The sequence below is a fragment of the Pteropus medius genome, unplaced genomic scaffold (genome assembly GCF_902729225.1).
Source record: "Pteropus medius unplaced genomic scaffold, Ma_sr-lr_union100, whole genome shotgun sequence".
In the NCBI taxonomy this organism is placed as follows: domain Eukaryota; kingdom Metazoa; phylum Chordata; class Mammalia; order Chiroptera; family Pteropodidae; genus Pteropus; species Pteropus medius.
The window spans coordinates 6,099,016-6,220,652 of record NW_024350927.1 but is presented as its reverse complement, the minus strand read 5'-3'; the positions used below and the strand labels follow the sequence as shown (position 1 = coordinate 6,220,652).

The 121,637-nt window shown below is 50.9% G+C and overlaps 2 protein-coding genes, 2 long non-coding RNA genes and 1 pseudogene across 9 annotated transcripts; 3 read left to right on the top strand and 2 right to left on the bottom strand.

Annotated features, from left to right (window-relative positions):
• Window positions 1-24,016: 24,016 nt before the first annotated feature.
• Window positions 24,017-51,461, top strand: PIK3CD (phosphatidylinositol-4,5-bisphosphate 3-kinase catalytic subunit delta). The gene is given in 25 exon segments (XM_039842283.1): window positions 24,017-24,196; window positions 25,874-25,990; window positions 39,409-39,581; window positions 41,462-41,690; window positions 41,789-42,018; window positions 42,382-42,561; window positions 42,878-43,003; window positions 43,005-43,028; window positions 43,436-43,525; window positions 44,584-44,805; window positions 45,413-45,509; window positions 45,601-45,731; window positions 46,232-46,282; window positions 46,370-46,537; window positions 46,633-46,754; window positions 46,933-47,076; window positions 47,247-47,346; window positions 47,498-47,676; window positions 47,754-47,866; window positions 48,067-48,145; window positions 48,670-48,837; window positions 49,277-49,400; window positions 49,561-49,706; window positions 49,983-50,115; window positions 50,538-51,461. Coding segments are annotated over 23 exon segments (3,135 nt in total). The 5' UTR covers window positions 24,017-24,196; window positions 25,874-25,990; window positions 39,409-39,440; the 3' UTR covers window positions 50,676-51,461.
• LOC120585969 (uncharacterized) lies at window positions 27,933-28,051 on the top strand (annotated as a pseudogene).
• An 852-nt stretch (window positions 51,462-52,313) lies between the features above and the next one.
• CLSTN1 (calsyntenin 1) lies at window positions 52,314-108,828 on the bottom strand. 4 transcript variants are annotated; one of them, XM_039842284.1, is made up of 19 exons: window positions 108,691-108,828; window positions 83,242-83,364; window positions 74,691-74,720; window positions 73,343-73,538; window positions 71,526-71,734; window positions 70,043-70,192; window positions 69,759-69,944; window positions 67,640-67,888; window positions 67,146-67,267; window positions 62,971-63,133; window positions 60,115-60,171; window positions 58,758-58,915; window positions 57,501-57,649; window positions 57,011-57,237; window positions 56,387-56,557; window positions 55,848-55,993; window positions 54,742-54,877; window positions 54,220-54,404; window positions 52,314-53,887 (listed from the first exon to the last, which is right to left on the bottom strand). In XM_039842284.1, exons 1-19 carry the CDS (start codon window positions 108,779-108,781, stop codon window positions 53,693-53,695), a joined length of 2,943 nt encoding a protein of 980 aa, XP_039698218.1. In that variant the 5' UTR covers window positions 108,782-108,828; the 3' UTR covers window positions 52,314-53,692. The 4 variants fall into 4 exon arrangements, with proteins under 4 accessions (XP_039698218.1, XP_039698221.1, XP_039698220.1 ...); XM_039842287.1 differs by lacking the exon at window positions 60,115-60,171 and having other exon boundaries at window positions 53,513-53,887; window positions 108,691-108,784; XM_039842286.1 differs by lacking the exon at window positions 74,691-74,720 and having other exon boundaries at window positions 53,693-53,887.
• On the top strand, window positions 108,234-113,154 carry LOC120585847 (uncharacterized). The gene is made up of 2 exons (XR_005648535.1): window positions 108,234-108,374; window positions 109,458-113,154. It is a non-coding gene; the product is annotated as an uncharacterized LOC120585847 (long non-coding RNA).
• LOC120585848 (uncharacterized) lies at window positions 111,308-117,147 on the bottom strand. 3 transcript variants are annotated; one of them, XR_005648537.1, is made up of 5 exons: window positions 116,768-117,147; window positions 115,755-116,603; window positions 115,532-115,656; window positions 114,843-114,932; window positions 113,266-114,107 (listed from the first exon to the last, which is right to left on the bottom strand). It is a non-coding gene; the product is annotated as an uncharacterized LOC120585848 (long non-coding RNA). The 3 variants fall into 3 exon arrangements; XR_005648536.1 differs by lacking the exon at window positions 115,755-116,603 and having other exon boundaries at window positions 111,308-114,107; XR_005648538.1 differs by lacking the exon at window positions 115,755-116,603 and having other exon boundaries at window positions 111,309-114,107; window positions 114,847-114,932.
• Window positions 117,148-121,637: the final 4,490 nt, after the last annotated feature.

Here is a 121,637-nt window from a genome sequence, read left to right as displayed (position 1 = left end):
TTTTTTTCTTTAAATAAACTGCTAATTTTAGAATAGTTTTAGATTTACAGATAAATTGTAAAGATAGCATAGTGTGTTCTCATCCCCCCACACCTGGTTTCTCAAACTGCTAACGTCTTTCATTGCTGTGGTACCTTTGTCACCACTGATGAACCAATATCGATACATTATTACTAAGTCAAGTCTACGTTTCATTCATAGTTTACCATGGTTTTTACCTAACGTCTTTTTTTTCTGTCCCACGAGTCCACGCAGGACAGCATGTAACATTTAGTTGTCATGTCTCCTTAGGCTCCTCTGGGCTGTGACAGTTTCTCAGACTTTCCTTGTCTTTGATCATCTTGACAGTTTTTGAGGAGTAACTGGGCAGGGAACTTTGTAGAACATCCCTGATTTGGGGGTTGTGGGGTGTGCGTGGGTGTCTGTGTTCTCTCATGGCTAGACAGACCTATGTTTATGGGTTCTTGGGAGGAAGACCAGAGGCAAAATGTCGTTCTCATGGCATCGTATCAAAGGTGGTATTTGCCTAGTGGGTGTCTCTACTAGAAAGTTCCTCGTGATTCCCTGTTTCATACTGTCTTCTTCATTAGGAAGTCGCTAGGCAACTTCCACACTTAAAAACGGCAGACAAGGTACCTACCTAACTTAGTTGGAATTCTTCTGTGCAGAAGATTTACTCAGTCTCCCTCATTTATTTATTCAATCTTTTATTTATATCCGCCTGGACTCAAGAATATTTATTTTATACCTTGGGTTCTAACCTAATACTACTTTATTTCGTTGCTCAAATTGTCTCAGATTTAGCGCGTCCCTTGGACAAGCCTCCGTCTTTGTGGTGTTTGTCTTTGTTGTCGATTTGGGGCACTTCTTGACATCCTGGCACTCTAAGATGTTCCAGGCTCATCTCATCTATTTCCTGCCCCCCGTCCTAGAATCAGACATCTTTCCAAGGAGACCTGGTTCCTTTGAGGAGAATGAGATTGGGAACTCAGATGTAGCTGCTGGGCGTGAGCACTTTGCTACTTGGGTGTTACTGTTTCCAGGACTTTAGAGGTGGCAGAGCAAGGAAACATATGTGTCTGTGGTACACTTTAGCATATATAAATCACAGCGCAACACTCCCCAGCTCAGGCTGGAACGAACCCTCCTCCTGCTTCTCATCACTCAACCAAATCCCAAATCCCCAGCTGCCCCCTCTCCAAATTTTCCTCCTTGCTGCTTCCACCCCACTCGCCCTCAGCCTACCTGGTCTCCTTGCTGGTCTTCCAACAGGATGCTGCTCAGAGCCTTTGCAGTGGCTGTTCTCTGCCTGGGATGCTCTTCCCTCAGACGCCGGTATCCGCTCGTTAAGATCATCACTCTGCTCAAACGTCCTGACCTCAGAGAGGCCGTCCCTCCCCCACCTCTCTCCCTGTCTCTCCTGCCTTCTGTTTCTTTGCCATAGTTACCACTTCACGACACTGTATCTTGTTTTAATTCTTCAGGGAGGGCAGGCCTTGGGCTAGTACAATGCTGTACCCCAGCGCCCAGAACTGTAGCAGTCACAGCTTGCCGAATGAGTCAGTGTTGCGAAGCCTGGGTCACCCCCGGTGTACTGAGGTGTGAGGCTGGATCCACCTCATGACCCCAAACCCCTCTGCTCCCCCACCACCCCCTTCCCACAATTCCCCCACGCCCTGGACTAGGAAGAGCATTAGAAGATTTGTTTAAAAGCCAACCGCTTTTTCTTAAATGGTGACTTTGTGTCCTCACAAGTCACACTTCTCCGGGAATCTCTAACCGTCCACCCCACCCTTTCATCGTTACCGCCATTATGTTGTCGGGGGCAGCGGCTTTCTAGTTGTGCTGACTGAAACCTGCAGTAAGAAATGCATTTTACATCTTACTTAACGCCCACTCGCACGAACCTGTAAACCGAGCGAAAGCCTCAGGGCGTGATATACCCTCTTACTACAGAGAATATAATCGAATATTTTCTACTGTGCTCCGCTTTTTATAAACTCGCCCCGCCGAATGCATTTCCAGTTCACTAATCTGTTAGTATGTCACAACCCGCTGTTGCTGCTATTGAAGAACCCCGTTCTAGAGCAAAGACTGTTCTAGAAGAAAAACTCAATAGCTACACTTTCTGGATGTTCACTCTGTGTCAGGTACTGTTATAAGCATTTTACATGTATTAATTCGTTTAATCCTAGAAACAATTCCAAACGTTGAACTCCATTATCGGCGTCCCTGTTTTTTAGATGACGAAATGAAGGCACAGAGAGATTACGTCGCACACCTGAGGTCACAGCCCACAGTGGCGGTGCCGGGAAGTTTGGCTCCAGGAAAGGTGCCCTGAACCACTAGGCTTCACCACACATTTCTTGGCCAATGCAAAAGAACAAGGGTTTGAGCTGGACCATTTTTACTGTGCTTGGAAGGAAAAAAAAAAATTAAAGTGGGCTTCCCGCCAGGACAGAGCCTGGAGGCAGGTGTCTGGAGCCCTCCGTGGAGCTGGAGCGGCTGAGGAAGTGGGCTCCTCACACTTGCAGCCCTGTGCCTAGCAATCAGCTTGCCTCTGGCCGCCCTGAGCTACCCCTGCTGGTGGGCATGTGTGGGTGTCAATGATGGCGGAGCCGCTAGGTGTCTGTGATGGTGAAGCCGCTGGAGGTCGAACAAAGCAGAGCTGCTTACTGCATCTGCGAGAAGCTGCGGAGGCTTTTGGAGGGGGAAGTTCTGCAGGTGAGCGTAGCAGGGACAGAAGGAAATGGCTGTGTGTGCTCCTCTGTGTGGCCTGCAGCCTGCCTTCTGTCCATGTGAGCCTGTCCACCAATCAGCCCCACCTTAATAAGTAAGACCTCCTTCCTTCTATAAAATGGGGCCAAAGGATCCCCAGCCCGGAGTTCACGTAATACAAAGTGACTTCTTTACAGCTAAGGCTGCAAATTCTCTACTGTAACTGGTCCATTTCATTTACAATTCAAAGGGAACTTGAAGTAGCTTCCTCCAAAACACACATGACAAGAGTTAAAAATAAAGTACGAAAGATCAGAAACCAGAGAGGGAGGCAGAAGGCAAGTTGATCAGAACTTGGGGGAGAATGATGACTGTACTTGACATTGCAGTTAGCCTCAGTTTCCTGGTCCCCCGGGCCAAAGAGGGGGCGGTCCTGTGGTGTGGTTTCAAAAAGGAAGTACATCAACTTTTTGGGAAAGTGAAACTTTCAAAAGAGTGAGGATCTGGAAGCAGTTAGACATTTACTGACTGTGTGGCCCTCCCAGGACAATGTGAACTTTCTGAGCCTCAGTTTTCATATCTGTGAAGTGGGGATGATAAGATTTACCTTGTAGAGCTGTTGCCTGTCGCAGCATGATCTGATTGGCTGCCAGCAAATACATATTCAACGAAGAGTTCTTTTGGATGATGCAAAAGCATTCCTCATCTGACTGTTTCTTACAATGAATCCTGGAGACCAGGGACCAGTGTTTACACTGCAACCTAGCAGAAGCAGGACTGGACAGGCGTCAGAAACCCCAGGGGAGGCTACTTACCCTGCCATCAGATTTGCTCTCTGAAATGCCCATTTCTCTTCAGGCTTTTGGCAGGATCTCCCCGGAGGGGGCTGGAGACCTCTGTGGAGGAATGATCCGGGCCTGAGGTCAGGCGAGGCTGCTACCTTCAGATGTCCCGCAGGAAGGACGTGAGGGTACTCTTCTGGGGACAGACCCAACATTCTGCCCCCAAAGAGACCTGTGGTCCCTTCTGGCTCCTCCACAGGTATCCGGTTGGGAGTCCAGAGTCAGTAGCTTAGATCTTAGGAAACTGGGACCAGTCAGTGACCCACTGTTCTTGCCCAAGTTCTCTCCTCTTTCCTGGCTGAAAACAGAACCGTCTCTGCCTCTCCCCTTGCGGCTGGTCCAGGGAGGCCAGTCTTGGGTAGAAAGAGGTCTTCTCCAAGCCTCAGATTCCTCATCTGTCCAAAGGAACAAAACAGCAGCCTATTGGAGGTTCTTTGCCACAGTTTGGTGTGACCAAAAAAAAAAAAAAAAAAAAAAGAAGAGAAGGAGTTCTACTAGGAGCAATCCCTCCGGGGGTTATCCGACCATACATTCCTGGGTCCTGTCAAGGGGACTGGTGAGTAGTCCCACCCTCCTGCACCGCATATAAATTTTAGCAAAAGTGCCAATTTGCCTTCCGTTCTGCCCATTGTTTCAAACACAAATCCACTGTTGGAACGTCTCAGCCTCTTCAGTTCAGGAGCCAATCTCAACTATCCTGAATCCAGACCGTCTGCTTTCCGTCATCTTCCTTACGTTTCTATTTTAACGTGTCAAGAAACTGCAAACCGTTCTCTGGAGATGAGATTCTAAGCTCTGTCAAGCAGCATGTCTTCTGTTTGACTCAAAACCGGAAAAATTGTTGGAGTTAGACTTAATCAATTGATCTGGCTTCCTCACCATACCCAGAGAGATTTAGAGTTACCAGTGATTTTGGGGAGCGTGGCCAAAGCCTGGGAGGCCAGCGCTGTCAGCAGGGCCGGGCTGGGTGGGGGAATTGGCGGCTTTGCTCTCAGGCTTGCCTCGCTCATCTGCCTCAGGCACCCATGTTACCCCGCTGGCCTGGCCATTGAGGTTCTTTGGCGTGAATGTAAGTTTATTTAGTTGTTTTCCTTGTATAAAAGAAAACTTGTTTTGAAGAGGGGCAAGGTGCATTTCCAGAGGCACCTGGGGTGATGCCGCTCCAGCCGCAGACGGGGCGGGGGTTCGGGGGGAGGGCGGGGGAGCAGAAGAGGCGGCGGGAGGACCTGTTGTTTTTCCTGTAGCGAGTGAAAAGGAAACAAAGTGGGAAGTGGAGTGTGCGGGCTGTCAGCAGGCGAGGCGCCCCTGCCGCGCCCCGCCTCCCTCCCCCAGGCTCGCTCTCGCATAGCGCCCTCGCCGCGGGCGACCGCCGGGCCGAGGCACCCCGGCCTCTCCTGGACGGGTAAGTGCTCGCCTCTGGCTGCGTCTGGGGAGATGGGGACGAGGCCCGCGGCCCAGGGCTTTGGGAGAGGGGGGCAGCTCGCAGAGCCGTGGGGCTAGCTCGCAGGGGGTCTCCCCGCGCGCGCGGCTGGTGCGCCCTGGCCCGCTGCGCCTCCGCTCGTCGCCTGCGAGGCGCAGAGATGGGAAGGGCTCAGCCGACTGCGCCCGGCCCAGAGCGCGGGGCGCGGGTCCAGAGGCGCCCCGGCCGCCCGGCCGGCCGCGGGCTGCGTTCCCGCGGGCGATGCGCGGGCTGCCTTCCTCCTAGCTGTGCTGCCCCCCAGGCTCCTGCCGAGGCGCGAGGAGAGTGGCGCGCACACCTTCCCGGCCACCTGTCCCTGCACGCCCTCTCCAGCCCCGGCGAGCGGGGACCCGGCTGGACAGGGGCCGCCGGGTCGAGCAGTGCCGGGCGCCCGCTCCGGGCGCGTGGACGTTCGGCCGGGTCCCTCTCCGCCCGCAGGGACCCGTGGCGCCGGTGCCGCGGGGCGCGATCAGCCACCGGATCTGCGGCCGAGCCCGGGTTACGGCGGCAAAGCCGCCTCCGGCTTTGCATTTCCGGACTCTATTTTTTTTTTCTTCTTCTTCTTCTTTATAATACTCTCTTGCCCGTAATTCGGCCTGAATGAGGCTTTTTTTTAAAAAACCGAGTTTCCTGTTTTTATTTAGGCTGCCTCCTCTGCAACTCCTTTGAGATCGAGGACTGGGGTACAGGGGGGCCCTAAGTGGGGACCAGTGCGAGGAGCATTGCGTCCCGGCTGCGCTCTGCCCTGGTGGGCAACGGAGGTCCCGAGGGCCGGAAAAGAACCGAGGGAGGCCCGGAGAGGCGCGCTCCCGCAGGGGAAGAGGGTGCGGATGAGATTTCCGCGGCCGGGGGTGGGGGGGCGCCCTGGGGCGACCCATATCCTAGGTCCCGGCGCGGCACCACCCTTGGGGATCTGCCCAGTGTGCAGATGGATCGCTCGGGGGCCCTCGGATGAGTGAGCCGCCTTCGCTTGTTCGGGTGCCCCCTGCGACCTGGGGGTGTATCAAGAAGGGCTCCCTCGCCCCGGCTCCTGCAGGAGCCCGGTCGGGCGCCACCCTCGGGGATATCCTGCCCAGTAGAGCCTGTATGTGCGGCGGGTGTGTCTTTCTGGGCCCGCGCGGGGCGGGGGTGGGGGGTGAGGGGAGGGGGTGGGGTCCTCCCCAGAGGCTCCACGGGGAAGATTCACTGCCCCAGGGACCTTGAAACCGAAGCCTGATCTAGCTCGCTTCCGGAAGGGCTGGACTCCGCTGTAGTGCCTGACAGTGCCTTGTGCTCTTGTCAAGGGAATGGCGCCATAGGGACGCCCCCTCTCCCTCCAGAATTGATGGTTTTTACACGTGTTCTCAGTTAAACGACCTCAGGAAAATGAATGGTGTGGTCTCCAGTTTCCAGTGCAGAGAACTAGGGCTCCGAAAAGCGAACTAACTTGTCCACACGCAGCTTACAAGCAGCTCTCCCAAATCCCAGCTTGTTCAGACTCGGTAGCCTGAAATATCTGGAAGGTGCTGTTGCCTCCAAATTGAAGAGCATGTTTCCTAATAGTTCTGGGGGGGGTCCTTTCAGAGGTGCAGCCTCTAACGCACCGGCTTTGATACTCCTGGGTAAACTCTCCACTACCATTAGCCACCAGCTTTGTTGGATATGATAAGTGGGGATGAAGATTCTTCTGATTCAGGAAGCTGGTACCAAACACAAGGAGACAGAAACAGATCTTTCTCTTCTGCACTCTCCAGAGCAGACATTTCCAACTCCACAGCATTTCCTAGTCCTGCTGTGGTTTGATCTCTCGACTTTGGGATTCTGTCCATCCTGGCTCTGGAAAGCACTGCCTAGAACATGTCGAGGTTGAGTCCCTTTAATGGAAGACGCTCCGGGGAGCAGGCATGGAGTGCTCTTAAAATCTGGTTAGCAGGGGCCTACTCTATAGACAACCGAGCTTACCTCTTTCTGAGTCTCCCTCTCCTTACCTGTTCCTCCCATGCTTAGAAACAGCACTGGCCCCTCTGGGAATATAGATGTTTGAGGAATTAGAGCGAGTGCCCCTGAGGTGGTCCTGGGCACGTGGATGTCCCCTTCCAGCAGCCCGGGTCCATGCCCAGGACAGGCGCATAAAGCGTGTCCGTGCATGATGCTGTGGGCTCCATCTTTGCTTTTGCTTTGCTGTGTTTAGAAAGTGTTTACTGAGATCCAACTGCCAGCCAGGGGCTGTGCTGAGAACCAGGCAGGTAGACTGCTAGGGTACCAGCCTCTGGGGGTCTGACAGGACACAGACAGTCCACACATCATTAGAGACCAGCCTCAGGTCCCGTCAGCTTCTGCACCCAGCACAATTGTGTTGAGTGAGTTTGTGGGGGTGTGAGTGGGGGGTGAGGGGTCAGTTCCTGCTTTACCTTGTTTTTCTTCAATTGCACTGTTAAAGGGAGAAGTGAATGTGCAACTTATGAAGCAATTCCCCTCTGGCTGGTTTATTTTTCAAAACCATTTTTGTTTAGAGAGCAGTTCCCTCCTCCCGGAGGCCAGCTGCTCGTGTGGGTCTGATGGCGGGACCCCAGCAAGCACGTCCTTACCTTACTGTGGTTCCTTAGAAAAGCTCTCAGACGCTCCCCAGGGACAAACAGGTTTCCCAGCAACGCTGCTGGAGGGGCAGGGCCAGAAGGACATTTGTCATTCAGAAATGACAAAGATTGCAAAACTCCTCCTCTCTCCTTGCAGTTAGTGTTAAAACGGAATTTTCTTTAATTGGGCTGGTGGAAATCCCCCGCAATCATATCAGAAATGCTGCCAGTTTCAAGATGGAAAAAATAACTTAAAACACGGGAACGTCCCCCCTCACTCTTTCCTTACAAACACTGTGACTTTCTGTGGGTCGTCCCAAACTATGGCCACTCTCCCCTCCCTGAGGGAGTTCCCCCTCCAGCTGCACTGGCTGGATGAGTATGAGAACCCCCACTCCACTGCCTCCTCAGAAGTGATATCTTCACCTCTCCCGTAAGGTCAGGGCTTCTTCTAGAAATGGGTGCTTTCCAAGGCCACCTCCTATCTGAGCCCAGAGGGCAAGTGGCTGGGAGTAGTGGGTGTGGCGTGTCTACAGTGGTAGATGGGTCAGATCCTGTTTCACTCACTTTGGGAGAAATTGCCTCCTACTCAGACACAATGCCTGGAGAGTGACAGTGGGCGGGGCGAGGGGGCGAGGGGGTGGAGACTCAGGCGCAGGTAGAAAGCAAACTGCCAGGTTGGGTTGGGATTTTCCGGCCGGGAGGGATGCCATAGTCCTGTCTTGTGGCTGCTGTAACAAATTACCACAAATTTTGTGGCTTTATTAAAATAACAAAACTGTATTCTCGCATACTTCTGGAGGCCAGAAGTCCGAACTCAAGGTGTGAGCGGGACCCTGGTCCCTCCAGAGGCTGAGGGAAGGGTCCTCCCTGTTCTCCTCCAGCTTCTGGTGGCTCCAGCACCCGCCGACCTGTGGCAGCAACACCCCAGTCACGTGGCCTTCTCTGTGTCTGCGTCTCTCCTCTTCTATCTCTTGTAAGGACACTTGCTGGATTTAGGCCCCACCTGGAAAATCCGGAATGATCTCATCTCAAAACCCTTAACTCCATCATTTCTGCAAAGACCTTTTTCTCATATTAGTATTTTTGCAAATAATTCATAGTTTCCTGGGATGAAGACTCGGACATTCGTTTTCGGGAGCCCGTTCAGCCAGCCGCAAGTGGCTGGGAGTGTGTCTTCTGGTATGTTCCGGAGAAGTGCTGCCAGGAGCCGCCGCCCCCTGCCTCTAGCCCTTTGCGCCGCTTCCTTTGGGGACCTCAGGCAAGGATTTCGGAGTCCCTGGAGGTCTGTGCGGCCCCATCGTCTCCAGCCTCCTCCTCCTTTCCGCCTCCCCTTCCCCAGCTCGGTGAACTGACCGCCACCTCTTCTTTGCTACAGCAGCCTCCCTGCTCCCCAGGGTCCAAGTAGCAGAAAAGGAATTTTCTGGCCCTGAAGACTTAAGTCTGTCACCTGCAGAGAGCTGCTGCAGTGCCTCTTCCTTGTCGCCTTTCCTGGCCCCCTCCCTGCCTTTCTCTTCAAGGACCATTCCTCTGCTCAGGTCCCCTCCCACCCCGGGCTTCCCTCCTCTGTCTGGGGCCACCCAGCCCCTCACATTTGGGGGTTTCTTCTGTTGAGCAGCCCCTGGGGGAGGTGGGAGCAGAGCTCAGTTTGGCTGCTGTGTCCCCATGTCCTCCTCCAGGGACCATCATTGGGGGATGGGGCTGGTGGGGCTGGAAGGGTTTTGGGGAGCTCCCCAGTCGTGGCGTTTGTTGGAGGTAGGGGAAGGGTTGCAATGGGTGGTGTGCTCCATGGCTCTTGCCTACTTTCCTCCCCAGGGAGGGGGCAGAGCTTTTTTTTTGCTTGGATGTGAAATCTGGAAGAAGTACTTCCCTATCAATAAGGAAACAAGATCAGAGCCCTGTTATTGAAACTTTGAAAAGTCATTTCTGTAGCGTTGGGCGGGGTGGGGCGGAGCTGGGAGAATCGCCACAAGCAAGAAAGGGTGCTATCTTTTGAGTCAGCCAGACTGGGTTTTTAATCTCAACCACTTTTTATCTGCTAGGTGAACTTTGGCAAATAGCTTAACCCTTCTGAGCCTCAGAATTCCCAGCAATAACGCCGGAATTGCAATGCCTACGGTCGGTCTGTAAGATTTCACATACTGTCACATGGAAAATGCCAGGCACACAGGACACACAATGTGAAGGAGCTGGCATGTCGTGGGTGGTCCTTAGGTAATATATTATTAACCCACTATCTCAACGTAGACACTTCCCTTTTTTTTTTTTAAATGCGTTTTTAATCGACTCGTAACTGGAAGGCATGCACGTTTTTATCTTCAGTTTTGTTTCATTGTGATGAAACACACATAACAAAATCTATCATTTTAAGGTAGACGGTTCTGTGGTATTTGCACATTCACATTGTTGTGCAACCGTCACCACCATCCATCTCCAGAACTTTTTCATTGTGCAAAATCGAAACTCTTTACCCATGAAGCAACCAGATTCTGCTTTCTGTGTCCATGAGTGTGACTGCTCCGCGTGCCTGAGATAAGTGGGATCGCACACTATTTGTCCTTACGTGACTGGTGTATTTCACTTAGCATAATGTCCTCAAGGTCATCCACGATGCGGCAAGTGTCAGAATGTTCTTCCTGAATTTTAAGGCTCAGTGATACTCCATTGTGTGCATGCACCACATTTTCATTCCTTCCTCATCAGGGGACGCTTGAGTCGCTTCCACTTTTTGACTCTTGTGACTAATGCTGCTATGAACACGGATGTGCAATTATCCGTTCATGCCCTTGCCTTGAATTCTTTTGCACATATACCCAGAAGCGGAATTGCCGGGGTATATGTAATTCTGCATTTAATTGTTTGAGTAGCGAGGCATATGCTTTTGTGATTTGCTTTTTTCCATTTATTTTTGAGTCGACATACAATATTCGTTTCAGGTGTACGACATAGCGATTAGACATGTATATACCTTACGAAGTGGTCTCCACAGTAAACCTAGTACTCATCAGGTACCACAGCTAGTTATTACAATCTTATTGATCCTATTGCCTATGCTGTACTTCACATCTGTGTAACTTTTAATAACCGGCAGTTTGTACTTCTTAGCTTCTTTCATGTAATTTGCCCTTTTCATTTAACGTGGGCTCATAACATTTTTCCACCTCGCTTCATAGCCTAGCCATCCTTTTTAGTGGCAGTATAAGTGTCCTAAAGCAGGACGTCATCATTTTCTTAAGCATCCTCCATCGCGGGACATTTATTTGCTTCCAGACACACACACACCCCACTCTCAAAATACTATAATTGACATTTTCAGGCATATGACTTTTTTCATATTCAAGAATGATTGCATCAAAGGCATTGAACATATTTATAACTTTTAGAGCTGAATGGTTTTCCAAGAAAGATTGGACCAGTTCACCCCAGTGATATGGGGTGAACTCAACTCTGCCAGTGTTGAATGAAAAAAAAGATGTTTTACTAATAGGTCTAAAACGTAATCATCTTAAATGTGTTTCTTTCATTGCTTACGACGTGAAATAGCTTTCTTTTCGGTTGCTAGCCGTGTGGATAGGCAGTTAGACCCTTGAACTCTGGAATTGGATGGATTCAGTTTCGAACCCTAGCTTCCCCACTTCCCAGCTGTGTGACCTTGAGTAGAACCCTTACCTTTTCTGATCCTCCATTTCCTCGTCTGCAAAATGAAGCTAATGAGATCTATTTTTAGGGTCATCTTATGAATTGATGTAAACTAGATAATGAACATCACCTAGCACATAGTTGATACTCAGTAACCGTTATTGTTAACATCGGAATTTACTTTAACAAATCTCCATTCGCCCTCAAGATTCATCATGTTTCAACAAGGAAAGACGGTTTATACTTAAGCCAAAGGGATTTAGATTAAGCACAGGGATCGACTTTTCTGTACTAAAGGTAGGTGATCCTAGAAGGCGCTGACAGCCCCTCTCTGATGAAATAGACCGCGTCCTTGTCTGTCTGGCCGGATTTGAGTCGGAACCTCCCTGGGACAAGCAAATGAACCTGTGCTGGGTGATGCTTCCTCACTGAGGGATGAGGAGGGGCTGTGATGGGCTGTGGGGAATCTCGAGGTACCGACAGGACTGTTTCTCCGGGATCCTGTCCCCCTTTGTTCTTGCAGCCTCCTTAGCGTGGCAGTGAAGCTTACTTATGGTTGAGTCTGAAATTCACCTTGGTGACTGTCCCACTGTGGACATCCGGATGCTCCTTCATGCAGTTTGGGAACCTGAGGCAGGCGCTTCGGGGGGCAGGACCCTGCGGGCTCTGGCACCAGCTTGGGTTTCTGCCTGCAGAGCCTGCTTTTGCAACCCTTCAAGTAGGCTTCAGGAGCCTCAAGTGATAGGAGGCCCGAGTCAAGCACCCAGTGTGTTTACTCGTGCTTAAAGTGCACGCTTTCCTCTTTGCTGCTGGCCTTGTCTAAGCAGGAAGTTCACAAAACCAGGATCTTGGGCTCAGATACACTACTTCAGGAGAAATTTCTTCTAGTGGAGGAAAAACACTCAGAAGCCCCAACTCTTCCCCTCACCTGTCCCTCTCAAAAAACGCCATTAAAAGTGTTTCTCGCGTTCAGTGCCAATCAACAGTTGAGCGAGACCACACCTCCTGTTTCTCATGGTTCCCGGACAGGAAGGAGCTGGATGGCTGGTTCGTGGACCTTTTTTCCCTATTGTGTGGCATCACGAATATTTGGAAAATACAGGCCATCCACTGTCATTTGGAAATCAGTGATGAAGTGTGGTCTATTTTTAAATTAGGCGCAGCAGCACATCTAATGCGTGGTGGTTTCTTAAGGTGTGTGTGGCTTCATATTTCCAGCAGGAAGCACGGTGCAAGAAGTCACAGTGTTTCGAGAACGAATAAAAAGAACAAACACATCAGTGTCGAAAGCAAGAGCTTTAGAATTCATTAGGTGGAAGCTCAGATCTTGGCTTTGACACTTAACAGGTCTGTGACCTAAGCAAGCTCTCTTACGTCTCTGAGCCTCCAGGTTTTCATCTGAAAGTTAGGGTAACGGTACTTCTTTTACTGGATTGTCGTGAAGATTAGAAACAGGGAAAAACCTGTAATAAGTAATGGGCGCGGTCAGGGAAAATTTAGTCATTCGTTATCTTATTGGACCTTCTATGAACGATCCATGTGAAATTCATAGAGCATATGTCAATAAATACCTCCTTTTACAGGTAGAGATCGAAATTGCTTTGTCTTTTGTTATCTGCCTGTTCCTCTCTGATATGTCACAGCTGGAGGTTTAGTTTTTCAGCTTTTTCTAATCCTTTGAGGTCCGAAGGAGTTTGGGCGACAATTGCTGAGGACCGTGGAGGTGAAATCTTTTCCAGGCTGTTCCCTTCCTTTCCCTGGCAGGTGGCGGGAGCAGCCTTGGACTAGCTTACCCGGCCTGTACTAGTGACCTTGGCCGTGGTAGTGGGTCCTGGCTCGGTCTTGTTACCTGTCAGCTGAAGCAGCGAGACGGGATTCCAGGTGGGTGGGCTGCTCTGAGGCAGCCACCTCAGGACCCTTTGCGCTGTGGGTTTGTGGGAAAGTGGTTGAAAGATGGCCGGGTGGCTGGCAGTGATCTTCACCCTCATGGACTGTGCTTCTCCAACTTTCCCACCCACTCCTCCAGCCAGAGGATGGGATGTGCAACCCTAGCTTGCAGCAACCCACCCCAACCATGACCTTGCTTTGAAGCTTTGAGTTTTATTTTTAACACTAACGTTAATTTTACATGCTATGCTCTGATAAATCCATGTTTATTTTACTGTGGGGAATAGTTCCCCCTCACTTTTCAGTTAGATGGATGCTCTGGGAAGATGTTTATGTTTTTTTTTCCTGTGGCTTCCGCTACTCCCAGCACCGTATCTCCAACCATCGTTTGAAAAACATTGGGATCAGGGCAAAATAGTATGGAGAATGATTCAATGAAATTAATGTAAATTTTGCTTTCGATAGAGATTATTAAAGTGCCACACCTCAAACAGTTTCTTTTAATTTAAAAAACTTAAAAATGCACATTGGTTCACTGGTCTACTGACAGAAGGCCAACGGCTTTTGTTAGGGTTAGCTCATCATTCCTACGTGAGGTGCAGTGCAATGCACGGTCCTACGGTTTTATAATTCTCCCCAGTCTGATTCAACAGAAAGTTTGTTTTAATGACTTGTCCTTATTGAGTTTCTAAAGCATCCTTCTCCGTTTTCATGGAAACAGCTTTTCACACCTGTATTTCATTCACTTATCCACTTACTATGCTGTGTAATTGCAGAGGCGAACACCTGGGCACATTTGGGCCTAGGGGCAGGGGCCGGGGCCTGGCATCCGGGCGCTCTGCTGGCCTGAGCGGTCAGTGCGCTGAGGACAGTGATCAGGGAGTGTTGAAGAGGGAATGGAGAGGCTGATTCACTCCCGATCCTGCTAGTTAGAGGTCGGCTAAGACGTGGGAATCGCAGAGTCTGGGCCGGAAGCAGGGTTTGGTGTAGAGCTCCCAGCTAAGCTCCAGCAGCCCCTCACTGAGAACGCGCACGGCAAGATCTGGAAGGGGGGCGCCGCACGCCAGTTTCTCTGTGGCTCCCATCGGCATTTGTCCTTACGGGCTCTGCTCTGTGCCACCTCTGAACTGCCGCCTTCGTTAATCTAGCTTGCTGTTTCTTTGTCTAATAATGACCACAGCAAATACCTCTGTAGTGTGCACTCTGTGCTAGGCATCGGTCGGGTAGTTAGGAAATACAAATTGACTCAACGTTATGTGATAAGTACTATTGTGATCCTCGTTTTACGGAAGGGGAAACCGAGGCACAGAAAGGTTTAGTAACTTTCCTGGGTGGGACCCAGCTGGGAAGGGGCAGAGCCTGCTCCTGATCTGAGGCGGGAGGCGGGGTGAGTCCGTCAGCTGTGCAGAGTGGCCTCCCAGCTCCGGTCTCCCTCGGCCCCTCTGTCCCCAGGATGTCTTCCCTGTTCTCTCTGGTCCCTTGTCTCTGGTGGAGCTGGCTTCCTGGGCTCTGCTTTTCTGCAGTGGGAGAAGCCAGGAAGAAGCAGCTTCTGTATCCAGCCTGGCCCACACCCCGCTCTGTCTGGAGGAAGCAGGGCCTGGCCTCTGAAATGTCAATTGCCTCTTGGCCTCACTCTTGACCCTTTTACAGGAAGTCGACCTAAGTGTTCTCGAGCTGGTGGGGGACACAATCGGGGCAGCGGGACTCAAGCGTCTTCTTGGCCAACGGTCCAGACCCAGTGCCAGGGCAGGTAGTGTGGTGCAGCTGCAGGCACAGGGCGCAGGCGCAGGGCGTCAACCTTGGTCCACATCTGCCTCTCCCGCTCGCTGGCCGTGTGGACCCTCCTCGAGCCCCGCTCCCCCGCTTTGTAAACAGAAGGCCTGTCTTAGGGGCTCGTTGTGACGATTCAGTGAGAAAACGGACATGAGGCACCTAGATCGAGGGGCTTGTGGCACGTGCTCAGCGATGGGGGTGCTGCCCGCTGTAGCCCCCAAGTCAGGCCTAATGAACAATGCAGAGACCCTTGTGCCGGGACAGAGTCGGACCTTGTCCCAAAGGCTCACGGGGGTAGAAGGGGCCTGGAGAGCTGCTCCGGGGCTGAGAGGAGGTGGCGCAGGGGCACCTGACAAGGACGGACTGACCGGATGATGGATGATGGGATGAGGAGTCCAGAGTCGTCTGTGTGGTCCCCAGTGCTTACAGACCTGGGGTTTCATGAGAACAGGAGAGGAGGAGGACGCGTAAGCCCCTGGCCCAGTGGGGAAGAGGGTCGGGGCCTGAGTCCCTGGGTGGGCGGCCAGCTGCAGACCCGACCCCATGAGAACAGAGTAAACTGCCAAGACGCTGAGACCTCCGTGAGGGGAACCCGTCTCCACTACCAGCGTGTGTGTGTGTGTGTGTGTGTGCCGCGGTGTGTGTGTGTGTGTGTGTGTGTGTGTGTGCAGGCGGGGGGGCGCTCAGTCTTGTCGGACTGAATGATTAACCGGTGGAATATGGTGCCATCTCCAGGTAGATAGTGTCAAAATTGAATTAAATTCTTGGACACCTTGCTGGTGTCTAAGAATTGTTTGTTGGTGTGAGGGGACCTTTCCCCGATTTCGGAACTGGCCCTGGCAACCCCGTTCATCAGTGACCCTAGAACCCCAGCACCCAGTGGTTCCTAAGCTTTTTCAGATTTTAAGTCTTTCCGAAAGCTGCTGAAAAACCACAGCCCCCCCGCCCAAAAAAGACTCCTGTATATAAGAACGTTCTTGCATATAATTACATAGGGTTCCTGGGTGTCCCCCAGGTTCCTCCAGGTCTCTATTAGGGTTCGCTGAAGGGCTGTTGGGGTCCGACTGCTGGCTTCTTTTCATTGAAATTCTGAATCCAAAATCCAGATGCCATAGATGGATATAGGATTCCGACGCCCGAGGCCTCCGGACGAAGGCCTCTGACCACTTGTTCAAAGTCTGCTTGAAGCCACCTGAACACCTCTTAAGTGCCGATGTGCCAGTTTACTCTGTGCCATTTAAATCCCTTTCTTTGTCCTAAATTCACTACTCCTTTTGGGAGGCATTCAGCAAGGACCAGCTTCCCTGTGTCGTTTGGTGACTCCGCACTATAGGATGGCTCATTTGCAAGGCCAGCTGTCCTTTGGGAGAGTTGCAGCCTGTGGTTTTGTGGCTCCCACTTCTGTGTGAAGAGCCTGGGCTTGGACAAGTGGAGAGCCCACCTGTGAGGGCTGGTGTAAGTCACGGGTGGGAGTCAGGGCTGTGTCCAGGCTCTGCGTGTTGGGCTCCAGGGGGCTTGAGACCAGGCAGGGTCATCTGAGAGATTAGCATGCAAACCCCCTTTTGCTGAGTGAGCGGGGCTGGCGTTGAGCTCTTAGCATTACGCTCTCTGCCCCAGGCCTGGGGAGGCGCCCCCCACTTCAAGCACCACAAAGCTCTCCCCAGCCCTGCGGGTGGCCAGGCTCCCTGGTGTCACCCCCGCTCGGGACCTGTGTCCTTGCCCAAGCACCTCTTCCTCTTTAATTAATATAATGAGCTTCACTGAGATAGAATTCACACATCATAACATTCATGAAATGTGCGTAATTCAGTGGGTTTTAGTATATTCAGAGTCATGTGGCCATCGCCATCATTGATTTTAGAATATTTCATCACCCCAAAAAGAAAAGCCATACCCATTGGCAGTCAAACCCCAACTCTCCCCAATCCCCCTGGCCCTCGGCACCCACTCCTCTGCTGTCCGTCTCTGGGGATCTGCCTCTTCTGGACAGTTCACGTACGTGAAATCACACAGGATGTGCTCTTGGGGGCTGACTGTTTTCACTCAGCCCCTTGCTTCTTGAAGAACATGTCTGGCTCGCAATTACAGTAGAGGGGTGTTTGTACTGACCATTTATTCAGTCACAACTGTCGATGGGGCCTCTGCTATACTCAGCCTGGAGCAGGTACTGGGCCACCCAGCTGCCGTGGTGGTGTATTAGTTATCGACTGCTGCGTAAGAAATTACCCCAAACTTAACAGCTTGAACAACAAACACTATCATCCTACCGTTTTTGTGGGTCGGGAATCTGGTAGCAGCTGGGGAAGAGGGGTTTTGTTGGCCGGCCTCCGAGACGCGCCTGCTGATGGCCAGATAGCTCAGCTCCTCTCCACGTGGGCTTCACAGGGCAGCTTGAGTGTCCTCACAACACGGCCACTGGCTTGCCTCAGACTGAGAGATGAGAGGGACAAAGAGTGCCCAAGACCGAAGCCCCGGTCTTTGATAACCTAATCTTGAAGGTGACTTGTCACTTTTCTGCCATATTTTGGTCACACAGACCAACCCTGCTATGAGTGTGGCTGGGGGCTGCACGAAGGTGTGAAAACCAGGCAAGTGACTGGATCTAGTTTCATACAGAGAATGGCCTGGCGATGCCCAGCAGGCTAGTTCATGAAGGGACCACAGTGCTGCCTCTAGATGAACCTCGGGTCAGCTATGACTTCTGTGGGTTCCATGCTCTAGTTAGGCCTGTATTTAGAGAATTTAGCCCGTAATTACATATAGTTCCACCAGATCTATCCAATTCTGGTAGAATAATTTTATTTTATTTTTTTTTATGGTGATATTGGCTAGCGAAATCGGAACTGGCATGCTAGTAAAATAATTTTCACAAATGATTGCTCGTCGTGTGGATAGCGCTGGTAGGTTCAAGGTCAGCTGGGAAGACTGAAGACTGCTGCCAAAAACTTGAACAGCTGAGGGCTGGAATCATCTGGAGGTTTCTTCATTCATGTCTAAGTGCCTGGGTGGGGATGACTCAAAAGCTGAGCTCAGTTGGGACTGTCAACCGAGTGCCTACACGTGGCTTCTCTTTCTGGCTGGGGCTCCGTGACAGTGTGGCAGCTTTGGGTAGTCACACTTCCTTCTTGGTTCTGAACCAAGGCAGAAGCCACATAGTCTTTTAAGACCTAACCTCTCAAGTCACTTAACATCATCCCTGCTACGCTCTCGAGGTCAAAGAAGTCACAACCCACCCAGATTTAAGGGGAAGGACAAAGATGGCACCTCTCAATGGGGGATGTTAAAGAATTTGCTGCCTTGTAAAACCTCCACAATAAATGTAAAGCATTTAGCACCATGACTGCCATGTAGTACGGGCCAGCAGATGTCAGCTGCTGCTCCCTCTGCTGCTGCTGGCCATCCTGTTACTGGTTTTAGAATCTCTCAGGTACTGAAACTTAGCACACGGAAACCAGGTGCTGTGAATCTGCCCGTGTGACCCCGGCAAGGCCCTGCTCCCTGTCTTCCCTAAATGATCTTTCAGGAGCAGCTCTGTGATTATGTTTCGTCTAATGCTGCCAGATTCATTCTTCGCATTTGGACCCAACTTAAAAAAAAGTTTCTTAGTTTAATTTCCTTTCCCTTGACGGCTTCTCACGCACAACAAAAGGTTTCACGAGGAGATTCTAGATCAGTTTTGTGAGTCCACAGGAGATTTTCGACCGGCCTCCATGTGCGATTCACACAACGTCCTGTTGTTCAAGGGACCCTATTTCTCCCCTTAAAGTCCTCCCAATAAATAGTCACAATTGATCTTTTCCACAGAGGAATACCTTCTTGTCTCTAAGATATAAAGAAGGCTAAGACATGGTGTCCTCCCACGAGGGTCACATACTAGAATTGGACACCTAAGGCGCACAGGAAGCAGCGGCAGGATTGGAGGCCTGGGTGTGAAGCACCGCCCCCCGTCCCCCCACGCCACCGCCCCCCGGCGCCCCTATGCTGTAGGATCGCTCCTTCCCGCCACTGCCTGCAGTGGGCGCTGTGCGCTTTTACAGGAACCAGCTCTGGAGTGAGTGACGGCAACTTTTCCGAGTCCACCCTTTTGCTGGGAGAGTCCCTGCAACCATAAATGCTTTGGGGTTGACACTTGAAAGAATGAGCGTTGCGAACATGAGCGTTTTTTTCTCTGCTCCCTCCCAGGTCACAAACTCTAGACGTCTCAATTAAGGCAGGCTTTGGGTCTAAGCTAGGGGAATTGGCGAAAGAGAGAAGCTCCAGCTTCTAATTAACTTTGCTTTTTAACTACAGATGAGCCAATTTTTGAGTTACCTGGGGGTGAGAGTCTCAAAGATTAATGAAAATATGTAAAGATGGCAGGAGAACAGGGCCAGACACTCCTGTAATTAGGCTCCCTTATCCGTGTGCCTTGAGAATGAAAAAAATCGGGGGGGGGGGGCGGGGGGGAGGCGGATTATGTGAATAACTATGGAAACTCTCTCCTTTGAGGAGGATTATTTCCCAGAATCCCCCTTTTTTCCCCAGTAGAATTAAAAACAAACATTAACTTTTTTTCTGTCGTTGTTAGTTTCTTTTCTTTTCTTTTTTTCTTTTGTGGCTATAGCCTTTCTAGCCTTGTCTCCACTGAGAGCATCTTATCTGACTCCGCCTAAAAATACTGTAGAGGAGGGACGCTAGTTCTCCTTCTACCTTACTAGGTTCTTGGCTGAGACCCCCCTGTAATAAAAAGCCAGACTAACAGGAGGAAAACATTTAATTGCCTACAAAAAGCACAGAAGCCCCACAAAGATGTGAGACTCCAAGAAGTGACCAGAGCAGGAGCTTTTACACCTTTTAGTCAAAGAAACAATAAATGGGTGAGGACAAAGGGGTTTGGGCTTGGAGCAATAAAATGGTGAAGAAGTAATAAGGTTTGTGCTGCCTTTTGGCTCTGGAGTTCCTGTCTCTGGTGATAAGGGTGCCCCTAGTACAGAGAGAGCGGCTTCACACGCGAGGTTTATCTCCTGCTTTCAGAAAGACAGAGGCTTAGAGTTGTCTTTGCACTGGCTGTTGCTCAACTACCTTTTAATTCAAAATAATATGCCAAAGTGGCATATTTTGGGGTGATGTATTCTGACCCCCTAGCATGCTACGTGCCAGATTGGAGTAGGAAGAGCCAACCAGAATTCCAGAAAGGTGGTGTGTGGATGGGGTGTTGGTGGGCAGCTGGGAGAAGCTGACATTTCATCACAGTGAGGTTACCTGGGAGTGTTAGGAGAGGGAGAAAAATGGAAGGACTAGGAAGGAAAATCAATTTTCCTCTTCCAGAGCTTGTTGAATGCAGCAAGGGCCGTCTGGCTGGGAGCAGAGGCTCAGCTGGCTTCCTGCCTCATGCTTGGAAACTTAGTAGCAAGTAGAGGGGCGGTGATCTAATTTTTCTATTTACTCTGATTTTCTAACAGTAGTTCAGCGAATTAATTTATTCAATAAACTACAGTAGTTCCCCGCCCCCTTATCCGCGGTTTTCACTTTCTGCGGTTTCCATTACCCGCAGTCAACCTTGGTCTGAGAATGTTAAGTGGAAAATTTCAGAAATAAACAACTTGCAAGTTTGACCTTGCATGCCCTTCTGAGTAGCAGGATGCCATCTCGTGCTGCCTGGGATGTGACCGTCCCTTTGCCCACGGTACCCACAGCGTTCTTAGTTTCGCGAACCGTCTTTGCAACGAGCATTTGCACCGCATCTTTGCCACGTAACTCATCGGCCATAAGGCAATTTTGCCATTAGAAAAAAGTAAAATGAAGATAATCTGGTTGACGGGTTTTTTTCTTTTCGTATTTGGTTTCATTTCTCAACCACTGTAAAAAAGCTAAAATAACTGGTTGATTTTTGTTTGTTTTTTTGTTTGTTTGGTTGGTTTCATTTCTCCATTGATGAAATTCTTGCGGTTACTTTCATTTCTATAGTATATATCTTAGCTAGCCCTCGTAGTGGTCTGTATGGTGAAAAGCATTTGTTCCAGATGATGATGATTTGCCCCATGAGTTGTCTTCTGATTTTGAAATATTTGCCATCGGGAGGAGAGAGGCTGAGGGCCCTCTTCAAGGCTATGGTTAGTTGAACCACATTTCCCACAGAATTGAGACAAGTGCTTAGGTACGATCCACAAAATAAAATCAGCTATTTGTGCAGTATTGCCATGAATTGACAGACATTTGAAATAAAGTGTTAGTAGCCACTTAGTAGCTGCTTGGGTTATCAGTGTTACAGCTGACGCGGTATTGCAGAGTTGTGTCCAAATCACCCTTATTTTACTTAATAATGTCTCTTTCACCTCATTTCATCTCATTAGGTAGGCACTATATCTCACATCACAAGACAGGTGAGTCCAGTAACATATTTTGAGGGAGAGAGACCATATTTCACATGTTTTATTATAGTATCTTGTATAATTGTTGTATTTTATTGTTAGTTATTAATTTCTTACTGTGCCTAATTTAGAAATTCAACTTTACCATAGATATGTATGTACAGGGAAAAATAATATATATAGGCCTTGGAACTATCCATGGTTTCAGGCAGCCGCTGGGGGTTTTGGAACCGACCCTCCGCAGATAAGGGAGAACTAATATAATTTATTCATACCCTTACCTGTATTTCAGAGAAGACACCTGAGCCTCAAATGAGGAATCAGGAGACTGGTTTTTTCTCTGCAAAGACTTACTGAGAATATACTACATGTACTAGGTACAAGACACTTTCCGTGTATCTGTATTAATTCACTTAATTCTCTCCCACACACTTTATATGATGTGCGTTTCTGGAATTTGTCCATAGTTCCAGTATCTCTTTGTAATACCAGAAGGACGACTTTTGGTGGCTTTTGCCATTTCAAAAAGAATCTTGGATTTGTCTCTGGGCTCCAGAGGAACCAGTACCTGAGACTCTCCATTCAAACCCCAAGCTAGGTCATTGGGTTCCATTTCTGATGAGGACCTTGTCTTTGAGCTTGGCTTTCATTCAGACCTTTGCTGTACAGAAAAGGAAGTCTACAGAACTGGGCCCTGGGGAGGAGAGCACCCACGGCTGGGACGGGGCAGTGAAGCCACTGAAGCCTGCCTGCCTCTTGGAAAACCTTGGTGGCCTGGTCCTGTCCATCATTATCCTTTCCTGGTTGGGGCTTAGGGATACCACCCCTCCCCAGCCAGGGTGCCTGTCAGAGAACTCTCAGTTTCTGTCTACCCACAGACAGTTCAGCTGTGGCTTCCAGTGGCTTATTTCTTATCCTAGGATGCACCCCCTTGCCCCCTCCCCCCTTCCCCCACTCCAGTCAAGGGCCACCCAGCAGGGGGCCCAGGCTGGCCCCCACCAGGAAGCCTCTGGCAGAGCCCTGGGTTTGTGGAGCTGGGCCTGTCCCCATTCTGGGGCCCAGGCTCTGCCTTCTCCAAAGATTGTCTGCCAAGTGCACAGCTCTGCCTCGCTGTGTGGCTGAGCATTCAGACTGTGATTGGGCAAGACTGTATGTGTGTGTTTGTGTGTGTGTCTCTGCAGTCTCAGTGTCTGTGGCATTGTGTGTCAGTTTAAATAATTGCATGTGTATGTGGGGTGTGTCTTTGTGAAAGTGCATCTTCGTGTGTATATGTCATTGGTCTCTAAGTGCGTGTGAGAGTATGTGACTTAGTGTGTCACTGTGTGTGCCGGTTAACAAAACTGTGCGCGAATGCGTGTGAATGTGTATGCGAGTGTCTGTGTGTGACATCTGGGGACAGGGTACCGAGGGGGGATTGCCTTCTTCCACCCTGACACCCCGCTTTCTCTTCTCGAGATACTCGTCGCGCCAGGACCCTGGGGCGCTGGGACCCCAGCCCTGACAGTGTTGCTGGGTACTGGGGGCAGCGACACAGATCAGTGAGGGTTACGGGACCCCCTGCGACCCCGCGGCCTGGTCCTCTCCTCCCACGCTTCTGGCTGGGTTTTGCGACTTGCATGCTCTCAGCGACACTGGGGCCGCGGGAGGCTCTTGGGGGTTCAGATGGGTGGGCCCTGCCTTGAGTGCCTCACCTGGAAAACCCGATGGCGGTGGGGACGCGCGGAGCACCTGGACCACCGCGTCTGCCCCGCCCGGTGGGACACCGCTGGGGTTATTCCGAACGTCACGCTCCCCTCCTCCTCTTGCGTTCCACGGTGGCAAAGGTTTAAGTCCAGGGCCGTGAACCCGAAAGCACATTCTGAGGGGACATGGGACTCTGCGGGGCAAGAGCGTTTGGGTCCGGTACCAAACCAAGGCGTCTCCGACGCTCTGCCGCTGAGAGGCGGTGGGATTGTGTGCGGGAGGGCGTGTATGAGTGTGCGCGCGCGCGTGCATGCGCGAGATGTGTGTGTCTTAAGTTCCTTGCCCTCCAAGCCTCGGTTTTCTCATGTGCAGCCCGAAGGAGAACAATCCCCACCTTACAGCGTGATGCCGGGAGAAACACCGCAGCGCCGGTGAAGGGCAGGGGGTGACCGCGTTATTGCGCCCGCGCTCTGCTCGCACGCGCGCAGTGCATTGTGATGGAGAGGCGTTATTGAAAGTCCCGGGCGAACCCATTTATTTTCTAAATCGGACTTGTAATGAGAACCCGGATGGAAAGGAAGGACCGGCGGCTGAGGAACAGCTCACACCCTGGATTTGAGCCGAGAGCCCGGGATGGCCAGTTGCTCGGGTGACCCTCGCTTCCGATCCGCGACAGGGTCCAGTGCCCCACCCTTTCTAGTGATTCCCTGGGAACCCGGGAGCAGAAAGCGGTTTGGCCGACGACCAGCCCTCGCTCACTTTGCAAATGGCACTTTCTGCCCTCTCGTTACGAGGCGGGAGGGGAGGCCTGGGCCAATGCGCACACGCCGCGGTCTGGCGTGGGTCGGCCGCGCGGGGCTCCGGGATCCCTCGGTGCAGGCCGGGCGGGTGCCGCCGGGGCCGGGAGGGATTTGCCGCCGCGGCAGCTCCGCGCCTGGCTGCCGCAGACGCTCCAGCGCTTCGCCTGGCGGGGGCTGTGAGAATTTGGCCACGGTGCCCGCGCAGCTGCTGGCCCTGGCCCCGCCCCGGCCCCAGGGAGCACCGCCCCCGGCCGGCGCCCCGCCCCGGCCCCGCCCGCGCCCGCCCACTGCCCGGCCCCGCCCCGGGCCGCGCCCCTCCGCGGATGCCCCGCTCGCCGGCTCCGCGCCGCGGGCCTGCCCCTCAGGCCCCCGCGGGCTCCGCGCTGCCGCCTGGAGCCTGGTGCCCTACCGCCGCTCAGGGACCCGCCTGCCTCGTCCCCTGGGCAACCGTCTCCAGGGAGACCGGGCCCCGCCCCCGGCACCGACACCGGTATGGAGCCCACCTGTGCGCGCGTCTGCGGGGTCCCAGTGCCCCCTGCCGCACGTCCTGCCCCGCCCAGGGCCGGGCTTTGTCCGCCTGGGGCGATAGGGGGTCCAGGGGCGTGGGGGCTGGGGGAGGCAGGCGTGTTCTCGGGGCGGACCTGACTCCGCTGGGGAGGCCGGGGCAGGGGGCCGCGCTCTGGTGTGGGCTGCTTCGTGCTCCCCTTTCCTGATCTCATCGCATCCCTTTTGTGCCTCCCAGGGGCCGGGAATCGGGGTGTCCCGCTGTCGCCCTTGATGGGATGAGCAGGGCCCTCAGCCTTTCAGGACAAGCTGTTTACTTGTCAGGGACCCAGCAGTTGCTGCGCGCTTCCTCCCCTCCCCCTGCCCCCGATTGGGGACGGAGCATCCTGCGCTCTGTCCGTTCCTAGCATTGCCTCCCAAGCTTTGCCCTTGAACCCAGGGGGCTAGAGGGCGGCAGACCCAGGTCCTGAGCTCCTGGCCAGCCTGAGGGCCAGAGCAAAAGACCCACCTTTCTTCCGGAGAAGAGCCTGCTCCCTGGCCGCCCTCTTGTGAATTCTGTCCCGGCTTCGTATTTCCTGACCTGAATTCCTGAGGACGAATTCCTTCCTTGCCTTCTCTAATTCTTCCCTCTTTCGGCTCCATCATGCTTTCTGCTTTGTCTTTCCCCGTTTAGAACGTGCTTTCTCTACGATCATGTCTCATTTCCCTGTGACTGAGCTGCTGTTTTTCGTCCTCTTGTTTACTCCATTGGTCATCAATGGAAGTTATTTCTTTCTCGATGCTGACCTCTTGTTTCTCTGGTGGCAGTGCCTTGGGAAGTCCTTGCCATCCTCCCCTGGATGCTGAGTGAAAGAACCATCTATAAGCCCAGGTTCCTGGGCTCCTGCAGTAGAGTGTGTGTGTGTGTGGGGGGATACGCGCGGCAGGAGTGAGGGGTGGGGTGGGATACCCCCCTCAAGCAATTGGGCCGGCAGCAGGGAGAATCCCAGCTTGGGCTTGGGAAATGTGTTCTTGGAATGGATACCTTTTTCCAGTGGTTTCTTAGTACTGGACTTTTTGTCTCATGGAGAAGCCAGTGGTTTTAGGCTTCCTGCTCCTCAGGAGACCCCCCCTCCCCCGGAGGTCTGGGGTTAGGTGAGGGGGCAGGTCCTCCTCTCTGGGGACACAGATGCAGTGAGTGGGAGTCCACCTCCCCATACTCCCTCCGTATTCATCTCCAGGACCTGGGAGGGATCTTCCTTTATGATGCAGTTTGGGTCTTGAATGAGAACCTCAAGTTCACAAACCTGCTTTTTGCAGCCATTGAATGGAACTGGAACCCAGGCTTGGCTCAGATCACTTACTTTGCTTTCAAAAACCAAACAAAACCAACAAACAACTCTAAAAATGATCTGAGTCATCTGTATGTATATATACTCCTGCTTCAGACACTGGGAATGCTCCTGTGGTTCGCTTCAGTACCGCCAAAGGGAGCTGGGGGTGGCATTGCCACAGACGGTGAAAAAGGCCCATCAAGCAGAATGTGATTGGTTTGCAAAAAGGGAGCCTGGGTGAAACAGTCGCTTTTGAGCTAAAGTTCTGTAAGAGAATGCACAGAAGGTTTCTGGGGCTCTTTTAATTTTTTTTCTTTCTTTTTTTCTTTTCTTTTTTTTTTTCCTGACAGATAAGGGGAGCTCAGAGTCAGGCAAGGGCGGAATGACGCTTGCTGATTCCAAAGCATCTTTAATCTGCCAGGCAGAGGGGCCTTTGCTACTGGTCTTTCTTGGACCATTCCAGAGAGGTAGGTTGGACGAAGGAGACAAATGGGGTGGTGGGAAAAGGAGGGGTGTTATTTTGCAGATAGCGTAGAATTTGAATATAATTCTCCATCCTCCCTGGCCATCCAGCCAAAGGAGAACCTGTTTGTAGGACTAGAGCCAGAAGGAAAAGAAAAATCTGTATTTGATGGGAGGGAAGTGAACTAGACCTCAGCCGGCTTCCTCAGAGAGGGGTGCTGCCTGGGAAGAGAGGACCGACCAGCTTTGCTCTGATGAGTCCTCGGAGCACAGTGTATCAAGCCGAAACGTTCAGTATGTGACTTGCTTCTGTCATGGTAGAGTTGGGCTGGCCGGTTTAGGGAGAGAAAAAGTAAAACACTCTTCCCAAGGAAGTGGATTGAATTTTTATAAACTCAGTACTGCTTCTCGAGGAGTCCTTCCTGGGGACATGGTTACTCCAGAGAGTTGGCAGTAACCGTATCCGTAATAGGATGCTCCTTGGAGCTTCTAGAACATTAGCTCGGAAGAGGAATGTGATCCTCCTTGTGCAAATGAAGAAACTGAGGCCAGAGGCTCACATCGGCTGGGCACTGACTCAGCAGTCCTCTCTGGCGTCCGGGGCAGCTGGGTATGGTTAGCGAGCTCCTAGGTCAGTTGGCCAGTAGTCCCCTCTCAAAGCTTAGTGGGCACATGCGTATTCTGTGGGCACACGGCACCTTCCGCCTTGTCCAGGCACTTCAACAGCTCTGTCGTCTGAGGATGGAATGGGGTGTTGGGTTCCAGCGCGATGTCATCCTTGGAGGTCTCTAGATCTTCATCCGTACTTTCCAAACTTCTTTCTTGGTGTGGATCTCTTTTAAAAGATCAGATTAAGCAGGATGTTAACCCATAAAGGTAAAAACAAAGAGGCACAAGCAGAGAGAGACTGGCCTGACGCCTTCCATCCAGCACCTGCCCCAGACCCACCACCCTCCCGAGGCCTCGGGTGTCTCCGTGGGACCCCAGGCCTCCCTGGAACATGGGCGAAAACCACAGATCATGTAGACCTGGTCGTGGCGATTAGAGTTTCTTCTACACCCTCATTTCCATTATCTTGATTCCTGTTTCAGAAGATGTCTTTTAAGAATAATTTTTAACCCTCATACTTTTTTATTTATAAAAATACCTAGTTCCTGTCAAAGATTTGCAAAATACAAAAGAAAAACAAGAAGCATAACCCCCTGTAATCCAACCCCTCCACCACCATTGTTTGTGGGAATACCCTCCCCCACTCCCCAGATAGTCTTTTGTGTGTATCTTTGGGAAACTTGATTTTTTAATTTATTGTTAAATATCATTATGGGCTTCCACATAAACATAACTGATTGAATGTACGTTTATTTCTGCTGTTTCAAAAAAGCCCACGAAAATGAGAATAAAGGTATAAATCCTTAAGAAAACAGAAAAGTAGATGGTAGAGGAGGAAGGATGTGAGCGGAACATTTGAAAGAGAGGATCCAGGTGAGTGAAAGGGAAGCCAAGCACCAAGTGCTGAAAGTCCCATGCTGTGGGGGAAGCAAGCTGAAGTGCCCGCAGGACCCACCCGAGGCTCGTGACCGGGGCTACAGAGCATCCTGTCGGCGGGGCAGAGGGTGGCTGGAAGCGGGGAGGTTGGTGGAAAGCGTGCGTTACAGCGGCAGACCCCTTGCTCGGCCCACATGGCCAGGCGGCTCCCGGCTCTGCCAGCATGAGATGCCCGGCTGAAGCCGAATAGCTCAGGGCCAGCCTGGGGCGGGGGCGGCCGTGAGGAGGCCCCCCCCCATATTGAGAACAGGAGGGTTAGGGGAAGTTCTCCATACTGAATAGGAGACTTTCTCTTTCTTTGGCTCCCAGAATATGGCAGCCTGGCTCATGTCCACCCTCCAGGCAGGGGCTCAAAGAACTTCTTTCTGAGAAAACCGACCTCACGATAAAAATGACCCTCAGGTCTCCGGCCATGCCACCCTGAACAAACCCGATCCCGTCTGATCTTGGAAGCTAAGCAGAGTCAGGCCTGGTTAGTACTTGGATGAGAGACCACTTAGGAAGACCAGGTGCTGTAGGCATAAAAAATAAATAAAAAATCAGGGATTGTAAGCTGACAGGGTCCTTGCAATCTGTGAGCTCAACCAAGGGTTTCCTCAGCTAAAAACAAAACAAAACAAAACAAAAATGACCCTCAGATACTGACATTGCTGGGGACCCTGTTGAAAAGCTAGCTTGCTACTTTGTTACTTCCCAGTGATACCTAACAGGCTGCTAGCCCTACCTGTGCACAAAGAGCTCTTAGCACCTCTCTCTTAGATTTAAATGGGCAGCCACGGATCATCCCACATAGAAGGAGGCCTCCAGCATGAAAGACAGAGACCCAAACAAACAGAAAAAAGAGATTTGGAAATCATAAACATGATTGTTTAAAAAACAAAGGAATATGGCTCTTCCTGTAAGCGGCTGGAGGTGACCTCTGAAAATGGTTCGCTATTTACTTGACCCAGAAAACCTCACAAAACCATGCAAATCAAGAGGTTCAAATCTTCGTGTTCATTTTAAGAACACTGGTGAAACTGCCCGGACCATCAAGGGTTTGCATATCCAAAAAGTCACCAAGTGTCTGAAGGATGTCACTTCACGGAAGCAACGTGTGCCATTCCGTCGTTATGGTGCTAGAGTTGGTAGGTGTGCCCAGGCTGGACGGTGGGGCTGGACGCAGGGTCGATGGCCTAAGAAGAGCACTGAATTTTTGCTGCACATGCTTAAAAATTCAGAGAGTTTAGATGTAGACTCTGGTCATCGAGCACATCCAGGTGAACAAAGTGCCCAAGGTGTGGCACAGAACTCACCGAGCTCGTGGGCCGATGAAGCCTTACACGAGCTGTCCCTGCCACAGCGAGATGACCTTTCCTGGAAAAGAGCAGATTGTCCCTAAACCAGAAGAGGAGGTTGCACAGAAGGCAGAGAAGTCCTGGAAGAAACAAAAACTTAAGGCCCAGGAGTAAATTTAGCATCAAATAAATGCTAATAAAAGGTTTTTGTTTTTTTTTTAAAGAATATTCATAAAATAGTAAGCTCTCGGAGATTAAAACTCTGATAGTAATAGCAAAAACTTCAATAGAATAATGCCAGAAGATTGAATAATAAATTTCTAGAAAGTAGAACAGAAAGACTTGCCAGGTAGAAGAACGGAAAAGAAATATAAAGAGAATCCTTTTGGGAAGCCCAATATCCTCCTCATAGGAGCTCAAGAGAAAGAGGGGAGAGATATGGAGAAGAGGAAGTTATCAAAGAAACGACGGGAAAACAAGTCCAGACCTGAAGGAGTTCCTGCACCAAGTCTGTGAGTCGTCCTGAGCACAACGAATAATGAAAGCAACACTTTGTAAAAGCAAGAGCTGTCACTACAGGACATCGTCATGGACTTTCAGAACTCCAGAGATAGAGAAAAGTTACAAAAGGCCAACGAAGAGAAAAGAGGCCACGGACAGAAGACCAGAGAACAGAATGGCGCTGAACTTCCCAAAAGAGAGCCAGAGAGCAGGGAAGCTTCCTGCCCCACACCGGAAGCCAGAGGGCAGTGGGGCTACTCTTTCCAATGTCAAAGGAAGTTCATTTCCAACCTAGAATTCTGCAATTGTCATGAAAGCAAACTATTAAGTTTTTTTTTGGCGGGGGCGGAACATGAATTTTCAAAAACTTGACCCACCCCGCTTTGTATCCCTTTTCAGGGAAGATCCTGGAGGGTGTGCTCCTCCAAAACGAGAGGGTAAACCAAGAAAGAGGAACCAGAGGTCCGATGTGCGGTTGTCTCTTGTTCTCATTGGGCTCAGCTGCCAAACGGCCTTCTGTTTTTCAGCTATTATTTTACTTTGTGTTTTGGGAGTAGGGAGAAAAAAGAAATGCTCACCTATCCCCGCCCCCCCCCATGGGGACTGGAAAGTATTCATTTCCAAGCCAGATGACCTGGACTCCATTGAGAAGATGCTCCATTGACACAGAAGAGAGGGATGATGCCTGCACCAAATCCATGCCTGTGGCGGTGGCGGCGGTGACGGACTGTGAGGTCGAGCTCTTGGCACAGAAGTGGCAGGGGTACACACCGACACCCGCTCCTCAGTGGCAAGAGCAGCGGCTCTGCCGCCAGACGTGCATCGTGGACTCCGTGTAGTATATACTACGATTATATTTTCTCATGCAACTTTTTGCTTTTCCCGGAGTTGAGAGTTGCCTCATCTTTTTATTTGCTTTGTTTCGAGTGTACTAACTACTAATCCTTCTTCAAACTCTCCAACAGAAATATGAAACGCCTCACAAGGCAGCAGATATGTCATAACCTGTCAGCTCCTACCCTGCTTGATCAGTGAGAGTTGGCTTCTTTACCTGAAACCAGGTGTACCCTGACTGGTGGGGAGGATGGTGAAGGGAATTCCCGTAATGACGGTGAAGAGAAGTCTCACATACAGCTGTGCTGCTGGTCTAGCGAGCAACCAACAGGCCCAGATCGGAGCAAGATGGCTGAGGGTCCCAGGAGGAAAATCTCCCAGAAAAAAAATGGAGCCGATGGATTCGTCGACATGTTTGCTGCGTTATGAGTAGTTCTGTCGGAGAGTTTGGGGAGAAATTACATGTTCGTACATAGAAAACAAAGAGAATTAGAAATGAAGTAACTATCAAAAAGATGAGGCAGCTGTCAACAGGAATAACAGAAAGTTGAACAAGACAGGAAATGAAATCATAATATACCATGTGGCTTTAGTGTGCGGCTTAGGTTTGAATAATATAAGCACCGATGTTTAACAAAAAATTATCACATAGCGATACTCAGAAGAGGGAAGAGAACATATTTGCAAGCATCCATGTGTGGGAAGGCACAAACTTCTAAGGTAAGAAGTGCAAAGTTGAAAATCAAGAAATATCAGTATAAACCTGTTATTTAGAAATGTAGAGATAAACACGCAAAGAAACACTGAAATTGAGGTGATATATTTGGATGTGGAGGTCAAGGGGCTGTTTTTTTTTCTTTTTTTCTTTTTTATTGCTGCAAACATTTTAGTTTCGAGTAATTTTAAAAATCATCTGCTTGCATAACTTTCCTAGACGTTAAAATTTAAAAGTCATTATTATGACAGCCATAGCCACCCATAACATAGCTGTTTTCATTTTCTCTCTTCTTTCTGAAATGTTTTGTTCACAAACATGTTGTCTTGTCTAAGATAAATGTGTGTGCATTTTAGTGCTGTTTAATGTGGGGAGAGCTTGCAGTTGTGCGTAATGTGCGCAGGTGTCCAATGACTATTCATTCAACTGTTAAGTTAACGTGGGACACTACTGGGCCATTTCCTTATGATTTTTGATTTATCATTTTCACAAATATTTTTCTGCATATAGCATTTCTTTAACTTTTGAATTGCTTTCTTAGAACAATGCCCGAATTCCCCAAATTACCAGATCTGAGATCGAGCATTTTTCTATTAATTTTGATCGAGCATTTTTCTATTAATTTTGATGTGTAGCGTCTGGGGACTCCACTTGGTGCAGGCCCAAGCCTCCCCTCCCCCCAAGGTGGGCCATGAACTGAACCTCATCAGAGATAGTTGGGATAGAATTTTTTGCAGGGTAGTTGGCACTTTTTTTTTCTGAGGGCAGCAGGAGTCAATATAGAACAGAAACCCACACCTCTCACCTTTGATGTCTGTCTTGGTTTTCCCCCGCTGAGGATTTTTTTTTCTTTTTAAATAGTCAAATTAAAACTTACTGTCTTACTAAAAACTATGGCCTCGTGGGAGATACATTTTAAGTGGGAGAGAGTAAAAATAAAAGAAAAAAAGAAGAAGTTTAAAACAGAGAGGCAGAAGTGAGTAGGTAAGACGCCAGGCGTGAGGCCGTCTGCAGCCCCGGTTTACTGTGCGAGCAGACACTGTCCTTCCGTCCATTCTCCTCCTAAGCTCCTCCGACCCCGTCTTCTCCTGTGGCGGGAGCTGGGGGTGTCAGACACCCCTCCAGACAAGCCCTTTCTTTCCAGTCCTGGGCATGGACTTTGGGATGTCCGTCTTGCCTGGCCTCTGGCTTCTGGAGGTTTCTTTCCTGCTCCCTTTTTGAGTACATGTTCCCCACCCCCACTGACCACCACTGGACAGTGGCTTTGCATTCGATGACATTAGCTATGCTGCGTGCGTTGGATTTGCAAGGCGTCTGTCTTGCTGTGGCTAACGGCTGTGGTCCCCAGGCAGCCGTAGACCAGGGCCACTCCGCGCGAGACACACTCAAGTGCTTCCCATGAAAGGTGTACTTTGGAAGAACAGCACATCTATCCTGAAACTACGCCTGTTGGGACCCCTGGACTGTTTGCTTTTCCCTCTGGTCTGTGGATTCGGTTCTCTGTCGAGGTTTTTAGGGACAAGAAGCTTCAAAGCGGGGGTGCTGGGGTGCCTGCTCCTCAGCAAAAGCAGAGGCTTCGGGCGCCGTGTGGCTTCCCAGCGCGTTTCCTCGTTCCTTCCGGCCCTCCAGCTGCTACCCGGGCCCGGCCTGATTGCGTTCCCGCTCCCATGTTGCCTCCCTCCCTCCCTCCCATTTTCCTCACGGCAGCCAACGCGATCTTCCTCCTGAAGTACAAAATCCGGCCATCGGTCCCGCGCTTCAAACGCTCCAGCGGCTTCCCTGGACACTGACCGTGAACCTGACCTCCCTGCATGGCCCACGGCCCTGCACGACCCGCCTGCCTGTCAGTTCCCCTCGCCCTCGGGCTCCCGACTCCCGACTCCGCTACCTGGTCTCCTGCCTCAGGGCCTTTGCACTTCCCATTCCTGGGACCTGGTTCATAGAGCTTTTCTGGATCCTTCTCGTCACCGGGGCCTCAACTCCACTGTGACCTTCTGGGACAAAGGGGGGCCCTTCGCATCCTTTTCCCCAAGGATCTCCAGGAGGAAGGGTGGCTGAAGGATCGTTGGGCTTTTCCTGGCTTCCAGAGCAGGGGGTGGTTTCTAGAAGGCTCCTTTAAGGCAGACATGCAGGGGCCCTGCCGGGAAGTGGGCGCTCTGGGTAAAGCACTGTCCACTCTGCTTCTGAAGTGCCCACTTGCATCACTTGGCACAGACGTTGGGCAACAGGGAAAGTGTCCATTTCACTCCCCGTGAGAGCGCGGCTAGGATGCAGCACTCGGGGAGAAGGTGACATAAATAAACCCAGGTCACAAGGCCCAGCGCGGATGCCGCCCCATTCAGCATGGTGCGAAAGGCCAGCCGTGTGGCTCCTGCTCCTTGTCACAGCTGGTCTTGTATCCTCCCAGCCTGTGTTGGTGGTAGACACCTGGAGTATGTGTATAACCACCTTCTAGAAGTTTCTGAGGCTCCTTCTCTTGGGCCACAGGCGTTGGACAGATGTTTTGTGCCAGAGTTAGTCATCATCTCTCTCTACAGACAGATCCACAGGAATGACCTGGCAAGACCTTCACACTCCTGCTCTAGAGAGACTTCCGGAGGCTCATGGCGTGTTTTGCCTCGGGCATCCTCAGGGAGAAGATGTTTATTGCATAAATAAACAGGACACACTTCTCTTTTCCCTGCTGCCTGTCCCCTGCATGGAGCTTGCTGAGGGTGACTCATGTGCTGCCTTGGGAAGCTACTCCCCAGGACATGTGACTGTAGCACCAGAAAGCCTGTCTTTATGTTGACAAAGGCTGGGCAGCAGCTCCTGGTCCAAGCATCAGCCACATTTGTGATGGCCACTGGGAAGATGAAGTCTGACAGACATGGGAGTCGCCAGCTCAGGGCCCCAGGGCAGTGGCGTTTCAGAGGGAATGAAAGGGATTCTTCGGCAGTGTCCAGCTTGGGACAGGCCACCAGCCAGCAGCTCTGCTAGCCCAGGGGACTCTAGATGGGCTGCGACCTCATTCTCAGTCTGGAGGGAGCGTTTGTGGCTCTGGGATACTACATCTTTGGCTTGCCTTTCTTCTTAGAAATACATTAACCCCCACCCCCCAATCCCTCATCCCCGAAGCTGCTGGCTGGGAGGGATGATGGTGGCGTAAGCACTTTTATTGAGATCTTTGGTTAACTCCTCTGCCGACTGCTCAGGATTCAGGAAGTCAGAGCCCCTCAGACATTCTCAGCTGGAGAAACTATCCTTGACCTTGGGCCAGAGAAAGTGCGTCTGAGAATATCTAAGAGCAACTTGCTAAGGGATGGCGTGGTCCTATGATGGAGACCCACAGCCGGGGCTGCTTCTGTGGATTGTCTGGCCACAGCGGGAAGGTGAAAAGAATTGAGCGCCTTCCCTCCCAGGTCTCCCTGATATTTTATTAATGATTCAGATACGGACAGACAGAAGTCTGCCTCAGGAATCTGGGTGACTCAGAGCTAGGAAGGGTTACTCATGGTTCATCTTTGCTTGATTCCACTCTAGTGCCTTGAGGGGGGGCCTGGCCCTTTCCTACCCTCTGTCTCTAGGCCATCTGACCTGTCCCCACACCTCCACCTCTGTGTGTCACCTCCAGACCCCAAATTATATCTTTGTGACCCCAGAGACCTCTCCCCTGAGCTCCAAACTGGAGACTTTACCCTTCAGTTGTCTTCATTGGGATGTGCAATAAGCAGCTTAGATTCATCATGTCTGGAGTGTGGCTCTTGCTGTTTTACGGCTCAACCCCCCTCCCAAATCCGTTTCTCCCTTACACTTTCCCATCTTGGTAAATTTCCACCACCCGCCCAATCTCCCAAGCCTAAACCTGGCTGACATCCTTCCCTCTTCCCTCACCGTCCCCACCCTATCCACCCAAGCTCCGAAATATATCCGATTCTCTCCCCAGCTCCAGCTCCTTCTCCTGGGCCCAGCCACTCTGTCGGTGGCACGAGCTCCCCACTGTCCCCCGCTCGCCTGCTTGCTTCCTCCAGCATTTCCACACCATAGCCAGCAGCTTCGCTTCAGACACGGCTCCCTCGCCTAAAACTTACCTCCAGGGCTGCCCATCACTCTGAGGTGCCTCCCCTGTTCTAAAGGCCCCACAGGACTTGGTCCTTGCTCACCTCTCCAACCATCTCATTCCACAGCGTCCCCTCCCCGCCCCCAGCCAAGGCTTCAGGATGGCCCACCTTCTCTTAGCTCTGGACGGAACCGGCACACTCTGCTCCTCGACTCTGGTATCCTCTCCTCAGAGGCACATTTCTCAGCCTCCCGACCTGGAGGAGTCCCTGTGCCTGTTCTCAGTCAGGTCACCATCTGACATGCTGTCCGCTGCACTGATACAACACGTGATCACCTTTCTTTCCTACCGTGTATGTGGGCGTGTCTCAACGCTTAGGGTGCGGGTGGGGGAGCCTGATCCACATTGAGGCTGAGCAAATGAGAGCTTGGTGCCTAGAACATTCTTCTACAGTTGGCCTGCCAGGCCCCATCTGGAGCACCAGACTTTGGCAAAAGAGTGTAAAAAATGCATTGTAAGGAAGAACGGTCAAAGGCACTGGGGCCACATCTGGAAGCGTCGACAGATAACAACTCCGTGTGCCTCAAAGGCAGCGCAGAGGGCAGGCTGACTCTTAGAGGCCAGCCAGTTTCTAAGCAAAGAACTCTCTAAACTCTAGAAGCTTCCCAAAATGGAATGTGTTACTGCATTAATGGATACTTTCAGCTTTAAGTGACAAAAAACTCAACTCAAACTACATTGAAAAAAAGTAAGTAAAGCAATAGAGATTCATTGGCTGACAGAACTGAAAAGTCCAGGGAGAGAGGCTGGCTTCAGGCGTGGCTGGATCCAGGACATCAAAGGATATCCTCGGGACCCCACTTGTACTATGCTTTCCCCCATGCTGGTCTCCTCAGGTTCTACCCCTAAGGGCAGCAGGTGGTCACCAGCAGCCATGTTATCTGCTACCCAAGGAGGAAGTCCCCATGGAAGTCCATATGTCAAAACCCATTGTACTGATTTGCTATTCGCATGCCCATCCTGGAATCCCTGTAGCCAAGAGATGCTGTACGATGATTGGCTGGGCCTAAGTCTCACTCCCGCTTCCAATCCAATCCCCATGGCCAGGGGATGTTCGGGGCTCTGATTGGCTGGGCTTGGGTCTCAGGCAACTCCACTGGCCAGGAGTGAAGTCAGTGCATCTGAACCACGTGGGCCGAGGGCATGTTGAGTTTGTGAAAATTAAAGTCTCTAGCTTCCAGATCGAGAAACCAAAAATTGCCAGCACCCAGAAGCCCCACGTGCCCCTTTCCCCCAGAGTAACAGCCCTCCCCTCGGGGGAAGCCCCATCCGTTCTGCCAACATAGCGTCGTCTTGCCCCAGCTCCTTCTCGACGTAACTGAAATCACGAGCACCGACTCTTCTGTGCCTGGCTTCTTTCGCTCACCTTCGCGTTTGTGAGACTCATCTGTATTGTCGTACGTGTTTGTAGGTCACTCGTTCTCATTGCTGTAGCACATCCTGTTGGGAGAGGGTACCACAGTTTATTTTGCCATTCTACTGCTGACGCGCATTTAGGAAGGTTCCAGTTTGAGGCTGTTAGGAATCGCAATGCCGCAGGCGCTCTTGGTGCTCTTCGGTGCACGTGTACTTGCACTTCTGTTGGATGTACACCTAGGAGGGGCATGGCTGGGTCAAGGGGCACGCGTGTGTTCAGCTCTAGTTGGTACTGCCAGTTTTCTTGTGGTTGTATCGACCTGCATCCTTGGAGCAGTTTTAAAGTCCCTGGATTAGCCGACATCTGTGTCCCGCAATACTGCAGAGCGATGACGAGTCTGGGCTTTACAGAGACTTGGGGCTTGTTAGCAGCTGCACCATGGGTCCTGGGCTCACAAAGAGGGGAGAAGTTTCTGCTTTCTCCCATCCCATCTCTGGCATTTGATTGCGTCCTGCCCGCACTATCCTGAGTCTTCCTCTCAGTTTTTCACATCGCAGTATTTCCCTGCATCCTAGATGGATGTGTGGTGAAGGCTCCGTTTCCACAGCGCTAAGGGGCAGGGGAGGGAGGGCGCATCTGTCTTGGAGCCCCGTCTGTCCCTTTGGCTGGAGTCTCGGGGAACTCATGCCTCACATGCTCATCTCAGCCTCAGATCAAATGGCCCAAGGTGCCCCTGAGTTCCCGAGCTTGGCCAGAGCACTTGCAGCAGCGGTCCCCGGCCTTTGTGGCACCAGGGACTGGTGCTCCTATGAGAATCTCATGCCTGAGGATCCGAGGTGGAGCTGAGGCCGTGATGCTAGTGCTGGGGAGCGGCTGCAGATACAGAATGACTCTTCTTCGCTCGCTGGCCCGCCTCTCATCTCCTGCTGTGTGGCCCGGTTCCTAACAGGCCACAGACCGGTACCAGTCCACAGCCTAGGGATTGGGGACCCCTGACATTCAGCATTGTAAGTGGATTCTCCAGGAGTCCTGACTAGCCCCAGCATTTTAAATCAAAAAGAAAGGCTTTGGCCCAGCCATTCTCAGAAAGAGGAACCCAAAGTAGGATGTGGTTTTACAATCAGAGGAAGTGGATCTCAGCCCTGGCGGCATGGCAGCTGGTGGCGTGGCAACGTAGGGCAATGTGCAGTCCTGCGGCTCCAAGCGGCCTCTGCATCCCACCGAGGGTGAGGCCCGGGCTGGCTCGTGAGCCCCTGACTTCCCCGTCTAGAAGTGTCCTGTCGCTTTACTTTCTCTTCTAAGCAAGCTGTCCTTTTCTGCTGTAAAACAAAATTTTAAAAAGTGGTGAAAAGATGGCTTGGTCTAGGAGAAGATAGTTCCAGCTCTTATAATCGGCAAAGGAATTCAATGTAGAGTATGGAAAGGAAGCCCTACAAACTAATACGAAAACAAAAGCCCCATAGGAAAATGGGCAAAGTGTATCAGCAGGCGATTCGGAGAAGATAAATGTTTCGTGGAAATGCAAATTAAAATAGCAAGGGCGGTTCGTGCCCATCGGATCGAGTGCTGGCGAAACTCAGATGAAGCACGTATGTCCCGGACCCGTGCTGTCTGATCCGGCTGCCACCAGCCACGTGTGGTTCTTGAGTACCTGGACTGTGGAGCTGTGTGACTGAGGAACAAAATTTCTACACTTTTAATTTAATTTTAATTCACTTAAATGTAAGAATGAATACTTGATTCATTTCGCTGAAAACTTAAAAGTATATCTGGAACAACTTGTGTCTGCGAACCTACTTTTTCACCTGTCAGCTGTATGAAATCTACCTACAGAAGATTTCCAACGAAAAATCTAGTGTCCGAATTGCAGTGTGCTCTACGTGTAATGTGTACGCCAGATTTTAGACTTAATGCCAATATATATATATATATATATATCTCCTTAGTAATCTTTCTATATTGAAAACATTGAAATGACCATATTTTTAATATATTGGGTTAAATATATCACTAAGCTTAATTTTATCTGTGTCTTTTAACTTTTTTTTTTCACTGTGGCTACTGGTAACTTTGACATTACATATACGGTTTATTTACATTGTGACATTGGACATTCATCCAGACTCTGACACGTACACAAGGAAATGTGAGCAAGAATATATGTCGTAGCATCGTTCGTAACAACCAAAAAGAGTAGAAACAAACCTTGAGGCTCATCAACAAGAGAAGTAGGGTAAATAAATAGTGGTTTATTTATAGCGAAATACCACACAAGAGTTAAAATGAATGAATTAGAGCTACATGTTATCAGCATAGCCAGATCTAAGGAACGTAAGCAAGTTGCAAAAGACTGTTTATACAAAGTTCTCAAGCATGCAAAAATATTGGAAATTGTTTGTGGATACAGTATAATAAGAGTATAAAAGCATGCATGGGAATTATAAACAATCAGGATCTAGGTGGTAGCAACCTGAAGCTGGTATACATGGGGGTGGATACCGAGGTAGGGACCTGGAGTGGGGAAGATGCTGGAAGACCTTTCTTCGTGTCTGTAACATTTTGTTACTTAACTAGGGGGTAAGTGTGACTGAGGGGTTTGGTACCACTGAGGTATTTCAACAAATTGTTTGATGGCCAAACCCATTGTTAAGCCACTTGGTTTCTGGTTAGAAAATTTCAAAGAACTGTAGCCTTCGTTCCTTCTCGAGTCCTGAGTTGTCTGACCAGTGTCCTGCCAGTTTGTGTCTTCGCCAATTGGTGGCCACGGCGAGATCTCTCACATGTGTGTGTTCCTGAGAGAGAGTGATTTGGAATGGGTCTGTTGGTGTCTTGAGTTGGAGCCACTGCTGTGTGGGATGCAGACAGAGGGCCTGCCCGTAAGAGAGACAGCTTAGCCCAGCGGTGGCCTGGGGCTGTAGGAGCCACAAGCCACCCCAGGCAGGAAAAGGCCCAGAGAGATGGGCTTCGGATGCCCACGGGCCGAGACTCCATCCTGGGCTGTCAAAGGTCCTGACAGTCTGTTTTTCAGAGGGTCCTTTTGAAGGACTTACCTAGTCCACCTGCAGGGGGTCATTTTGCCTTTGCTTCCTTTACAGGACAACTGGTGTCTGAGAAGTAAAAAAGCAGGATGCCCCCAGGGGTTGACTGCCCCATGGAATTCTGGACCAAGGAGGAGAATCAGAACGTGGCAGTCGACTTCTTGCTGCCCACGGGGGTATACCTGAACTTCCCTGTGTCCCGAAATGCCAACCTCAGCACCATCAAGAAGGTAAGATCTCGACCTTAAAACTCATCCTCAGAGCTTGGAACTCAGAGAGAAAGACAACAAACTTGCACTCACATGCATAGTTTATCAGATTTGAGATCCTCAAATATGCATTTTAAAAGATCAATGATATGTGAGAATTGTTTAAAAACTTGCAGGTAGAGTCCACCTAACATTCCAAATTCAGCTTCCCCCAGGATCCGTGCACATCCACCCTCACTAGATTTCAGGGGAGCTTCAGGGTGTGGTTCCCATGTGGCCTTTCATTCTCTCCACGGCTGTGCCCTCATTTTTGGAAGCACCCCCCATCCATGGCCACTTAAGCGTTTTATCGGTCTTTTGTCTTTATGGAGCTGTCATTCTAGTAAACATCATCTTTGGAAATGGCTTTGTCTTGTTAAATAATTTTCAGGGTAAATTACTGAGTCAAAGGATTAGACTATCTGGATAGTATTCAGTAGCTACTGTCTCGTGACCTTTCAAAGGGCTTGTTCTGCTTAAAAAGTGTGGCATTTAATGGGTCATGCCAGAGGGCAAGACCTTAGCTCAGAATTTTAAAAGCAGGGAAAAAAAAAAAGAGAATGGACCATTCTTGAGGTTTTTTTTTGTTTTTTGTTTTTTAAATCCTTCCTGGGAAAATTTTTTTTATTTCTTTTTTTTTTTTTTTCTTCCATTTCAAAAGTAATGTGGACACATTGAAATTTAGGAACATAAGAAAAAGTAGGAGAAAAGTATCTACGATCCAGCCACATGTTACTGTTACCTGTTTTCTTTTATATACAATGTAGTGTTGTTTTTTGTGGTAATTCTCATCATGAACTGTTATATTCGTTTATTTCCGAGTTGACATTATAACATCTTTTCCATGTTATTAACTTTATCTAAATACCATCTTAAGGTTAATCTTATTTATCTGCTTACAGAGCTATAAATGCATGTTATTCAAATGAGAACACTGCAGAGATGTAAAACACCACAGTCACACCCTGATTCCACTTCAATTTCTTCATATATTTATTTATTCTGAGGGCCGGATAGTAAACATTCTAGGCTTTGCTGGCCTTGTGGTATATTTCCCAACTACCAACTCTGCCTCTGGCTTTGGACAATATGTAAATGATGGGCGTGGCTGTCTTCCAGTAGCCCGTGGTCTACCGCATCTCGCTCTATATAATTAAGATGTTTATTATTGTTTTTATGAAATGGGCTTGAATTACATTTGTTGTTGTACAGCTTGGTTCCCTCCCCCCCCCACACACACACTTAATGATGCATCTTGGAGCACTCTGTCACATAGGTACCTCTAGGTTCCGGGTCCCATCCCATGCTCTCCCTTGGTGTTGATGGGCCTTAATTACCCATCCCCCCATGGAAGAAACACAGGGCCATTCTCCTTCCTTCCGTCTTCACTGTGACATAGTTTGGAACACCTTTGCACTAAGGCTTGACCGTTGGATGGCTCTCCAGCGATCCTTGGGGGCACCTCGCCCAGAGGGCACACATGCCACAGGGTTTTATGGCCCCCTTCAGTTCAGCTTTTCTAAATTAGGGTGTCAAGGCCCAGAATGATGAGCTGGGGGTGTCTGGAGGTCATGTCCAGTGGGCCATCTCTCAAAGTAACCTAGAGGGGAGACCGTAGGACTCAGTTCCAGATTTTCGTGCATACCTGGCACCCTTCACAGGAATAGGGGCTCCTGGCGCCCCATGTGGGCATGGCTCCAGGGGTCTGGAGAGGGTGGCAGTCTTGGGGTCTTGCCCTTGCCCACTTGTCAGGGTCGTGCACGGTGGGACACCCGGACTGAGGCCAACCTCTACCCACCTCCCAGCTCCCTGGGGCCCCGCCTGCCTTGGTCGGAGGGGCTGATGGCGACTGTTCTTCTCAGGTGTTGTGGCACCGAGCCCAGTTTGAGCCGCTGTTCCACATGCTCAGTGACCCCGAGGCCTATGTGTTCACCTGTGTCAACCAGACCGCGGAGCAGCAGGAGCTGGAGGACGAGCAGCGGCGGCTGTGTGACATCCAGCCCTTCCTGCCAGTCTTACGCCTGGTGGCCCGTGAGGGTGACAGGGTGAAGAAGCTCATCAACTCGCAGATCAGCCTTCTCATCGGCAAAGGTACCCGGCCGGGTGGGCCACGGGGTCCAGGCTGCCCCGCCTGCCAGGGGCATGCCCCTCGGCCCCCCACACTGACCGGGCCCCGCCCTGCCTCTCAGGCCTCCATGAGTTTGACTCTTTGCGCGACCCAGAAGTGAACGACTTTCGAGCCAAGATGCGCCAGTTCTGCGAGGAGGCGGCCGCCCGCCGCCAGCAGCTGGGCTGGGAGGCCTGGCTGCAGTACAGTTTCCCCCTGCAGCTGGAGCCCTCGGCACGCACCTGGGGGCCTGGCACTCTGCGCGTCCCCAACCGGGCCCTCCTGGTCAACGTCAAGTTCGAGGGCAGTGAGGTGAGCCGTGGCTCCTGCTGGGGCCGCACCCAGGTCACTGTGTCCATGGGGGACGCTGCCCCCATGAGACTCCCCAGTCCCCACCAGCCCCCTAAATTTACTCTCCCCCCCAGTAGCGTCAGATGTTATTTGTGGGGTATCCATGCATGCGAGGGACTCAGCCAGACATTCCACCAGGCAGGCTTGATGAGGCAGAATGACCAGACGGCCTTGGCCATTGGTCTGTTCGTTCGTCCAACATCTACTTCCTGGGTGTCGGCCGTGTGCCTCCGTCAGACCGCACCCTCAGGGGGCAGCGGGCCCACCCCTGTACCCCAGGACTCCATGGGCCCTCCACAGGCGGACTCTCCCTCCCCCCCACAGGAGAGCTTCACCTTCCAGGTGTCCAGCAAAGACGTGCCCCTGTCGCTGATGGCCTGTGCCCTCCGGAAGAAGGCCACCGTCTTCCGGCAGTCCCTGGTGGAGCAGCCCGAGGACTATGCCCTGCAGGTGAACGGCAGGCACGAGTACCTGTACGGCAGCTACCCCCTCTGCCAGTTCCAGGTGAGGGCTGGGGGCTGGGGACCTGGGTTCCCCACGGCCTGGGCCGGGGTCTAGTGGTGGTTGGGGGAGCTGGTTCTTTGCCCCGTCTTGAGCCCGATAAGCCAGGCCTTTGGGAGTCACAATGAGAGTGCCCCCGTGCTGAGCTGGCCCTCCTGCGAACATGAGGGCTCCATCTTTAGGAGGTGGGTGGGGCCAGGAAGGCCCAGCAGGAGAGGCCAGAAGGGCCTGAGACAGGCAGTGGTCAGCGTAGGGGTGCCCTGGGCAGCCAGGGAGGGCTGGGGACCCCCGCCAGCCACTCACTGCATCCCCACCTCAGTACATCTGCAGCTGCCTGCACAGCGGGCTGACCCCCCACCTGACGATGGTGCATTGCTCCTCTATCCTCGCCATGCGGGACGAGCAGAGCGACCCCGCCCCCCAAGTCCAAAAGCCGCAGACCAACCACTTCCCCCATCCCCATGAAGAAGGTGAGCCGATGCCTTCCTCCGCCCCTCCGCTTCTCCCTTCCTCCCATCTGTTGTCCAGCCAGAGCCCACTGGGCAACGCCCCAGACCGGGGGCAGGTCCGGGGCCCCTCGTCTCATGCCCCTCGGCTGGTTGGACTGTGAGCTTGGCAGCCAACACGGCAGACCGCTGACATGCTGGGGCAGAGGCCCGTCCGACTGCCCGAGGCGGCCTGCAGCCTGAGCTCAGGAGTGCGGCCCTGGGCCACCTGCACAGCAGGTTTTCTGGCGAAGGATGGGGTTGGGAGCAGGGAGCTGAGCCTCGTCACAAACCTGCAACACTCTCACCCCGCCCCCAAGAGCCACCAAGCCTCTGCGTCCGCGTGCCCTAACGGTGCCCTGATGGCCCTGCTTCTCCCCTCCGCCCCCCAGCCCTCCTCTGTGTCCCTGTGGTCCTTGGAGCAACCTTTCTGCATCCAGCTGATCCAGGGCAGCAAAGTGAACGCCGACGAGCGGATGAAGGTAGGAGCTCCTGAGCCGGAGGGGGGAGTGGGTGTTTTTTTGCACAAACAAGGAAACAAGGTGATCGTGGCCTGTAGGGGCAAGAGGAAGAAGAGGGGGGGTCACATGAAAGCCACCTGACCACATTACCCAGCATCCCTGACTGGGGTGGTTGTGAGCTGCTTCAAAACAGGAAGGGGGGAGGGGAGCAGGCCGCCGGCCAGAGAGGTGGATTCGTAGAAACCCGGCCCAGTGAGTTCTGGGTACTCGACTCTGGAGGTTGTGGGGCCAGGCCCAGCCCAGGGACGTGGAAAACCGCAGTCAGGGCGGTGAAAGGAGTGGGAAAAGGGGCCGCTCCAGCTGGGCTGGGCGCCTTGGGGCGGCCGGGGGTCACGGGTGTGGGGGAGGAGGTGTGTGCAGCATACGCTGCACCCCCAGGGCCCAAGCCCACTTCTGGGCTCGCCCCATCTCTTCAGTTCTTGGGACAGGTTTCATTGTCCTATTTGCAAGATGTGAAACCTGGGTCTCTTTGGGGAGCCCTTTTGTCAGGGTCGTTTCACAGGCAGGCAGGTCTGGGCCCCCCTCGTGGAATCCTGGGGTACCGGGCGAAGGCAGCTTTCTGGCTGGGCTGTCATGGCAGAGCTGGAGGAGGCAGGGCCGGTGTTCATGCAGCGGTCAATCCTTCCCAACCACATAGGCTCCTAGCTGTGGAGGGGGCCGTTGGGCGTCAGAGTCGAAGGGTCCCTGGATTTCCCGAGGCCTCGATGAGGCCAGAGGCCAGAGTAGGACATGACATGGCCCTGGGGTCCCACGGCACCAGTGGGGAGCTGAGACCTGGTGCCCACGCACAGCCCCCTGCGCCCCTCCCTTCACCCCTCGACCCCCGCCTCGTGGCCGCTCAGCCCACGCAGGCAGGCGGCGTCCCCTCCTCGTACCTCCTTCCACATGGGAAGTGGGATGCGGACCCATTGGAATGAGGACATTTCAAGAGATTCTGGCCTCAGGCGGGTGGGAGAACTGGGGAGGGGAGAGGGACCCGGGCCTCTGCCGCCTGTCACCTGTGCCCGCACCTTCGCCAGCTGGTGGTGCAGGCGGGGCTGTTCCACGGCAACGAGACGCTGTGCAAGACGGTGTCCAGCTCCGAGGTGAACGTGTGCTCGGAGCCCGTGTGGAAGCAGCGCCTGGAGTTCGACATCAACGTCTGCGACCTGCCACGCATGGCCCGCCTCTGCTTCGCGCTGTACGCCGTCATCGAGAAGGCCAAGAAGGCTCGCTCCACCAAGAAGAAGTCCAAGAAGGCGGTGGGTCGGGCCGCTGGGAGGCTGGGGCCCGGCCTCAGAGGGCCGGTGCACTCCTTGCTGTGCCCAGGCCAGCCCTGCAGCCCCAGGGGCCACTCAGCCTGAGGACACCACCCTCCCACCATGGCCGCTGCCCCGTGGTGTGACGGCTCTGGGTTCCCAGGCTCGTGAGCAGGGCAGCTTGGAATATCTGAGCCTGGGCCTTCGGTCCTTGGGGGAACCTGGAGGCAGCTGCCTGGGGTGCAAGGACAAATTCGCTGTCCTCGCAGAGGCCGGGGAGCCTGAGTCAGCAGTTGGCCAGGAAGCAGTGGTGGTTGGGCCCTGAGTCACCAGGCCCCGGATGTGACTGGCCGCTGAGCCATGCTGACTCCTCCATAGCTGAGCTGGCCAGCTTTCTGGGGCCAGTATGGTTTGTTTGGGGGTTCCTCCAGAAGCCAGGAGTGGGGATGCAGCTGCGGCAGAAGGGAACCGAGAGGTGGCCAGCCTCGCTGGCTTCCTCACGGGGAGTCTGGGTACGGGCAGGGAAGCCGGCCTGGAGGCTGGGCCCATCTGTCACATGAGCGAGGGGTTAGCTCCGGCGCTGGCCGTGACGCGCCCCGTTCTCTCCCAGGACTGCCCCATCGCCTGGGCTAACCTCACCCTGTTCGACTACAAGGACCAGCTCAAGACGGGCGAATGCTGCCTCTACATGTGGCCCTCCGTCCCAGGTGGGCCTAGGCCAGGAGGGAGAGGTGCGCGGGGCGGGGTGTCCCAGATGTGGGGCATTGCCCCTGCAACTCCATCTGTCCCTGTGTCCAGACGAGAAGGGGGAGCTGCTGAACCCCACGGGAACCGTGCGCAGCAACCCCAACACCGAGAGTGCTGCCGCCCTGGTCATCTGTCTCCCCGAGGTGGCCCCCCCCCCCGTGTACTACCCTGCCCTGGACAAGGTCAGTGAGGGCCCCTGGCCACTGGGACCCGGGACCCACCCTGCTCAGAGGCTGTGGGGCTGAAGGCGGGTTTTGCGATCCTGCCTCTGGGGCTCCCCGGGGCATGGTCCCTGCACCCCGTGAGTTGCCCCGGATAGGCCCTGGGTCACCACACGTATTTGGGGGCTTTCTCGACTCGCTGGAATCCTCATGTGCCCTAGAGCAGTGGTCTTCAATCAGGGGCCACTTTGCCCCCAGGGGACCTCAGGCAATGTCCAAAGACGTTTTTGGTTGTCACGTCCAGTGGGAGAGATGCCCCTGGCTTCTCGCGGGTGGAGGTCAGGGATGCCCGACAGTGTTTGGACAGTGTTCAGACAGGGATGCCCGACAGTGTTTGGACAGTGTTCAGACAGGGATGCCCACCTCTGAGAGTCACTGGCCAGCAGCGCTGCCACCCGCGCTGCGGCCTTGCTGTCTGGCCCAGGCCCGGGGACTCTGCTGAGCAGGGCCTCTTTCTGCAGATCCTGGAGCTGGGGCGGCACGGGGAGCATGGCCGCTTCACGGAGGAGGAGGTGAGGGGGGGCACTGCGGGGTGGGAGGCGACGAGCCCGGCCCTGGCGTGGAGCCGGCCGCAGCCCTCACCTGCCCGTGCCCCTCAGCAGCTGCAGCTGCGGGAAATCCTGGAACGGCGGGCGTCGGGGGAGCTGTATGAGCACGAGAAGGACCTGGTGTGGAAGATGCGGCACGAGGTCCAGGAGCGCTTCCCGGAGGCGCTGGCTCGGCTGCTGCTGGTCACCAAGTGGAACAAGCACGAGGACGTGGCCCAGGTGGGCTGCGGACGGGGGTGGGCCCGGGGGCGGGGGCCGCCGGGAGTCAGGCCCAGTCTCCGCCTGCCCCGCACCCTGACCGCCAGCTCCCCCAGATGCTCTACCTGCTCTGCTCCTGGCCTGAGCTGCCCGTCCTGAGCGCCCTGGAGCTGCTGGACTCCAGCTTCCCCGACCGCCACGTGGGCTCCTTCGCCATCAAGTCCTTGCGGAAGCTAACGTGAGTCCTGCCGGCTTGACCCCAATGCCTGGCAGTGGGCCCTGGCTGGGGACCAGACCTTCACTGGGGGCCCGCTCTGGGGGCCGGCCCCTCCCCCCGGCCCTGTCCCCCACGCTGGCCGCAGACCCCTGTCCTGAGCCGTGATGCTCCAGGTGCTAGCCACCTCCCCACCCTGCAGGGACGACGAGCTCTTCCAATACCTGCTGCAGCTGGTGCAGGTGCTCAAGTACGAGTCCTACCTCGACTGCGAACTCGCCAAATTCCTGCTGGACCGGGCCCTGGCCAACCGCAAGATCGGCCACTTCCTCTTCTGGCACCTCCGGTAGCTGGACTGCCCTGGCCCCTGCGTCTCCCTGGGAGGCCAAGAGGAGGAGGGTCCTCTTGCCCACCGGCCTCGGCCTTGCGTCTCCGCTGGCCTGGGTGTCCTGTTTGGGCCTGGGGGCGCTGTGTGGCCCTGCCAGGTGAGGCTCAGCCGCTTCCTCCTCCCTCCAGCTCCGAGATGCACGTGCCGTCGGTGGCCCTGCGCTTTGGCCTCATCATGGAAGCCTACTGCAGGGGCAGCACCCACCACATGAAGGTGCTGATGAAGCAGGTGAGGCCCAGGGCCCAGGGCCCTCACCCCAGGCTGCGCTCCAGCCCTGGGCAGGGTCAGCCAGGCCCCTTTCAAATCACCGGGGCCGGCCCGAGGCTCACGGCCTGCCCCGCCAGGCCTGCTCACGCCGCTCTCCTGTCCTCCTGTCCAGGGGGAAGCGCTCAGCAAACTGAAGGCCCTGAACGACTTCGTCAAAGTGAGCTCCCAGAAGAGCCCCAAGCCCCAGACCAAGGAGCTGCTGCACCTGTGCATGCGCCAGGAGACCTACCTGGAGGCCCTTTCCCACCTGCAGTCCCCGCTTGATCCCAGCACCCTGCTGGCTGAAGTCTGGTGAGCCCCGGCTCGGGCCTCCTCCTGCCCCCCGAGGCCCACGGAGGGGCCCCTGCTGACTGCCCTGTGCCCGGCAGTGTGGAGCAGTGCACCTTCATGGACTCCAAGATGAAGCCACTGTGGGTCATGTACAGCAACGAGGAGGCGGGCAGCGAGGGCAGCGTGGGCATCATCTTCAAGAATGGGGACGGTGAGCAGGCTGGGCCTCGGGAGGGACCTGCTGAGCCCTTGGCCTCATCTCACCGAGCTGCACTGCCCTCGGGGGACTCTGGGGGGTGACTTCGGGAGTGTGAGCAGAGGGGAAGTCCCAGAACTCTGGGGCCTGGGCATGGCTGGCGGTGGAAAACCCACTAGAAACTCATGCTTTTCCTTCCGGGGCTGGGGGCACAGACCTCCGCCAGGACATGCTGACTCTGCAGATGATCCAGCTCATGGACGTTCTGTGGAAGCAGGAGGGCTTGGACCTGAGGTGAGGAGCCGCCTGTCGTGCGTCTGTCCCTGTGCCAGGCCCAAGACCCTGTCCCTTTGGAAGGGTCCCCTGCCAAAGCTGACGTTACCACCTCAGGAAAAATGGCGGTTCTAAGAAGAGCAGGGTCCAGTTCAGTACCCAGGCCAAGAGGCTGGTGATAGGGCCATACAGAGAGGGTGGAGGCGGCCCTGGCCCAGCATCTGTCTCACCGCTGTTTCCTGTGCCCCAAGCATCCTTGGCTTCCTGCCCCTTGTTCTTCCAAGCCAGTGGCTTTTTCTCTCTGAGCCAGCATGAACTCAGCCGTGGTGCTGGCCTTTTCTCTGCATCTTAGATGCTGGGACTGCTTCTCCGGGGAGCCTGCCGCGGGGCCCCAGGAGTCGGGGGCTCCTCCCCAGCAGCGGCTGGTTTTGCTCCTCTTCAGCAACTCGAGGAGCATCTCCTGTGGCTAGTTTAGGTGTCGCGCTCAGCCCCAGGGACAGCCCCCTGACCACGGCGTTTGCCTGCCCCCCCTCCCACCTGGCTAGGATGACCCCCTACGGCTGCCTCTCCACGGGGGACCGCACGGGCCTCATTGAGGTGGTGCTGCACTCGGATACCATCGCCAACATCCAGCTGAACAAGAGCAACATGGCAGCCACGGCCGCCTTCAACAAGGACGCCCTGCTCAACTGGCTCAAGTCTAAGAACCCCGGGTAGGTTTCGGGCCTTGGGGACAGGTGACACGTGCGGTGTGGGAGTCAAAGGCGAGGGCAAGGGTCTGTGACAGTCTCGTGGCTTCTTGGCTCAGCCGGGACCAGCCTGTGTCGTGTCCGTGGTGGGGGCGGGTCTCTGTCCCCCCACGTTTTCAGCCATCTGTTGCATGCGCTTGGGGACATAAAGCCACCACCATTTATTATTATTGGTTCAGACATCGTCAGCTCGAGCTGGCTCAGCTGGTGGCTATGCTGCCAGGGTCACTGCTGCCCTCTGGTAGCTTGGCTGGGCCCTGAGCGTGGCATGTCGGGGGCCCAGCTGTCCTCATGCCAAGCTGCGTGTGGCCTGTCCCCACTGTAGCCTCGGCTTCCCTGCATGGCAGCAGGGAGGGCTCAGGAGCTGCAGTGTCTCAGGTCATGGTTTCATGTCCCCCCCCAGGGAGGCCCTGGATCGAGCCATCGAGGAGTTCACCCTCTCCTGCGCTGGCTACTGTGTGGCCACCTATGTGCTGGGCATCGGAGACCGGCACAGCGACAACATCATGATCCGTGAGAACGGGCAGGTGCGGCCGCGTGGGGGCCGCGTGGGGGGCCGGGCGGGCCACGCCTGTCTTCCCGCTCAGCCTTTCTGCCCTTGGCTGGAGGCGGAGGCCTCACCAAGCCCTTCGGCTCCCTCCCCCTCCGTCCTCGCCCCTCTCAGCCTTCCGCCTTCTCCTCCCGCAGCTCTTCCACATCGACTTCGGCCACTTTCTGGGGAATTTCAAGACCAAGTTTGGAATCAACCGTGAGCGAGTCCCATTCATCCTCACCTATGACTTCGTCCATGTGATCCAGCAGGGGAAGACTAATAATAGTGAGAAATTTGAAAGGTGAGGGTGCCTCAGATCCCCCTGAAATGGCCCTCGTGCCCGGGGCCCCCAGACGAGGTGCAGGGAGGGGACCTCGCCTCAGCCGGCCCTTGGAGGGGGCAGTGTCGGGAGAAGGTTCCTGGGTCCTGTGGGAGGAGGCAGGCTGGGGCCGGGGTCAGTTAGGGCAAGCACAGGGCCGTTTCCGGGGCGAGGGCAGGCAGCCGGCGGCTGGGGTGGGGGGCGGGGGGCCGGCTGGGTGGGCGTGGCCGGCAGGACCCAGGGCCCGCCTCCGCGCAGGTTCCGGGGCTACTGCGAGAGGGCCTACACCATCCTGCGGCGCCACGGGCTGCTCTTCCTCCACCTCTTCGCCCTGATGCGGGCGGCGGGCCTGCCTGAGCTCAGCTGCTCCAAGGACATTCAGTATCTCAAGGTACGGGCCAGGGCGGGGCCCCGCCAGCCGGGAGACCGCGGAGGCCCAGGCCTCCCAAGGCCTGTCTCCCAGCAGCATGGCCCAGGGGACCCCCCGACTATGGTGGACCTCACAGGGTGCCCCCGACTCACATGTCCCTCTCGCTGGCCAGGACCCAGCAGTAGGGTCTGATGGAAGCGGCCGGAGGTAGCCCCGGTTTTGCTGAGAGTGGCTTCTCATTTGGAGGGTGGGTCGGGGGCCCATTTTGTTTGGGGATCAGAATAAAGAGCTCTTCCAAGGGAGGTGCTGGGTGGCCGTCTCCTGACTCTTCCCGCCGTTCTTTCAGGAGGGAATTGAAGACACGCCGAGGGAGGCGGGAGGGGTTGCCCTGCCCGCCCCGCAGGGGCCAGGCCCTCTCACTGTTTCCGGTGGTTTTGCCCCAGGACTCCCTGGCGTTGGGGAAGACCGAGGAGGAGGCGCTAAAGCACTTCCGAGTGAAGTTTAACGAGGCCCTGCGGGAGAGCTGGAAAACCAAAGTGAACTGGCTGGCCCACAACGTGTCCAAAGATAACAGGCAATAGCAGCCCTCCCGGCAGCACTGACCCCTCCACGCCCGGCGCGGACGATGACGATGAGCAAACCTCCGATCTTGGGAACGGGCCCTTGTCCTCGAGGTCTCAAAGCCTGCACTGCACCCGATGGGAAGGAACCTACACAACTGCCTTTTGTTTACACTGGTTATTTATTTATGACTTGAAATGTTTCAGGAACTCAACAGCCATAAATGGAAATGCATCCTTAGCGCAGGGGAGGGGTGCTGCCCCTGGCGTTCCTCCCTCCATCCCCCATCAGAGCCCTGGGCTTTGATGAGAAGACACTGTGAGGTGGACAAATGGAGGCGGCATCCAGCGGAGGATTATAACCCCGCGTCTTCCAGCTGGCGATCTGGACCCAGCAGACACTTCTCCCTGCTGGGGAGCCGGCCTTCGTCCCAGGCTCCCACTGGCCTGCATGGGTCTTAGCACCTGGCAGGTACCTGGTACCTGCTGTCTGGACAGGCACCCTCGCCTCCGTTCACCCCTCCACCTCTGTGCTCTCCGTTAACCGAATTCTGGGCAGCTCCCAGAGGAAGCCTGGTACCCTCTACATTCAGGGATGCTTGCTTTTCACTTTTAAAGTGACTCTTGGGTACGGGAATTCTCATTTCTCTGCTGTAAAGCGATTTTGTTTGCGGGTAAAAAGTAAACTACTCACTGAACCTCTGTGGCTCGGGAGAACGGCCTCAGCTCCCGTAAAGTATAATATATACTGGTCCTCACGACATATTAAAAAGATTTGAGCTTGATTTAGCTCATTTTGGTCATGGATCAGGGCGAAAGCAGATCAGAGTATTTTGTGCAATTATGGGTATGCTGCCTCTTAAAGCAGGTTTTACGGGCAGATCTGATCTCTTCCAGAACTCCCACCTTTTAAAGCTGGCTATGAGCAGCAGGTTCCAGAGGTGTGTTAGGGTGGGATACGAACTTCCTCTGACAGTACTTAGCTTGGTGTGGGTCAGGTTTAGCCGTAGGCAGATCTGGGGAGCTCTAGAAATGCAGGTTCCTGGGCCTTCCACCTTCTGAAGCTGGCTCTGGGAATGGGGCCGGAAGCCTGGGCCTTAGAAGCCCACGGGGATCCTGCTGTATTAGCTGCCCACTTGAGACCTGCCAGGCAACACTGCTGATGTTGCAAAGGCCTTGTGAGGCTCCGTCGAGCTAGGAGTAGCTGCCCTGTCCACAGCTGAGGAGCCGACTTCGTCTTGGTTAGAAGCAGCGGTGCAATCGTGTCTCCCCCAGAGCACCACTGACCCCTTGTTCCCGAGCAGGTGCTGAGTTCCTCAGACCCAGCTCACCTGTTAGTCTCCCTGTTATTTATTTAAACGAGGCAGCTCCCTGGCGCGCACTCTGCACGTACAGAGCGAGTTCCGGTGGGCGCACGGCCCATGAGCCTGGTGAGGATAATGTTGTCTATTTTTAAAAAATCATTTCACGTTTCTTCTGTATGGGGAAGGTGGTAACTGATAGCGGCTGAGGGCCAGCACCCTGTGAAACCTTGAAATGAGAGGCAAAAGCAGATTGAAAGAAATAAAAGCCCTTTTATGTTACGTTCTCGGCTCAAAAAAACAAGGAACGCAGGCTTAAAAACAGAAACGAGATGGAAGCAGACACTCACCACCGGAGTTAGAACCAGAACTTTATTGGAGTGGAGATGCTTTCTGACCTAGCGACATACACATCGGAAAGGCTGGGCTCACGGCGGCTACGGACAGCACGCGGACGCCTCGTCTCCGCGACGGCATCTGTCCACTGTCTAAGCAGCTACAGTGACAATACATGGAGGGAGGGCCACACACGACACGGAGACAGCGGGCAGTGTCCTCGAAACTAGCAGTTATGATCACAGAACAGGATTCAAAATTATTTCCCCCCCGTTTTAGAAATCTAAAATTTTACACGTAAATTAAAAACAAAGTGCTGTAGGGGTTTTAGCTCAGGGCTGTCCTCTCCCTTCCCTTCGCCACCAAGCACGGCAGCGGGCGCCTCACTCCTGGAGAGTGGCCGCCACCCCTGGGGTTCCGGGGCGGACAGGAGAGCACCTTGCAGGAACCTAGTTCTTTGCCTTTGGGCCGCGGGGTGTCCCTTCAGGGAATCTACTCCCAGACCCGAGCGTGGATCATCCTGGCCTGCTGCTGTCCCCAGACCACACCCACACAGTCCTCTCACCAGCAAGGACACGTATGTCTAAGTGAACCCAGGGCTGAGCACAGGAAGTCCCGGTGCCTGCACGGGGAGCTGTGTGCGAGAGCCTGGGGACCCCAGCTCCCCACCCCACTGCCACACGGGAAATGGGAAGAGCCCCAGAGACAAGGCCTGGCCGTTTCCAGCCTCCCCAGAGGGCTCCTGGTCTGGTCCCCTCCCACCAAGCAGCACACAGATCCCTGCCCCCGACTGCCCTGGCCACCCACCAAACCGACACCGGAGGCTGGGAACTGTCCCAGTGACCCTTCCTCCTTGTCTGGGGCGGGGAGGTGGCGGCAGCCCGCTGGTTCCCCTGCACCCAGGGTCTCGCCCTCACTTGCGTTCCCGTCCTGGGTTACACTAACACAGAGGACGTGAGGACTCCCAATTTATTTACAAAATATTAAAAAGTTCATCATCTACATATTAACCCCCGTTCTGCCACTTTATACATGCACTAGCTTGGAAAAAGTAAAAACTTTAAAAAAAAAAATGAAAAGGGATTACCCGGTGGGAGTGAGTGACTTTAACCCCTTGTCAGTGAGTCCGGTCACTGTGGCTTTCCTGGAGGCAGCACGAGGGGGCCACGCAGAGCGAGGTGACAGGAGAGAGCAGGTGTCAGCCCCTCCCATAACTTAAGGGAGATCCAGGCGGGGGTGGGGGGTGCCTAGGGTCCTACACGCCAAGCACGGCAGACGGTCGGCGAGGGGGGTCCGCAGACCTACTGGCCAGAATGATTTGTACATCATGGACCCTTGGGACTGCACGACGGTGACAATGGTCCTCAAGTGGGGCAAAGGCGCGGAGGGCGTGGCCGCAGCTCAGTAGCTGAGGGTGGAATCGTCCCACTCCAGCTGCTGCTGCCTGCTCACGGCCTGCCGGTCTCCGTGCTCCCCACCCTCCTCCTCGCTGCTCTCAGACTCGGCACTGGTGACCTCGTCATCCTCGCCGTCCTCACTCTCCTCTTCCTCCTCCTCCTCCTCTTCTTCCTCGCTGCTGTGCTGGTCTTCATACGTCTGACAAAGAGACAGCCACGTGAGGCTAAAGGTTCCCCGTGTCACACGGCAGCGAGAGAGCTGGACCGTGCCGGAAGCTGTCTCAGGGTCTGTGCACGTGGGAAGTGTGCGTCTGTACTCTTATTCGGTGGCATGACCTTGAACAAGGTCCCCCTGGGCCTCGGTTTACCCTCCTGGGAGACAGGGCCACCTGCGCCCCGCAGCATGGTCACGCGGAGCACGCACGTGCAGCATGCAAACGCAGAGACGCCGTGGCACTCCTCTGAGGCGAGCCCAGCTTTGCCCCGGCCTGCAGAGGGGTTCTCGGTCACAGGCCACCCGTCCGCGCCTACCTCCATGGGGTTCACGGTGATGGTCAAGGCGGAGTCGTCCCAGTCCATCTCGTTCTCCTTGCCGGCGTCTTGGTCCCGCATGGTCCGCTGATGAGCAGCGCGGATCCGGAACACTCCCAGGATGATCATGAAAACCAAGAAGCTGACACACACCACAATCACGACGGTCGCCGTGCTGGGGACAACTGCAACGAGAGAGAGACACGGAACGGGGCTGTGACGACGAACCCGAAGCCAGGGGGCCGCCCGGCCCTGACCTCCTGCACAGACGCTGCAAGCTCCGTCTGACCCCTGGGGGACAGGAGAAGGGTCACAGAGGCTCGGCACAGGCTGGAGATCCGGGCCAAGGGCGAGTCCGTCCTGGCAGCGCTCTAGCTCCGTGTGACAGGGACTCACGGCCCGACTGGCCGGTGGCTGTTCTGGGCCGGGGCTGGGCTCAGGGCAGGGAGGGGCTGGGCTCAGGGCAGGGAGGGTGTCCGCCCAGAGCCTCCCTGAGGTCAGGGCTCCGCCCCACAGTCCTACCTGCGAAGGGGTGGGGACTGGCCAGGTTGTGACCCGACAGGTCCACGAAGGAGCGATGCTCAGGGTGTACGAACTGTGGCTGTGCGGCCATGTGGCTGGCGTGCTCCACGGGGCTGGCCGTGTGGATCACGTTCACCTGCAGCAGAAACACAATGGCAGCCGGAACGTGTCTGGGATGGACACACGGTTCAGGACCCGACGTGCTGCCCCAAGCGCGCCCTGGATCGGGGCTGGTGAGCGGACAAGCGGAGTGAGCACTTAGAAACCACTGCGACAGCCTGACGCCGCCACACGTCCGAGGGTCGTGTCTCTGTTCTAATTCGTTTTTATCGTATTTTATAAAAGGACCCGTCCACGGTACGCTGGAAACACACAACGCCGCCACCGGTCCTCCACCCCGTCGCTGGAGCAGACCGGCACCGGCCGTTCCCTCCCTTCCCCAAAGCCACAGCCACGCGGAAGAGCACAAAGTGACCATTTCTTTCCTTTAAAACTGTCACCCTTTGGCTCAGATAAAACACTCGTCAGTTCTGCTGGGAAGTCACAGTGCAGACATCTGATTGCTTTGGGTCCCTGTCCCCAGATCACAGGAATCGAGTGATAACGGAGCTGCGACGCAGGCCCCTGAAGATTTCAGAGGAGGACGGGTGCCCTCCGGCCACTATGGCCCGAGTCACCACCACTGGGCTCGGCAGACGGCAGCCCGGCCTGGGGCTGCCCCACATCGGTGGCCCTCACCTGGGGCAAAGGTTCACCCACAGCAGGGCCGCTGTCTACAACTACAAACGGCCTCCGCCTCCCCGGCCACCACTCTCTCTAATGTGCTGTCCAACCTCAAGAAACTACCTTACCCCTGTCCCTCAGTCTGCACCACCTCCGATCCCAGTGTCCCTCAGGCCCTTGGGCTGAGGCAGCCTGTCAAAGGGGACCGCCGCACGGCACCCCGCCTGTCCACGTGTCACCTGCCCCCGACCTGCACAGGTCTGATTCACCGCAGGCCCCTGGGACGAACCTGAATAGCTGCCACCACAAATGCCCTAAAAATCGGTGCTTCCAAACATCAGGGCCGCGCACGGGGACTTTCTCCACGGAAGCTCCGCACTCACCTCCACCTGAAATTCATTGCTGATGTAGCGTCCATTCAGCTCCGAGCAGACGAGCTTGAACTTCCGGTCAAGCAAGGACCTGGAGTGCCAGTTCCGATAGCGCAGGAGGTGCAAGACCTCCTCGTAGCTGGCCATGGTGTCCACACCTGCGGGTGGACGTGAGAAGATGGCCTGGTGGTGGAGGCCGGGAGCAGGGGCAGGGCCGGGACCAGGGCCAAGGCAGGCTGCAGAGAGGCTTCTGGGTCGCCTGAGCGAGCCCGCCACACGTTCTGGCTCTCCCACCGCAGTGACAAGTGCAAAGTGTGCGGGGGCGCGGGGGGGTCTTCCCTCTCGGGCTGTGTTGCCACGTGCCTGACTTCTACCTCTCGTAAGGGCAGGACACAGGGCAGGGCCTGCACGTCCTCGTCCTGCCTGGCAGGACACGTGTAGCTGGCACTGACCCCGGTTAGCAGCCCAACTCCCATCTCCTCCACGACACTGAGTTCCAGATGCGGGGTAAGGCTCGGCGCCCCCAGACTGACGGGCCCCACTCCTCTCACCTGTGAATGTCATGCCCAGGCCAGAGCTGCTCGCCTCGATGCCACTGTGCTGCAGACGAGCCGCGTCCACCTCCAGGCTCTCCCACTCCGGGTTCAGCTCCTCCCCCTCCACTGTGACCTCGCAGGTGTCCAGGTCGTGCACGACCTCCTCAGACACCAGGGACTCTTGAACTGCGAAAACAGCCCACCCAGAAATAGCAGAGGCCGCGGAGCCCAAAGAGGCTCGTCACACTGACAGCCTGCCGGCTCATCCTCAAAGTCACAGAGTCTTTTTAAGGACAGGTGACGGAGGAACGGGAGAGTCAGTTTCAAGAAAGGGGGTACTTGATGCACCTAGGAGCACTGACCACTGGGAAGGCCTGAGATGCGGGCTGAGCAGCCAGCAGAGGTGCAGCTCCAGGTGTGAGACACTGAGTGTCTCCTGCAACAGTGTCGTCCTCGACCTCCTCGGGGACAGCGAAGGCCCCTCCAGGTGGGTTCCCCAAGGGAGAATGCACTCTGGCCCCGGCCGGATTGCAGAGGCACACCCAGAGCAGCAGCAGGCACCCAATCTCCCGAACCCCAGAGACGAAGGGCCCAGGCGGGGAGCAGGGTTCTTGCCACCCCGGGAACAGGGGCTGTCACCTGTGGGGTCCTCGTCCCCTTCGCCATCGGGCTCCACTTCCCGCGTGATGGTGCTGATGATCCGAAGCTCGGGAAAGAGGAAAACCCCCTCCGAGCTTTCAAACTCGGAAGCCGCTCGAGCAAAGTGGTGGACGCCGCTCAGACTGATCTTGGGCTCCTCGGGCTGCAAAACCATCACGCAGCCGTCTACCGGGGGGACTGAAATGCAGGCGGCCTCGTTAAAACACCTGCCAGCGGGGAAGGGAAGGCCAGGTCAGGGCTCCGAGAGGCAGGTGGAGGTGGCACACACGGATGCCACAAATACGGACGACGGCGGCCACTCTCGGGATGTGCCCCCAAACCACTGAAAGACATCGTTCAGACTTTCCGGTACGAGTGACGGCCACCGTTCCTCACGGAAGGGAGGCGGGGTCGTCTAAACACCTAAGCACACACGTTTCCTTCTCGAGGATCAGCGAGCAGACGGTTACTGTGAAAAGTCAGCAGGTACCTGACGGTGCTGCTGAGTTTGAGCCTCCGGATCCCAGGTGTGGGGAACTGCCGGGAGTTCAGGTAGGCGACGTGCTGCACGGCCTTCTCCAACTCCCTGACATCCTCTCCCTCCAAAGTCAGCATCGACTGGCTGGGGTTGGCTTCAATCTGAAATCATGCCAGAGAGAGAGAGGAGAGGCATGAGGCTCTGACTGCAAGAGCTGAAATCAGGAGCACTCTGGCCAAGAGGACTAGCTGGGGTAGATTTGCGCTGGTGGCCTGGAGAAGGACAGCTCACGTGATCGCGGGGCCCAGACCCTCCTCTGTGATGGTAAGAGTCTAAGGGGCAAACCCACCTGTGGTATAAGAAGTATGCATTTGGCCTCGGTCCCTGGTTTCTGGCACAGAGCCTCTAAAACCCTAGGGATTGCCTAAGTGACAATCTGAGCGTCTTTTACAATTCACAACGAGCCCCTCCCAACCACTCCAGGGTTTATTCTGGCTGAGGTGACTCTTGGTGGGGTCCTAGATAGTTTCAGGATGGGGACTTTTGCCAGAGGAACCAATCATGAGATGGGAGGGCTGGAAATTTCACCTCATCCCCAGAGCTAAGGGACAGGAGAGGGGCTGGAGGTTGAGTCAATGCCAATGGCCAAGGACTTAATCATTCGTGCCCGTGTAATGGGACCTCCATAAAAATCCTGACAACAGGGCCTGGGGGTGTGCGGCCAGTGACCCATGTCAGGGTGGCACCCTGCAGGGCGTGGAGGCTCCGGGCTCCGCCCCAGGTCCTTGGCTTGTGTGGCTCTTACGCTGGGTTGAGTTGCATCCTTTATAGTAAACCGGTAACAGTAGGTTAAGTGTTTTCTGGCATTTTCTGAACAGTTCTAGTAAACTGTTGAACCTCAAAGGGAGGAGGGTGTGGAGAATGTGGTAACACCCGAGTCTGGAGCCCAGTCAGACAGAGTGCAGGTAACCCAAGGGCCCGAGTCTCACAACCAGCACCTGAAGTTGGGACAGTCCCATGAGACTGAGCCCTTCGCCTGTGGGATCTGAAGCTGAAGCCAGGTGGTGTCAGAAGGGAATCGTAGGACACCTGGAGAGCCAGTGTCCGGGGTAGTCGACTGGTGCGAGAAAAAAACCCCACACATATCACGTCAGAAAAGTGTATGAGTAAAAATAGCTCAGGATCAACCACAGGTCCATCCTCATGCCAACAGCCTCTACCTCTGGTCTAGAAGTCTGTGAATGTCGTGCAGGTGAATGCCAGTCTCACCTTCACACCTCCGCCACTGTCTCCGGGGACTTGCAGGTCTAGCCCCTCTTTGCAGGTATACAGACAGTCGATCACCTTCTTGTCTGCCAGTTTCCCAGAACGGATTGTCAGGCCAGCCAGGTCACCTCGGAAAAACTGGGTCATGCGCAGGTCACCACCTGTGGAACATGGGGGGAAAGGCAGGCAGTTATGCTTGCAGCCCAGAGCCTCCTGCTTCCCTTCTTAAAGTGGTGTTACCGGTGGTGGCAGCTCGATGGGTGGACATGCGTGTTAGTTCAGACCAAGTCCCGTTAGCCTTGCAATCTACATGGAAGCGCTATGAAGAAATTAAATCATTTATGGTCATGCACATGGACTGCAGGGGAGAGGAGTTGGGGGCCCCTCACCCGAAGCCCGGAAACCAAGAAGTCCACGAGTCCACACACATCTGGCCACTTGCTGGTAAGGGTGGCCTAAGCCCACACCTGTCACCATGGTGTGCAAGTGACCTTTCCCACCAGCACCAGCCTCTTCGACCATTGTCTATCAACCAGTTGGTTCATGCTCTGGGCTGCTTTTATGGCTGAGCATACTCGGGGATACATCCAAACTTGGGGGTGAACCTTCACACACATAACTAGACAGATAAAAGGCCTGAAACCCACCCTACACCTACAAGCCTCACAGCAAGGCCTTTCAGGTGGCTAATTTATTGAGTCCCATCATGCCTGTCTCCTGCTACTGAGGACAGCTGGGAAGTGAAGAGGGTATCAGGAAACACCCAGAAAACGGCCCTCGACAGACGGCAGCAAAGAGGCAAACACAGGTGCGACCGCACTTGGCGCTCGGCACTGACAAAGGAGATGAGACCGATTCCCGGCATTGGTCTCATTCCTGCTGAGGACGCCGGACATGCAGATCACCGCTGGGGACTGGGATTTCTCAGAAACGTATATTTAAAATTTAGTCTCGGTCAGGACCAAGTAGCTAAAAACAAATCTTTTCCTGCCTCGTGGGTCAGCCACATGAGAATCAGGAACCCCCCAAACCTGGCCTACGAGATTCCAGTGGGGAGCCTCGTATGGTGGGATCAGGGTAAAATCTGATGAGAAAAATAAAAATCCCATCAGTGCATTGCATTAATGAGTCACCTGCCCGTCACTTCGACTGGGATCAGAGCGGGCAGAGAGGAGGGAGAGACCACGAAGCCACTGGGGAAGGGGGGTCGGGGGGCGGGGAAAGGCCAAGCAGCAGCTCAAATGGAGTCTGGGGCCAAAATGCAATCTGGGCGTTTCATGCAAAACGTGGAATGAATCGATGTGTCGTCTTTAAATGAAACACAAACAATAGTGAACCGTAGGGAGAAAAATCCAGCAACCTGCAGAAGCCACAGGCACAGGCTCAGTTTCGTTGTCACTTTCAACTCCTGAATACTCTGTAGAAAAAAAGCAAGACAAAGACAACAGAAAAGGACCTCCAGGTTAGGCTCTTCGAACTAGATGGTAAAAATTAAGTTTTCTAAAGCTGCCAAATAACAAACCGCAAGGAGAAAAATCCCCCTCGGGGCACGGCACGTACTCCACCGGGAAGCAAGGTGTACTGGACCGCCTTCTCCCGGAAGCGATATTTTACCACCCCGAATCTTCTCTGTAGGCTTCCTTTATGCCACCACCCCACACCCGCCTTGCCAAAGCATAGGGTGGATTCAAAACCGGATGAATAAAAGCACCATGCTGCTGGGTCGGCCACTGTGAGGTGGTGCTTACACTGACCGCAGAGAAGTGCCAGATACAAGTGACACCGATCCGCGCGTGGCCCCACAGCACTTTCTTAACAGGGAAGACAGCTGTGCAGACATGAAGGGTCGGCACACGGAAGTGTCGGAAGGCTGGTATGTGGTAAGCTTGCAAAAGATGTCTTTTTCGAAAGCTCAAAATAAGTTCACATCGGTCCGGACTTTAACCTCCAAGTGACAGAGGAAAGAGGGCATTTTCAACCACTTTTTTCTGAACCGGAGGGGAGGGCAGAGGTGAAGGAACTTGCCCAGAGAAACCGGTGATCACCAGTGGGGGCCTGGGGCTCCTCGAGCCCCCCACCCAGGCGCTGAGCGAAGGGCAGGCCCGGGAGGCCCACCCAGGCACGGAGCGCAGCATCCATTCTCCAGATCGGGCTGCAGGAGCCACGCTCTGCTCTGCTGCGGTCGCCAGGCACAGGCTGCGGGAAGCACTGGGGTGGGGGCAGGCGGGCCCAGAGCGCACGGCCCCTCCGGTTCCTCTAACTCACTTCGTTCGGCCCACGCTCTCCACGGTGAATTTTAAGGAAAGTGGTTTCAAATCCACTGACAGCAAGAATGGACGTCTTCCTCCCTGTTTACTAAAGTTTTCAAATTTGTGTTTGGTCTGGGAATTTAGGCAGATTTTTCGGGCTGGGGAGGCTGAGAGGGCCGAGGTCGAAAGAGATGAAATAAGGAGAAAAGTACTTCGGTGGCCGAGATGCGGTGACAGTGAACAGGAACCAAGGCAGGCAGGGCGGTGGCACGCGGGGCTTCACTGCGGCCGAGGAACAAAGCGCCCAGAGTGTAACGTTTAGGTTTGCACGCGTATTCAGGTTTGTTTTTTAAATAATTACTCAGAAATTGTTGTTTAACTCGGGGAGCAAATTTGAATTGAAAATTTAAGAACAGCAACTAAAAAAATTCTCCTCTCTCTAATAATTTATTCTTCATTCTTTGGTCTCATGGTCCACTTCCTCATGGATGAACTGACACCAAAATTAAATCCAGGAATCCGCCGAAGAGGTTCACTCTAAAATACTGTCTTATTCCTTTTCATTTGCAAGGATCGGCAGGAAAATTATGAAATTCAAATTCTCCCCAAAGCAGCAAAGCTGTCTTGGGAACTGGCCTCTTTCACAAATTTCTAACCCAACTCACGGTACAATGTTTCCGTAGGGAGCGGGGAAAGGGCCTATTTAGCAGGTACAGGTGGTGACAGTGACACCTTGCAGTGGCATAACACAGAGTCATGTGCAAGGACTAATGTGAGGCTCGTGAGCCTTGAGGGTCCCTGAACTTGGACGGGGAAAATTACAAGCTTATTTTCGCTAATTTCTGGTACTGAGTTTTCCCTTTGGTTATGAACAGTCACCCACAAGCCACAGCGGTATTAGCAGAAACGACAACTTTGTTATCAACACAAATCGCTGCTATTTCGTCACATCACATCGTGCAGGCATCACGAGAATCGTCGCGAAGCCCCTTACTCTGAAATCATGGCGGTTACTGGACCTGCTGCTGAAGTCTGTTTTTCATCTGTTAATAAAGCAGCGTAGGTATTACTAACTCACACATTTAGTCTGCTGGTATTCTGGTAACTGTATTTCAATTTAATTGGTTACCTTCGAAATCCTACGTATTTTATTTTATAGATTGGTAAGAAATTATCCTGAGATGGGGTCCACAGGCTCCACCAGACCAGCAAAGAGCCCCACGGAGAGGTTAAGACCCCCCGTCCGGTGGTCCGAGCTCGGGCCCCGGGCACACGGGCTTCGGGGGGTTTCAAATCCTAGTGCCGCGATGAGCCAGCTGGGCAACTCGGGCTGCCTAACTCTCAGAGCCTCAGCGTCTTCAGCTATAAGACAGGGACACAGACAGCTTCTCCCCTACAGACTTATGAGCATTAACGAAGTAATTACATAAAGGAATCGACACGCAGTCTGTCACCGAGAAAGCACAAATAAACGGCATTGTTGCTCTGGTGGCCGTCACCTGAGGCCATCCCCGGTCTTGCGGCACAGATGTCCACAAATCCTCTCCAGACGCAACACCTGTTAAAGGTGTTGCCACCACGTCATCGAGCGCTACACGCTCCGGAAGAGTCTGCCAGGCCGAAGCACATTTCCGTTTCCGTGCCTGACTGCTGCCTCCTTGTTTTCATAAACTTGTCAGCAAACAGATTAATTTCTAAAATAGTTCCTCAATTACATGCTCCCTCTCAGGGTCCCAGGAAAGGGGTCGGTCCCTTTGGGTCCTTTAACGCACCTTTAGTGAGGGCCTGTCAACAGAGCCGCCCAGGAGTACGGCACGGGCGGCGTCCCCACGAAGGCTACGCCCAGGGCGAGGGACGAGAAGGCAAGGGAAAGGAGGGCACGGTCGCTGAGAGGGGCCCGTGTCCGCCGTACGGCAGAGGCTGTCTGACTCCCGAGGCCTGCGGGAGAAGGGCGCAGCGGCCGTTACCTTGCCAGCAAGCCCCGACCACGAGCTGAGTCTCCGTCCTGGACGGGTGAAGTGGGTGGTCTTCGGTCACGGAGAAGGGCTCGTGGGAAACACCGTCCACATAGAGGGTCACCCTGGGGATGTCCACGTTGAGGACGTAGTGATGCCATTCCTCGTCACAGACCTACGAGGGGCCAAGGGGAGGGTCAGAGCGTGAATGTCCACCTTCCTCTCATCCAGACACGACAATGACCATGACACAACCGGATAGGGACACCGGATCACCCATAACGAACACGTGTCTTCCCAGGAGGGAAGTTTTTTTTTAAAAAGTATCTAACAACAAAACACATCTCACCCAACCACATCTCACCCGAAAGGGCCAAGTCAGCACTGTCGCCTCTAGTACATTTCAGACCAGGGGACGTTGCTCACTTGTCACATGAGGGGGGCCCCCAAACAGGGAGCTGCCCAACATTCTTCTGCCAAGAGAGTGATATCGGGAAAGTCTTATACTGGCAGGGTGGACACCCACCCACTGAGCTGGCGTCACCTGCCAACTGGCCAGCCCTTTTCCAGATCAACAGTAAAAGCACCTCCCATCAAAATAAGTCCCACTGCAGAGCATGGAATTTCTTTTCCAGTTCAAAGGTGATGATCTACATAAACCTGGACACACAGCTCTGCTGGCATGCTGAGTTAAAACGAGTTCCTTCCCGTCATGAGTGAGCATCGCCCCAGCTGCGGAGTGAGGGCGCTGGTCCGCAGGCCCCAAGACCCCTTCCAGGTCTGGCGTCCCCTACTTGGGGCTTTAGCGGAAGAAGCAGACACTCAAGAACAGAGACAGGCGGAGAAACAGGTGCCATGAGACAAATTTTAAAATGTATTTCTAAAAAGTTCGCCCAATTTACATTTCAATTCTAAGAAACTGAACCAATGAGAAAGGGAGGTTTAAACAGACCTGAAACATCAAAATAAACAAAGTCACCAAAGGATGCCCGCAAAAGAAACGCAGCTGCTCCTGATAAATCAGGAAGAATTCAAACCTCTACATCGTATGTGTTTATCACATATACACAATACACGTACGTGATAGACGTACGTACGTATATTACACGAAGAATCTCCAGATAAGGGAAATTGCACAGTAATTCACTTTTGAGACAGATAAAATCTTAATTTTAGTTTGTCTCTATTTAAAACAAGTTCTATTACAGTATTATTGACTATATTCCATATGCTATACTTCAAAATGAATAACACCACCAAAAACCTTAACAAGTAAAAGAAAAATGTAAAAACAACAAAAAAATACAAGTTCTGTAATATACACTCCTTCAAGAAGCAACATCTGTTACATCCCCAGTTTTTAAAGTACTGCAGATTTCTAGGGGATTAGAGTAATATTGTATTTAAATATCAGTAGTATTTTGTCAAAATCCATGAATATATTCTGAGAAGATAGTAGCATTAGTATAATTTTCTTATTTCTCTGAAAACAGGGCGATTAGGATGGGAAAACCCAAAGCTACAGACAACATATACTCGGTGACAAGGTAACCGCACGAACCCTTGACATGTGGGTGGGGGGCAGGCAGGGGCTTCTGATCCCAGAGCTACGACAGGGCATGAGGCCACATATTTTTAACACTACGGAAACGGAAGGGGGAAGCAGAACCCTCACACTAGAAAAAAAGCCATGCTGAAGAACTGTCTTTTATAAGTACAGGAAAACTAATTTCACGCAAAAATGAGGGGAAAAAAGGATCACGACTCACTCCGATACAAAGTTTTTAAGAGAAAAAAGAGAATTAAGGGGAATAATATCCCTCTAGATAACAAAAGCACCCCTGACATGCCTACCAACGAGATGAAAACAATCTATTCGAAGGTCGCTAAGACACTAGGAAAGTGACACGAAATATGAACGAACATAGATCATAATGGGAGAAACGCAGAAATGAGGTGACAAACACAGGAACGAATTAAAGAGAAAGCGACAGGTGCAGAAAACAGGTAAAGAATATCAACAAAAGGTAAGGAAAAAACCAAAGTGATGGAAGAGAATACTAAAAACTATAATAAAAACTGTCCTGAAATACCAAAATGTCTCAAATTATATACTAAAAGGGCATATACCACATATCTAAGAAAACAGATCCAAAACAATCAGGACATAGTATAAAATTAACTGACAAGAAAAAAAAAAAAAAAAAAAAAAAAAAGAAGAGAAAAACACCCTTTGGTCATCCAAAGAAAAGACCAAGTATTTTACAAGGAAAAGAAAAGCAGTCTGTTGTCAGATTTTAATAGCAACACTTTATGTCAGAAGACAACGGAGAGAGATCTTTTCTGTTCTTGGAAATCTCCAATATGAACGAGAGATTTTGTATCCAGCCAAAATGACCTTCAGTATAAAGGCCACAGACAAACTATTAAAACAACATGCGAGAATTATCGCTCCCATGAACCCTTCCTGGGAACACACTTCCTACAACCCGAATGATCAGAGGCAGGGCTGGCGGCACTCAGCATGGAAGGATGCTTCGATTACAGAAGGACGAACCACCAGACACAGCTTGAACCCAGATCTGGTCCCACTGTCACCTTCCAGGGTATAAAAAGATGGAGGAGCATGTTAGATGACTCCACAGGGATGCGGTCAGTCACGTCTTAACTACTGGGAACTATGGGCCGACAAGCCTGATTTTTGTCACCCAATAAATTCCGAGAGAGAAAAGAAAAATCTACAAATTAGAATAAACTCAAAGGTGCATCGACTAACCACAATGCATGGCCCCTGACTTCCAACGAACAAATTTTAAGTATGAAACCACGTACAAGATAATTTGACATTTGAACAGTGACTGGATACCTGACCATATTAAGGAATTGTTAATATTTTTAAAATGTGAAAAAGTATTACGATCCTACTTATCTTTTAACCATCCATATTCCATTATCTCTACACAGAATTAAAAGTTATATCGGGGATTTGCTTAAAATTCACTAAGTGGTTTTCTAGGGGGTGATGAAAATTATTAACTATGAGTGGGGATGACAACGAAACCAGACTGGCCACGAGTGGATAATTACTGAGCAAGGTGAAGGGCATGTATGGCTGCTCTTCACACTAATCTGTCTACTTCTACGTTTGTCTGAAATTTCCTACAATAAAGTTTTAATGTAATCAGAAAAACTAAATAGGTGAATATAGACTACGGTTACTATAACAGAACCATACCTAAAATGTTTGCCTACATTGCAAAAATGTTCTTTCTGAACTATAGCTTCTTGAAAAACATTATGATCAAAAGTTTCTGAATGAAATGATCTACGTAAATAAAAATTACATCGGTAAGAGGTGAATGCTACCAACTGCATTTGCTTCATCTTTCCATCACATACTTTTTTTCTCATTTATACTCGTACACGTTTATCTATCTTGTAGCTGTTTCAGACAATGTTATATTTTAACAACTACTGGCACATACAACCTACCTCCGCTCTTGCTCACTAACTCCGTGAGGCAAACAAAGTTAAGAGAAGGCCAAAGGTTTCCTTCTGTCCAAACCCCAAATCAAAAGCAGAAATGATCCGCTGTGGTTTTAATGAAAAGGCTTCCTCAGTTTACAGCATCCTATCATCTCCTGTCACACATCGATTTTTTTTTTTCACGTGGTACTTGCTCTTTATTATGACAATGGTTGAAAAAGCAGCTTTGCAGAGATGCGACATTGTCAAAAAGAATGTAACGTGATCAAATGTCGAAAACGCAAACTCCCTCGAGCCAGTAGTTCCTGTGGTATCTAAAAGATGTCAAGATTGCTGGTTTCTTGAAAATTTTAAATATCCCATGGTGGCCTGAATTTGCTGAGGCCCCTGGGGCTTTGTGGCACCATGTGAGAGGCAAGCAAGTGCTGCTTATTTCAATACATTATTACACAGAATTTTGAACGTAAATCATAAAATTTTTTTACATTAACGTTCTGTGTATAAAATACATATTTTAAAAAAAAACATAGGCTTTCAGTGGAAAGGAGTTCAATGGATCCAATTTACTACCTTATTAGCCACAGATGTAGAAGTCATAAAATCATAAAACACTCCTCAGAAACAGTCAGTCCTGTGCAAGGCTGCCGTATCTCGTTATCTCTCTGAAAAGACCACGAGCAGAGACTTTTCCAGTCACTCACCTGATTCAACTTCCAGTGGAATTCTGCAGGTTTGTATTTCTTCTCCCCTGAGGGATCCTGGCGGAGGAGGAAAACAAACCGACAGCCGTGGACAAAGAGTGAGTAATGGTGCCGGTTCATGTCTGCAAAGAGAACGTCTATTGGTAAACTGCCAGCCTAAGACCCAAAGGAGAAATAACAGCTATTTCTTTAATGGATTTTGAAGACGGTTTTATCAGCCTAAATGAAGTCTCTAGCTGGGCCAAGACCAGGTTTAGAAACAAATGCATCTGGGTTTTTACCGAGAAGCATGGTCCAAGCCACTGGTAAAACTAACAAACATTCCAAAGACCTGGGCGGTCACCTCGAAGACAGAGCACCCCCCGCTGCTACATGCGGGACAGTGAACGTAAACCAACCAGCCCGTGGGGGCCTTTGCGGGAGGAACGAGGTGCCCGCCTCCAGCAGCCACTCCAGTGGACACCGAAGTGCCACGCCTTGCCGGCAACACTGACCTGTTCTGTCCGAACTGCACAGAATCGTCTCCTTCTTCCTGCCAAAGGGTCCGTGCCTCATCCACACAGAGATCGTGAAAGGCTCTTTCGGGCTGACGGAAACGAGGCCGTCTGGGACCCTGACTGCCTGAGTGCCGTTGAACTCGAAGACCTGGTCGCTGTCATGGCCGTTGTCAGTGGGGAGGCCGACGGTCCAGTTTGCGGAGCTGCTTGGGGAAGGAAGCAGCTCGGCAGTGCCGGACGCAGCACCTGGAACAGCACAATGTGAGCTACACGGTTAACGTGCATTATACGAAGAACCGGAAAGCTCGGCCTCTCGGAATCACGCTGACTGGACTGTCCGCGTCTTATGCTTGTACAAGTGCCAGTTCCAGTTCACTTCTTCTCAAAGATAAGGGTGCTTATTATAAGGAAAATTCGTAAATAAAAACCATGGAATTTTTAAAAAAAAAAAGATGGGACGAAAAAAGCATTACCTGTAATCTCGCCCAAATATATCCACAATTAACACTGCACTTAAGCACGTCCAGTCCTTTATGAATAGATGCACATTATAAAAACAGAACAACATATATATATATTATAAAAATGGAGTCCCACGTTCATATATACACAGATTCCCATTCACATTCTTCTACGGCATAATTTAAAAAGTCTGCATGGCACCGCATCGCACAGATGGGCCAAAATCCGTTTAACTGATCTCCCTGACGGACTGCGGTCGTCCCAAATCTGTTTCCATGATAAACCTTGCCTGATGAGCACCTCTGCGTGTCTCCATGATTATCCCCTTAGAATAAATTCCTAGAAATGGAATGACTAAGCCGAAAAACATGAAAAAAGCTTATAGCTCTTGTTACATATTGCCAAGCAAAATGTCTTACAATTCTGTCTGCAGAGGAGCGGCATGACGTGGCTGGAACGACCTGGCCTTTCAAGTCACATGCGACCTCGGCCCGAATCCCACCTCTGCCATTTACCAAATGAAATGGGTGAGCAACTTAGCCTTCCCGAGTCTCAATAAATCCCTCTGCGAAAACAAGGCCAGTACCACCTGACACATGCGGAGCACCTGGCATACAGTAAGCACTCAAATGTAAACCTCTTTCCTACCTTGAAACTAAGAAAAATGTTCACTTAATACCACAAAGAAACAGCATTATGAGAAAGTAAGTTTTATACTTATTTGTACAGCTTAAGACAGAAAACAGTCCGGACTTCCTAACTTACGTAGATTTAGGTTCATGATCATGAATATTTGGACCCAGAGTCATAAAACACCTGAGGAGACTCATCGGCGGGATGAGCCGGCAGAGACCGTGCTTCTTCCTTGGGCTTATTCGCCATGTAACGATTTCCAGTTATGTAAGAAAACTGGCTGCCTACGTCTCAGGGCTGTCAGGCTAGCGGAAAGGCAGAAGGCATCAGAAAGTGCTCCCAGCTGACCCTGAGAGGCTCTTGAAACACAAAAGACCTGTCTGATTATGAAGAGGCCATTTCAGTGCCTGGGACTTTATCGCCAGCCAAGTAAAACACTCTTTCTCAGCATTTTCCACGGGAGGCCATCCACACCTCACCTTTACGCCATTTAGATAAACTAGAGAATTTTCCACTGAAGTGAAGACAAGGAAGCAGCCTTTCGGTCAGAGTGGCAACCCTGCTGCCTCCGGCCTCGCCGAACAGCACCTGCCGTGCATCCAGTCTGTGGGGACCACAGATCAGATGTGGGTATCTGTAGCTTCTTCTACTTATCGGCTGGTAAAAGCTGTTGTGTTGCCTATAGTTTTTTCTGCAGTCCTTAAAAAAACATCTCGCTTCATTTACAACTCACTCGCCCATATAATACCTATTTTAATGGCTGTCAGGGTAAGTCAGATAAATACTTTCTTCAAACAGTGGTTCTTAAAATGCACGCACACAGAACACTCTGAACAGACTCTGAGGGGGCTATGTACCCCTGACACCCAGCCAGTGCGAAAAGCAGCCGGGAAGGCAGCAACAGCCACGTCGGAAAGCTGGGAGTCTGTTTGAGCTAACAATCATGAACGTCGACACACACACATGTTCCCATGTGCCAAGGTCTCTGTCACCTCCACTGGAGACCCCCAGGCTCCCTTACCACACAGCCGGTGCAGGGACTTCTCAGAGTAGGTGTCACGGTCACAGCCTTTCCCTATGTGGCTGGTCTCCAGCTCCACCGTCACCTGCACCGAGGCCACTGATTCATCGCACGTCTCTAGGCGGATGTCTGGGAAGAGGGCCAGGGCTCCTGTGCCAGGCTCATACTCGACCCTGCTGCTCCATCCTGCATCGGGCCACACATGGAGGAGAACTCGCTTTAGGTGTCCGCGGTGTACAAGCTTTAAGCACAAGTGCAAGAGCAGACACGAGAACGGGGCTCACCTTGCCACCCAGGGGTGCAAGTGGGCTTGACGCTGATCTTTACCAAAACGTCTTCTGTTGCTCTCTTCTTCCCGCAGTCGTAGGCTGTGACCGTCAGCTTGTACTGGTGTTCCTTCCCGTAGTTTAGCTTCTCTGTGTTCTTGATATAACCTTCCGGAGGAAAAACACGACAGTGAGACCCCAAACCCGTGCCCGTTTGGACCTCCGCTGTCCTCTGCTGAAACAGAAAATGCATGTGTCCTCAACCCTGTAAAATTGGACAGGGCAATAAACTTAAGTTTGAGATAACTGGCACTCGCCCTGGCTTTCCTGAGCTTGAGCACACACTAAAACCATCTCTAACGACTGAGCAGAAGGAATGAGCCCGCACAATTCAACTCGTTTATTCTTACAGGATTTTTGTTTTTATATTTACTTTCAGATTTAACAGTTCACATATAAGAGAATATGAAAAGATAAAACAATTAAACACTAGATCAAGCTGCATTAAATACTTCATGCAAAAGATTCGCTTTAAAAGAGAGAGAGATTTCCTAACCCCGTCCACCGGAACAAAAGCCTACTCTGAACATGAGATGAGGACAAACTGTTTGCAATGTCCACAACTGCACCGAAGATTCTGGGCTGGCGCTGACAATGGAGACACTATGTCATCGTCCCAAAGCCATAACCTAATGAAGCAGCTGAGCTCTAGACTGAGTTAACTCTGTTAACTGCTGCGGATAGAGGGGTCTGGCAGTAGGGTGTCGCCTTCATCTTTAGGACGAGGCAGAAGATTGAAATCTGATGGAGAACAGAATGGGCAAACCAGAGATCAGTCTTATTCAGATGCGTGCTGACTGGAAGCAGAGGAGAGAAAAAATAAAAATATGTTAAGCGGGGGATTTTTATTAGATTTTGGTGGGAAAGGAAAAAGAGAAACGTCCCACAAGAGAACACAAGACTTTCAGAGGACAGAAGAAAGGGTTTCGGGGACAGAGTGAAAAAACAGGAAACAGACACACCATGTTAGGTCTCTGCTACGGACTGAATGTTCCTGTCCCCCAAAGTTCGGACGCTGAGGTCCTAACCCTCAATGTGATGATATTAAGAGGCGGGGCCTTGGGGAGGGACTCAGGGGTAGACGAGGTCATGAGAGTGGAGACACTGCGATGAAACTGGTGTCTTTACAAGAAGAAGAGACCTCAGTGCTCTGTCCGTCCCAGCACCTGAGGCCACAGTGAGAAGGTGTCGTCTACAAGGCAGGAAGCAGCTCCTCACGGGACTCCGAACGGCCAACACCTCGATCTTGGACTTCCCTGCTGTTTCAGCCACCCGGCCCCTGGCATTCCGTCACAGCAACTCAAACGGACTAGGACCAAGACCGTCTCCAACCTGTGGTTCACTTTAGTGCAAAGTCTGGGTTTGAAACCGACTGGCTTAGAAGGGACACTCTGCCCGGAGTGTCCTCCTCGGCGAGGAGAGCTCGCTCTTGCATTCTCACCGTCTTTGTCAACCGTGAAGGGCGCATCTGGAGTGACGATCTCATAGCTGCAGATCTGGCTGAACTGAGGGGAGCAGTCTGCATCCACGGCCTCCACCCTCACAATGCTTTCGTACTGCTCCCCCTCGACCACCGTCGCTTTGTAGGACTTCTCCTTGAAAACAGGCGCGTACTCGTTCACGTCGCTCACCTGGATGTGCACGGTCGCTCTGGAGGAAGGAAAAAAAGCTGTGTGCTTTGTCTTGTTACCCCCAAAATATTCTGCTCTATCTTTAAATTTCCTTTTACTGATTATTTTGTGTTATTAAATTTTATGTTGAAGATAAAAAAATTAAACTATTGTTTTTAATTTAGTGTGGAGACAACAGAAAGTTAAAACAGGAATTTTGATGGATTCTCCCAAGTCCTAGGAATAAAGTAGCTGGCAGGAAGGCAGCGACGGAGACTTGGAAGCCTCTTGACAATATGGGATGGGGCACGCGGAAGGGACGTAAACTCGATCAGACGATCTGTTAGCTCTCTACTCACAGAGTTAAAAATATTTTGCTGCAAAATTCAGAAAAACTCTCAAGCCAAAGGAAGAAGCGGTAAGAAATAGAAGACGGGAAACTATAAACATTAAAACAGGTTTTGTCCTGCTCCTAAGGAACAGAGATGGTTAGTAACCCATGGTTGGGACATTGTTTATTCAACTACTGAAGGGCTGCGACACGACCTCCGTCTTGCCTGTCCTGGGGACCCCGTGCTGCCACGTTCCACCCGCCCCACTGGGGGTGAGAAAATGAAGGCAATGTCAGGCCAGGCCACAGAGAGGGGAAACTCTGGGTTCAAGGGTTATTAGTCTGGGTATGTTTCTGAATCAGTCAAGATTGAAATTAGATCTTTTTCAAGGAAAATAGTGTGAAAATACTTTTTCAAGATTGATTGAAATTAGATCTTTTTCAAGGAAAATAGTGTGAAAATACTGTGAAAAGGATGAGAAGTAATTCACCGGTACTCAGCATCCCTGCTATTCACCAAGACCCTCCAAACCCCAGTGCCACCATCCACACAGCCATCCACCCATCCACCATCCACCCATCCATCCATCATCCATCTATCTACCCATCCATCATCCATGCATCCATCATCCATCTACCTGTCCGTCCTTCCATCTCTACCCATTCATCCACCCATCCATCCACCATCCATCCACCCATCCATCCTGACTCTCACAATGGTCATGTGACATCATCTCACCCACATACATCTCTTTCTTTAGTCAATGTACTAAGTAAAAACTGAGACTGAACAGACTTAAATCTGCCTAACGTCACAGGGCGAGGAAGCAGCAGCGGAGGGCAGCCTAGAAGCCTAAATGTGTCTCGTGCAGAGCCCTCTCGGTCGCACCAGGAGCCCTCGACGGGCAGGAAGGCCGTGAACGCGCCCGGGATGGGGCGCAGAGACCGATCGGCTTTCCTCCACCAGCTCAAATGAATTTCACGCCCTTAGAATTTAAACAAAAGTTAAACGTACCTACAAACTATCTTCCTAGGGAAAAATTAGGCTTTTCATGTTTTCAATATAAGGCCTTGGTTTCTTGACCAGAGTATTTGGTGGGATAAAATCACTCATCATTCGTTTATTCCACACCTGCCACGTGGCCTCCACTTGCTGAAGCCGTGTACAAGGCTCTCTGACCAAACTGCTCACAGCCTCACTGTGGGTGGCCGAGAACCACCTCCTGCCTCACATTTCAGAACCACGCCAAGTCCCGGGGACGGGGTGAGGACGGTCACTCGCATTTCCTACGCACACGCCCTGCCCAGCGCACTTACTTATGAGACTTCTTCATGCTGGCACCGTCAGGCCCCTTCCCGCAGTCGTAGGCCTGGATGGTGAATGTGTAGTCTTTCTGCAGTTCACAGTCCAGCTTCTCTTTAGAGCGGATTATTCCCTCGCCAGTGGACTTATCCACCACCACCGCGTCGAAGGGGACGTTCTGCCCATGAATTTTAAATCCGCAAATCTCACCTGGGGAGTCAAAGCAGCACAGGTTAGAATCCCTGCCACACGCACCACGTGCGCAGTCCCCTCCTCCCCCAAAGAAAATAAACGGCAACAATTCGGCAGCCAGGGGTTTAGAGGGTCTGTGGACAAAGCAGGGGGCTGTGCGTGAACAGGGTGAGTTCTGGGGCTTTAGTAGAAAGAAGCATGTCTGGCTTCCCAAGCAACTTTTTAAACTTTGCATCCACTCATGCAGGAATACAAAAGAGAGAGAAAATATAGACAGGCATTTCACAGGAGTACTTAGGACAGCTCCAGGGTCAAAGTGGTCTCATTAGCCCACAGCACAGGCCCAATAACACCGAGAAACTGCCCCAGCGACTGGGGACAGCTGGGCGGCTATTTTGATTTGGACCAGACAGAAGGCTAAAACGCACAGTTAAGTGTTGAGAGAGGAAGAAGCGTGAGATATAGGTTCAGCACCGTAATTACAGAAAGTCTGTCAAAAAAAAAAAAAAATCAGAAGAGATAAGTCTTCCTGTGCAATGAGCCTGGCTAAAATTAGGGAATCGAAACAAACTACCGAACAAGAAAGGTAGAAATACCAACGTTTCAGGCATCCATTTCAACGGCCAGCATCGCGGTTAAGCACTGTGTGTGTCGCGGGAGGGACCTGGCAGGCCAGTCCCCGTTTGTTCCGTATCCGCCCTATCGGACGGGAAAAGGAAGCCTGCCTGGGGACTCAACGTCCAAGTTGGCTGACGAGCTTAACCGGGAGTTCAAATCTAGGTTTCTGTGCTTGCCCATGGGAGAACAAAGGTAAACGTTTCAATGGATACATCAAACTTCACAAAATGTATTTCACATAAAAATAAGATCGAACTCTTCCGAAATTATGACCGATAGAAAATGGTCAGGAAGTGACTCTCTTAAGTTCGGTTAAGAGAAAACGTACAGTATTATCCACATAGTTCAAATGGATGTCTGATTTCCAGATATTTCTAACCAAGGGTTTGGTTACAAACAATTTCTATCAATATATTTCAAAACAAATAAGAGGAGAATAAATTGGGGTAAAATAGCATGACAGCTTCTTCTGTTTAAGGGCTGATTCCCAATTTTATAAACAAAGTTAGTGGGTTAATATTCATAAGAGGGAGAGAAAGAACCCTTTATCACCTTCTTTGGTGACTGTCACCTCAAAACTCTCTAAAGGGAGAAAAGATAAACCCATGTCAGTAATACAAGAAAGAAGGAAGACGGAACAATCAGGAAAAAAAGTCAAAGATGCAAATATGACATAGAAAAGCTTGACATAATTTAACAATTAGCTCAGTAGCCATGTGTTAGAATTGCTATAACAAAACTGGACCTTCGGTAACAAAATGTCTCAGTCCTACTTACCACAAACTACTGCATAATTTTGAAATTACACTAACCTACGGATGAAATAGCACTGTAAAGTTTCATATTACCCTCAGGTGTCAGAACTTTTAACGAACATTAGATGACGATGGCATACTATCTGTCCTTTTACAGTTTTCAGATTTTTGTTTTCATGCTAAATTCTTGTGCTTAGGTTCTGGTAACATTCAGCTCATCGTTAGATTTAATGAAATAAATGGCTGGAGCAACAGGTCTTATTTTAACCCTCTGTTCTTGAACCGAGTAAATAACGGTGATTTCTAACCTAAGCTTGGCTCTAACTTAACCAAGGCCACAAACGTAAACACCTTTTCGAATGGAACATCTGCTTAAATGTGAACCGAAACGAGATTCAATATTGTGGTGAGGCTCGAATGACCATCCGTAAGCCGATGTTGTGCTGCTCAGCTGGCCCCAGGACCAGGACAAGAGTAGGAAACTGAAGATCAGTGTGGCCGAGCTGAGGGCACCTTATGTCCCCAAATTTACCACAGCCTGAATTCTCTTGCTTGTTTTTTTTCACAGTGGTTTTACCGTATATTTCTATATCCCCAAATAGTGTTGTTTTGTTTTGCTTCTGAGGTTTGAAAAATGGCATCGTACAGTATAGAATTCTTGTGTCTTGCGAAAGCTCAGCCTTGTGATGTCAGCCAGGTGATCACCTCACCCTGATGGCTCAGGCAGCTATGGTGCAATCATTTTCCCTGTGACGTACAGTGGGGACCCAGTGAGCTGACACAGGTATAGTGTCACCGCGTGGCATAAAGACAGCACTCAGCAAATGTTCACCATTTCTATAATCATTTTCCATTGTGTGAATGCACCGTGATGTCATTTTTTTGCTGCTTGTGAACAATGCTGTTAATGGATGTTTCTGTATGTGCTTCCTGCTGCACAAACAGTGTCTCTTTAGATCTGTGCTGGCCAACGAGGCAGCCGCCAGCCACACGGGGTGGCTTAAAATTAAGTCATTAAAATTAATATTAAAATTAAATAACATGAAAAATTCGGTTCCTCCGTCGCACGGGCCGCATTTCGAGTGCTCGGCGGCCACATGCGCCCAGTGAGTACGGACTGGAGAACGTGGGAGCCCGCCCGCCCCATCGTCACAGCAGCGCTCCTGGACAGCCCGCCCGAGGGTCCCCGGGGGCCGCCACAGCCCGCAGGCCAAATCCACCGCGTGTGTTTCTGAACAACCGGCACGCTAAAAACGGTTATCTTTTGAAATATATTATAAACAGCTATAGATACCAAATATTTTATAAAATGCATCAAAGTGTGGGTAGAAAAAGGCCAAAAAATGTTATATGGTGGGATGAGAAAATTGTATGAAGTTCAGGTTTCAGGGTCCATAAGCAAAGTTTTACTGGGACACAGACACGCCCACTCGCTGGTGCACTGTTGATGGCCGCTCGCCCACTCCACTGGCAAAGCTGGGTCACTACAGCCACCACACCTGAAGTATTTACCATTTAGCCCTTTACAGAAAAAGTCTGCCGATTACTGCTCTGGAGACACACCTCTGAGCAGAATCGCCGGGTCTAGGTATGTCAAACTGTCTTCCAGAAGGTGCTAATTCACTGTTATATTTACACTTTTGGGGTGTATATTAGTCCTGCACAACACATTTTAAAATAAGTCAAGCTGCCTAGCTTTAATTCAGAGAACCTTTGCCAGTTTTTGACTCAGAGTTGACTGTTCTGCAGAAAACATGAGTGACGGTGGCTTCATGACAACTGCCACTATGTAGGTAAGTGCAGGTTTCAGACCTGGATCAAGTGTGTGACCTGGGCAAGGCCACCTCCACCGCGCTCTGTTGAACAAGGGGTCAAAGACACTCATCATTCGAGCAATGTCCCTGAGATGGTTTCTGGGAGGAACAGAACTGTTTGCCAATAGATTATACTCCCCAAACCTCTCTCTCCTTTGAGATTTCATGCCGGGAGGAGGGGGAGGGAGACCAGGAGTGTGGGAAGGCGCTGAAGTGGTTCGATTTTATAAGTCGGGTGCTAGGGAAGGCTTCGTTGACAAGATAACCTCTGAACAGAAACCAGAGGAAGCTGAAGGAAGGATTTCGGAAGCGGGGCAGCGAGCGCAAAGGCCCTGAGGCAGCCCTGGGCCTGGCCTGGCTCCGGACAAGGAGGCCGGTGCTGCTGCAGCAGCCGCACGAAGGGCAGGCTGCAGACGAGCTCAGACGGAGACGGGGAATTGAGGTGACACCGGCTGCTACAAGGACGTCAGCTTGTCTCTGAGCAGAAATTACAACATGCCTTATATTCTGAAAGACTCCATCTGCTGCTGTGATGAAAACAAGCCTGTGAGCGTTCAGAGATGGTCACTGGGGTACTCCGGGCGTGAGGTGCTGAAGGCCAGAACCGGGGGAGCCCCGTGCGTGGTGAGAAGTGGGCAGATCGGGGCGTGTCTACAAGCGAGGCCAGTGCTGTGGGGCCGTGAGCGAGGACCCACGAGGAGGAAGGTCTGGAGGGAATTTCACTGGAGCCCTGAACATGTGTCTGTATCACAACTTTGGAAGGAACAGTGTCTCAGGGAGGTACAATGATCAAATACAAGTTATTGTGAAACTCATTATGTATTTCCAGGCCGTTCTCTAAAAGCCTGGATCCACTGATAATGAGAAGCGAAAATGCGTGCTATGTCTTGTCCACGTGTCCTCAACCGATTGCTCTGACGCTGGCAGCCTGAATGGGCAGCGCCCGCAGATTCTGCTGCCCCAAATCCACAGGTACTTAGTAAAGTGCTAGGCAGGCCGAGTCCTCTTTCCTAGAATGACGTAACAGCCATCTTGCCAGGTGACGACCTGCCTTCCAGGGCGCCGCGCTCTGGCAGACCTGGGTTCCCAGACCAGCTGAGTGACCCGCCGTACGCGTCACTGCCGAGCCATCACCTACAGACCAGTGGCACACCCTCTTCACTGGTCCTGTTCAGTCCATCTAGGACCACATTTCCGTGAGGATGGATCCAAGCACAGCGAGGCGAGGGGCGGGCAGACGTGGTGAGACCTGCTGGGGGCTAAACTCAGGCAGCTTGGGCAGGAAGGACCAAGGAATTTTTAGGAGGATGGGACTTCGTCAGTGACTGCACAGGGAGAGTTAAAGAGTGGGGAGTAACTGCCTGGTTTCCGGCTGATGGTGCCACTAAGGGAACGAGGACACGGGGAAAGAGACAGACTCGGGAGAGAGGTGATGTGCTCCGCTGTCTCCCCACTTATCCCTGCAACCTTCTTGGCTCCGGAGTATTTTAAAGCCAGACACTGAACTGTTTCGTCCATACGAAATCCACTAGATCTCTAGCAGATAAAGATTTTCTTTAACAGAACTACAATAACGTTACACAGCCAACAAAACTGACAACTCCTTAGATGCGCTCACGGTGAGCATCTTTCTGGCTCTCGAACCACACTCAGTTTATGAGCTTCCTCCCCAAACCCGGCACCAGCTTCTGCCAGCAACGCCCCAATCCTGGGAGCTGATTTTCTAAGCTTCAAAGTCGTCTCGGACCCATCCTTCTTCCCTCTCCCTCATCCTGGCACGTGCAGTCCTATTGGTCACGCACACAGGACAATCACACGCACATCGTCACAGAGAAGTTACACGCATTACACGGAGTGACATCACAGTGACACGTAACGATGCCTCTCTTGCGCTTTGCACGGTCAGTCCTCTGTCCTAGACTCACCTTCTCTCTACCTTTGCGAGGACAGACCTCTCAACACACACCTGCCCTGTTCCACTTCCTTTCTGCCCGGCCCCTTCTCTTCCAGCCGACCGTGTGCCGCCGCTCTGCCGGGTGGGGCACCGAAAACCGTCTCGGCTCACTGGGAACGCCCCGCCAGGGCCCCGGATGAGCTCTCTGGTCGTGCTAGCCCCAGACGGACCAAACCTTTCCCTAGCTCTCTCCCCCTTCCCTCCCCTACGGTCATCTAAAACAGTCAGAAAGAACTTTACACCAAAGAATTTTTTTAAAGCAAAACATAAAAATGTAACCATGGATGAACACAACGTGCAGGACGGATCTGACTCCCCGATACCCACAGTGCCGCGGGGGCTTGCGGGCAGCGCCTGGCGCTCGGCGCCCTTCCTCGGCGGCCTGGGCAGCCTCGGCCTTGGGCAGCCCCCACATTCTCAGTCTTTCATCAGATCTGAGCATGGCCTCCATCTGTGCTGCGCTCCCCCCAGAGGGGCGCATCCCTAAAGCCCACGCTGCAGCCTCCCCCACGCCCAGGCCGTCCCGCCCTTATACTGCAATCCTAATGGAGGTCATCAGCTCTGGCTCGAAGAGTTAGGCTCTCTGGATGCAAACAGAAATCCATTCCAGCTAACTCAGGCAAACGGGCTTCACTGAAGAGCCATCGGGAACTCACGGAATTGACTGCAGGCCAAAGAAACGGGCTTGGAAAGCAAAGCAAGACAGCTCGAGAGACCAGAAACAGGGGCCACGACAGGCCCAGAGCAAACGGGCCTGGACAGATGGAACGCAGCCTCGACTGGTTCTAGCGCCTTCTTCCCTCTGCTCAACAGCCACATTCCAAGAAGAGAGCGTCTGGTCAGCCTCACTTAGGTCTTTAATGCTTTTGGCTGTAGACCCAGCGATCTGGACCCAGTGGGAGAGAGATTAGGGTCATTAACAGCGAGCACCCCTACACGGTCCCTGCTAACCCACCTCTCCCTCCTCAGCCCGGGCGCCCACGCTCACCAGCTGGGTGTCCAGGCTGGCGCTTGTTTTTGGTGACTGGTCCAAGCTCGTTTCCGGGACAAGCTCACGTGTGGCTCTCATCGGTACAGTTTCTTGCGATCCCTTAACAAAAACCACTCAGCCAAGGGTGATGCCCCCACGGCCCAGCACAGGGGCCAGGCTCTGTCTCCAAGCTCCTCACCGAACACAGCCACGGCTCTCCAGTTTCTGAGTGCCAAGAACTGCCTGGGAAGCATGTTAAAAATGCCGTCTGTCAAACCCATCACGCCCAGAAACTGCGACCCGGCAGTTCTAGGGAGCCCAGCAATCGGGGTTTTGCTGCCAGGCTGTTCCGATGCAGGCAGGCTGCAGTCTGTGCCTGGAGAAGCCACGATGGGCGGTTTCCATACCTCGCCTCGCTGGCTGGCGGGCCCCTCAGCTCCGCCCTGAGGCCAGACTTGGCGGCCAAGAGCGGCACAGGGAGCGGACGGGAATCGGCACGGGGAGCGGCCAGAAGTGGCATGTGGTCCCCAAGGACCTGGAGGCAGTATCAGGGTCATGCAGGTGCCGCCACACCTCAGGGGACACTGTGAAGCCCAGGCTGACCCCCAGCCTTCTGCTCCCCCACGCTACATGCCACACAAGCTAACGTCCGCCTCTCTCTCTCTGGAAGCCATGAGAGTCCCCACCTCTGGTCCTGCCCCGTCACCCCTCACCGCCTGCCAGTCCCACCATCCTGCGGGGAGCTGCAGCCCTGCCGCAGGAAATCACTCTGCCGGCACCGCCTTGCCTCTTCATGAACTCCAGTCCTCCCTGCGTGTCCCCTCTCCCCCTTGGCACTGAGCCATGAACCGCCCAGTACCCCGGGTAGCTCTGTCCACGCTGGTTTCGCCCTCCCACCTGGGTGCCGGTGCTCTGAGAACAGAGACCCCCCCTTTACGCTGCCTACAGTCTCCAGAAAGCCTAGCGGACCCTCTAATATTTGATGGTTACGGACCCCAAACCTTTCCTGGAGGCAACTGCATTCGAAATGAGTTCACGCTAGTGGGCAACTATTAATATGTAATTTCCGTCCTAACATCCAGATAGTTACTTAAAACTGCGACGCAACTGAATATTGCTTTATGTTAATTAGGCTAAACCACATGAAATTTCTGACATTCCATTTTCTCAAACATTCTGATAGATTTAATATATAAAAATGGTAATTTTGTGTGGTTTAACCTAATATATGCAACTCATTGCTACAAACACAATGTCTGCCCTGTTGCATATCTCAGCAACAAAACTGGGGGGTGATGTGTAGTAAACTCCATCAGCCATCCTCAGAGCACAAGCCACACCAACTGCAAAGAATATTAAGAAAATTATCACAGATCTGAGTTGGTTTTAATTAAATATCAACAAGAATAAATTCCTCATTCTTGCCCTGAAGTTTCTTTCAGACTCTGTTTACGGAGTGACTGTTTAGTCTTGTCAAGCATCTGTAAATGCTCAGTCTGGAAGAGCAGGGAAAGAACATTGGCGGAACCACCCACTAGGAAGACGAGGACACGGAGGACGGAGGGGCGGGGTGCCCGTGCTTCTGATACAGGAAGTGACGAAGAGAAACTGGTCAAAACAGCGACAGCGTGGCCTGTGTTGGTGGTTGTTGGCTTTCGACTTCCCATCAAATACACAACGTGGACGACACGTTTTCTTACCCACCTCTCCTCCGACTTTTAGCAGATTAAGGAAAAGGGGCTGAACAAGGAATTGAGTCATTTTAGCTTCCTAAAGTACCTGACAAATACCAAGACTTGATTCTTAGTTTCATCCCCTCTGAAAAACAAATCTGAGCCAGACCCTGGTTCGACACGAAGGTCTGATGAGCGACAATTTGCAATGCACTTCGGTGACCGAGCGCCCGGCATCACACGTGTTCTTATTTCAGACCTTTGACAAGCCCTCTCTGGTGGTAACTCACACGCATTCCCGTGATGGGTAAGACCACGAGCCAGAATGTTTGCAACGTTCTAAAGACAAGGTCACGGTGAGCCTATGAATCCAGGCTGGAGTCAGACCACCGGGCAGGGAGGCGGCTCTGCCACTTACGGGCTGTGCAGGCTCATTTGTTCCTTCTGCAGTATTTAGGGAGCGTCACTAGCCCCAGGCCCTGGTCGCGGTACAAACCACAGGGCCTTACATGGCTGACACTTCAGAGAGGAAGAGAGGCTTGAGGGAGTAAATACAGAACTTCTGACTGTAATCACTTAAAATGCATGAAACGTCATAAATATTTAAGTCCACTCAAAAACACACGCTAGATATTCCTATTAAAGTTACTTGCACGGCACTGAATGTCAAGCTCGTAAAGGGGAACCGCGTAGGATCACTGAATACGGTACGCATGGCAAGTGTGTGTACATACGTGTAACACTCACAAATCTACTTGGTTACAGAGGAAATCAACAGGCAATGCCAGAAACGATTTTAAACGGGAGAGGGACAAGCAAGAAAGCCACCCGAGCTACTAGACACACGGAGTGCGCGTGTGCAGCTCAGACGGCCGCCTAACTGGGGTCCTCTCTAACTGGAAAAGCCTGTCTCCACCATGGACTCAGCACCAGCTGGTTCTCGGGTGACCTTCCTGAAAACAGGGCGTGGCTCTCGAAGAAGAAGAAGAAATTTATTTTTTAAATAGTTTTTCAGAAACACGTTCATTCCCCTCGATTTACACAGTCAAGTTAATGTGAGAGAAGATGGGGCGCGTTAACTGAATTTTTCTCATTTGCCCCGAGGCAAACGCCACACATCGATAGGAGAAATCTTCTCCTGGAAAAATATCACGCGACAACTGCTCTTTAAAAATTAAATCCACGACGTCGATTTGGCTCCGGGGTGAAGGCAGGCTGCAGCGGCACCTTCTCCACCAGTGACCAGGAGGCACTTCGGACACGCCAGGAAGCAAGGCCCGGCACAGCCCCCGCGTGCAAAGCGCTACCAAGTGTTAGTGAAGCAGCGCGTGTCCCAAGTGACCCCGGATCTGTCCCTACAGTCAGATCACGTCTTATGAAATTCCTCAACTTTAAACATTTACTGACAGTTACGTCTGAGCCAAAGGATCTCTCTACAGAGATTACTCGACGTTTTCAAGTGGAGTCTTTCCAGGTAGCTGACACCGAGGTCGTGCAAGGAAAACCTCGAGCTCTGGTTGCTCAGATCCTTGCCTCTCGTGGCTGGCAGCACCTGCAGCACCGGGAGCAGGTCAGAAGGGCAGAGTCTCGGGTCCCCCCAGGCCCTCTGCACCCAAACACGCATTTTAACACGAGCCTCGGGCACGCTGTGTACTCACTCAGTTTGAGATGCGCTGGCCTGCGCGTTATCTATCTGATCACATCAAGACAAGGGAGGTAATGATGCGATTAAACGTTCTGCTTTTCAAGCACAAGTACCGGCTTTCTGTCGGGCACCCCGACGATTAAAATGCGAAGGGAAAGCGTGGTGCGCGGGAGGCACAGACAGCCCTGCCACGAGACGCTCTTGGAAAGGGAGAGACGAGCGAACCGGGACCGGCGAACACGCTTCCCCACGGGTCCCCGCGCGCCGGGAGCGGGTGAAAGGCACGCCGTACCTGCGAAACGCAGAGGCGCGTCTTTGTCCAGCGCGATCAGCGGGGGGTCGAGAAGCACGGCGTCATCGTTCTCTGTCACTATGCCATGGTAGGTGGGCTCGAGCCAAGGCTTGTGCTTGTTGGCTGTGTTTAAAAAAGAAAGGAAACAGACCGGATGAGAGTGATTATCTTAAGCTCAACTGCTTCTGCAGACAGACATCTATCATTAAAATAATAAAACTCCCATTAGTCTGGAAGGCAACACTTGTATTTTTTTTTTTTGCAAAGTTTGGCCTCCAGACCTAAATGGGATGAAATTCTAAATTCTAGAGTAAGTGATATAGAAGTGATCTGAATTCAGGAAGCAACCAGAACTAAGAAATTGCTCTAGAAATTAAAAGAAAAAAAACTGATGGCTAGAGACAAACTCAAACTGTTTGTTTTCAGATCACAGAAAAGTTACAAAGAGAAATATTTAAGATAATACAATATTATTATTTAAAATTAGCATTACGAATAAAAATGTAAAACAAAGATACAAAAGAGACTTATAAAATACAAAATGACAAACATAAGGTATTAAAATTAAAATTCACCAATAACACAGAATCGTCTCCTCTGGAGTCAGGCCGACTTGGCGTCAGAGTCCAGCTCCCCTGTCAACTCACTCTGTGACCTTGAGCACATAACTGACCTCTTAATCTCAACTTCCTGGTTTGTAAGCCAGGGGCACCCCCCACGGGGCCGGCTCCCCGAACTGGAAGGTTGATGTTTTTCCTTCCAGACTGGACTATAACTGCTGCTTCCATTTTTAAGGTGAGAACTGTGTTGTCTGGCAGGTGCTTACCTGACACAATCAATTTTCAGTTCCTCCCACTCTGCTTTGCTTGGCCTGGCTCCCAGGGCGGGGGTGGGGGTGTCTATGCCAAGACTTTGTCCCACTTCGGCCCCCACATCCTCCCTGAGCTCCCATCTGCACCGGCATGTTCTGGGCTCCACCGCACAGCTGGAACATTTCCATTCCCTCTACTTTCGCCTTAAACGTGTCACCAGCTCATGTTTAGCTCAGGACGTGCATTAACCGCAGGACCCCTCGGTTAAGCTGATTTGATTAAAAGGGATGGTGTGGAACTTTATTGCCAGGTGGGTGATACCTATTTGTTGAACGAACTACCCGGATTCCTTCCCATAAGTGCAAGTCAATCCAGAAGTACCTGAAACCACAGTTAACCGTTTAACCATCTCTAACATCACGTCACCATGATGAGACGACACTCGTTTTGCTGTTACGATGACCGGTAGGAGATGACAGGAGACCGTGACACGGAGCCATCGTGGGCCTCCCCCGCGCTCCAGCACAGTGCACAGGGCGAGCGACACACTCACGGGCATGCCAGGCCCAGGCGCGGCAGGGACGCAAAGCCACCAGCTCTCTGATTAACGCCACATCCCAACAGCAGCGAGCCCTTTGCCCTCGCTTTCAGAGCAAGCCCAGACTCACGGGACTCGATGTTTGCTGGGTAGTGTCGGTTTTGCAAGATGAAGAGGACGGATGCAGAACACAACTCTGCGAGTGGATGTGTTAACGCCGCTGAACTACTCTCGAAAACGGTTAGGCCGGGAACTGTTGTTATACACACTTTGCCACTATTCTGTTAAAGTCCACACACAGACACGGCCATTTCTCATCATCTCTGCTGCGCGTCTGGACTATTTCTTAGATACCAGAGCCGTGCGGCCTCGTTCCCGCCTCCTGTACCAACGCTTTGCACAGCAGCCAGACGATCTCCTCCGAAACCGTGGTTCTCAAATCTCCACTCTCAGAACGGTTTACACCAAGAGTCCTCGAGGACCCAGCAGCATCTGTCTACGTGGGACCCATCTACCTACCCACTCTCCCACCCGTATTTACCGTACTGGAAATGAAAACCCATTAGAAGTTAACGTAACATTGTTTATGAACACAACTCAATTCTAAGAAGAGTGGCCAAGTTTTACATGTTTGCCAATCTTTTCGGCGCCCGGCTTAGGGGGAGGCGGCTGGGTTCTTGTCTCTGCTGCAGCCGGACGCCGCGTCATCACACGGCACGCAGCCTCCAGGAATCTCCCCTGTGCAAGGGGAAGGCAAGCAACGCCTTAACACTCCAACAGCTCTGACCTCCTGGGTCCCCCGACAGTGTCTCAGGGTCACTGTTCAAACGTTCCCGCCTCCGACGACGACGGCGCTGGCGGCTCTGCCCCCGCCCACTTCCGTTTTTCCCTTCTGCTACTCATCACCACCACGGGCACGGAGAGGCAGCGGTGCCAGCCTGGGACCGGGGGGCAGGTGGCCTGGCTTCTTCCATGGGCGTCAGTTTCCTCTCCTGTAAACTGAGGACAGCGATAGCACCCACCTCGTGGGTTGCTGTGTGATCAAACTGGCCACACATAACACGCTGACAGTGTCAGACACGCAGGACATGCCACAAGGTGCTGTTGTGACTTCTCCTCTACTCAGACAGGTACAAAAAGGCAGATTCAGGGAGGTTGTGACCTTTCGTTCTCTGCTAACTAGCGCTTCATCACCCAGGAGCTATTTGGCCCATGAATGGGTGTGCAAGGAACCTCACGTACAATACAAGTAAAACCAGAGTCCTGGTTTGTAAGTTCTCTCATAAAGACGTGAGTTTCGGTGCTAAGAATCAAAAAATAGGTATGATTTGGTGTTGTAGACACTAGGAAGGTGTTTCTCGTTTTGTTTCTGGTAGGTGGAGGTGAGATCCTGGGGTATCTGTCCAGAAAGGACCTACTGTGAAACCAAACCCAGATCATAAAGACCCCAAATTTAAGGGCCTTTTGAAAACATCTTCTCCCCTCACAAAAGCTGCTCCTGGGACAAGAGACTTGGTAAAGAATTCAGAAGGGTACGGCCCCCGGCACGGCGTCAGTTAACTGGTGGAGGGTCCCGCACTGTGGCCCTCGGGCTGGGAGGTGTCCACTGAACACAGAACATAAGCTCACGCTGCACTGAGGCTGAACCTTTCACCACTTGCTGAAACCCCCATCGCCTCCAGACCTGTCAGACCATGCAGTGACGCAGGCTGGAACTCGGCCTGGAGGTACAGATGCAGATCAGCAGGCTGTTTCCCAGAAAGCTCTCCCAGACCGCCACTGTTTGTCGCTACTCTCTCATTTTAAAACACAGAAACTGTTAATTCACGTTACTATTAACAGTGCACCATTAACAGCAATAGCCAATTCCAATTTGTTTTCATATTTAGGGTTTTATTAATAAAATTATAAGTGTAGCAAATAAAGCTGAAGATTATCCCAATATATGAGTCCATAAAACTCCTTAGACTTTAAATGAATGACTTTAACTCAGTAGGAAGGTAAAAATACTAGGCAAACTGCAGAAAATCTAAAATTGCAGAAAATATAACAAGGTAGTAGCACAAAATACGTTATTTCTGCTACACTAAGGAAAGGCCTGCAGCTAATGACTAATGGTTCAAAGCAAAAAAATAATTTTATGACATTATTCTTAATTCTTTTATTTTTTTTTCTCGGTATTCTAATTTTATAATTAAAATTTTCTAAACTGCTCCTTTAAGCTGGCAACAGAATGAAGAGATGTTGGCCAGTTCCAAAGACTGAACTTTTTAAATATTTAATAAATGGTATGTTTAATATTTCATCACATTCAATTGGCGTTATAAAATATTTATAGTAATAAGTGATTGATGTTTCTGTAATCATCCCAAAAAAATCACAAATAAAGAGACTACCAGTCATAAGTCTAGAAACAGGTCACCCAGGCCGAAAGCCTGCCTGATTCATGTCATCACATTCTGGACCATGAAAAAACCAACAATTTTTTTTATTATTATTATGGTGACATTGGTTAACGAAATCCAGTAAGTTCCAAGTGCACAATTCAACAGTAAGTCATATATCACTGCATTGTGTGTTTACCGCCCATAGTTAGATTTCTTTCTGTCACCACATATTTGACCCCTTTTTTTACCCATCTCCCTCCCCTTCCCCCGTCTACCCTCTGGTAACCACTAGTCTACCGTCCATGTCCATGAGTCTCTAAAAGCCAACACAATTTTGAATGGCACGCATTAATTACTGTCATGGAATGGCAAGGCTGGCGATCAGACCTATAAATATAAGCTGTATCTGGGTTGCGCGCCTATTATCTCAGGATATGGCTAGTTCTTGAGGTTGTGGTAGATTTTAATCATTAGAAATTGCTACTGATTTAAAAATCAAAGTGAGAAGAATACAGAAGTCAACTTCTGGGTTATCTTTAAATATAAAAACTTATACCTTCCTAGTACATCAACTCTGTGGGCAAAAGAGAGGGTGGCCCCTTGTCCAGGCCACACGAGTCACAGATCCCCTCAAGGTGGCTGCAAAGCTTGCATGCTGCAGCCCTGACATCAACCCAGCACGACAAAAGGTTCCCTTCTGATGGATTTGTTTACAAAGAGAAATCTCTCTCCCAAAAGGAATTTGGTGTATGCCCCTTCTCATTCCAGAACACCTAGGTAGGTCGTACAGCCCAGTAAAGACATAATAATAAATAATGACAGCGGAATGTATTAAGAGGCTGTAGGCATTTCACCGGTAAATCTTAAATGATGTTACATGTTTTGTTTGCACGTTTAACCTTGGTCCATTAAAAGAATCTGCAATTAAGAAACACTGCCACTAGGTGGCGACAGGTGCCTTTGCTTGCAAGCTGCAATTCCAGCTCCTGACTTAATAAGGAGCAGAATGCAACTGAGCTGACTCCTAGTTAAAGGTTTGCAGAAAAAAATGCCTTAAATGATATAAGTATAAAATCTCCAGCTAATTCTTTTTTTCTCAAAAAACATCTAGAATAAGTAAAATATTCAGTTTCAAAATGAAAATTAAACAGGAACACATGCTGACGGACTCCCCACGTCCTGTTCCCAGTCATAAATTCTTATTTAGACCGGACCGTTCCTGAACCTTCAAACCCGCTTCACGTCAAAGGTCCTTTGGCTTCACATCGCCACCAACCACGTTTGTTCCATGAAGTTCTTCCTGACCACCGTCTATGCCGAAGCACGCAGCCAGGGGCTGGGCTCGGGGGGCAGAGGGTCACAGCCTGTGGAAGAACGCGAAGGTATCCATGGCCACCCACACGCTAAAATGAGGGGCTGTGACCTCAGGGTTATGGAGGGTGGTAAAAAACCAGAGATGGGAACAACTCACTCAGGGCCGGGGACATCACTAGTCAGCAGAGACCAAGGTGACCGACCACGCAGCCACCATCTGAAATGTGGCCATGTCCCTTGTCAGAGGGATGCGGTGAGGCTCTGGAGGGTCACCTAGAGGGAGGTGAACCTCCCACCCTGGGGACACAAGCTACTTCTGCTCCTGACGCGTGGGCCAGAACCAGTCGCATGGCCCCAGCCGAGTTCGCCAGGGTGGGGAACTGCAGTTCTGCCATGTGTCCGGAGGAGAGAGCTGGAACCACCTGAGACCAACTCTAGGGACCACCAGAGACACGCAGAGACCTAAGAATATCCTGAAGAGGGATATATCCTTTTGAGGAGGTATTTTAAACAGAATAAAAATACATACACGGTACAAAGGCAGAAAAGTCTACGGCTCATTCTGGGACTAGCAAGACCGACAAAGGAGTGGCTCTTGGAGAGCAGGGAGGCGCAGCTGGGGAGGGGCCTGAGCTGTGGGTTAGGGTGACAGGGCGAGCACCCCTTTCCTCTGCTACACCAAGGAGCTCCCTCAAGTCTTCAGACAGCAGGAACTGTGCAGTCTGGTCAAAAAGGAAGGAACTATGGGATCAGCCAGACCTCAGCTAATGAGTGGATTCTCCTTCTGACTCAGCTATAACTAGGGGCAAATTATGTAACTGACCTGTGCCTACTTCTGCACCCTAAGTCAGGAATGTGACCACGTCCAACCTTGTTTTGAGGGTAACAACGTGAGTGAAGAGCCCACTGAGTCTGCCACACGGGCACCCGACATGTATTTGTTGATAAATTAATATTAAGCAAGAGCTGTTTTAGAAAAAATGAGGAAGACTAGAGCCGTGGAAACGCAGGAGGGGTCCCCGACGCCCCCCCCCCACCGGCTTCCTGCGTACAACCGACAGGTAAGGGCGTCCCTCCAGTCTCAGGCTGTCGAGGACTCATTTTACCCCTTCTACTCAGCAGAAGGGAGAAGTATGAGACAGAGTGATAGCACTGACTAGAAAACGAAAAGCAAACAAACAAAAACACTTGGAGATTTTTTTTTTTTTTTTACAAAAAAGGAATCAAAGTCCTTTTATAACTGGCTTATTTCACTCAGCACAACGTCCTCAAGGCTCACTCATGCTACATGTGTCAGAAAGCCCTCCTTTTTTAAGGCTGAATCGTATTCCATTGTGTGCATCTACCACATTCTGTTCGTCCATTCATCTGTCAACGGTACTTGGGTGACTGCACCTTTTTATTACCGTGAATACTGCTGCTTTGAACATGGTTGTACAAGTATCTGTTTGAGTCCATTTTCAATTCTTTTAGGTATAAACCCAAAAGCGAAACTGCTGGATCATGGGGTGATTCTATTTTTAATTCTTTTTGAGAATCTGCCAATATTGTTTTTCATACTGGCTGCGCCAACAGTACACAAGGGTTCTGATTTCTCCATATCCTCGACAACATTCGTTATTCTCTGGTTTTTTGATGGGAGCCACCCAATGGGCATAATTAAACACCGTTTATACCAAGTACTCTTATCCTTCTATATTAAGTACGATATGGAAGTTGATGGAATGATGAACCGCATGTGCCCAAGATTCGACCACTGTAATTACCAGCGCAGGACCGACCTTTGACTTACACACTCCCATTCCTGCCGCCGGTTCCAATTATTCTGAAACAAATCCCAGTCGTCCTGCAACCTCGCCCCTCGATTCTTCAACATACAACTCTAAAAGATAACGGCTAAAACTAACCATGACGGCATCATCACCTGCAAAACACAATTACCCAACATCGCCAAATACCCCATCAGGATTCCTACTTATCTGATTGTTTTGGTATGTCAAATAATTTAACTCGATACAGCTCTGTGATTTAGCTATACGATTAGGCAAGAGACAACGGTCACAGGGCTATTCTTGAGAAATCGGGGTGTGATGATCTCAGATGTGCTTCCATAAATTAGGATTAAAGAACGAGTGGACTGAATGTTTCTGATATTAAATCTGGCTTAAATACAGCATCCCCAAACCTGAGAGACAAGTACCCAGAAGTCTGTTACTAAAGTTCATAACCTTTTCATGGGCTCTTTTGAGAATTTAATGAAAGCCATGAATTCGCTCCCAAGGAAACAAACGCAAAAATACACAAAATACTCGGCAGGAGGTTGTAGGGGCTTCGGGCACCGCTGAAACAGTGCAGGTTAAGAATCGCCGTTCCAGACAGTGAAGATCTACTAGCTGATCCGCGGAGACCGATGAAACTGGGAATCAAGTTGTAAAATAAGGTTTCTTTTACACTTGTGGTTCCGAAATTTTACTTCTATTTCAAGGTGTGTGGCTGCAACATCTTAAGAGTTCACTGAGACTTCTCTGCTGCTGACACCCCCCACCGCACCCCAAAGAGCAGGGGAGGAAACAAACGAGGTGCAACCCTACAGCTGCATTTTTAGAGGAGGCAGAGGCTGGGGACACAGAAAGGTTCAAAGTAACACGGTTGCTCATTTGAAGCTGGGATGACAGAGGATGCTTGGAGTAACAAGAAGTGCAAGATGCTTTCGCTGAAGACAATTAAAAAAAAAAATAGCAACTTCCAAGAGGTTTGCTTCTCGTTAATTTTAAAGATGGGCATCTCTGTGACAGTGTTCGGGAGGTTACATAATGCAACATTCTTACTTCATGGGTATGAAAGCGGATGAAAGGAAACCACAGACAGATGGGTGGGTGGACAGACGGACGGACAATACGAGGATTTCCGCCTTTATGCCAGCTCCAGGTGTGTCCTATAGCGGGTCTGTACACACTATCCACACACAGTATGGTAACTGACCCTAAGCCATCAAGGACAGTCAGCATATTCGGGAAAATTGTGACGTTTTTATAGAAATCTCCAACAAATGTCTCCTTCAGTTACCCATTATCTCATTTTTCTACCACTCAGATTTTCACAAAGTTACAATTTTCCAAAGCAACTTACTATCATAGTCACAAATTTTTCTAGTAAGCAAATGAAATATTTCACTAGCGTGAAGTGCAGAAGTCAACTGCTTTTCTAAACAAATTGTTTTAATTCAAGATTTACCAGAGTCAACAGGCCAGACACCAACGCAACACGTAACCAGCACATCTAACGATAATGTGGTCCTTATTTATTTTAACCTCCTGAGCTTCATGAAAAACTCTCTCTCAAATCACACTGAGAGCCTCTCTTTAAATGTCACCAAGGTGACGTGGCAGCCACTCTAGTATGGGAGCCTCGTGACTAGCTACAAGATTTCCAACGGCAAAAGCTCTTACAAGACACTTCCAGAAGTTCCAAAAGGTGACAGGCAAGGTGCACAGGGAAGACCGTCCTTAAACACTTAGGAAATCAGGGGGCTAGTGGACTCGGCCGTAACGACGGGAGGCTCCGGGTGCGAGTGCTCACAGGGTCCGGGATCTTCTCTCAGGTCCCAGGAATGACCACTCAGCAGCCAGCCTCGCTCCCCACTCAGGGGCACAGAACCACCCCTGGTGCTGGAGCCCTGCCCTCCGCTACAGCCTCCCTGGGGACAGAGGAGACACTAGGCCTGAACCCCGCATGAAGATGGTGTTTGCAGGCCAACATCCCCAGGCACCTCGGGGATCCTCTCTGACCAATATGCTGGGGTTAGGTGCCCAGGGACCCCTGAGTCCTTTGCAAGCCCTGCACCCTCGGGCGGTGGCTGGTGGGTATGAGAACGGAGTGGCCACATCTCGGTTTTGTGAGGCGTGACAAGGGGGGAGGGATGGAGTTGGAGAATGCGTCTTCCTCATTCGGATGTTCGTCTCTGTGGTAAAGGGAGGTGGGAAACGAGAAAGCTCGTTTATGAAAATCGGTGTCCAGAACAGGGATCCCCAAACCAGAGGACAAAGAACACGCCTCGACCCAGCACCCGCAGCACGGTCTGAGCCCGGGCGCAAGGCGGGGTATCCCAGGCGTCTTCCCTCCGCTACACCTCCGGGGGCGCACCCTGGAGTCCGAGTCCATCAGGCTGGCCGGGGGCCGGGCAGGTTGGAATGGAACATTCTCCAAGCGATTTCAATGCTCTGGCCAACAATGAACAAAGCCTGTCACAGAAGGCTCACCTGTCACAGACGCATTCGGAGTTATCTTGTCAGGGAAACTGGGCGATTTTCACTTTGCTCTCTTGACCACTTTCTTGATTTCTGTGCACCCCCCGCCCCGCACCGAGTCCCCTCCACACTCCACCCCGCCCCCGGTGGGGGCCTGTCTCTGGTTTCACTCCTCGAGGACACTGATTCATAACTGGTACAGCTACGGCCGTTGGCTCCTTGCTTTTATCACAAGCCCCCCTTAAGCAAAATCCTCTCACGCATGACTATTAATTCTCTGAAATGTCACATCTAGAATTTCTCACAGGCAAAGCAATGCAAAACCGCAAACTATCTTCAGTGTCAGGCCGCTGTCTGCCTGTACTCGCTGCTACCAGGTCCCTGGAGCGTTCCCCGCAGGCCGGATTCCGGCGAGTCCGACCGCGCAGCCCCCATCGGTATCCGCTCCAGACTGTCCCCACCTCTTCATCTGCACCAAGTCGAAACTTGCCTGCGCCCACTTCCCCTCTCCTCGCAGTTCGGGCCAGCGAGCTGCGAGTGGGGTGCTAATGAGTGATGACTTAAGGTACCCACACTCGGATTTTGCAAAGAACTTCAATGATTTAATACAGAAGTAGAAACTAAGACGAAATATGCAAGCGCCCTGCAAGCTGGCAGAGGAAAGTGTTTCTGGAACAGAGCCCTTTAACGCCTCTCAGCTCTTATCTTACATGCAGAGCAATTATTCAGAGTTCATGTATTTTTATGTGGTTTTCTACAGAATTAAACCTGCAGCATGACAGGAACGAGCCCACTGCCAAACCAACATCGGGCCCCTTCGAGTTGCTGATTCGTACACATTCATTTATCGATTCAGTCTTGCAGTGGACGTCCGTCAGAAGTCTAGTTATGCAAAAAAGTACATGCCACGTTTCCCTAGATTTCCTGTTTTGCAGCATTATCAGAAAATCCAGGCCAGGTTTGCCCTTTTCTTTCTTCTTTATCACATGTGTCTTGCATTAAAATAGGACAGGGCGCTGTCCCCAACGGTAACATAATAGCCCAGTGGTAATTTCCAAATTCCGTGTTGTTTCAGTCTCCTGACCTTCATATACAATGGAAAACTTTATCATACGTTCCTCAGAAAAGGCCACGCGGCATTCAGGACCTGCTGGCATCCACTATCAATGCAAAGCTCTTAACAGCTGTTACCTGAAGCACTGTCACAAGGTGACTAAAATCCTCTAATAAATCCAGGATGGCTAATCAGAAAAATCAATATTCCATCCTTGCTCCCTTATTTTCTGTTCCTTTGTTACATTCTTACAATATTAACGATAGCACGATAAATGCTTTCACGCTGAGTCCCTTACATTATTGATAAAATAAATGTAACGTTTTTACAATAAACACAGAAAATAAAACAGCTCAATCTCACTTTGCCACCGAGTCCTCAAGAAGAACGTTAATATCAGAAAAGAGCGGAATCAATATGACGATGAGGGAACTGAAGGCCAAGACCAGAGAGACAAGGAAGAAGAAAAGACAAGCTTCCCGCGAGTTTCTGGGGTGCTGCGAACCCCAGGACACTGAGAAAAATTATAGGTGGAATCGCTAACCTACACCACGGTCGAGCTTTAAGGAATTTCAAAGCATGTAATACCTGGTTCTAAATGGGAAAAAGATGGATAGACAGTTTTAAACTGTATTTCAATGAGTTTGACACTGATCCCGGAACAAAATTCTAGATTGGTTTTTGTGCCTTTAGAGAAGGAAATCGCAAAGATCTGGTGTCATTATTCACAAGAACAGGTATCTGAACATTTTCTTTTTAGGACAGCCACGGGAGAGTTGGGAGGGAAATGTGGACTACAACCTGTGAAGTGCCCGGCACCTTGATTACAACTCGACGTGGCTCAGCTCACGTGGGACTCTAGAGAGAGCGCACTGAACTGTGGCATCTGACCAGGGCGCTCACTTCCTTGTGACTGGGAACGAAGGGGTGAAATAGATGAAAAGAAAGGCAGGTGGGCTCGGACAGGCTTAATGGCCACCTCGAAAGGTCACTGAATAATGAACCCTGGACACCTGGGACAGTCTCTCGTAACCTTCCAAAGGCTCACACTTGGTTGGCTCCCTTCAACTTCTACAACAAGTTTGAGGATGCCAGGAAGCTAGAATGAATGGGTAAAAGTTAGGATTCAAAATTACTTGGCAGGATGATGTGGTGGGTCACGTGTGGCAAGGTGAAATGTACTGAAGATGAATGCACCAGAACGAAGCGGCAGGATGAGACACAGGGTTCAACACTGATATGGAGGGAGGACTTGAGGGTTCAGCATGACAGAGCAGCTGAGAAGCTTAGACAAGGGATGCTCACCCCGTGCCAGCCACACCGACTCCGCACGTGTGTGAGGGTCTCTATTACACCACCTGCCCATCTGAAAAGTGGTATCTACACCCTGAAGCACCTGAGGAGAAAGACACCTAGCAGGCTGGCAGATTTCGGAAATAAACAGAGGTGAGAGAGCCAGAAGGGCCACCTCAATCCTGGAGGGCGATAACGAAGCTTTACATAGAGCTACAGTAATTGAGACAGTCTGTGGTACTGCTGAACACACAGACGGATCAGAGGAACAGAACACAGGGACCAGAAGAGACCACGTAAATACCACCGAGTGACCTCTGACAAAAGGAGCAAAGGCAACAACACGAGGGAACAGTCTTCCTCCACAAATGGTGCTGAGCAACTGGACATCCACACGCAAAAAAAGGAAAAAGAATCTAGACGCAGACCTTACGTCCTTCACAAAAAATGAGCTCCGAATGGATGTAGACCTAAATGTACAATGCGAAACTATAAAACATCCAGAAGATAACACAGGAGAAAACCTAGATGATCTTGGGTGTGCTGATGACCTTTTAGATATAATGCCAAAGGCACAGTCCATAAAAGAAATGATTGATAAACCAGACTATGTTAAAATTAAAAACTGCTCTACAAAAGATAATATTAAAAAAATGAGCAGACAGACCACAAACTGGACGAAAATATTTGCAAAAGACCTGATAGACTACCATCCGAAGAACTCGACAATAAGAAAACCTACGCAATTAAAAAAAAAAATACATATACCTCATCAAAGAAGACATATGGACAGAAGAAAAGCATATGAAAAGATGTTCCACATCATATGTCATTAGGAGATTGCAAATTAAAACAATAATCTACTAAACACCTATTAAAGTGGCCAAAATTCAAAACACCGATAAAACCAAATGCTGGTGAGGATGTGGCACAACAGGAATTCTGAGTGTTGCTAGCAGAAATGCAAAATGATACAGCCATTTTGGAAAACAGTGTAGCTATTTCTTACCAAGATGAACATATTCTTAGCATATGATCTAGAAATCATACTCCCTGGCATTTCTGCACGTGGTAAACTTACGTCCACATAAAAAGCTGCACATGGATCTTAACACCAGCTTTATTCGTAATTGCCAAAACTTGGGAGAAACCAAGATATCCTTTAGTAGGTGAACAAACTGTGGTCCAGCCAGACAACGAAATATTATTCAGTATTAAAAACAAATGAGCTCTCAAGCCATGAAAAGACGTGGAGGAAACTTAAATGCACGTGACCAAGTGAAAGAAGCCAGTCCTAAAAGGCTGCACACTGCATGATTCCAACTACATGACAGTCTGGAAAAGGTAAAACCATGGAGACAGTGACAGGATCGGGGTTGCCAGGAGTTCAAGGGGAGGGAAGGAGAAACAGGTAGAGCATAGATTTTTAGGGCGGTGAAACTACTCTGCTTGATACTACAGGGGTGGATACGTGCCATGCGTCTGTCAAAATCCACAGAATGTACGATACTAAGAGTGAACCTTAATGTGAACTCTGGACTTTGGGTGACAATGATGTGTCCATGTAGGCTCCTCGATTATGATAACCATACCGCTACAATGTGGGTGTCAAGAGCAAGGGCCGCGTATATGGAAATTCTGCACTTTGCACTCAATTTGCTATGAACCTAAAACTGTTCTAAAAAATAAAGTTTATTATTTTTTTAAAAGCTATTTTCATTTTATATAAAGGGAATTTTACCCCAATTTCTAAAAAGGGGGAGTTATGTGGAATTGGATTCATAAACGAGCAAACACATAATGTTTACAATGGTATTCTAAACACGGAATCTGTTCACTCCTCCTACAACCCTATGAGAGGTACTATTATGCCCCTTCCACCCGCAAAGAAACTGAGACACAGACAGATTAAGAAGCCTGTTCCAAGAGTGCACGGCAAGTGAACGGCAGAGCTGAGATTGGACCTGGTCATCCAGCTTCACCAAGTCCATGTGCTCACCCGTCCACCCCCTGCTCCCACAGTGGCAGCATTTATTCTGTGGGGACCCAGAGGCTAAAAGGCCTGACACTGGGCACTGCCCTCCACGATGAGAGATTTCCCTGATTAGGTGAGTCGCAGTGGAAGCTAGCTTGCTGATGCCGGTGCTCGCTGTAGAGACGGACCACACACCCAGAGCCACACCGGGCCATTCATCTCTAAAGCTCCTGTCAACTCCAAAACTCCAATTTGAGCACAACGTGCAAATTTCTGAGACACTCTTGTAAAAAAGTGCTACAAGATTAAAAAGAATGTAACTTTGTTAACACAATGTACCCTTTCTCCAGAACCTTTAAAACTCCTCTCCAGTTTTATAATCTTTCCTGACTCAATTGCACATAAAAGGTTTGTAACAAGGCACACAAATTTATGCTGAATGTTATTTATTACAGAAACAGGGCTAAAAACATTCCAGATTGGTTTCTATTATATTCCTACTTTTCATATCCTGAGCTATAAAGATATCATGCTGACGATAATAACTTCAATTGTTTCCTCTTTGGTAAATGGGCTTATTGAGCTAAATGATATCTAAAATCCCTTTTACTTCTAGAATTCTAGACCTATAATTCTGAAACTGATTTTTTTTTTTAGGCGAGGCAACCTTTGGTTAACCTCACAGATTGCAAGGACCTCGTCAGCTTACGATCCTTTATTTTTTTTATTTTTTATGCCTACAGACCCGGTCTTCCTAGGTGGTCTCCCATCCAAGTACTAACCAGGCCAGACCTCGCTTAGCTTCCGAGATCAGTCGGGATCGGGCTTGTTCAGGGTACAAGGGCCATAGACTGAAACTGATTTTTAAAGATTAGCAGATTTTTAAAGTTTAGGGGTTTAAAAGTAATTAACATTTTAAAAATATATTATGGTGACACTGATTAATAAAAAGTAATTAACATGCTAATGCAATGACATACAAGTAACCAGATTACTTCAGTAGGAAGACAAACTGCCAAATTTTAAAAGCACAAGGACTTTTTATTATAAATGGGAAGAAAGGACTAGAAGACCTCTCAAGGGGAATCTGGATTTGTGGAATGAAGTCTCTCCAAGAACTAGATCACTGGCAATCAAGAGTAACTGGCAAAACAAATAGTAAACAACCATTCCCCACCCTGACAAACAGCACAGGTATAAACCCATGCAAAATTTATTCCGATTCTGAGAAAACGCCCAACGATCTTTCAGGAAAACAAAGCAAACAGCACTACAGACTTCTTTAATCATGGCAGTTATAAAAAGCATGTCTGTTTGTTTTACAATGAAACCAGCCATTTAAAGGTCTCAAAAGGGCCACCTTGTGAGAAAAAAAACACACGGTCATCTTTTTTTAAGTACTTGAAAAAAGCTTGTTTTTTTGACTTAAAAAAGCTTGTTTTTTTTCTGGATTTCATTCTACAAAAAAATACTAATAAGGTGAGTGTATACTACCAAAAAAATAAACCTGAATAAACCTGATTTTAATGTTTACTTTTACACTTTCTCACCTGTTCTTGCCTTCTCCCTCATTAAGAATGTGTCCTTTAGTAAAATTTAAAAGAAAACCAAAACTAACAATCCATAGACCCACAAGATCCTGCTCCACACTTGGAGAGTGCTGGCTGCCTTCCTCCGAGGGCCCCTCACTGGGAGGCGGCAGAACGTGCTGGGCTCAGAGGCAAATCCAGGTGGAGAATGAGGGCCCTAACTCCACCCCTGCCTTCCCTAGCAAGACGCTGAGTGCCGATGTAAATGAGAGAAATGATTATAGGAATAAGCTGAATTAACTGATTTCTTTTTTTTTTAAGTAAATCATTTGTAAGCTTCGACTTCAACTATTATTTAGAAGCAAATCACTGGTGATATTTCCCCTCAAATATGTACTTTGACATCAACCGCTGCCCAACAGCAAGTTATCAGAACGTGGCCTGAGGATCCTGGGGATCCCCAAGACCCTTTCAGTGAGTCTGCAAAGCCCCCCCTCTTCCAGCTGCATATCTGTGTGAGGTCAAATTTTCTTTATCTGCTTCAACCAAACAGCAGGTAACAATGGGTTGAATGCAGAATCCCACATTCTCCTCCTAAATCCACATTAAAGAGATTAGCAGAAATGTGAAACAATGCCGGTCTTCTCACTAAATTTCTGTTTTGGGAAATATAGTTCTTTTTAATTAAAAATGTTGTTACCATCGAATGGATTTATTGTTGCTATTTTAAATAAATCAACGATATTTTAGGTGAGTCTCAGTTTAATTTCTAATAGAGTAAATATTGATGGGCAAAACCCACATAAACACGAGCTCTTTGAGGTTCTCAGTGGTTTGTGAGAGTGCAGTCTGGGACCCCTATAGGATTAAACAGAGCCCACTACTTTCCTCTGATGGATTATTATACCCACCACATCCAGGACAAACGTTTATTAATGAATGATAATTGAGAAAGTTATAAAACACCCTGTATAAAACGAATTGTGTTTAAAACTTTGACTACGTAGATACATTTTACATGGGAAAAAAATCTAGATACATCACACACGGAAGTGTTAAGACTAATGACCTCAGAAAAGCAGTATCCTAGGTCATCTTATTCTTTTTTCCACTAGAGTGTACTTTTCTTTTTCTACAGTAAGGAGGTAGGGGGACACCTGGAGCAGCATTTCCCAAAGTATGTTCTATGGCGGCGGTCCCCAACCTTTTTTGGCACCAGGGACGGGAGCTCCTGTGAAAATCTAAGGCCTGATGATCTGAGGCGGAGCTGAGGCGGTGATGCTGGTGCTGGGGAGCGGCTGCAGACACAGATGAAGCTTTGCTCACTGGCCCACTGCTCACCTCCTGCGGTGTCACCCGGTTCCGGTACTAGTCCATAGCCCAGGGGTTGGGAGCTCTTTTCCCATGGAACACTGGTGCTACGAAATGCTCCAGGGAGAGTCCCCGGTCAAGTCGGCTGGGTGAATGTTGATGACGCCCCTCCACCCAGCAATTCTCTGACACATGCGAGTACACTTCAGGCTCCCAGAAGTCCCATCGTAGCGAAATCTATTCAGCAGCAGTTCCCAAACTCAGGGACCAACAGATCCCTTTAACCAAATAACACCTGTCCATGCAACGTACTTAGGGAAACGCTGCCTCAGAAATCAACTTGCCTTCCTACACCCCAACTACCTGCAGTTAATCCTTTAACGTGACTTTAGAAGTCACTATGTCACCATTATTTAGAATGGATGCCTTCTAGTAAACAGCACATACAAATCCAATCAAGATGATCTGAGGGCTGTGTAAAATACATTTCTCCCATTTGCTTTAGTAAAATACCTCTAACAAAGGAGTAACTTTGACACAGATGTAGGAATTCATGAACAGTTTTAAACAGCAATTCTTAAGTAAAATTTTCTTTGATGAAAAACGCTAAGTACGCTTGACTGTGATTCACCCCTTTAAATAACGTAAGTATTCTCTGAAAGGATGACCTGCACAGACAGGCAGTTCCTGGTGTGGGAGCCGCCCACCGCACCCGCCCTGCCTCTCCTCCGCCGCCTCCCATCCCCCACTCCGGGCCGGTGCTGGGTGGGGGGAGGCAGGGGCGGGGGCGGGCTTGCTGCCCCCCCCCGCCCCCGTCTTACACTCCCTCCTCCCCTCCCAGGCTGGGCCCCTCCGTCCTTCTCGCTCCCACCTCTTACTGCCTCCTCGCTCCAGGGGCGGGCCAAGGCCTGCCTGGTAGAGACTGATGTCCCCAAATCTTTAAGCTCTCTTCCAATTCAAGGCCCACTGACCAAAAAAATTTAACAAGCACATCATTGTGGGTTTAAATAATGATTAATATTGTCACAGCATGTGTGCTGTTTTACTGCAAATTTGCCCATATTCACTGGCATGGGTGAAACAGGTTTCTGGCAATCACTTCTGGTGCTTAAACAATTTATAATGACGTTTCCTGGGGAAAAAACAATTTGAGTTCCAAATTCAGTTCCTGACAGATTGATATGAATTGCTTTTTCAGGTCACCTGGGAATCCCAAATGGGTCCCAGGAAGCAATGCATCAAGACAAAGCCAAGTTAAGGCAGCTGACAGTCACTAGAAGATGACACAGCTGAGGTGGCCAAGGAACCCCAGCTGGCGGGGAGTCCACCTCACCCAGGCAATCGAATCTGGGAATGGAGCATTTCAGGAGCGATCTCAGTCTGACCAGAACCAGACTTGTTGGCCACCTCTGGAGGTTTTGCAGATGTCAGGGTCCAGCACTGCCATGTGCTGGCTTGCCTCAGTTTACTGGTCTATACTTGGGTTTCCAGAAGAAGGTACAGTCAGGGCTGCTCTCCTGTGACTCAGCCAGGCTTCTAGAGAAAACAGAAACTTCAGGAAACCCTTTCAGCCTTCTCCCTCCAGGAAACCAAAACCTGGCCAAATGGGCCATCTGCTTTCTCGCTGCCCCTGGCCTCACCGTGTCCACCAGCACTGACGACCACCTTCGCCTGTACTGAAAAAAAAATCCAAGGAAGACAAATTTCCCTTTTAAAAAGAATTACTTTTCAAGAATACTTAGAATAATTCTAGAAAAAATGGGGTTAATACACTTTATTAACTGAATAAGTAAATTGTATTAATCACTTGCATTTCATCAAACAAATATTAATGTGGCAGTTATTACTAATACGAGTCACCGTTAGGAGGAAAAGCAGAGCCTGTGTTATGAAATTATCCCATTGGTACTTGTTCCTCCAGTTAGTAAAGGTTTAAAAACATCAGATTTCATATAAAAAGGCATTCAAGCCATTTTCTATTTCAGGCTTTGAATGTGTAGAAGAGGCTTATTAGCTGCTTCTTTTAATTAAGCAAAAGAAGGCTTCGTGCACTTGGGAAAGGACTTCTTAAACTGTTGCCAAATGAAAATGCTTTTATTCAGGAATCACGGCCGATATTAACAGATATTTACAAACAACTCAGAAGCAAGGTCAGAAACATCGCTGATTCGGGGCTTTATAATCGAGGTGGCCTACCATCAACGCAGCATCAGCATCCGAGGTGCTCAGACACGGAGACTGAGTGCCTGTCACTTCGTCCCCCCATCCGTGCTTCAGTAATTGTGCCCCAAAGTGAGTCAGGCCTAGGGGGAAAATGGAATTCAAGCCAGTGCATTTTACTACTTAGTAGCTCTTCTGATAAACGTTTGAAATATATGGCACAAAGAAAAAAAGAGAGATTATCCAAGAATTTTAATTATTTCTGTTATTCTGGTTACTAATTCCTTAAGTAATAGGAAACTGGCATGAATTAGTCAAGGCGTTTTAAAGGTTAAAAAAATCTGCTTGACGTAAAGGCTTTAATCCCTCAATTAAAAGTGACCCCGCTCCTCAATGAGCCTCCTAGTCTGTCGTTTGATAGTTTCTGGGGGACAGAGAAGAGTGCAGCCTCCACCCTGAGGCCACCAGAGACTAAGTCTTCCTTCCGATGAGGGGAGGGGGCAGGAGGGGTGCCCCCAGGACACCTGTGCATCAGCTGGCTCATCTGAAAGGGTGCCCAGAGGACCAAGGGCTCTGGCTAAAATCTCACGGCCAGGCCCACATTCTCCCTATTAATGCTCTGCCCTATAGCCTATCGATACTCAGGGCCGGCTTCCTGTGTGACAAGCCCACGCCTGGTTTGATGCTCTTGCCACCATGAAATTCTTTATTCTTGAACAAAGGGGCCCTGCACTTTGATTCTGCACTTGGCCCCATGTATTATGCAGCTGGTCCTAGCAATATTCATCAGTATCTACACCTGAAATACACAAAACTAAATGCGACTGGAGTCTGCATTGCAGATGGAGAGATTACGTTCTTGAAATGCCACTTAAACTCATACAAATCATTCTCAAGTTTTACATATCTTCAAGTTATGACATTCAATTTTTTTTTCTTGCTGGTCCTTAAAATGAAAGTACTGTATTATACAAGAAAAAAATTTTGAAGTGTTAGGAAGAGCTCAGAATAAATGTCTCTGTTAGACTGTAAGCAGATATTACACAAAGATGACATTCACTGTTACTGAGTTTTAAAACTCATTTTGAATCTAAAGACATATTTCTAAGTGTTTTATTCTATGATTAGATTGGGTAAATAATGAATAGTAAATTAAAGAATAAAAATCAAAGGACCAGACAAAATAATATACTTCAACAAAACACACTTTTTAGCCAAATAGCCTTAGCAAGAATTTAATGAAGAAATGTCATTTTCTAACCCATTTATAGTTTAAGAATTCTAGTGACTCTTCCAGTCCCTCTGATAAAGTTAAACCCTGCTCCTGAACTTAGTTACTTTGCTTGTGACTGGGCTCACTTTCCCCAGTCCCCCAAGTCACTCAGCCAGCAGCAATGTACCAGCTAATTCCTCAGATCTCAGGCAGAAATCAGGGCCTGGGGCATGGATGCTGAACAGCAAAAGCTCTCAGCCCTTCTTAAAGTGACAGGTGGTCAAAAGAAGGCGCTGCAGGACTGGAAGCTGGCAAAGATTTGGAGGATTGATAAGATTTAGTCCTACGGAAAGCCGACTAAAGGCTCAAACAATGTCTTCAAGAAAAGGGTTCTTTTGTGTGCTAGCAAGTGCCCAGGCTGAAAGATCAATTGTCAGGGACGAGTGAAGTGAAGATACCTTTCAAAGCTCCTTTCAACTCAGTCTAAAGTCCTAGGTAGAAATGATATGGGAGATGATGGCCAAGGAAGATGCTGGTTGGATAAAATGCCAGTTTATCCCTAGAGCAGGAAAAAAAAATCAGCAACTTAAAAGTCTAATAAAAATTCTGACCACTGTGAAAGACGTATGTGATCAGAAAGCTGCTCCTGAGGTGATTTTGAAGGTCGCAAGGGAACGTAGGATGGTGCAGTCGCTTTGGAAAAAGTGTTTGGCAGTTCCCCAAAATGTTAAGCACAGAATTGTCATAAGGCCCAACAATTTCACTCCTAGGTATACACCCAAAAGAACTGAAAATACACGTCCACACAAAAACCTATACACAAATGTTCACAGCGGCATTATTCACAGTAGCCATAAAGTAGGAATCAACCCAAATGTCCATCAACTGATGAACAGAAAAACGAATGTGGTATATTCATACGTTGGAACACTGTCTTAGTGTTTGGGCTGCTTTAACAAAATAACATAAACGGATGGCTTACAAACAGAAATTTATTTCCCACACTCCGAATGCTGGAAAGTCCAGAATCATGCCAGCAGATTCCGTGTCTGGTGAGGGCCACTTCCCGTCTCCTGCCCATCTTCTCGCTGTGTCCTCACTCGGTGGAGGAGGCAAGGGGGCTCGCTGAGGTCTCTTTTCTAAGGGCACTAATCGCATTCATGGGGGCTCCACCCTCATGACCTTGTCACTTTCCAAAAGCCCTGCCTCCAAAAACTGCAACGTTGGGAATTAGGTTTTGACATATGAATTCTGGAGGGACACAAACTTACAGCAAATGTTATTCAGCCATTAAAAGAAATAAAGTTCTCAGACATGCTATAACATGGATGAACCCTGAAAACATCATGCTAAGTGAAAGAAGCTAGTCACAAGAGGCCACGCATTGTATGATTCCATTGCTATGACATGTCCAGAAGAGGCAAGGCCACAGAGACAGAAAGATCAGTGGCTGCTAGAGGTGGGGGAAAAGAGGATTTCGAAGTGACAGCCAAGGGCGATGGGTTTCTTTTTGGGGTGATAAAAATGTTCTGAAATTAGATGGTGGTGACGGCAGCACGACTTTATGAATATACTAAAACCACTGAATTGTGTACTTTTAAAAGGGTGAATTTCACAGTGTGTGAATTATATTTCAATAAAGCTGTTTAAATTTTTTTTTAAAAAGTAGATGTAGGAAAAGTCTTTTGTCCTAAACGACGAGTTAAAGAAATTACAGATCAAGGTAGACCTGAAATGTAGCAAGCTCTATAGTTCTTTTCGCAAGAGAAATCAGGCTGATCCAAAACAGATGACTGAAAGATAATATTCAGTCTAGCCAAAGGTTAAAGAAACAAAACACATGATTCTTCCTTTACTATGTCACCTACCAGCTACTTCTTACTGGGATTTTGGAATGGAAGGAAGTTAACTTTCAGATGTGTTTTATAGGTTTTAAAGATGTTCTAAATTCAGTTACTTGGAAATAACTGAATCTTCGCCTAGAACTTTAAAAATAAAGCCTTAGCAACAGATCTAGCGAAAAAAATCTAATAATATCAACCTACAGCTCGATGAGAAAATGAACAAAAATATGCCTAACAGGGGAGAAAGGACCTATCAAATCGGAGACAAGTGAATGCCATGGTCCAGCTCCTGGGTGATGGTGGCTCCGTGTCAGAGCTGGGCATCCCGCGTTGGCCTGGCACACGGGCAGGGGAACTGTCACAGTTCGAGGGTTCCTACCTCTGGCCTTTGCACGGTCTCTACTGGTGCCAAAATGTCACTTTGGAGGGTTGTTTTTAACAGTGCAAAAACACAGCACTGCATAATCATCCCCACTCTTCAGTCCACATCCCTGAAGATCCATATTTTATAACGAACCAATATCTTAGATCTCATTATAAAAGACAACATTTCTTCAAGCACCTCTGCTCTTACCAAATCAAGACCATAGGAAAAAGCGAGGTCTATTTTTAAAAGCATAATGATCTAAAACCTCAATTAACCCAAATATGTGAAAAATAGACTCTGGGTAGTTTTCAGGATAATCAGATTTCTTATTTTGTTTCAACTCTCATAAATGAAAATCCTATTAGAAATAATTACATTTTCCTGTCTTAGAAAACAATAATAAAAATAATTTGATTCTTTCTTTTTCATGTCTTAAAATTCTAACATCCCTCAGGTTCCTCATTTTAAACATTAAAAGTTGGTTTAAAAAACCTAACCAAGTCCCAAAAGCAGTGTCATGGAATTGCAGCATTTTCTAATTTCAATACAAAAATAATGTTATTGTGTCACTAAAATTTCATTTATTGTTCGTATACCTCCTAAAACTGAAATACTGTATTTTTGCTCAAAAATAAAACAGTACTGCACAAATAATGTATATTAACTGCTAAAACTTCCTTTTGACATAGAATTCCTACGAAACTGCTTGATTTTTACTTTTTGTCTTAACAGTAGTATGTAGCCAGAAGATGGATTCTATTTAACTGAAGGTTCCAGTTAATCGGTTACGCTCTTAAATCAGAATACATTCAGAATTATTAATATTTTATTATTTTTAGGAGTTATAGGTCTATGCGGAAGTGATATTTACTTTAACGATAAAAATGTAAGATTAAGTATAATATTGAAGTCTACAGTCAAAGGACTTTATCCTCAAAGCTGCTTCTGAAAAACAAGGTAACAAATTAAGAAACCGTTTTCTAAAAAAGCTGACAACTAGATAGATTCAAAGTGGTAGCCACAACAAAGTAAGTAAATAACGAAGGGTGTTAGAGTAAGATAAATCCTATGGGAATAAAAACAAATGAAGAGGGAAGGGAGGATTCAGAGAGAGAGATGAAATTTCAAATAGGATGGTGAGGAGAAGCCTCACTGAGAAGTCTATGTACAAATAGGAAAATAACAGTGAATACTGTTTATTTGGCTTTGAAATGCATTACATGATTGCGTTTGTTTTTCTAATATTCATATGAGCTTTCTATTTTCCCTAGTTCAATTTTCTGTTTCCTGATCACTGGCTGACTAAAGTAAAGGAAGGCAGCCTACGATATGTCAAGGATATTCCTCCTAATATTCTGGTTTACTTGATGTTTTTTAAGAACTAAGGTACAATTAAAGTGAAATTTCGGGTTCTCCATAAAATGACTAAGTAACAGTCAAAATGCAACTTAGATTACAAAACCTAACATTCTCTCCAGCAATTTATATGTGATCTTTATCTCATTGATATTTATTAGAGGTAGCTAGGGCATGAAGTTAATAATGTCATATTGTCTGCAGCAGTAAAAAATTCATGTATTAGTTGAAACGATCCTTTTAAAATAAGGCCGCAGAACACGTCTCCACAAATTGCATAGTTTTACACATAAAACTCATCGTAAGATTTCAAAATGAAATTGTTTTATTAGCATTTCATGTAATAGTCAAGAGACAGTCTCTAACTTGCACGCTGAAAAACATGACAAATGTAACGGCATAACTGATGTCTAAATGTGTTTTTATTCTGAAGACTAAGAATTCTTAAATACGATAAATGCACCAAGAAAAGCTTAGAGAAAGTTATCAAATTACAAAGGACTCAAGACGTCTTTCACATAAGATTTGTTAGTGTACCATAGAGAAGATATTTGATCTTGAAATTTATACTGTTTAAGTATTCCAATAATGCTAATAGGCAAATTAGCCCATTTGCTATTTCATTAATGAATAGCAAATATAGGTGAATGGACAAAAAAATAAGAAAATATGGATTTTAACAAGAAGTGTTATCACCCACTAAATATACTTGAACTGTTCCCAAATACCCAACCCAGGCACATATTTTTAAAATGTGTTTTTCCCAAGAGAAGCAAAACTTTGGCATTTTTTTCTTGGATACATTAGACTTTCAGAGCTTCATCCCACATCTGGAAAGAACATTTCAAACAGCTTGATGTAACTTTTGAAAATCAAACTGAGAGCAATTTGATACTTAGAGGCTAAGCTGAATCTGACAGTCAACAGAATGTTAGAAATGAAATAAAAGAAGTATTCAAAGTTTATCATCCTCCACGTGATGAAGGGACCATGGAACAAAAGCTGCATTTGCCTCTTCTGCCCTTTAATTTGTTAACACCATACTTCTCTCCATATGTCATGCCAAGGGAGAGTAAATAAGAATTTAAAAAAAAAAAAACTTGCTCAATTGAAATATGACCGTTTCATCTACCCTTGCATCAACCCCAACCCCAAATTCTTTTTGATTACAAAAGTCAGGAGAATAGATCCAACTACTCTCCAGATTATCCCTGGATTACTCTGCTCCAAGGCCAAGTAAAATGGTTACGATTCCAAGATCCACTGAGAAGCATCTATCTGCAATGCGTAAGCTTTTCGCTGGCAAGATCGGTCAACATCAGAAGGCATGTAACGTTTAAAAGGTTCTACGGATGAAGGCTGAAACAAAATAGTCAATTTACTATGAAATATTTTTTTGCCAAGGAACCATAAAAGAACCTTGGCCCTAAGAAATCAAGGAGGACTTTCTTGTTTCTGTTGAGGCCATCGAAGCCCTCGCACGATCTAAAGTACAGTCAGGAAACCGGCACCAGGGCGTCGGGGCCGGAGAAACGATTTCTTAACACAGGGTGAGACCGCGGTCGTAAACCTCATCACGATCTCACCTTTGGGTAAAAAGGTGGGAGGGGAGCAGAAGTTTCAGCGGCGGCCGAAAGCGCCCTGGGAGGCGGAAAGCCGCGAAGCCGCGGTGTCCGCGGAGCAGCGGCGGAGACTCGGATCTTGGAAAGGGATGCGGAGGAGGGGGCTCTTATGTAAGCACACACCCAAAACTGCGCGCACCCCCAGCCCGATGCACCTCCGAGCCCACGGCACGCGTACACGGCATCTCCCCCGGGGTGCAGCCCCAGCCTGCGGGCGCTGCCGAGGGACATGCACGGACCCCTCGGCCCGTCTGCACGTCCCCCAACCCCGCGCCTCCGCCGCCGAGCTGCGAGCGGGGCGGTCCGGGCCCAGGTGCCGCGCTTGGAACGGAGCCTGGCTCCCCGCGGCGCCTGCAGCGCGCGCCCCGGCCCCCCGCCCCGCGCCCCGGCTCCGACCCCCGCGCCCCAACCCGGCCCCGACGCTTACCTCGCGCGGCCCAGACGCCGCCGCCGCACAGCAGCGCGGCCAGCAGCAGCCAGGGGGCCGGGGCCAGCGCGGGCGCAGGGCGGCGCAGCATCGCTCGGGCTGCCGGCGCCGCGGCCGGCCCGAGGCGGGAGCGGCAGGGAGGCGCGCGGGGCGCCGCGCGGAGCTCTGGCGGCCCGGGGCCGGCTGCTCGGCGCCGCGGCGAGCACTGGGGTCCGCGGAGGAGCCGGCGCCGTGACGCTGGGCCGCGCGCTCCGGCCGCGGGCGCCCTCCCCTCGGCGGAGGAAGCGCTTGGCTGGCGGCGGCGGCGGCGACTAAGATGGCGGCGGCGCTCTCTCTCGGGTCCGGCGAGGGTACCCGGCCGGGGGCGGGGGCGGGGAGGGGCGCGGGGAGCGGCGGCGGGGCGCGCGCGCGGGCGGCGGGCGCGGGCGGGGGCGCGGCGGAGGGGCGTGCGCGCCTCCGAAGCCGCCGGCGAGCCCGGAGCGCGCGCCCGCAGGGACGCGCCCGTGGGTTGGTTCCCGAGCGGCTGGGAGGGGCCCGGGGACGAGGGGCCCGGGGACGAGGAGCCCGGGGACGAGGGGCCCGGGGACGAGGGGCCCGGGGACGAGGGGCCCGGGGACGAGGGGCCCGGGGACGGGACCCCCGGACCCAGCGGCAGCTCCGAGCATCCGCTCCTCATCCGCACGCGCGCGCCCCAGGCTCCCGAGCCGAGCGAGCGGTACCCCGGGGCCCGCGCCTCCCTTTCTGTCCCTCTCGCCCCCACCCCCAAGGAGTGCAGACCCCGCTGGAGGGTGCAGGGCCCTGAGTGCCAACGGCCCGGGCCACTTCGGGCGAGTCACGTCGCCTCCTAGAACCTCGGTGTCCTCTTCTGCCAGGTGGAGGCGATGAGAGGGAGCCCTCGGAGTCGCGAAAGGTGTTCAAGGGGAGGAGGTCAGCGAACCGCGCTCTGAAAACAGCCGAGGGCTGCGCGGCGCGTGCTGCCTGCAGGGGCTGCCGCCCTGCTGGAGGCGGGGGGTTGCCTGCTCCAGGGAGTCTGTCCTGAATGTGTAACTCACTGTTCCTCCATTCGTTGATGAAATCCGTGTCTGGCTTTTATAGAGGCGGCTTGTGCGCGCGCCCTTTCTAGATCTTAGTGTGATGCTAACGGTTCCTTAGAAATGCAGAGATCCGAGTGGGTAAAAAGAGTCTTGCCCTGTCCTCCTGTCCTGGGCCTTCCACCTTCCATTCACCCCTGGGACCGCCCCACACCAGAGGAAAGAACTGGAAGTCAGGGAGGACTCCTATGAGCCAGGCACTGTGCCTTATGAGACAACGTTATAGGCTCCATTTTGCAGATGAAGAAACTAAGACAGGTGAAATGACTTCCCCGGTTGCCATAACTACTATAAAAAGAAAAATCGGGCCGGGGACAGGGCAGTGGCATGAAGGAGACGCCAACAGCAAAAGTTAAATGCCAAATGTTAATCATTCAGACTGCAGGACGAGCTATCAAAGGTGATTTACTGCACAAGGACTTGTCACAGCGGTGTTTGCTGAGAGGGTCTGGCTGGCTGGTGAGACTTGTGGAGACCAGCTTGGGGTGGGGCAGACGCTGGGAGGAGAATGAGTCACTTGGTTTGTGAAGAGCAGAGGACGTATTTAGGAGAGTAGTGGGTGAGGAGCCCAAAACGGTAGCTTGAGGCCAGATTGTGAGGTGCCTTAAATGACAGGATGAGGGAGTTGGGCTCAGTCCTGCAGGCCACAGGAAGGCCTTGAACAGCAGTGAACAGAGGTGTGAGGAACACAGTGTTTCAAAGCCATCTGTAATGGATATATGCTCTTCCTGTCTTTTGTCCCTCAAAGGCATCCTCCACCAAAGCCTGAAGATTCCATCTCTGCTTCCCCTGCCACGCCCTCCCCTGGGTCCCGGAGGACTAGGCTCCCCTTGGCTGGACCCCTCCCAAGGCTCCTGCTTGGCCTCTGCCATCCCCCGGCTATGCCCCTCCACCCCGTCCAGCAGGCACTGCAGAGTCATCCTCTCCAGACATTGCTGCTGCCACCTCATCAGGTCCAGACAGCTCTGCTGGGCCTTCCACCCCTCAACGCCAGCCCCGCCCCCAGCTGACCTCAGTGTCCGCAATCTCACCGCTGAATGCCAGCATCACATGGCACACCCTCCTCCACCTCTCCCTGAGCCTCAGGTCCCAACAGTGTACCACTGGGCTGCCTCCTCCAGGAAGTCCTCCTATCAGTCCCTCCCTCCCCAATCCCCTCCTGCTCTTAACCACCTGAGGCTTGATAATCTGCTACTTTCTGTTCTGTTCTTCTCTCCACTATTCTGGTAGGAAGGACCCAAATGGTATAGTCGGACAGCCCTGAATGGCAATCCTGGCTCCCGCTCCTGCGGATGACATTGGACAACTTACAGAACTTTGAGCCGCCGTCCTTACCTGTGAAATGGGTTAATGATACCTGTTTCCCAGAGTTGTGAGAATTAAATGAGATGATGCAAGTAAAGTGCCTCTCAGAGCCTAGTACACGGTAGGTCTAAACGTGGCGGTTCCTTTTTCCCTCAGGCGCCTTCCGAACTGCTAGCGTACTGCCGAACACACAGTAGCTACTCGACAAAAACCCAGTGACGAGCTCAATGAATTGCTGTGTTCGTGTTTTGTATTCTGGGGAATCACACCTCACAGGGTAGAAGGTGCGCCCTCTATGTTTCCCGGGACCTTCGAGATTTGCAAAGAAATTAGAAAGGTATAATCTCAGAACTGTGTTTCGAGTCAATAGGCTGATGCCAAGGAGGAGAATGTAATCTATGCAGTTCTATTAGAAACACAAAAGCTCTGTGGTGTCTGGAGTCCTGATCCTTTTATCTTCTTTCCCTCATTGTCCCTTAAAGAAACAGATCAAAAATGTCCACCTGCCGCTGGGCAGACAGACAGCCAGTAAGCTCGGTGCAACCTGCACACGCTGAGATTTTGCCCACAGGAGAGTTAGCCCAGCTGTGAGGCTCAGCTTGAGTGTCCTGGAAGCCATGAGCTCCATTTCCGGTCGGCCTGACAATAGCCTCGGCCATATTGGCACTTTTCAAATGTCTCCACGTGATGGTTTAGTTAATCCTCGAAAAGGCCTTATAATGGGGATCAATGCAGACTTGTGCTATGGTTAGCAGAGAGGGGCCTCGCCTGAGCTAAGCCAGCCGAGCCAGAGGCCCTGGAGCAGCAGGAAGTGAGACAACACCCAGGCCTGTCCTTAGGGGGTTCTTAGACGGGAGGACAAGGAGGTGGCTTTGTCAGCTGGGCAAGGAAGACTTGAACTTCTAAACATATAGTCTACCCGTCTGTGCAGTAGGAAAGAGGACACAGAATTTCCAGGATGCTGCATCTTTTGAAGTGACTCTTGCTAATAACAGCCTCTGTACTAAGCTCTTTACCTGTAAATGACATATCATTTATGCCTCTAGCAACAGTTTCCAGAGGTACTTTTATTATTCCAGATGAGAGTAATGTAACATTTGCTCAAGAATCCACTGCTGAAAAAAAGACACCTGGGATTCAATTTCATGTCTGTCTGAGCCCCAAACAGTGCCTTAGTTCCTATGTGAAATTACCAAAAACAAAGCCCTGCCTGGACCCCCCAGCTGGGAGCCTGCCTGCTCCACCCCAGTCAGAGGTGGGGCTTCACTACCCTTCAGCTGTATGAGGCCATGGGAGCAAGTCCTCACCTTTCCTCACCAGGAAGACCATTCCCAAGTCCAGAGTTGCCGTGAGGATGAAATGGGATCTCGTGCAGGAAAGCCCTTTGCCAGGAAGCCGAGCCATTCTCAAGAGGGCGTGTTATCACTGTTAGCTCTGGGAGCCTCGCCGAATGTTTATGGGACCAGGCTGAAGCTGGGGGTAGGTCAGCAGCCATGGCAGCCACTGTCCTAGCGATGCACTTGGGAGCAAACCCGGTCCAGGGCTGCTGAGGAGAAGCTTGTGAGAATCTTGATGACAGCCACTGACTTACAAACCCCCAAGGGTACTAAAACCACAGCCACCAGCACCACCAGCAAGGGCCCTGTGTGGCCCCATCTCTGCTTCCGGAAGCCTGGCCAGGTCACTCCATCGCTGGCTGATAGAAGGGATAATAATGAAAAGAAGCAAAAGGATGTGTGTTTAGGGCTGGGACTCTGGATCGAACCCATGTATCTACTTCCTTCCCTTTCGTAAAATTTCAATTTAATTTTGTTTTATGGTTATATTAAATACTTGCATGATTTTAAGCAAGGTGCTCAGAGAAGTCTAGTTCCATTCCTGTCTCCTGACCCCTTCTTCCCTTATAGATTATCATTTTGTCTGTTTTGAGCGTATTCTTTCATTGTGGGGTTTTTCTTTTAAATACAAGCAAATATTTGAATATATTTCTCTCCCTTAGATAAAAAGGATGTCACACCTGCTGTTCTGCATCTTGCTTTTTTCACTTAATAAAATATCCCAGAGATGACTCCATCTCTATACAGTCTTCATTCCTGTTCATAACTTGTGTGATATCATATCATGATATAATGAGACATAGATATTTGTTTCTCATCTTTGGTTCCTGGCACAGAGCTCCTAAATCCCGTGGGATTTCCTGGGTGGCAGAAGCATCTTTTGTTCTATTGCAGGAACTCTCAGTGAGATTTAGGATGGGGACTCATCACCAGAAAGACCAAACCACGTTTAGAAGCTTGGATGTTTCAGCCCCACTCCACCCCCAACCTCAGGGAGAGGAGATTGAGTTAATAATCGATCATGCATACATAATGAAGGCTCCATGAAAATCGAACTTTAGGATCTGGACAGCTTCTGGGCCAGCGAACACATCCATGTGCTGGAAGGGCGATGCACCCCAACTGCACAGGGACAGGAGCTCCTGCACTAGGAGACCCTTCCAGACCTTGGTGTATGTGCCTCTTCGTCTGGCTGTTCATTTGTATCCTTTAAAACATCCTTTATAATAAACCAGTAGAGATAAGTAAAAGTGTTTCCCTGAGTTCTTCTGTGAGCCATTATGACAAATTATCGAAGGCGGTCATGGGAACCCCCAGAACTGTAGCCGAGTCGGACAGAGCTGTGGATAACCTGGGGACCCATCCGAAGTGGAGGCAGCCTTGTCGGTAGTTAGTGTCAGAACTGGATTAAGTTGTAGGACACCCAGTTGGTGCCCACAGAGAATCAGAGAATTGCTCGGTGTGAAACCCCACACGTTCGGGGGTCAGAAGTGAGTGGAGAAACAGTTTTCCTTTATGTGAACACGCGGGAGTTTATTTCCTCAGTCCCCTGCTGATGGGCAGTTTCCAGTCTTTTACAAAGAACTTGGCAGCGAGCCTTTTGGTCTCTTTTGCCAGTCGGGCTGCTTTCTCCCTCTGTGGCCCTGCGTGAGGTCCCTCGCCACTCCCATCTCGGTGTCTCCATCTGTGAAATGAGAAGACAGCGCCTGCCTCACCGGGTGGGTGTGGGGGACAGATGAGCCAACGCACGTTCGCTGTTCTTCTTCATCGCTGCCCACGGCTCCGAGCTTTAAGCCTCTCTGGCGGTGGCAGAAACCCTGACTTCCGAAAGGGCGGTCCCCAGGGAATCGTGTCGGGGCTGAGGGTTGGTTTCAGGCTCTCTCATACTTTCCATGGCTCTCCATTTGCCAAGGAACTAAGGATTACCACACACGAAGGCCAGACACCGCTGGCCGGTGAACATTTCCAGTTTCCCACAGAAGCCAGGCAGCTCGCTTTCGCACCCCCCCAAAAGGTGAGATGAAGATTGGGGTGCCCTGCTTCTACTCCCTCCAAAAGGTAACACACAGTATAATCCCCTCCCCTCTTCGGCTGGGCAGCTGGGGGATGCACGTGAGCCATTTATTTCCGCATGTGGCGGAGGGGACCGGGCGGCTATTCCGCAGGACAAATTATACACTCATGCACTACACCACTTATGGGCAGAACTGGACCAGGTTTCAGGGAGAGCAGGGAAAGGCGAGGGCAGAAACAGCACAGCCTCCCCAGCACCACAGAAGAAACTCAGCCACTGTTTGCGGTACAGTGGAAAGAGCACCAAACCTGGGTTCTCCCCGTAGCTCCATCCTATTTCCCGGAACTCAGGAGAGGTTGTAGGGTAAAGTGGTTAAAAAAAAAAAAAAATAGGAGAATGCCTTACTCACGTGGTCTTGCATCAGACAGACCTGGGTTCCAGTTAACAGCAGGAAAGACCAGGCAGCCCAATTACACAGAGCTTCGGTTTCCTCATCTGTGAAATGGGCATCGTGATAACAATAGCCTCCTTTGCATTATTGTGAGGATTAAATGAGAGGATGCATACAAGGGATTTTGCTCAGTCTGTGACGTATAAAAGATGCTCAATTAGTGGCAGCCGCTCTCACCATGATGACAAGGGCGAAGAGGCTATGTGGGTCTGTGCTTTGAGAAGTGGAAGGAGCTGATGATGGTTACAACTACTTTCACACAACGCCTTCGGGTCTGCGTGTGTTGAGCACATGCCCTTTCTCAAGGGCATCTGTATGCATTTGGGATGCACAGCAATCTCCCTGGTTGGGGTTTATTGATCCCTATTTAACTGATGGGAAGCAGTTCAGAGGGGTTGAGTGACTCGCCAAGACCATCCAGCCCTCAGATGAGGCTTCTCTGGCCTTTTCGTGCATTTTCCTCTGCCCTAGACCTCCCCGGGCCAGCAAACTCCAATAAAAGTCAAAAGCCAGATTTCAGAATCTCTAGCCCTTTCAAGCTCCAGTTCATTTAATTGCTTGGGTACCTCTTTTTTCTCCTTCCTCATCTGTGTAGCAGGATTAATCACCCCCCAGAGATCAAGAAATAATGAGCACAACTCACACAGTCAGTGTTTGCTGTGGGCTGGCCCTGCTCGAAGCGTTCTGCACGCATTATCTGATTTCATGCTGCTGGCAATCACATGCGATGAGTACAATGGTTATCTCGCTTTCGCAGAAGAGCTGGGGCTGAGAGAGGTTAAGTAATTTGCTCAAGGTCACACAGCTAAGTGGCAGAGGCCGGATTCAAATCCAGATCTGTCTGGCCCCAAAACCGAAGCTCTTACCCGAGACATTACTGTCTCCCAGAAACAGCTCTGGCGGTGAAAGTGTCTACAAAGCCACGAAAAGTCAGAGGGGCGGCAAATGGAAGAACTGCTTGGCTGGTCTCCGTCCTGTTCAACAGCCCTCCCCACCCCCCAGCTCCACGGGGAGGGGGGTCGGGTGGGTGAGCCAAGACTCTGGGGTGGCACAGTGAAGGGAAGCGGATGTCTCAGCCAAGGACCGGGCCCCCCACCCCATCCCACAGGTCAGCCAGGAAGTCCCTTCTGTGTAAAGACAGACCTGCCCTGATCATCCCAGGCCAGTTCCCACCCTTACGCACTGCACAGCTGGCCTTCTCACCTGCACATGGCCTTTTCCAGGTTACCAAGGCCTTCTAGAGCCTTCTCTCATTTACCCCTGAGTCTGTCATTTCCTAGCTCTTTGGCCTCTCCTCTCTTTCATTATCTATAAAGCGGGATCATTATGACACGTGCCTCACAGGGACGTGGTGCAGATTAAACATGATAATGCATCGGAAGTACTCGACACTGTCGCTGGCCCATGGCGAGGGTTCAGTACATGATGTCTATTCTTCCAGCTAGGTCCTCTCTCAGTCAGCCCACAACCCAGGGGATGAACAGAGCAGGGAGTGACTAACGCTTCTCTCTCTGCCTGCTCAAATCCTGCTGGTTATTTAGGAGCCCTGAGGCCCGTGTCCTTGCATGTCTGACTAGGAGGCTGAGTCAGGCGCCTTCCTCCCAGAGCTTCTCTTCTGCACAGCCCTGATCATGGGCCCCAGGCACCTTCAGGGCTGGAACATCACAGCAAGCCTTGCTGTCACAGGCCTGGTGCTGCGCCCTTCTCTGTCCAGCCTGCAGGAAGAGCCAGGGGAAGGGACCACTTACCGAGGGAGGGACTTCACTGCTGGCCCTTTGTGCATGCTGAAAGCCTCCTATCTCCAGTTTCCCCTTGGGCCTCAAGGGACAGCAGGGAAGCAGAGGGGTGACTCCTGCCTCCTCGCCCAGATTCTGCTCACCTGTGGCCTCGTGAAGCTGCAGTGCTGGGTCTCCATCAGCTGAGCGCATTGATTCAGGGGATGCTAGTGAGGATGCGCCCTGTCATAGGAAGTCGGTCCTCTCCCCCAATCGACCTCACACAGAGCCCTGAGAATTCCCAACGAGACTTGTGCGCCTGGCTCAGGAGGAGCCAGGCAAGAGGCCCAGCAGAGCCTGGGAAAGGCAGAGAGGCAAATCGCAAGAATGCACTGGAGCGAGAAGGGCCTCTCTCACCCTCCGCCCAAGCCCTGGGAGGCAGGAGTGGGCGACCTATGGCCTGCAGGTGAGGGGAGGGGCCCAGCTGAGGAGTCTGTCAAGCCCATCCCCACCCTGAACCCAGGCTGCACTGGCCCAGCTAGGAGCCCTGACAGACTGAGAGGGGGCAGGGAACACTGCCTGAGCTGCAAGACCAGAGAGCTGGAGAGAGAGAGAAGAGGCAGATGGGGAGGCCCAGGGCGAGGAGCCCCAGACACACACTGGGGGGCGGGGCAAGGGATGTTGTCTGTGAGGACCAAAGCTCTTGCCAGTCACCTCCAGGCCTGGGAGGGTGCCTTCTAGCTGAAGGAGGCAAGCCTGGGCAGGGCAGACTGCAGACAGCCCGTTCCCAGGGTCACAGAGACACAAAGCCATCAGGGCTCTATGCAGAGAGGGCAGAAGGAAGGGGGGCAAGAGCACTTGTTATCTGCCCCTCCGAGTGAAGGAGGTCTACTATCTCCCCTGGGCCTGACTGCCACCCAGGAACGGAGGAGAGGTTGCATCACTGAGCCTCAAGTCTCCAAACCTGCCCCAGGACCCCAAATAGTCGCCACCCTCACGGGAGGCACCCCACAGAGAACAAAGCCACCTGTCCCAACCACCCTGGGTGGAGATCTGCCAAGGCTCCAGCCAGGTTGTTGCTGCGCCAGGATTTGCAGAAAGGTCTGGATGCCGTATTCCTTCCACGCCCTTGTCTTGCCCATGGCTCCCAAGGTCAGGCCTGAGTGCCTGGCTCTGGACAAGATCCAATCGGGCTGCCAAGCATCCCCCTCCCCAAGTTTCCCTCGGAGCAGGATGAAGGGGAAACGGATGTTAATTTGTGTCTCTGCTAATTTGAAAAGGAGCATAAACAGTGCAGCTTGGAGGCGCAGCTCTGCTGAGGGTGTAGTTTAAGCCCAATTATGTGCGATTAGTGCCTTTGCTCTTTGTTCCCATGGCATATTAATTGCAGATCTGGTATTGTGGCAATTAACACAATTATGGGCCCTCTCTTTCTTCCGGCAGGCCATAATCCACATGCTTTCGGCCAAGGAGGTGGGCTGGAGAGATGGAGGGAGATGCCCGCTACAGAGAATGCTCACTGTTGTGAGTTGACTCGTGTCTCCCCCAAATTCATACCTTGAAGTCAGAACCCCTGGTACCTCAGAATGTGACCTTATTTGGGCATACGTAGGGACTTCGCCGAGGTAATCCATTTAAAATGAGGTCATTGGGGTGCCCTCTAATCCGATATGACTGGTGTCCTCACAGGAAGGGGAGATTTGGCCTGTAGAAGGGAGACGACATGAAGAGACACAAGCAGAGACGCCTGGGGCAGCTTCTCCCCGCCGTCCTCAGAGGCGGCCATCCTGCCGACACCTTGATTTTGGTCTTGTGGCCTCCAGAACCGAGGCGATAAATTTCTATTGCCAAGTCATTTTCTTAAGGTGGGCCAAGCAAACTCAGAGACCCACCTTTGTCCCAGGCAGAGTCCCCCGGGCGGGACAAGGAAGGCTGGGGAGTGGGGGCACCAGCGTGGCTGTCTGTTCAGAATTTTCAAGAAGGGACGAGCGGCGAGAGTCATCACCTCCCTCCCGCTGGGCACCCCTTCCCCAGGGCTGCCATCGCTGTCACCGCTGTTCTCCGGGCCCCGAGCCTTTGTTTTCCACGGCACTGCTATGCCGTCCCCTCTCTCTGCTGCCAGCTCTCATTAGTCACCTGGCTCGCCGATCCCGGATGCGTCACTTCCTTTCCCTTTGCCCCCTGTAATCTTGATGACAGAGGATAGGTAACCTATCCAATAAGATAAACAGGGTACGTGCTATTTTCCAGGTGAAACCAGTTATAATGGTCGGGTATCTGCACAGTGTTTTACAGCTGACGAGATATTTTATCAAAGGCCTGTTCTCAGTCTACATTGACAACTCCATGGGGGTTAATATTACCACCCATTTCACAGGTGGGGAAACTGAGGCTCGGAGAAGTTGCACACAACCCCTAAGCATCAGGCCTCAGACTTGAGCTCTGATTTTTGCATCTTGTGCTCTTTCTCCAAAGCGGCTGTTCTCACAGGCTCCTCCACAGAATACTTAAACAATTTAAGGGTTCGGTGGTCAAATAGATGAGGAAAAAGCTAAATAAAATGGATGTTTTTATTGCAGGACTTCTCAGAACCTTTAATATACTGTGACTCTCCAAAAGGATGCTACATGGCATGCAGCATTTTCCAGCCTTCTCTTTTGTGGGACTGCTGCCATTCCAGGCAGGGCTGCATGACACCACAGTGCCACTCTAGGATGGCAAAACTAAGTCTACATGGGGAAAAGGAAAACTGATCTTATCTCAATGGGCGGGTCCCCTACCTACCCCCCCGCAGCTCTTCCCCTGTCCCTGTGGCAGGCTGGCTGAGCACCCACGATTGGTGTCACTGTGGGAACATTTTACCCTCTGGGGTTCAGCCAGCATCAGAGCCCAGTGGGGACAGCTTGTCCCTGGTCACACTGTAGGCACCACCACTTCCACTGCATGTGGCTCTCGTGGTGATCACGCTCTCTATGGCCTGCCCCATCCTGGCCACAGGGAAGGAATATGACCAAATCCCCAGCAACTGTGATTGGCCCAACAGGTGCACATGATCCAAGCAGAGCCAATCAGAGGCTGCCCTGGGACCGTTTGGGGCCACTGAGGAAGAACAGAAGCTGTCGGGAGCCATGTTCTGCTATAGGAGGAGAAGATCTATCTGAAAGGAGATGATGGGACCGAAAGGCAAAGTCAAACAGAAACAAGAGATGGACCTAGAGAGAGAGAATGTTCCAGAGGCGTCGAGTCCCTCAGTTCCAGTCCCTCTGGTTTCTGCAGCAGTTGCCTTAATCATATGAACTACACCCAGTGACATGAGCCCTTTGGAATTGGGTTTCTGTCACCTGCAAATGAAAATATCCTGACCACTACAAGTCCCCGAGCCCCTTCGGTAGCCCAGAATTGATTCTGGGCTCAACAGGACATGAGTTCAAGTCCATGGGTGTGGGGTACGACACAGGTGCCAGGGCCCAGCCCCACCCAAACATGCCCTAAGGCTCCAGCCAGAGAAACAGAGAGGATGCCCTCCTCTCCGTGGGGCCCTGATTTCCTTGCCAATACGAGTTTAGTTCAGAAAGAAGGATCACTGTACCTGTAGGTCACACAGGGCTCAGCAGGAAAGCCAATTCCAAGTCAAGGTTGTTCATTCATCTGACAAACCTTTACAGAGAGCTCACAAGATGTTGGATCTGGGGATACGGCAGTGAAGATGGTTGGTGGGGACCCTGATCCTCCAAGCTTAACTTCCAGTGGGAAGAGCAAGACATGAACAGGCAAAGAAAGAAATTCATAAATAAGATTATTTCAGATAAAAGAAATAAGTGAGAAAATGGGAAAGAGCGTGTCAGAGTGGAAAGCAAAATAAGGTGGTCAGTGGCGACCCTCTGAGGGGGTACCATGGTCTGGACATCTGTGCCCCCCAAATTCATATGGTGGAATCCTAAGGCCTGATGTGCTGGTGCTGGGGGGGTGGTGCCTCTGGGAGGTGACGAGGGTAGCGCTCTTGTGAATGGGATGGGTGCCCTTATGAAAGAGACCCCACAGAGCTTCCCAGCGCCATCTACCAGGAGGACAGTTGTCTGCAACCTGGAAGAGGACTGTCACCCGAACCTGACCGTGCCGGCACCCTGATCTTGGACTTCCAGCTTCCAGAACTGTGAAAAATACATTTTAGCTGTGGATAAGCCATCCAGTCTGTGATATTTTGTTATGGCAGCCTGAACAGGCTAAGACGGGGGGCACACATGAGCTGATATCAGAAAATTGAGGATTCAGCCATGTGAAAGATCATCGCAGGCAGAGGGAACAGCAAGCACGTGACCCGGAGGCGGGTGGGCTCAGCACGGCTGAGGGACCACAGGAGGCCAGCGCTGGCACCAGGAGCAGAGGTAAGGGGTCAGGGAGCCGGGAGTACAGTGGTAAGAGATGAGGTCAGAGGTTAGCAGGGGTCAGGTCACCAAGGCCTCAGGCTGCCCAGGAGAGGGAGGAGAGATTTTATCCTGAGTGCAAAGGGCAGCCACTGCTTGGCAGGGTCCCGGATGGGGACCTCGGCAGTCTTACTTGATCCCAGGAAAGTAAGTAGCTCCCAGACACAACTTTTCAGAGAAGCCCGTGGGCTGGGAGCTGACAGTATTCTCTGATCAATGAGAGTCAGAATGCCACACGGCCCGGAAGGTTTGAGATTACTGATGCAATCTGGTGGTCAGGAGAGGCCAAGTGACACTACAGAAACGCACAAGCCCAAGACCCTCAGGGCACAGGACGACAACACACTTCCTTCCTCACTGCTGGACCAGTAGGCACTGCCAGGACCCAGGCAGATGGGGCAGCCGCCTCTGGAACACGATCAGGCTTCCATCTGGAATGACCCATCACTTCTGCCCACATTTCATTGGCCAGAGCAAGCCAGGGCCACGCTTCAGTGGAAAGAGACGGGGAGGGGGACACAATCCTTCCACATGCCTGGCAGGTAGAGAGATGGGACTGTTTGGGGAGCAGCACTAATGACGTCTACACCTCCTGTTTTACAGATGGGAA

Excerpts from the sequence above, each read along its gene's own strand:
- CLSTN1 (XM_039842284.1), bottom strand. The coding sequence starts at position 108,781 with ATGCTGCGCCGCCCTGCGCCCGCGCTGGCCCCGGCCCCCTGGCTGCTG. Across the intron at positions 67,268-67,639 it reads GTGCAGTTCGGACAGAACAG|ACATGAACCGGCACCATTAC; the intron begins GTCAGTGTTGCC and ends TTCTCTTTGCAG. Across the intron at positions 57,650-58,757 it reads ACAGTGGCGGAGGTGTGAAG|ATTGAAGCCAACCCCAGCCA; the intron begins GTGAGACTGGCA and ends GCATGATTTCAG.